Source organism: Anopheles coustani, chromosome 2, assembly GCF_943734705.1.
Source record: "Anopheles coustani chromosome 2, idAnoCousDA_361_x.2, whole genome shotgun sequence".
NCBI lineage: Eukaryota > Metazoa > Arthropoda > Insecta > Diptera > Culicidae > Anopheles > Anopheles coustani.
The window spans coordinates 6,604,096-6,744,809 of NC_071289.1; the positions used below are offsets into that span (position 1 = coordinate 6,604,096).

At 46.0% G+C, this 140,714-nt stretch overlaps 10 protein-coding genes across 12 annotated transcripts; 3 read left to right on the forward strand and 7 right to left on the reverse strand.

Moving 5' to 3' along the window:
• The first annotated feature begins 1,235 nt into the window (after positions 1-1,235).
• Positions 1,236-11,408, forward strand: LOC131266113 (fatty acid synthase). Of its 2 annotated transcripts, XM_058268474.1 has the most exons (8): positions 1,236-1,810; positions 3,459-5,140; positions 5,229-5,683; positions 5,756-5,901; positions 6,038-9,837; positions 9,892-10,485; positions 10,570-10,713; positions 10,794-11,408. In XM_058268474.1, exons 1-8 carry the CDS (start codon positions 1,417-1,419, stop codon positions 10,899-10,901), a joined length of 7,323 nt encoding a protein of 2,440 aa, XP_058124457.1. In that variant the 5' UTR covers positions 1,236-1,416; the 3' UTR covers positions 10,902-11,408. The 2 variants fall into 2 exon arrangements, with proteins under 2 accessions (XP_058124457.1, XP_058124455.1); XM_058268472.1 differs by having other exon boundaries at positions 6,038-10,485.
• Positions 11,409-12,759: 1,351 nt separating this feature from the next.
• Positions 12,760-14,486, reverse strand: LOC131266130 (2-oxoglutarate and iron-dependent oxygenase domain-containing protein 3-like). The gene is made up of 2 exons (XM_058268497.1): positions 14,269-14,486; positions 12,760-14,199 (listed from the first exon to the last, which is right to left on the reverse strand). Exons 1-2 carry the CDS (start codon positions 14,343-14,345, stop codon positions 13,251-13,253), a joined length of 1,026 nt encoding a protein of 341 aa, XP_058124480.1. The 5' UTR covers positions 14,346-14,486; the 3' UTR covers positions 12,760-13,250.
• Positions 14,487-14,869: 383 nt separating this feature from the next.
• On the reverse strand, positions 14,870-16,639 carry LOC131266125 (reticulon-4-interacting protein 1 homolog, mitochondrial-like). The gene is made up of 4 exons (XM_058268493.1): positions 16,283-16,639; positions 15,989-16,203; positions 15,578-15,912; positions 14,870-15,510 (listed from the first exon to the last, which is right to left on the reverse strand). Exons 1-4 carry the CDS (start codon positions 16,593-16,595, stop codon positions 15,132-15,134), a joined length of 1,242 nt encoding a protein of 413 aa, XP_058124476.1. The 5' UTR covers positions 16,596-16,639; the 3' UTR covers positions 14,870-15,131.
• Positions 16,640-16,657: 18 nt separating this feature from the next.
• Positions 16,658-17,937, reverse strand: LOC131266131 (2-oxoglutarate and iron-dependent oxygenase domain-containing protein 3-like). Its single transcript, XM_058268498.1, has 2 exons — positions 17,720-17,937; positions 16,658-17,650 (listed from the first exon to the last, which is right to left on the reverse strand). Exons 1-2 carry the CDS (start codon positions 17,794-17,796, stop codon positions 16,702-16,704), a joined length of 1,026 nt encoding a protein of 341 aa, XP_058124481.1. The 5' UTR covers positions 17,797-17,937; the 3' UTR covers positions 16,658-16,701.
• A 383-nt stretch (positions 17,938-18,320) lies between these two features.
• On the reverse strand, positions 18,321-20,128 carry LOC131266126 (reticulon-4-interacting protein 1 homolog, mitochondrial-like). The gene is made up of 4 exons (XM_058268494.1): positions 19,734-20,128; positions 19,440-19,654; positions 19,029-19,363; positions 18,321-18,961 (listed from the first exon to the last, which is right to left on the reverse strand). The coding sequence occupies exons 1-4, from the start codon at positions 20,044-20,046 to the stop codon at positions 18,583-18,585; spliced, it is 1,242 nt and encodes a 413-aa protein (XP_058124477.1). The 5' UTR covers positions 20,047-20,128; the 3' UTR covers positions 18,321-18,582.
• Positions 20,129-20,285: 157 nt separating this feature from the next.
• LOC131266139 (uncharacterized) lies at positions 20,286-21,242 on the reverse strand. The gene is made up of 2 exons (XM_058268505.1): positions 20,728-21,242; positions 20,286-20,658 (listed from the first exon to the last, which is right to left on the reverse strand). The coding sequence occupies exons 1-2, from the start codon at positions 21,169-21,171 to the stop codon at positions 20,320-20,322; spliced, it is 783 nt and encodes a 260-aa protein (XP_058124488.1). The 5' UTR covers positions 21,172-21,242; the 3' UTR covers positions 20,286-20,319.
• A 188-nt stretch (positions 21,243-21,430) lies between these two features.
• On the forward strand, positions 21,431-38,757 carry LOC131266114 (protein son of sevenless). Its single transcript, XM_058268475.1, has 21 exons — positions 21,431-21,649; positions 24,170-25,437; positions 26,912-27,031; positions 27,386-27,526; positions 27,617-27,781; positions 30,704-30,904; positions 30,985-31,114; positions 31,194-31,300; positions 31,399-31,625; positions 31,701-32,727; positions 32,810-32,980; positions 33,058-33,153; positions 33,228-33,695; positions 33,771-33,887; positions 33,975-34,827; positions 34,947-35,292; positions 35,362-36,016; positions 36,091-36,291; positions 36,684-37,189; positions 37,279-37,361; positions 37,442-38,757. The coding sequence occupies exons 2-21, from the start codon at positions 25,327-25,329 to the stop codon at positions 37,474-37,476; spliced, it is 5,760 nt and encodes a 1,919-aa protein (XP_058124458.1). The 5' UTR covers positions 21,431-21,649; positions 24,170-25,326; the 3' UTR covers positions 37,477-38,757.
• Positions 38,758-40,835: 2,078 nt separating this feature from the next.
• On the reverse strand, positions 40,836-44,772 carry LOC131267493 (mRNA-decapping enzyme 1A). Of its 2 annotated transcripts, none has more exons than XM_058270386.1 (2): positions 44,694-44,772; positions 40,836-44,303 (listed from the first exon to the last, which is right to left on the reverse strand). In XM_058270386.1, exon 2 carries the CDS (start codon positions 44,101-44,103, stop codon positions 42,388-42,390), a length of 1,716 nt encoding a protein of 571 aa, XP_058126369.1. In that variant the 5' UTR covers positions 44,104-44,303; positions 44,694-44,772; the 3' UTR covers positions 40,836-42,387. The 2 variants fall into 2 exon arrangements, with proteins under 2 accessions (XP_058126369.1, XP_058126368.1); XM_058270385.1 differs by lacking the exon at positions 44,694-44,772 and adding an exon at positions 44,445-44,542.
• A 295-nt stretch (positions 44,773-45,067) lies between these two features.
• LOC131262615 (uncharacterized) lies at positions 45,068-54,185 on the forward strand. Its single transcript, XM_058264661.1, has 8 exons — positions 45,068-45,427; positions 47,945-48,138; positions 48,225-48,412; positions 48,491-48,586; positions 50,520-50,747; positions 50,818-50,984; positions 51,062-51,511; positions 51,584-54,185. Exons 2-8 carry the CDS (start codon positions 47,964-47,966, stop codon positions 51,846-51,848), a joined length of 1,569 nt encoding a protein of 522 aa, XP_058120644.1. The 5' UTR covers positions 45,068-45,427; positions 47,945-47,963; the 3' UTR covers positions 51,849-54,185.
• Positions 54,186-60,843: 6,658 nt separating this feature from the next.
• On the reverse strand, positions 60,844-64,282 carry LOC131266817 (protein transport protein Sec61 subunit alpha). Its single transcript, XM_058269465.1, has 2 exons — positions 63,992-64,282; positions 60,844-63,549 (listed from the first exon to the last, which is right to left on the reverse strand). Exons 1-2 carry the CDS (start codon positions 63,996-63,998, stop codon positions 62,126-62,128), a joined length of 1,431 nt encoding a protein of 476 aa, XP_058125448.1. The 5' UTR covers positions 63,999-64,282; the 3' UTR covers positions 60,844-62,125.
• Positions 64,283-140,714: the final 76,432 nt, after the last annotated feature.

Here is a 140,714-nt window from a genome sequence, read left to right on the forward strand (position 1 = left end):
GAAAAAAATTAACACTTTGTACACTCTTGACATCCGCGCTTGTACTTCGTGTGCACACAGACTTCTTACGTCAAACGGTGCAGGAATGCTTGATCATTCAACGTAAACGATCGGTTCCGCATCGACATACCTAGACATTGGTGGTACTGCGAAAAATCTTATAATCCTTTTTTTACCTCGAGACTATAAAGAAATCGATCGATCATTTAAAAGAGTACACCTATGGTATGGTAATCTTTATAATCTAGTACTAAGTGATAAGCTTGTGTCAAAGTTTATCTGCTAAAATTTAATCCATCTTAGATAGATATAAGATAAGGTGAATGAACAAAAGAGTGTGTCTACAGGTCAGTCAGGGAACGTATCGGTTTGGATTTGTTCGCCAAAGCTCTTAATTGATTGCTCCTTTAGCTAAATTGACACGAAAAACTGGAGTAAACGAACGATAGGTTATCAGTTTTCCGATGGGCTTCAGTTATCTTATCAAGAATATGGGAGAACATATGGTATTTTTGTATAGCAACCGAAGGAGAAAGAAAAACCTGAGGCCGCTCATAGCCTCAAAGGTGAGAGTTTGTGTCGAACGTTACGTAGATACTGATGGGCCATACTTTTTCCGATTAAACCTACCCCCTATCTGCAGCAGCAGCCCCATTGGGGAAAATGTGATTGAGTTATGTCTGCTCTTTTACTGTTGGAAATACTCACGTCCATTTTTTTGCTCCACATGCCAGCCAATCTTCAATTGGATTAATCGAATTAAATTAAAGCCCGACCAGTGTGGTCGCGTGTCCCGACCCTCGTTGCCAAGCCAAGGGCTATAATTCACGCAAACGATCCCATCACATCACAACATAATAGTGACGCGTGTGAGATTCAGCATCATCACACAGGATCACATCATTTGCAAGGAAGAAGCCGATTCCAGACATAGGATCGGGTCGGGGTTGATTTGCCGCGATGATTCCGTATTATTGAGTGTCAGATTGCCAGACTTGACCTGTTGAGGAAGGGCATCGATATATCGTTTGCTCGACACCACTATCAGTGTGTGTTTGTATGGCTTCGTGTTGTTTAATTAGTTTCGCTGGCCTACATTTGCTTCCGTGTAGGCGTTGATAAGTTAATGAACATTTTATTGATTGGATTTTTCCCCATGTTTCGGGACACTTTTTTATTTCTTCCAGCAGCACCAGCAGCAGTAGACGTAGCAAAGAGAGGATCGTCGACCGGAAGACCACTCGACGCACGCCAGTTCGAAAGCTGTGCGTTAAGCCCACTCAGTTCCGTCACTCGACCCCGAACCCAAGGTAGACGGTTCTAAAGGACGCGCCATCCCGGAGCAGCGCCGTCATTCCTTCGCGAGGAAAACGTTCCAACAGACGCAAACAACGACGCACCAAAGGAAGCACCGAGATGCCGGCCCGCTTCGAGGAAGTGCCCGCTACTGACACCCGCCGCCATGGTGTCCCCATGGATCTGGCCGGGGAACACTATGCCGACGGTGGCCCGCGACCCACCATCCGGGATGACATCTGCATCACAGGCTTCTCCGGCCGGCTGCCCGAGAGCTCCAACATCGACGAGTTTAAGCGCAACCTGCTGGAGGGCGTGGACATGGTGAACGATGACGATCGCCGCTGGCCCGCCGGCCTGTACGATCTGCCCACGCGCATCGGCAAAATTAAGGACGAGGATCTGCAGCATCTGGACGCGGAGTTCTTCAAAATCCACCAGAAGCAGGCGGAATGCATGGACCCGCAGCTGCGCATGCTGCTGGAGTGCACTCATGAGGCGATCATTGATGCTGGTAAGCGACCGGATGAGCGATAGGATGTGACTGTTGATTTTGCTCTGTACATACACTAGCTCTCGATCGACGTTTTTTACTCCATTTCAATGATAGAAACTAGTTTATCTGACGATGATGACCTTCAACAAACCAGATCATAGTAAAATATTCACTTGACGTCACGAAGTTTGTTCTATTACTACACTTGGTGTTTTGTTAAATAATTTGTAAAACGATCCATCGGAAGTGTTTCGTACATTTGGTTAATGCCCTTGTATCGGTTAGGAAGTAAATCGACTGTGCATTTTTGCACATCGCCAACAAATTTATTGATGGTAGATAAATAGAAACGTGGACCAAAAAACCCAACTACCCGTAAGAAAACCCGTTTTTGAAGAGAGAGACAACCTTCAACAGTTGTCCAGCAATAGGATTTTTTTGCTACCGCTACCGTCCACTTGCTGAACGACGACCGATCATGCGATCAGGTGCAAAATACTCTTCGATTTATGAAACATCATTGCGCGCGCTGCATTAGAAGCCAGCCTGGACTTGCGTGTTCGTGTGTGTGTTTGCGGGCTGGGTCTTCTTCTTGACGTACTAATGACGCACAACGACGGAGCACGCCAACCCTGGAGGGCCGGTCGGATGATGGAGGAAAAAGTCACAAAACACCCATTACGACGCCATTATTTGATTTCCCTCGGCCTCACCATCGAATCGTTGCGTAGCCGCAACCCCCCTCGCGTTCGTGTTGACTTTAGGACAAGGGATCTAAGGTTGTGAGGAAGTCGCGTGAACCATTCCGAGGATCCGTTTGGTTGGTGGCCGTATTTGAAGAGAGACACATTCATCCTTTCATTCTGTCCCAATGTTTTGGACCGATCTTCTCTTCATCTCCAACGAACCGATCGGTTGTCCAACCGCTGGCAATTTGTCTGAGAAGCTAGCAGAAGGATGTATAAACGGTTTTTGCTAAGTATTAAGAGGAAACAGCTACTTCTGGTACGTTTTTTCTGTTTTTTTGCAGCTCTGTTGCATTGTTGTACCGCTTTTTTTTTTTATTTTGTCTTTGAAGAACAAGTCGTCTCCAGGTTCGTCACGGTTTCCTCCTCGGTTCTCGGACGAATCTCACAACCAATAACAAACAGTACGACTCATTTACGTCGATACTTACGTACCGCACGGGGGGGACAGCATTACAATTTACAATTGACTGACCATTGGGAGGAGGGTATATCGCACTTTTTTCTGCCTTTTTTCTACCCATGAGGGTATGATAAAAAATGTTGAATCTCTAGAAAATCATTCTAGAAACCCGATGAGAGAGGGAATTCTCAGACACCAAACGACGAACGTCCATGGGTGACCACAGGCCTGACTGTATGCGAGTGTGGTGACGCGAATCGCAAAGTTTTACGCATTTTCAGTTCGAGAAGAAAAGTTTTGCACCAAAAAACAAACGATTTAGATGCAAAATGGTGCGATGCGATGTGCGACAATGTCGTTTGCTGTTTCGTCTTGTGACGTAATTGACCAAACTTTGTTCCGATTGGCTCTATTTTTTTTTATAATGTTGTCCATAGAAACTATCAAATTCGAATCAAATATGGTTAGTTGGGTAAAGAATCTAATTTGAATACTGTTTTACTTTTTTTTTTCTTAGGCATCAATCCGCAGGAAATTCGTGGCAGCCGCACCGGCGTATACATTGGCTGCTCCAACTCGGAAACCGAACAGCACTGGTGTGCCGACCCGGACCTGGTCAATGGCTACGGTCTGACCGGTTGTGCGCGAGCCATGTTCGCCAACCGCATCTCGTACACGTTCGACTTCAAGGGTCCGAGCTACGCGGTCGATACGGCCTGCTCGAGTTCGCTGTTTGCGCTGTCGCAGGCGTTCGCCGACATGAAGGCGGGTCACTGCGACGCGGCGATCGTGGCCGGGTGCGGGATCATCCTGAAGCCCACCATGTCGCTGCAGTTCAAGCGGCTGAACATGTTGAGCAAGGACGGTATGTGCAAGGCGTTCGATGAGTCCGGCAATGGGTATGTCCGCTCTGATGGCTGTGTGGTGACGTTCCTGCAGCGTGCCACCGACTCGCGGCGTATCTACGCGAGCGTACTGAACGTGCGTACCAACACGGACGGCTTCAAGGAGCAGGGCATCACGTATCCGATCGGTGAGATGCAGAAGCGACTGATTCGCGAGACGTACGACGAGATCGGGCTCAATCCGGCCGACGTAGCGTACGTGGAGGCGCACGGCACCGGCACGAAGGTGGGCGACCCGCAGGAGGTGAATGCCATCACGGACTTCTTCTGCAAGGACCGCAAGACGCCGCTCCTGATCGGCTCGGTAAAGTCCAACATGGGCCACTCGGAGCCGGCTTCGGGCGTGTGTTCGATCGCGAAGATCTTGATTGCGATGGAGGAGGGCGTTATTCCCGGAAACCTGCACTACAAGAACCCCAATCCGGATCTGTACGGGCTGCTCGATGGCCGGCTGAAGGTGGTCGATCGTAATCTACCGTGGAACGGTGGTATCATTGGGCTGAACTCGTTCGGGTTCGGTGGCGCAAATGCGCACGTCATCCTCAAGTCGAACCCGAAGCCCAAACCGATCAGTCCGCGGGATGGTGGGTTCCCGAAGCTCATGATCGCTTCCGGACGTACCGACGAGGCGGTTGAAGCGTTCCTGGATCAAGCCGCCACCAGCAAGGACGATGAAGAGTTTGTGGGGCTGGTGAATGAGATCCACAGCCGGAACATCCCGCTGCACGTCCACCGGGGTTACACGGTTGTGGCCGGAGGGGAGAACCAATCGATCGTGCGCGAAGTGCAGGAGGTGGGCACTGACGACAAGCGTCCCATTTGGTTCATCTACTCCGGTATGGGCTCGCAGTGGGCCAGCATGGCCCGTGACCTGATGCAGCTGGAAGTGTTCCACAACAGCATCTACCGGTGCGCGGAAGCCTTGCGTCCGGAAGGGGTCGACTTGATCGACGTGCTCACGAAGAGCGACGAGTCCAAGTTTGACAACATCCTCAATTCGTTCATCTCGATCGCGGCCGTCCAGGTGGCACTTACCGACGTCCTCACGCATTTGGGCATCACGCCCGACGGCATGGTTGGACACTCGGTCGGTGAGCTTGGTTGCGCGTATGCGGACGGATGTTTCACGCCCGAACAAACGGTGCTGGCCGCTTACTGGCGAGGTCGGAGCATTCTCGACACCGATCTGATTGCCGGCCAGATGGCGGCGGTGGGTCTTTCGTGGGAGGACTGCAAACAGAAGCTTCCAAAAGACGTCATTCCGGCGTGTCACAACAGTAACGACAGTGTTACGGTAAGTAGGAATTCATTCGACGATCCCGGGTTTCCCGGGAAAAGAAAACGAACCGATCCGCTAACGTTTCCGAATGATTTCGCATTAGATTTCCGGCCCGGTCGCCTCCGTCGGAAAGGTCATTGCTGACCTGAACGCACAGGGAATCTTCGCGAAGGGCGTAAAATCGTCCGGCATTGCGTTCCACAGTCGGTACATTGCCGACGCCGCACCGAAGTTGCGCAAATCGTTGGACAAAATCATCCCGAACCCGAAGAACCGTACGCCGCGTTGGATCAGCACAAGCATCCCGGAAGAATCGTGGCCCACGCCGTTGGCGCAACAGTCCTCGTCGGCGTACCACGTGAACAACCTGCTGTCGCCGGTCCTCTTTGCCGAGGGTCTGAAGCACGTTCCGGCCAACGCGATTTGCATCGAAATTGCACCGCACGGTCTTCTGCAGGCGATCTTGAAGCGAGCGCTCGGCAAGGACGCCACCAATCTGAGTCTGATGAAGCGTGATCATGCGAATAACTTGATCTTCCTGTTGAGCAACATTGGCAAGTAAGTTTGTTAGGGCCCCTTTTTTTAATTATGCCATAGTATCTCACATTATTATTCTGTCTTTTCCAAAAGATTGTATGCTGCCGGTGCTCAACCGCAGGTGCAGAAGCTGTACCGACCGATCACGTATCCGGTGGGCCGTGGAACACCAATGCTGAACTCGCTGGTCAAGTGGGACCATTCGATCAAGTGGTTCCTTGCTCGCATCGGCGTAGAGAGTAAGTATTTCTCAACACCCCTTTTGGACGAAAATCTCTTTCGGGCTTCACTTTCACGTGTCACTCATTGTTGGGGTGACGTTGCCTCAGTAATTGGGTAGAATGTCTCATATTTTGTTCGTTTCTTTCCGTGTAGATAAGTCTGGTGAAACAATCATCGACATTAACCTGGGCAAGGACGACGACGCATACCTGGCCGGTCACACGATCGACGGGCGTGTGTTGTTCCCTGCGACCGGCTATCTGACCCTAGCGTGGCGCACGTTCGCCAAAATGCGTGGTGCCGACCTGGAAAAGACGCCTGTCGTGATCGAGAATGCCGTTTTCCACCGGGCTACCATTCTACCGAAGGACGGTTCGGTGAAATTTGGCATCAATTTCTTCGACGGAACGGGTGCGTTCGAGATCTGCGAGGGAGGAACGCTGGCCGTCTCGGGCAAGCTGACCATCCCGGAGAAGATCGAGCTGGAGGAGTTGCCGCTCAACAAGCTCGAGGCAGATCGGTCCGGTTTGCCGTTGAACACGAGCGACGTTTACAAGGAGTTGCGTCTGCGGGGCTACGATTACGGTGGTCTGTTCCGTGGTGTGACACGTAGCGACTCGCGGGCTACCACGGGTGAGCTGCAGTGGCGCGACAACTGGGTCAGCTTCATGGACACGATGCTGCAGTTTAGCATCCTCGGTAAGGACCTGCGGGAACTGTACCTGCCGACGCGCATCGAGCGGATCGTCATCAACCCGGCGCGCCACATGGATCTGGTGAACAGTTTGGGATCGGAGGATCGCACCGTACCGGTGTACATGTACCGAGACATTAACGTCATCAAGAGTGGCGGTGTGGAGATGCGAGGACTGCGGGCAACGCTGGCCCCTCGTCGCCAGGGCACCCAGGCAGCACCGACGCTCGAGAAGTACGTGTTTGTGCCGAACTGCAACGAGAAGGAACTGGCCGAGTGTAACGGTGAAAAGGCACGCCTTCGTTCGATCACGGCCGCCATCCATCTGGTGCTGGAGAACAGTGCCGGCGCACTGAAGATAAAGGTGGCCGAGGCGAGCTTCGAGCGTTCACCGGAGAACACCATGGCCGGCACGGTGCAGGCCATCATCGAGGGTGAGCCGACGTTGGCGAGTGATGTCGCGATTGCCACCACGCACCAACCGGACAGTCTGGTGCAGCATTACGGGGAATCGGGTGTGCGTGTGATCAACAAGGACGCGGCCACGGGTCCGATCGAGCAGAACTGCCATCTCGCCATCGGGTACGACGTTTTTGGACGGGCCGATCCGAATGCGATTTTGCGCAACCTTCGCGAAACCATCAAGGCGGACGGGTTCGTACTGCTGGAGGAATCACGCGGCGGGTTCGATGCTAAGTCGTCCCGTGTGGCCTTCGAGCGGGCCGGTTTTACGCTCATCAGCTCGCAGGTGTGCGACAAGAAGGTGTTTGTGTTGCTTCGCCCGACGCTGACGGAACTGGCTCAACGCAAGAGCACTATCGTGACGATCAGCGAGCGTAACTTTGGTTGGTTGGACACTCTGAAGACCGCGTTGGCTAAGGCGGAAGAAACCTCCACCTACGTGTACGTCGTGTGCCAGGGCGAGGAACTGTGCGGTGCCCAGGGACTGATGAACTGTATCAAGAACGAAGCTGGTGGACGGTTCGCACGGATGTACTTCATCCAGAGCCCAAGCGCGGACAAGTTTAACCCGAGCGGACCACTCTACAAGGAACAGCTGGCGAAGGATCTTATCTGTAACGTGCTACGCTCGGCGAACGGTGGTGGACCGTCCGGTGTTTGGGGAACGTTCCGTCATCTCCGACTGGACAGTCAATCGAATGCGCCCTCGCTTCCGGTGGAGCACGCGTACATCAACGCACTGACCAAGGGTGATCTGGCGAGCTTGAAGTGGATCGAGAGTTCCCTATCGCGCGAACAGCAGCGCCCGGACACTGCCGCGGCCAAAAACGACCGTACGGAGTTGTGTACGGTATATTACGCGCCGATTAACTTCCGCGACGTGATGCTCAGCTCGGGCAAGCTCGGTGCTGATGCGCTGCCCGGCGATTTGGCGACGCAGGATTGCATCCTGGGGCTAGAGTTTGCCGGTCGCGATTCGTCCGGTCGGCGCATTATGGCGATGGTGCAGGCCAAGTCACTGGCCACCACCTGTGTGGCGCAGCGTAACATGATCTGGCAGATTCCGGACGATTGGACGATGGAGCAGGCCTCGACGGTGCCGTGCGTGTACTCGACCGTCTACTACGCGCTGGTGATGCGCGGACGCATGAAGCGCGGCGAGTCGATCCTGATCCACGCTGGCTCCGGTGGCGTTGGACAGGCGGCCATTTCGGTGGCGCTAGCGGCCGGTGTGACCGTCTACACGACGGTCGGCTCGAAGGAAAAGCGTGACTTCCTGAAGCGCACCTTCCCGCAGCTGACCGATCGGAACATTGGCAATTCGCGCGACTGCTCGTTCGAGCAGCTGGTGATGCGCGAGACGCAGGGTCGTGGCGTCGATCTGGTGCTGAACTCGCTCGCCGAGGAAAAGCTGCAGGCGTCGATCCGATGCCTCGGGCTGAACGGGCGCTTCCTGGAGATTGGCAAGTTCGATCTGAACAACAACAGCCCGCTCGGCATGTCGGTGTTCCTGAAGAACACCTCCTTCCACGGCATCCTGCTGGACAGCGTGATGGAGGGCGACGATGAGACGATCGCGGAAGTGGTGCGCCTCGTTGCGGACGGTATCAAGAGCGGTGCCGTGCGGCCGCTCCCGACGAGCGTGTTCACCGAGCAGCAGGTGGAGCAGGCGTTCCGCTTTATGGCATCGGGCAAGCACATCGGCAAGGTGGTGGTGCGCGTGCGCGAGGAAGAGAAGGCGAAGGTGGTCCGACCGGTGCCGAAACTGATCAACGCCATCCCGCGCACCTACATGCACGTGGAAAAGGTGTACATCCTGGTCGGTGGGCTCGGTGGGTTCGGGTTGGAGCTGGCCAACTGGCTGGTGTCGCGTGGTGCCAAGCGTATCGTGCTGACGTCGCGCAGTGGGGTCCGTTCCGGCTACCAATCGCTCATGATCCGCCGCTGGGCGGAGCGTGGCGTGCAGGTCACAATCGACACGAACGACGTGACAACGTTGAAGGGCGCCCAGAAGCTGCTTACGGACGCCGCACGCCTTGGTCCGGTTGGCGGTGTGTTCAACCTTGCCGCCGTCCTGCGCGACGGCCTGCTGGAGAACGCAACCGAGGCCGACTTCAAGGCGGTTTGCGTGCCAAAGGTTGATGGTACGAAAAATCTCGATGCGGCCACCCGCGAACTGTGTCCCGATCTGGACTATTTCGTTTGCTTTTCGAGTGTGTCCTGCGGTCGTGGTAACATCGGTCAGGTGAACTATGGGTTGGCCAACTCGGCGATGGAGCGGATCTGCGAGGCACGGCATGCCGTCGGACTGCCGGCCACTGCCATCCAGTGGGGCGCCATCGGTGACACCGGGTTGGTGCTGGAGAATCTCGGTGACAACGACACGGTCGTCGGTGGTACGCTGCCGCAGCGTATGCCATCCTGTCTGCAGACGATGGACTTCTTCCTGCAGCAGCCCTGCCCGGTGCTGGCCTCGATGGTGATCGCCGAAAAGCGCAAGACGGAAACGGGTGGCGTGAGTCTGGTGAGCTGCATCGCGAACATTCTCGGCCTAAAGGACACCAAGAACGTGTCGGACGGTGCGACGCTGGCCGATCTCGGCATGGACTCGCTGATGGGTGCCGAAATTAAGCAAACTCTCGAGCGCAGCTTCGATCTGGTGCTGAGTGCGGCCGAGATTCGTCTCCTAACGTTTGGCAAGTTGCGTTCGTTCGAAAAGGGAGGTGCGGCTGACGCGGTTACGGGCGGTGCACCTGCCGCCGGCACGGGTGGTTCGGGAGATGCGGCGGACGGTGATGCGGCGAAGCGTGCCCTGGCGGAAAGTGCCATCGGCGATGGTACGCAGGTGAAGTTTAGCGCGGACCTTATGCCCAAGGAGTGCCTGGTACGCTTGGAGTCGGCCGCAACCGGAGCAACCGGTGGCAAAGTACGGCCCGTTTTTGTCGTGCACGCCATCGAGGGTGTAATTACGGCGCTTATCCCACTCGCCGCCGTCCTGCCAGTGCCCGTGTACGGTCTACAGTGCGTCGAGGGAGCCCCACTGGAGTCGCTCGAAGCGTTGGCCGCGTTCTACATCAAGCAGATCCGAACGGTACAGCCGCGCGGTCCGTACACCGTCGTGGGCTACTCGTTCGGTGCGTCCATCGCGTACGAAATGGTGGCCCAGTTGGAGAAGGCCGGTGATGCCTGCAGTTTGCTGATGCTGGACGGATCGCCTCGGTACGTGAGCTGGTACACGGAGGCGCAGAAACAGCGCAACGCCAACGGTGAGGTCGTGCAGGCGGTCGACGAAGCGTACGCGCTGGCGTACTTTGCGATGGTGTGCGGCCGGCTCGACTACGGTAAGACGGCGCACGAGCTGGTGACGGCGAAAACGTGGGAAGAGCGGGTGGCCAGGTGCGCCGAGATGGTGCACGCCAAGGTGCCTCAATACTCGAAGAAATTGGTAAGTTACATCTCTCAGTCACGGGAGACCGATGATCGTATAATTGAATCATTGGAATCTTTTTTTTTTCGTTCATTTCCACAGCTTGAAACGACCGCCAAATCGTTCGTCGGTAAAATTGTCGCAAGCCATATGTACAAACCGTCGTCCAAGATCAACGCCACGGTGAAGCTGGTGAAGCCGACCGAAAACTACGCCAAACTTCAGGGAGACTACGGACTGTCGGATGTAAGTTCGAAGCTGCTTCTGTGCGACCAAAATTGCCGATCCTAATCTGTACGTTATGTTTCTTTCTTTTTTTTATATAGCTCTGCAATCAAAAGGTCGAAATCTTTACCGTGAAGGGCGACCATCGATCGATGCTGGCCGGGGACTCGATGAAACAGATTGCCACCGTGCTGCAGCAGCTGCTTTAAGCTCCTAGCCACGAACCACGGACAAACCACCACCACCACCACCACCACCATTCTCCAAAACTCATTCTAATTATCTTCCCAAAACACACACTGCGCCTAATATATGAGTGTGGATTCTCGTGATTTATATATATATGGGGTGTGAAGTGTTTTCTCCTCACGGCGAACGGTTAATTTATTACACAATATTTTCGTCCACCCGAGGGTAGATGGACAAACGGACGTGAGAGAGAATTCCTACAATCCTATGTCCAGTGATCAAATATTTCCAAGTGATGCGATTGGAATTTTGGAAGAAAACGGACGGAAACGAACGTGGTCGGAAAGGACTGACAAAGTCGTTCTTCTAAGTAGGCGATTCTTAAAACACTCAAACAAGCACGCATACAATTTCTCTCTTAGTATAGTTTAGTGTAGCAAACTCATGCCCCCAGTCTCGCGGCTTGTGCGTAGTCCATGGCGTTTTTGTTTTCTTGTAAATATACAAAGGAGGGAGAAGAACGGAGAGAGAGGATACATTAACAAGTACTACACGATGCACGTGGTGCAAGGACATTTTTTGCGGGAAACGAACGTGGCTGGAGCCACACCTGCTTGTGGTAGAGTACGCAAGCGTACACGTAGGGTATAAAGTAAGTGACCTTTTCCTTTCCAGTGCATTCAAAATGCATCATCTGCCTTTTATGTCTGAATTTCGCACAGCGCAAACATACATCACATACATTCCCAAATTGGATTTCTTTATCTTTTAAAGATATTTTAAGTTTGCAATGGTCCCGTTACAAATTCAATTGATTTAACACAAAACAGTGTTTGAAAACAGATTCTCTATCTCTACAGTTTGTGACAAAAGCGTTCTCTTGCTAGAAAAAAGGGGTAATGAGCCGTGTTTGTTATAAGAAAAGAGAGATGTTGGTTTCGAAGACAAGATAAATGAACAACGGAACACATTCCCTAATTGTGTGGAATGTAGAGTTCGAACAGGAAGGCTGGAAGAGATACGAAACCGAGCAAACAAAAAGGGGCATCCAGGTTTTAGCATTTAAGGTAAATCAAACAATGTAACGTGTACGTGTGTTTGTGTGAGTATGTGTGTGTGTGTGTATGTTTGAGAGGATGGAACAAAACCACTTAACAATATAAAAATGAACTACAAAGTAGACGAACAAACAAACAAAACATAAGAAAACTAAAACCAACACAAAAACGGTGTGTGCCCATTGTATAACAATTGCCACCGAATTAGTTGAATAATAGTAGTGGAGGAATTAAGGAATATCAAACCAATAGGGTGATACATGTGGAAAATGCAAATAAATAATAGAAACAAACAAAACAGCCACGCACTTCATTGCACAACCACTTAAATCTCGTTTCATGCGAGGCAAACAATTTTCCTTCATACACAGCACACAAACAATTCTATTGGCTCTGGCACACACCCCTGCACACAACAATATGTTGACCTACTCTGGTGGATATGCTTTTAACGCATAAGGAAAGCTTTACGCTACTGCTAATATACGATTACTACTAAGTGTACTTTGCAAAAAAAACTAAAACGTTGAATCCAGCACTGACATTTTATTACGTGTAAAACATGGTCAAGAAAGTGTGGTGAAACCAGCCTGCTGTGTGCCCGTTTTGAATGTGATGAAATCGGTTTTGTCGAGGAACAAAAAAGCTCTGAAAAGGGAAAGGACAAGGTTTAGATTTTAAACGTTATGAGGATAGTAGTGTTTTTGCGGTACATTATATGGATAAAATGTATATAGTGAATAATAAACTGCATATGGAATAGCAGCAGAAGAAGGTGTGTTTTAATGTGGTAATCTCTCGTTTAAGTGTATCCTTCTCGCAAGGTTCTGGAATACATCCTGGCAGGCGAACAACTGACAACATACTTCTGGTTTAGAATTTTTATTAACTTGTGTGTGTTTTAGGTCTATTTTCTTTCTTTTATAACTCGTGCTATTGTGAAGGTTAAAATTACATTTGTTCGTATTGCTTCTTTGATAAATGCTGCATGGTATAGAGCGTTGACTTAGATGTTACCACACTGCTATTTGTTTGTTTCTTTTTCCTTGCGCTAATGATGGCCGTCGAAATGCAATGCATAGAATACTGCTTTTTTTCTACTGATTTTTTGTTGTTTCAACATTTGTCCTTGATTAGTCCGATGGAATGATCAACCGAAGAGGAAACAAAACCGGTTCTTTTAACATATGGCATTAAAACGTGTTAGTGCCACCCGAAACCCATTCCCGGGAAAGACTTGCTCTCCTGTACCATTTATGCACTGAATTCTTCCAGCGTGCGAATGGTCAGTACGGTGTCCGGTGGTTTGTCTCAGGCCGAGGTCGCATTCGTTTCGCTCGTCTCGTCCTCCTCGCCGGCTTCTTCGAGCGCAAACTTGGGATCGGCCATCGCGTACTCGCGATCGCAGGTGAACGAAATGGTTATCGCGTACCGGACGCCACTCGTGACCTGCTCCACGTGGTGCATGTTTTCCCCGCCGGAAGTGAACCCACTGACACGGGCCCTCTTCGGCTCGATGTACACGTTCGTGCGGTTATGCTTGCCCTCGTTGTCGATGAACACGAAGCGTCCGCCCGCAAAGTCTTTCCCGTAGTCGGTCAGATACAGCAGCGTGGTGTAGTGGAACGAGTTGTACGTTTCCTTGTCCACGTGCGCGTGCCAGTACTCGTCGTGGATCGTCTTGGCCGTGCCGTTCGTGAGCCGCGAGAAGAACGTTGGGTGGGTGAGATGCAGGGAGTCCACGTTTAGCCGGAAGTTGTCGGCGACCGCCTTCTGCACCTTGTCCTTTACGTGCCGGTACACGTTGATGTGTTGGCTGGTGAAGAGCTTCTTCGCCTCAGGCAACCGATATACGTTGATAAACTGCGTGCCCTTCGAGAGGGCACCGGAGTGGAGGTCCAGTATGGACGCCCCACCGGCCGACTGACCCAGCTCGAAGCCAGCCCGGGCGAGATCGAGCAGAATGCCTGCCTCGGCCGGGGAGACTATCTTGTCGCTTACAAACCGCCCACAGTTGGCCGGAATGCAGCCGGCAAACTTCGATATCTCCTCGAGGTAGGGTCGCGAGCAGTCCAATGGTTGGGTGCGTAGATCGAGCACCTCCCGTTGGGTGGCAAACTTCTTTTCCCGGGTACGGAACGTCGTGAAGTACACGATGGCCGCAATGCCAACCATAAGCACTAGCCGGGCCCACATCTGATGCTGTTGGGCGACGCTTGGCGATGAACCGGTGCTCGATCCAGTTGAAGAAGTGAACTTCCTACGGGAAAGAAGATACCATTTAGATTGCTTATCTTAACGTAAACCATGCAACCGCAGCGCTACTCACGATTTACGTGGCCGATTGCCTCCGCCATCACTGGCACTTTTCTTGCGCTGCCTAACCTGACCTCCACCGTCGCTCATCGTTCCTTTGCTGATCCGTGTTGACAAACGGAAGGAAAACCAGACAAATTCTTCCAAAAACCTCCAGTAACCACGGTTATGGAACAAAATCGATAATGCAGTCCATCCGACGTTCACGATATTCCAACTTGAAAACTACGATTTCCCGTTGACGTTGCGTCAAAGAGTGGGGTGGTTTGTGCGCGCAATAACGACGCACGAGTTTGTTTACGATGTAGAGTATTGTATCAATACTGAGGCGTAGGTGCAGAAACCTTGGTTGGTATTTTCTGCTAAAATAACTAATTTGTTAACAACTTTACAATTGCTGAACCGATTTGTACATGTGACCCCTTAAATGAAAGGTCTGCTCAAGACACGCAACTTTGTGCAACAATAGATCATTCTATATTTTATAGTTTTTGAGAAAATTTATTTTTCGAAAAGCTTCGGACATCTATCGGTTCCGGTGGAACAAGGTACTCGGTAGACGGTTTTGGATGAATTAAAAATGTTCAAAACAACGACATTTTACAGTAGATTCGATTTATTTTAAATTAAAGAAATTTCTTCTAAAGAATCAAAAAAGATTATTTCAAATCTGTTTGCTAACTTTTTGTTATAGTTCTTTGAATTGTAATTAAGTGTTCATTTGTTGTATACTATAATCACACGTAGAAGTTTTGTAAAGTGATGTTACCCACTTGAGGTTGTCTAGTATTGCTATGAGTAGATTTTGCTTCTACACAAATTTCAGGAGAAGATTCCTTCGAGAATGTAATATCCGCACGCGCTGCAGGATCACGTTTACTCATAGTCGATCACAATCTTCCCTCGTAAATGCTTTTGCGCTACGCGCTCGTACGCCTCGGGTATGTTGGCGTACGGGAACACCTTCTCGACCACCGGCAGGAGCTTTCCCTTTTCGACCAAACGCTGCAGGTAGGCAATGCCCTGCGGGGCGGGAACAAAGTACCCCCACTTGACTAGTCCTTTTTGGGCACCGAGTGAGGCCATGTTATTGCGCACCAGACTGGTGGCGTTTTGGATCATGCCCGCGGCGAACCCATCCGTGTCGATGTTCTTCAGGACCGGCGAATTGAAGGTGATATACTGATCGAACTTCCACGGTACTTCGTTGGCATAGTCGGATCCCTTGCCGGCACAGTCGAGGACAATATCGAACCTAGAATCAATACGGTGATAAATGTGAGCATTGTGTGAAAACAATCATTTGCCAACAAATCAACTACCTTCCAACGCTTGCTAGGTTTTGTACATGTGTAGGATCGGTGTAATCGAGCACCACATCCACACCGAGATTGCGCACCATTTGGATAGCATCCGGCGAACAGGTGGCAAACACTTCGACACGCTCCGCTAGGAGCATCTGCACGACAAGCGTCCCAACGCCTCCGGTCGCCCCGAGCACGAGCACTTTTTTTCCTGCTCCACCACCCACGGGAGATATCGCGCCGAGCAAATCTCCCAAGTGGCCCGTTATGTACAAGCCAGACCAAGCCGTAAGGCCCGCGTACAGCACAGCGCTGGCATCGATTTTATTTAAGTCTGCAGGCTTTTTGAACAACTAAAATAGAAGAATGGAACAATTATGGAGAACAACGTCATAACATCATCACGTGCTTGTCGCAATATGTACGTACGCAATACTTTTCCACAGCAACGTATTCAGCATGGCAACCTTGCAAGTGCACCGGTACCACGCCCCACACCTCATCGCCTACTTCCAGCTCCCGACTAGAGATCCCGAGGCCTTTCTGTACAATTTCGCCGCAAAAGTCACGGCCGAGAATAAGAGGAAACTCGATGCCTCCGTCCTTGCAGCGCATCGCGTTCAATACTGATGCTCCGTAGCCATCTGTGTTCACGGTAGGTTATGATTAGAATCCGGTTGTAATACTATCAGGAAACAGGTTTCTCCGCCCGACGGTACTTACTAATCATAGCTACATCGATCGGGTTCACAGAGGACGCTTTCACTTTCACCAGCAACTGCGTGGGGGATTTCAGGATGGGCATTTTAATTCCCTCGTTGAACTGAATCTCCTCTTCCGGCGAACCGTAGGAGTGTATTTGCCATCCGGACATTTTCCTGCAAGCTGCATTTCGTCGTTGCGTTTCTTGCTTCGACGAAGATTCGTGATTCGAGGATGCCATCGTTGCCGTTGCTAGGCTTCGAAAGGTGAATGGTATTTCACGTGAGCCAAGTCGCAGTGCGGCCGTTAGACGAGCACATGTTGCCAGTACCATTTTCTAGAAGCCTTTGCTGGTTTATTTACCACCAATCGGTCCGTTTTCACTCCGGTCTGAATTCTTCCAGCGTGCGAATGGTCAGTACGGTGTCCGGTGGTTTGTCTCAGGCCGAGGTCGCATTCGTTTCGCTCGTCTCGTCCTCCTCGCCGGCTTCTTCGAGCGCAAACTTGGGATCGGCCATCGCGTACTCGCGATCGCAGGTGAACGAAATGGTTATCGCGTACCGGACGCCACTCGTGACCTGCTCCACGTGGTGCATGTTTTCCCCGCCGGAAGTGAACCCACTGACACGGGCCCTCTTCGGCTCGATGTACACGTTCGTGCGGTTATGCTTGCCCTCGTTGTCGATGAACACGAAGCGTCCGCCCGCAAAGTCTTTCCCGTAGTCGGTCAGATACAGCAGCGTGGTGTAGTGGAACGAGTTGTACGTTTCCTTGTCCACGTGCGCGTGCCAGTACTCGTCGTGGATCGTCTTGGCCGTGCCGTTCGTGAGCCGCGAGAAGAACGTTGGGTGGGTGAGATGCAGGGAGTCCACGTTTAGCCGGAAGTTGTCGGCGACCGCCTTCTGCACCTTGTCCTTTACGTGCCGGTACACGTTGATGTGTTGGCTGGTGAAGAGCTTCTTCGCCTCAGGCAACCGATATACGTTGATAAACTGCGTGCCCTTCGAGAGGGCACCGGAGTGGAGGTCCAGTATGGACGCCCCACCGGCCGACTGACCCAGCTCGAAGCCAGCCCGGGCGAGATCGAGCAGAATGCCTGCCTCGGCCGGGGAGACTATCTTGTCGCTTACAAACCGCCCACAGTTGGCCGGAATGCAGCCGGCAAACTTCGATATCTCCTCGAGGTAGGGTCGCGAGCAGTCCAATGGTTGGGTGCGTAGATCGAGCACCTCCCGTTGGGTGGCAAACTTCTTTTCCCGGGTACGGAACGTCGTGAAGTACACGATGGCCGCAATGCCAACCATAAGCACTAGCCGGGCCCACATCTGATGCTGTTGGGCGACGCTTGGCGATGAACCGGTGCTCGATCCAGTTGAAGAAGTGAACTTCCTACGGGAAAGAAGATACCATTTAGATTGCTTATCTTAACGTAAACCATGCAACCGCAGCGCTACTCACGATTTACGTGGCCGATTGCCTCCGCCATCACTGGCACTTTTCTTGCGCTGCCTAACCTGACCTCCACCGTCGCTCATCGTTCCTTTGCTGATCCGTGTTGACAAACGGAAGGAAAACCAGACAAATTCTTCCAAAAACCTCCAGTAACCACGGTTATGGAACAAAATCGATAATGCAGTCCATCCGACGTTCACGATATTCCAACTTGAAAACTACGATTTCCCGTTGACGTTGCGTCAAAGAGTGGGGTGGTTTGTGCGCGCAATAACGACGCACGAGTTTGTTTACGATGTAGAGTATTGTATCAATACTGAGGCGTAGGTGCAGAAACCTTGGTTGGTATTTTCTGCTAAAATAACTAATTTGTTAACAACTTTACAATTGCTGAACCGATTTGTACATGTGACCCCTTAAATGAAAGGTCTGCTCAAGACACGCAACTTTGTGCAACAATAGATCATTCTATATTTTATAGTTTTTGAGAAAATTTATTTTTCGAAAAGCTTCGGACATCTATCGGTTCCGGTGGAACAAGGTACTCGGTAGACGGTTTTGGATGAATTAAAAATGTTCAAAACAACGACATTTTACAGTAGATTCGATTTATTTTAAATTAAAGAAATTTCTTCTAAAGAATCAAAAAAGATTATTTCAAATCTGTTTGCTAACTTTTTGTTATAGTTCTTTGAATTGTAATTAAGTGTTCATTTGTTGTATACTATAATCACACGTAGAAGTTTTGTAAAGTGATGTTACCCACTTGAGGTTGTCTAGTATTGCTATGAGTAGATTTTGCTTCTACACAAATTTCAGGAGAAGATTCCTTCGAGAATGTAATATCCGCACGCGCTGCAGGATCACGTTTACTCATAGTCGATCACAATCTTCCCTCGTAAATGCTTTTGCGCTACGCGCTCGTACGCCTCGGGTATGTTGGCGTACGGGAACACCTTCTCGACCACCGGCAGGAGCTTTCCCTTTTCGACCAAACGCTGCAGGTAGGCAATGCCCTGCGGGGCGGGAACAAAGTACCCCCACTTGACTAGTCCTTTTTGGGCACCGAGTGAGGCCATGTTATTGCGCACCAGACTGGTGGCGTTTTGGATCATGCCCGCGGCGAACCCATCCGTGTCGATGTTCTTCAGGACCGGCGAATTGAAGGTGATATACTGATCGAACTTCCACGGTACTTCGTTGGCATAGTCGGATCCCTTGCCGGCACAGTCGAGGACAATATCGAACCTAGAATCAATACGGTGATAAATGTGAGCATTGTGTGAAAACAATCATTTGCCAACAAATCAACTACCTTCCAACGCTTGCTAGGTTTTGTACATGTGTAGGATCGGTGTAATCGAGCACCACATCCACACCGAGATTGCGCACCATTTGGATAGCATCCGGCGAACAGGTGGCAAACACTTCGACACGCTCCGCTAGGAGCATCTGCACGACAAGCGTCCCAACGCCTCCGGTCGCCCCGAGCACGAGCACTTTTTTTCCTGCTCCACCACCCACGGGAGATATCGCGCCGAGCAAATCTCCCAAGTGGCCCGTTATGTACAAGCCAGACCAAGCCGTAAGGCCCGCGTACAGCACAGCGCTGGCATCGATTTTATTTAAGTCTGCAGGCTTTTTGAACAACTAAAATAGAAGAATGGAACAATTATGGAGAACAACGTCATAACATCATCACGTGCTTGTCGCAATATGTACGTACGCAATACTTTTCCACAGCAACGTATTCAGCATGGCAACCTTGCAAGTGCACCGGTACCACGCCCCACACCTCATCGCCTACTTCCAGCTCCCGACTAGAGATCCCGAGGCCTTTCTGTACAATTTCGCCGCAAAAGTCACGGCCGAGAATAAGAGGAAACTCGATGCCTCCGTCCTTGCAGCGCATCGCGTTCAATACTGATGCTCCGTAGCCATCTGTGTTCACGGTAGGTTATGATTAGAATCCGGTTGTAATACTATCAGGAAACAGGTTTCTCCGCCCGACGGTACTTACTAATCATAGCTACATCGATCGGGTTCACAGAGGACGCTTTCACTTTCACCAGCAACTGCGTGGGGGATTTCAGGATGGGCATTTTAATTCCCTCGTTGAACTGAATCTCCTCTTCCGGCGAACCGTAGGAGTGTATTTGCCATCCGGACATTTTCCTGCAAGCTGCATTTCGTCGTTGCGTTTCTTGCTTCGACGAAGATTCGTGATTCGAGGATGCCATCGTTGCCGTTGCTAGGCTTCGAAAGGTGAATGGTATTTCACGTGAGCCAAGTCGCAGTGCGGCCGTTAGACGAGCACATGTTGCCAGTACCATTTTCTAGAAGCCTTTGCTGGTTTATTTACCACCAATCGGTCCGTTTTCACGGTGCACTTTTGGAATTTTGCAGCGCGTGACGATCGCGGTCTGCTTGTAAACAAAAATAAACTTTGACAAGTTTCGCAATGTTACGGTTGTTCGGGCATGAATGAATGGAAAAGTATCTGGAACGACAGCATTTTGACGGTGAAACATTTCAGCTGATTTCAAAAAGAGTGGTGAGTATCGAATTGTAGCAATTTAAAAAAAATAATTCTTTATTTTTCACATCTACGCTTTAATTCCCTTTTTAGCTATATTTTTAAGTTTTGCCTTAAGCGACACTTGCCTCTTTGCCTGTTTGGCTTCTTTTTTCGATGGGATCTTCACTTTCGGTTTGTTAAGAAATTTGTCCCGCACCGGTTGCTTGGGGGTATTATTCACTTCCGGCACCAGGGTGATCTCGGCAGCCTGGGTGTTGGATCGATTCTTTTTGCGTAGTTTACGGATCTCGGCATTTTTCTGCATTAGTAGTTTAATCCTCTCCTCGGACTTTTTGTTGCCACTTTCCGACAGATCTACGCTTATCTTTCGACCATCCAAGTAAGATCCGTCCAACAGGAATGCTCTCTGCAGCGACAGTAGAGGACTTTCATTAGAAAACGGAACGTTTGGAAGTACATTTGGGAATTACATTACCTGGAAGCCAACCGGATCTAACATTTCGACGAAGGCAAATCCTGACGACCGTCGCTTCGGCATTCGTACGCCTTTCACCCGACCAGCTTTGTCAAAGTGTTGTTCGATTTCTTCTTTCGCGGTGGTAAAGTTTAAATTATTTACCAACAGTACGAAGCGTTTGTTGTTCTTGACCGTATCCAGGATGGCAGCAACTTGCTCGGTGGTGAGCGTAGGTAGGCCTTCGGCGTCTTCGACTTCGCTTTCCTCCGACGAAGATTCCTTTCTGCCTCGGGTACGTTTTTGCAGATTTCGCTCAACTTGCCGAGGCAGCGGGAACAGATTAGCTTTGGAAACCTTTGGTGGCGTAGGCTTTACTTGCCACTCCACTTCATAGTCGGATCCATCGGATTGGTTTCCATTTGCTGCCGGAGCCGCTGGCATTTTGCGCTTTTGCTTTAACATATTTTCGACCGGAACTTTGAACAGATCTACAGAACACGGTGGTAGAAGGACCACAACAACAACAATGCCGCATGGAGTTTTGGCACCCCGTAATCAAGGTGGTAAGGTTTACACAAGGTGCGGTGCCAAAGGATTGGCGATTGTCAACACTGTCCGTGTGTAAGAGGAACGTCAACGAACGTGAGCCTGATTTAGTTTCAAGACCTTTGATTCGAGGGGTCAATCTTGATATTCGGATAAAGAAGTAAAAAGCTACAAATAAATTGTCTATTTTAGCTCCAACAACCGTGTTTGAGGACGAAATCGGTTCACCACCGCTCCATTTCGCCAAACCGTTTCAGTTCAGTGAACAAAAATCTGCTAAATCGGACTGTTTGAAAGCTTGAAACCTCCTTCGTCCTCACGTCAAGCAGTCAAAAGGCAAGCGTCATTGAAGTACATTTTGTTTCCCTAGGCAGCGCTGAAAAAACGGCAGAAAGTAGGTGTTTCTAGTTGCATAGACTGTGTGAAAATAGTGCGTCACAGCCCCCGTGCCCCGCTGGTACGCAGTGTTAAGCGAATCGTCAATAAGATAAAGTTTTCGTGTCTCGCGAACAGGTTCTCAGTCCTGTGACCGAAGCAAAGGCAAGGGGTGACGGTGGTGTGTGGAAAAAGGTGTGTTGACCATCGATCTCCATACCACCCGTGCAGAAGAACGCGAAAAACGCAATCAAAACGAAGCAGCCAGACGTCGGGGTGAAAAACTGCTGCAAAAGTTTACCAGCATATGTTTTCGCCGTGTGGCGAATGAGTTAACGAAGCTGGCGATAGTGCACTTTTGGGACGTTTTTTACGCTACGGTTTCAGTGACCGTGTGTGTTGATGGCTCTGTGATGCGAATAAAATAACAATAAGAGCAGCAGTAGTGAAAAACATGGTGGTACCAAGGAGTAAGAATAAGAAAAAAACAACAAATAACATAGCAGTCTGGGACTCCGCTTGTGACGTACAATGAAATTCCATCACAGTTCTTCGCTGGTCCCTTGTTTGTCTGGATCGGAATATGTGATTTTCGGTGGTTTTGCCCAGGTGCCAGCAGCATTTGCAAAACGAAATGTACCGCGTCTAGAAGATGCGAATGAAAATTTGCGACCAAAGCTTGCGTAGTAAAACGAGGCGTGGGGAGGGTTCTGCACGACGGTTTTGTTCCGCAGCTCCTTTTTTCGTCATTTATTGTGGCACATGGAACCACGGGATGATCTGCATAAGACGCGAAACGGAACATCCGTTCCTTCCTCCGATTGTTTCGCATTGTGTCTTAAGTGTATTGCTAATGAATTAATCATTTTATAAGGACACTAGACAAACTTACAGAAAATAAGGATGTCATACTGTAGCAGATATTTTTCGTGAGAAAAGAAATCCATGTGTGTGTGTGTGTGCGTTTGTGTGCATTAGTATGTGTGTATGTGTGTGTATAAGAAAAGAGAGAGAGAGGGAGAGCGAGAGAGCGAGAGACAACAAAAAGAACGATTCGAAGGGAGAGAAGATCGGAAGAGCGTGAGAAGAAGATAATAATAATTAGTGGAAAGATGCAAAATGTTGAGACCCGAAAGCGACTTGGTCCCCGCGGAGGAGTAGGGTGGAATGAATTTTCGCCTGAAATAATCTCGTGTTGCACAGACGGGGGGAGGAGGAGGAAGAGTGTGTGAAGTTTTTCTTAGGTCTCAGACGACCAGAAGGGAGGTGTGTGAAGGTGGTGGAATTTATATTGCAATGTCGACGCAGCAACAGCCGCGCGGAGGATAAGGTTAATAGTTTAGATCAGAAGCAAAATACCACAGCAAACCTCTCCGCTAATCAGGTTCGTGAGAACAATGAAAACTGGGTGTTAAAAACCTCCTCGAAGCACTCGTGCGCTTGTGTTCGGTGCGCCAAACGCAAGGACTTCCAATGTTTCCCAGGTGCCTGCGACGGGTGTGCCTGTGCATGTGTTGTTGGTGTGTCGCACTTTGGGTCGTATTCGGGAAGATGTTGGAATCGCCTGCGGGTGATGATGGCGATATCAATATCAGGTGCAATTGCAATCTACAATCCTCTCGGACCACTTCATGGGAGCATAGGAAAAAAGAAAACACAGGTCTACTCCTCACTAGCAAGTTGTAATCGATGTTGTTTTTGTTGGTTTATTGTACCGTTGTTGTGTTGTTGTTGGACCGTGACCGTGATAAGGGCATACGTTAATGACGCGTATCCGTGGGAATTGTTGGTATATGTTCGTATAGCTACGCGAAAGAAGAAAGAGAATATGTGTGTGCATCTGTTGGTGTGCTGCGTGTGTGTGTGTGTGTGTCGCTTGACGAGGTGAAGAGGTTTGTTTCAAAGGGGGAGGAAACAGGTAGAGAAAATGGTTTCGAGTGTCGACGGTCGAATGTTTTGAAGGCGAAACAATGGTTCTATGCTAAAGATGTGCTTCAGCCCTGCCCGATTGTTATTATTGTGAACGAACGCACAACTCGGTGAAATAGAAATTGCTCACGAACCAATGCCGTCTTTTGCAGGTTTGGTCCGCAAAAAAGTGTGTCCTTTTGCCAGTTCGCTGTGCGCAAATGTGCGTCGAATGTGTGTCTGTACGTGCTGTTGTGTAGTGCACAACATTAGTGTACGCTCTCGCCCGATGGTTAACCGTGCAAATTTGGGAGTTGTGCAAAACATGATATGAAAAGTATGTGATCTTACAAGAAGATGTCGTGGGACAATTGTATGTGCTAAAGTTACGCCTGGGATGATCGAGCCAAGATTTATTCTGCGCAAGTGAAATGGAAGCATCTATTGGTTGCGTGAAAACTTTGCTGTTTCATGCGTCCAATAAGTGTTGTTATGTATGCATCGTATGTCCAAGACGTACGTTTGTTCAAAGCAAAATGAGCCCCTTAAGCTGTTGTTGCAAAATATGTTCTCAAATGGTCTGTTTCTGTTGTTTACTAATGTAATCCCCTATGTCTACTATGATCCACAGGCACAGGCATATGTTTGCACCGTTCGAGCAACATTAGTGTGCGGTGAGAAGGAAAACTGAAAAAAACAATGGTTCGCAAGTTCTAAGCAAACGCAATCCACGGCTGAGATGCTGCCAGTAGCCCGCTAACAACAGCTGAGAAGGTCTGCGTGCTCATTGTTGTTTACGAAGGGCCCTTACAGGTTGATCATGTTATTTTCCCGTTCCCGTGCGGTAATAATAGTGGCAGTGTTTGGTTGGGACTGAAACCCGCTCCCATGTGAGGCAAACCATGTGAAGGAACACCCAGGTGCGAACCAGGAACGTGTGTGTGTGCGTGTGTTGTGTGTGTGTGTGTGTGCGTGTTGTGTGTATGTGCGCCCGCGGGCAATAATGTAGCACCCCTGAGAGTGATTGTGTGCGTCTAACCCGCCGCATATTCTGTGTGTGCAAAGTGCAAGTTTTGAAGTGGAAAAGAAGAAGAAGAAGAAGAAAACAAGGGAGAAAAGTGCATCCCCCCCATCCAGCCAGATCCGCCGAGAAGTCAGTTCGTGGCTGAATGGAATGTGCGCTGCGGGTTTTCCGACTGGCCGCAACATCAACAACAACAACGCCACGATAGGAAGGTAGTGTTTTTCCATCTGGCAGCAGCGACTGTGAACACTACAAAGGGTGAAGATTCGGAAAGTGCTTTATTCAAGATTCGCCATTTGGAACCCCACAACACACAACAAAACGTCGTGCTGGTTCTAGTTGTTTGTGCATCACGCGAAGTAACTTGCTTTACTCCCGTCGCCCTTAGTAACCAGGAGCGAAAGTAAAGAATTGGTTTCATCACAACTGGGTATTGAAGTTGCGAATGGTGGTTGTTTTCCACCAAACGTACCCCATTCTAGCGGACGGCGAATAAACACACAAGGTTTCTTATAAAAGAGATCCCAACCCCGATACCGACGAATAGACGCACCCTGGAGGTTTCGCTGCACCGACGACGACGCCGACGACTACAACGACAACGGCGACGGTGACACAGCATCCTAAATGCAGCGAAAATCGATCGAACCGAAAAGAAAATAGCACACACAAAAAACCACGGTGAAAACGGTCCCACAGAAACGGAACCATATATGTGTCTGCTGCCCGGGCGAACGCACTGGATCGGTGCCGAAGGCTAAAGTATGTTCTCTGGCAGTTCGCATGTATCGATCACGGATGCGGCTGATTACGACTTCGAGAATGCGGAAAATGCAGCCAAATGGAGGGGCCTGTTCATTACATCGCTGCGGAAGGTAAGTGCATCCTAACCCGGTGCTTTAGTTTCAGACCAATGTTCCAATGTGAGGTTTAATTTGGGGGTGACTCACGCTGTTAATGAGCTTGTATTGAAGAAGAACGCTCAAAACTGCACAGGAAAGAAGCCCTCACAATATTGAGACGTTGGAGTAGTCATGCCTGATTCAAAGGCGCAGAGATGCTGTGAAATCAATGACATAAGGACAATGATCAATAATTTCAACGATGGAATGATCAATAAATTCGTTGACAAAGTAGGACTTGTCAGCCATATCTGGTGTACAAATCGATTTAATCGAATACCTAAAAATCCCACATCGCAGCAACCCTCCTTTTCATAATTTCAGTTGATTTCGGGTGGAGGTTCTTTGGCCGCCACCGAGAATTGTTATTTTGCTCGTAAAATTCCCCACTTCTGACGGGGCCGCAAAGAAAGATCCCATTTGGCGGCATCCAGTCAACCTGTTATCTATGTGTAACCCCCACCCGGAGGCCTTGACCGTTTGCGCGGAACCATACGTGTCTCGTGGCCTCGTTTTATCTTGTCAAACACTACGGTTGGCCCATCGCGTCCAGAAATCCCCGTACGTCCCCGGTGTGCTTGTACTTTCGGGTGACTCACGTGCCGAGAGACGGTGAGTGAGAGCCTCATTTGCCGCGTTGTTATTGATTGGTAACGCGGCGTTCAATCCTTTTCGCCATAAAAAAAAAACTTACTCATTAGGTTGTGGTCACGGTGGGGGATTGTGACATCCGAGCGACATTTTGCCAACCAGCCTCTTTTTTTTTGCGGTTTCCCAAACCCGTTATCACCCGCTTGGGTAATCGCACTTGCCAATAACATGCGAATCCAGCCATGCCCTCCCACCTGGCCCGTTCACAGTCACGCGGGCGGGTTGCTTATCAGCTTGACGGGTGCGATGGTGTATCGTTTCTTTTCGGTGTTTAGGCGGCCAATCATATTATGCACATTTGGGCAGTTTAAGTCACGGATCGATCATCGAATGGCCGGAGAATACGGAAATTTACGCGCCGAAGGGACATTAGAGGGGTTTAGGTTACTTTACCTATAGCAAAGATAAGACTTTGCATCATTTCCCGCTGCTTCGTTATCATGGAGCCTGAATGAAGAGATAATTATTGGTGGGGAAAATCGTATCGTTTGTTCACGGTTCTTCTTGCACAAATAAATCGGATAATGGTTGCATTTTAATCTGAAGATTTAACGGTTCTGGCAACTTGTAAATACAATGCCATTACCAAAAGAAACTATACGATGATCTACGATCCTTTTTTAATTCTTTTGAGAGTTGCACAAAGTCGGCAGAATGGATATGCTTGCCATATAAACTGAGGGATGGGAATTGCTGATGTTATTTAACGGGACCCCTAGTCTAAGATTTAACCTTTCAATTAATCAAGCTACCCTGCTGCCTGACTCACATCGTTTGATTTCGTTCTTTCACTCAGGTGCTGGAGCAGGTCCACCCATCGTTGCAGGCCAAGGAGGACGCGCTGCTGTACGTCGAGAGCCTCTGCCTGCGACTGTTAGCGACACTGTGTGCGAAGCCACCGCCGCACACGGTTATGGTAAGTAAAATCGATTCTGGGGGCAAGTTGTGTAAAGTGCATAAGCGAATTTAAAAAAGGGAAATACCTCCCTATGCCCATAGCGGAAAGCATAATTGGTAGCGGGTGCTTTTAAGTAGATAAATTCAATTAAATGGCAGTGAATGGGTGGGAGGGTAGGAAACCCGGAACCCATGTTTGTCCAGGATGTTCGCCAAAGTGCACAGGGAGGTTTCCAGTAGTTTTCTTAATTGACGTATCCTACAATAGATTTTTTTTATGATTCGAGAAAGAGGGGCTGCTGTTCAATTTGCTTCGTTTCTATTTGAAACATTAGGTAGTTAAATATTCTACTAATTTGTTGTTCTATTTTAGGACGTGGAGGAACGTATCAGTCGCACCTTCCCGAACCCGATCGATAGGTGGGCGCTAGGAGAGGCGCGCGAGACGATAGACAAGTCGAAGAAGAAGAAACCAGTCCTACCAGTTGATCGTGTGCATACGCTGCTGCAGAAGGTAAACTACACCGGAATGGAGGTTGCATTCTTACGATTTTTAGGCAATCAGTTCAACAACCACTTTCTTTCCACCGTGTCTTTGCTGCAGGAGGTGCTGCAGTACAAAATCGACAGTTCCGTTTCGCTGTTTCTGGTGGCCGTTCTGGAGTACATATCTGCCGACATCCTGAAGCTGGCCGGGTACTATGTGAAGAACATACGCCACATCGAGATAACCCGCGAGGACATTGAGGTTGCCATGTGCGCCGACAAGGTTTGCCCGCTTTTTTTTTTAAATTTCTTCCGTGTTCTCCGATGTAGTGTCGCCCCCCCATTCAGAACCCTCTCTTCCTTCTTCTATTGCTGTTCCTCTGCTCAGTGTTGTTTGCTTTTCCGTTTGTTCTTGCCCCATTTTCTCTTTTTCCATTCCTTCTTTCACTCTTTTGGATTTTTTATTTTTGTCATTTTATTATCATGTTTTGAGAGTTTATTTTGGTTTCTGTCAATGATTAAAACTAAACACATTCCTGGCGAGATGGGTATGAATTTGTTTGAGTTTCGATTTTGAATATTCTGTTTTGACTTTATATTGTTCATTGTTGGGTGCTGCAATTCAATAGTTTAACAATTAACCCCAATCAAACTACTGGTAACACAGTAAAAAAAATGGTTCATTACAAAATAACATAACAACATTTGAAAGAACACGTCGTGTTGCATTTACGTACTTTTCGTTTGCTAGTTTTTTTTTCTAAATTTTTGTTTAAATCATCCTACTTCTCTTTCTCTAACTATGAAGTTTGAAAATATATCATAAAGTCCAAAATGAATTGAAATTTAGGAGCCCCAAACATTGATATGGCTCAATACTGTGGTGTTTGAGAAGAAATCTAGCGTTGGTGTCGAACAGTCATCAATTATAAGCAATGTTGTTATGCCTTGTGTTTGTTGTTCTGGCTTTGGTTGTGCTTATATTTGTACATAATTTGTTCACCGACTTTGTTTTAACTCTTTTAACGTTCCTCTTAGCAATTTCAACTAACCTGGTTACTTAGGCGTAATTACATACAGTTTTTGTTTGATGCTACAGAGAACGAGATAAGAAGTAATTCTTGTCACGCGCACGTTTGCTAGCATCAAGGATTGATCGTCCATTTCAGTGCTCTTAAACTATAAACATATTTTACGCGACAGCTTTCAACCGTTCAGACCGTTAATGTTTGGATTCCTTTAGCATAGTGCCAGCCTCTAGTGTGCGATTAAAAAGTTTTCAGCTGAAGTAATAGAATGTGTTGATTATTTTTATTTATGCTCATACATTTTTGGCTACTCGAATTGATCTTCTGTTTGGGATTTGATACAATTTACGTTTACCGATTAGTTATTATTTGAAAACGATTTCATAGCGGAATTTTTCTCGTTCTTTGACTTTTGTTATGTTCAATCTGTTACTATCACTTTCTGTCCATCCTGAACTATAGTTTTTCTTACATTACCGATCCAAACAATTTGGTTTGTTAAACCAATTCTTTCCAAATAAATTAAAACATGAATCAATTTACTCTCTCTCTCTCTCAGTTACTATATGTCGCAAACTGTTATTTTATGTTTTTTTTTCATGCTCTCCCAACAAATCAAAACAAAAAACAAACAAAAAACCAAAACTTCAACTCTTCACACAAAAAACTACCGTACAAAACGATTCTTTGAATCGTTCTGTTCCGATCACAATCCAATACCAAAACCAAAAAAATCAATTCTGCAAATACGAAAGGTGGTACGTAGATTGTTTCATTGCTTCTTAATATAATAAAATTCAAACTCCATTTAGAATTTCCTTCCATACCATGTTCAGAGTCGTCCTCCCCCATATTGGACCGTGTCACTTTCGGGTGTTCCAATGAAAATCTCCCCTCCGTTTGTCCCGCTTCCTTCGGCCAAAGCGATACCCTCAGAACGGCGACACTGTTTGTGTCGGTCTCGACTGTGGAATGCGTCCTTTCTGAGATATCCTTTGGCATCACCACCCCTCTCGATCGAAACGTACAACTATTGTTCTCATGCCTTCCTGTTGTCCGTTTGATTTGGCCCATGCCATTTGCTCGGCATTCTTTCCATACAAGTAGTGTTGATATAGTGTCCAACATTCGTCTCTGTAGTACAATCTGAGCCTATTTATTTTTCTGCCGTTTTATTTCTTCCACATCTACTAAATGTTTGTTTTGTTGTATCTCATTGCTGTCGGTTTGACTTTATGTTTCTTATGTTGCGTTTTGTTTCACGTTTTATTGAAATTTCAATTCAATGGAACCTCCCTATTTCGAACGTACACAGACTGTTCGTTTGATGGAGTCACTAGTGTGCATCCATTTCACACCATCGTGATTGAGATTAACAGTGGAATATTTCTAGATCCTTTTATTTATTATTTTATTTTTTGCTATCTAGCGAGTAGTTCTTCTCTGTTGTAGATTTATCTTACACCGACCATAAATGCCTCACCCACACTCTAATCTTGCTGTGCTACCTGGTTGACGATTGGTTGTTTGTTTCGATTTTCTATTGGTTTGTTCTTGGTTACTTTGTTTGACTATGTATAATTTAACTCTGTAATTTAACTCTGTGGAATGTGTCTTGACTAATTTGTTTTCATTTTGTGTTTTGTTCATCCTTTCTCTCCATTGTTATGGTACCTGTTTAATTTTAAATCTTTATGAACAATGAATATGTAACATTTCTCATTCATGTTGTTCATCTTTTGCTTTGCATATTTCTTCGATTGCATTTGTTGTGAATGCTTTACTGCGCATACGCTTAAGTGATGATTTAGGCCAAGCGGCATATGATAGTGTTAAGGCTATTTTAATTGGTAATTAAGGAGAAATCGGTCTTATGAGTATAATAGTTTCTGGAATGAGTTAGATGAAGTTTTTGAGGAATGATTTGAACGTAGTTTTAAATTGTGTTTTTTTTGTGTTTTCATGTTGGTTATGACTGTAATTCACAATACGTATACCATGAATAACCTTTTCCCGTGCTCCACCGTCCTAAATATGTACCTCCTGTTGTAAAGTATGAAAGATTCAGCCAAATTTAGACATACAATTCCTGTCCTCCTTCGTACAATGCATTTTATTTTTGTTACCGAGGTTATTAATTCACTATTGTTTCTTTTTCTTCGGACGGTGGTCTGCAGGTACTGATGGACATGTTCTATCAGGGTGAAAGTTCGAACTCGATGGCACCGAGCCCGCTACCACCGACGCCACGTGCCAGCCTCAGCTACGAGGAAGTCGTGAAGGAGTTGATCCACGACGAGAAACAGTATCAACGGGATCTGCACATGATCATCCGAGTATTCCGAGAGGAGTTAGTTAAGATAGTTAAGGATCCAAAAGTAAGTAGTATAGTAGGTTTGGTAAGGGTTTTTCGGTCATACTAAATGAGTTGTTTTCGCTACGTCTCGTGTTTGTGTAGGAGCTGGATTTAATATTTTCCAACATAATAGACATTTACGAAGTGTCGGTAACGTTGCTGGGATCGCTGGAGGATGTGATAGAAATGTCCCAGGAGCAGACACCGCCGTGTATTGGTAGTTGTTTTGAGGGTAAGATATCACACCACTGCCAAACGAATGACCTTAACCACCATCTAATACGTGTGTACACTTAATTGTCCATCCTCAGAATTGGCGGAAGCGGCTGAGTTCGATGTGTACGCAAAGTACGCAAAGGATATTACCTCGGTGGCAGCGAAGGAAGCGCTGGCAAACCTACTGGCACGACCGGAAGTAGTGGGTATCGTTCCGGATTGTTTTTGCCTACGCGCATATGGTAGAAGCTGGAACTAAACTTGGTGTTCTTTTGTCGCTGTCTCTCTCTTTTTTTTCAGGCCAGTTCACTGATGTCAGCTGGACACGGTTTCAAGGAGGCGGTCAAATTTTACCTACCAAAACTACTTTTAGGGCCCATCGGGCATGCACAGTTATATTTGGACTACATTAAGGTTTTACTACAGCTGAGCCCCTCCCAGGAGGACAAAGAGAGCTTCGAGCAGGTGCAGGGCCTGTTGAAACCGCTCCAGTGTGAGCTGCAGAGTATTTCGTCGCTGCTGCCGAAGTGAGTGTTCGAGTGTGTTCCTAAATGCGTGTGTTCCTATTGAAACGTGCGTTTATCTTTCCCACGTTTCCCCAGGGAATACTTCACCAGAGTGAACAGTCGGGCGCGGCGGCAATCGGCGATCGAAAAGACGCGCGATTTGCAGAACACGGTCGAGCACTGGGACAAGGATGTCGGTCAGTGCTGCAACGAGTTCATCCGCGAGGACACACTGGCGAAGCTGAGCTCCGGCAAGCGGCAGACGGAGCGCAAGGTGTTTCTGTTCGATGGTCTGCTGGTGCTGTGCAAGGCACGGAGGCAGATCGTACCCGGAAACAACTACGATTACCGCCAGAAGGAGCGTTTCTTCATGCGTAAGGTGGAGATCATCGACCGGCCCGACACGGACGAGCTGAAGCATGCGTTCGAGATTTCGCCGCGCGAACAGCAGAGCGTGGTACTGATCACGAAGAACGCCCAGCACAAGAACGACTGGATGGCGGACCTGATCATGTTGAACACGAAGTCGATGCTGGAGCGCATCCTCGACAGTATTCTCCTCGACATCGAGAAGAAGCACCCGCTGAAGCTACCCAGCCCGGGGATCTACAAGTTCGCGGTACCGGACAGTCCCTCGAACATTGTGCTGGAGGAGCGTGAGGGTACGGGCGTACCACTGATCAAGGGGGCCACGCTGTGCAAGCTGATCGAGCGACTGACCTACCACATCTATGCGGATCCAATGTTCGTGCGCACCTTCCTGACCACGTACCGGTCGTTCTGTTCGCCGAAGGAATTGTTGCAGCTGCTGGTGGAACGATTCGACATACCGGATCCGGGGGTTGTGTACGATCCGGCCAACGACAAGGATGGGCTGGGCAGTGACACGGACAAATTCCACAAGAACTCGCAGCGGGAGGACTGGAAGCGATACAAAAAGGAATACGTCCAACCGGTACAGTTTCGCGTGCTGAACGTGCTGCGGCACTGGGTGGATCATCATTTTTACGACTTTGAGCGAGACTTGGAGCTGCTCGAGTCACTGGAACGGTTCCTCGACACGGTACGAGGCAAATCGATGCGCAAGTGGGTCGATTCGGTGATGAAGATCGTGCAACGGAAGGTATGTTTTGTCATCCATGGCGTGTTCCGGACGAGATGTGTAATTGAATGCTTCTTCCCTTTTCCTTTTTTGCTTTCGGCAGAACGATAGTGAAGATAATCACCGACAGATAACGTTTGCGTTCGGCCACAGTCCACCGGCGATCGAGCATCATCTGCCGTTGAACAGTGAGAACGAGTTCAATCTGCTTATGTTGCATCCCCTCGAGCTGGCACGTCAGTTGACATTGTTGGAGTTTGAGATGTACAAAAATGTATGTAGATAGTTCTCCCCCCGAAGGGTGCGTGGACGTAAATCTCAACTAACATCCATCACTCGCTACCTTTACAGGTCAAACCATCCGAACTGGTCGGTTCGGTGTGGACGGGGAAAGACAAGGAAACAACTAGTCCCAATTTGTTGCGAATTATGCATCACACCACGAATGTAAGTAAAACGAAATGCTGTTATTTAGTGTTGTGGCTCCAATGTTCTGTTTTGAATCGTCCCGGTCGCAATAGTTCACCCGCTGGATCGAGAAGTCGATCATTGAGGCGGAAAACTTCGATGAGCGCGTAGCGATGGCGAGCCGCGCGATCGAGGTGATGATGGTGCTGCAGGATCTGAACAACTTTAACGGCGTGCTGTCGATCGTGTCCGCCTTCCAAGGGGCCGCCGTCCACCGGCTGCGGTTGACGCTGGAGGAAATCCCCAAGCGCCATCAGCAGGTGCTGGCCGAGTGCCGGGAGCTAAACAATTCGCACTTCAAAAAGTACCAGGAGAAGCTGCGCTCCATCAATCCACCGTGCGTGCCATTTTTCGGAATGTATCTGACCAACATCCTGCACATCGAGGAGGGCAACCCGGACTTTCTGCCGAACACGGAGCTGATTAACTTCTCGAAGCGGCGACGTGTGGCCGAGATTACGGGCGAGATTCAGCAGTATCAGAACCAGCCGTACTGCCTGAAGGTGGATCCTAACATAAGGGTAAGTGTGCTGGGCCCCGTATTACAAGCACTGTTGTGCGTACTATTCTAATCGAATTGTTTTACCCGCATATAGCATTTCCTAGAAAATTTAGATCCTTTCAAAGGAATGAGCATCACGGAAATACAGAACTATCTGTATGACGAAAGCAAGCGGATAGAGCCGAAAAACTGTCGTCAGCCTTTAAAATGTGTTAGTATTTGGGTGATGTGGTGGGGATCATTTTTTATGTATTCCACTTTGCTTACTGTGCACTTTCTTTCATTTGCCCCTTTAAAGCCCCGCAAATGGCCAGACATCTCGTTGAAGTCACCCGGTATCAAGCCATCGTCGCGGCGCAACAATAGCTCCGCGAACTCTTCGATGACGCTACCGGGTACGTTGCCGTACAGCAAGACCTCGTTGCTTACGAACAGCGACACCGGCGAACAGTCGCCTCCGGCATCGTCGTCCTCGTCCGTGCACGATTATTCCATCTTCGCGTCGGTCAACATACACTCCACGTCCGGGGCGTCCTCCCTTTCCTCGCTGTACTACCAGCAGCAACAGCAGAATCAACATCCCGGGCTGCATCATGGCCAGCAAGCGTACGCCCATGCAGTCCAGTATCCGCTGCAGAGTTCCTCACATCATTACGGTTTCTATCAGGGGCATCCGGGTGGGAGCACGACACTCGGTCCCGGGTCCGGCTCGTCCGGCTCGGCCCATTATCACAGCGCGCACCATCACCACAGCCAAGGGCATCATAATCATCATCATCATCATCACCAACAGCAGCACCATCATCACCATCATCCCACCTTCTCGCAGTCGATCGCAAACCTCACGACGGCCGGCGGGGACAGCCAGATGGCCCCGGAGATACCGCGCCGCTCGGACAGTATTATACTGACCGGCACGAACGCCGCGAACCATCTGATAGCCGGCAGCCTGTCCGAGGGCAGCGGCAGCTACAACGGTGGAAAGCACCTGTCCACATCGTACTATCCTTCGGCCTCGCTGTCGACGCTCTCGTCGTCGCTCGCTTCCTCCTCTGTGGTGGGTGGTGGATCGGTTGTAGGCGGAAGTGCCGGTGTCGGTGCGTCAACCTACTCGATCGGAGGCAGTCTGTACAGCGGTTCCAGTAGCGAAGGTAAGGCACTGTAACTAGTGTTGTGCTTCATAGAGACTGTTGTCTAGCTACGGCATCTGTTTGACTAAATCTTTGAATCTCTTCCCTCTTCTAATCATGGTTCTCCTTCTCTTTGCTAGCATCCGGCTATGGTACGGCCAGCTCAGTCACGTCATCTTCAGCGGCCAGTATTGTTTCAATGTCGCACAACGATGGCGTGACGCAACTGCAGCAACCGCCACTACCAGGCACCGCAGCCGGTCATCCTCCGGACATTCCACCGGCGATCAGCCCCCGGACGGATAAGTCGCAACCGTTGCCTCCACCTCCGCCACCACCGCTGCATGGCACGGGTGCGGGCAGCAACACGAGCAGCACCAGCAGTAACAGCACTGGCACGATCGTGGCCAACACGACAACCGTGACGACCGCCATCGCCAACAGTACTAGCAGTAATTTTAGTCATAGTGCATCCTATGCTATCAAGTAAGTAGCGGGAAGAAAGTGTTTTCAAACGAATGAGCTTTTGGTGACTAATTGAAATGTTTTCGACAGAAATCAAAACTGTGATTCCTCCTACACCGCCGGCACCACCGCCCCTGGTGGGATGGCATGCAATTCCATCGGTAGCGGCAGCACTGGGGTAGTGCCGCCGCCGCCGCCCCCACTTTCCAACAACTCCAGCGCCGGTCGACCGTCGTCCTGCGAGAACTCGCCCATCTATCCTTCCAGTCCGAAGATCCATCTATCGTACAACCACTCCGGTGGCGGTGGCGGTGCGCTTCCCTCCACGGAAACGACGCCTGCTGCACCCTGTCCGCATCATAAACATTGTCAACACCACGCACAGCACCATTCGGCAGCGACCGATGGCAGTGGTTTCACGTGGCAGCCATATTCCTCTTCCCCTGGGCAGCAGCATCAGCAAGGTGATAGCATCGGGGCCGCGTCCCCTTGTCAGGCCTGCGGCAACGCGTGTCATTTGTGCAATAGTAATTGCGACGTCGGTGGTGGTGGAGGAGGAGGTGCAGGACTGCCGAATAATGCCGACCTGGGCCCCATACCGCACTCACCGCACGTCAACGTACCAAATACACACAACGTTCTACCACCCTTGCCGCCTCCACTACCTCCTAGGGTTAAACGAAAAGAATCTTCCACGGAGTCGTCCCAGTCGTCTCAGATACGGCAAGCACCGGATGCACCGACGGTAGGTGGAATTTGTGTGCCTGAAGCAAACCTACTCTAATCCATGTTCGTTGTGTCCGCCTGATACGATTTTAGCTACCACCGAGAGACGCTAGTCCACCACCGTTACCGCCGCGGACGCACACACAATCCCACTATCAGTTTGGCGTTGCCAGTCAGGGTGGATCGACCGTGCTCCTCAACTACACGCAACCACCGTCGGCCAATCATCCGGGTGCCGGCGGTAGCTACACGATGGATCCTGCCGGTTGGAACCATCATTCCTCATTCCGTATGGTACGTTTGGTATTTGGGGACTAAGGAAATCTTTTAAGCGGTTGAAGAGAAGGCCAATAAATGACGATTTTTTGCAGTAAATTTAAGAACATTTTTGTTCATGTTTGCATACCAATATTCGGATAAATTTGACAGTAATGTGTTAGATATCAGAGATCAGAAGAGAGTGCTACGATACAAAAAAAAAACTTAAACTAGCCTGCTGCGTTGGTAAAAAATTGCACGGTTGAAACGCAGTCAAGAAACGCCTACTCGAACCTACTTGTTGCAAATTTACACAATTCAAACCTGCCGTTGCGTTCTGAACAGTAACGTTGCCGAACCATGAGAGCGATCTGTCTTGAAGTGTCCGTCCGGTTTAAAAAATATTAATCCAAATTATTCCCTCACAGAAGGATGAATCTACATCGTCGTCATCGTCCTCGTCGACGCTGACGCGAGACAACTTAAACCAGCACAACCATCATCAGCAGGTGGCCGGCGGTAGCGGTAACCACAGCAGCAACACTAGCAGCAGTATCGAGCAGCGATTGTTGATGCTGCCGCACACCAGCACCATCATGATGCGCCGCAACTCGGCGATGGATCGTGCATCGAAAGAGAACATTCCCAACCTGGCCACCTCGAGTTCGCTGTCGTCCGGGCTGTCGGCGATCGTCGTCGGCGGTGGCGGTGGAACGCCCGGTAGCGGTGCCGCCATGACGCCGGGCCCTCCTGCTATCCCTTCGGCGAATCCTGGCGGCGGTTCGGTCGGCAACAGTCCGTCGGCAGTGAAGAATAAATCGGTACAAAATTCGCCCATCTCGTCGGCAGGAGGCCAGCCGACCCAGCAGCAGCAGCAGCAGCAGCAATCGCATCAGCCGCAACTGCAAGGAAACGTTCTCTGTCGTAGGGCGAGGTAACTATGATCCCAACCGCTCGTACGAATTTGAAGCGATCGTTGTGATTTAATGGCATATTTTTTTACTCTATTTAATCCAACTTCAGTACCAATATTTCACCCCGTTTTTCGCCCGGTGAAACGACACCGAAGCTACCGCCAAAACCGAAACAATCCAATCTGAATTCAGGTAAAGAGCAGTTGCACGCTAAACAACCCAAACTCACCCAAGGACAGGAATAAGACAGTTTTCGATTCCTTTCGTTTCAGATCGTACAATGTTCCCGTATCCTAGCACCAACTGACCCAACGGAGGCCCCGGTTGCTGTGGACGCTACTTTTTACGCTAACCCTTGGACAGTGCTCAGCTGCAGTGGAATGCTTTTGGTAGCCTTCAGCACATAAGCCATATGTTACGGAACGTAATAATCAGCAAAACGGCACGAACGGCGAGACAACAGCAGAAAAAACAGCCCAAACGCACAGTGAGATGATGGTAATCGATCTTTGTTGTTGATGATTGTTAGATGTGTTTTTGACGAGGAGGTTGACGGAAGCTTGTTTCCTAAAGATTGTACCAAGCAGTTTTGACACTTGTAACATATACGCTAGGCAGTTTCGGTTCCGAGTCGAGAAGGCGTAAAACCGGAAAGTGCAGAAAAAGAATCAATGTTTGGAAGAGATAATGGGTTTGTCCCTTGGTATTTCGGAACAACAGCACCCACACTCTTCGGTTCGACAGTTGAGTACCGGGTGGAAGGTTGCACGGAGATTCGCTGTACTGTTCCTCTAGTTTTGTGCTTCGTGTACATGTGCGTGTTTCTCTTTGTCTAAAAAACTAGAAGCTAGAAAGCAGCGGACGCAACGCAGGAAGGTTGTAGGAAACGAATCAGTGCCATATGACGCAAATTTTTGTTGTTTGTTTGATAATCGCGATGGAGATAAGATGGGTGCAGCATCCGGAGAGTGTCTGGGGCGGGGAAGAATTAACGATTTTTTAATTTGATTATAATAATTTTAATTATCTTGCTTTGATGCTTTTTATTCAACCGACAATACCACCAACAAAGGAAGGATAATTCTAGTGATTTTGTTTTAAATATAAGAAGCAGTATAGGCCGGAATTTCTGGTAAAAAAGATACGCAATCGTATTGTTTTAAGTCGCATACATCGAGCGTTCGATAGTTTCCTCCGTGTTATGCTATGAAATGAAGTACAATATGCGAATAGAAAATATGTTACATTGGGAAGACCAACGGTATATATATATAGTTCTGTCTTTCGTTCTTAACATCTTTCTCTCTGAGTCCCGATGCAGTAGAGCTCTTGCTTATTTAGTATTTGTCTTCCTTTCGGTGATTCGTTCCTCTTCCGGCCAGACACTCGAGTCCGATGCTGCACCTAGCATGAAGTGGTGTAGCAGGGTTTACTGCAGCCGATTTGGATGGAAAGGATACTAAAAACACAAACAAAAAAAAACGAATAACACCTTGCGTGCGGTTGACTTGTGGTCCGTTAAAGGGACTGTGAACCCGATCAGACATATTTGTATTACAACGGTACAGCCGAAAGCAAAGCTAAATCATTTAATTGTTGTGCATTGTAGATGTTTTATACGGAAACTAATGAAACAAACGAAAGAGGGGGAAGAAAAAAACACACACAAATATAACGCAAGCGGAACAATATGTGGTGGTTGTGAAGGTGTGTAGATACGCTTTGGTGCGGTAGGTTTTGTTTTTTGGATTCCCCGAAAGGAGGGAAAGTGGATGAAAGAAAGAAGCCCCTAAAAGGATCTCCAAACCCCGCAGCAAGCACACGCAAAAGAACGGAGCAAACGTGAAGTCTTTAGGAAAAAGGATAGTTTAATTTGATTGAACAGTCGGGGATGAAAAGAAAAGACACAAAAAGTTGACGAACAACATGAAAACAAGCGTCAATATAAACGAACAAGGAGATGTAAAAAGGAAAGAAAGCAACAATAATAATAAAAAATACACATAAAATGAATGTTACTACCAATGTAAGCTTTTGTTGACGTACGTTATCTACACCATCATCGATGCACACGTACACACACACACATACCCACACCCATTCATACATAAACAGATGATACAATGGTTGAAACATACAAGTAGGCAAAAAGGATAACAGAACACGCTAAAGACAGAAGGAATCAGCAAAACTCTTGACATGCGAATATAAGTTTAAAAGTTTGAAGCTATTGCAGTTGAGCAGAAAGCAAATAATAAACCGATTACAGATACAGAAGCATGACGAGATTCGTTTCTGGAAAACTGCTACCACCAAATTTCCGGATGCGACTTCCTATCTTGACCTTGGCCTTTTGGCGATGCTCCTTATAATGAGCAGAAAGCAGCAAGGATAATGGGTCGACACGAGTGTTTGCCACGAATACTTAAGAACTCCTTAGAGCTACTTCCCCGGTTGGGCAGGGATGAGTGTGAATCAAACATAGTAGGCTGGCTGGTGTGAGCTACAAACCGGTATCGTGTAAATAGTATTGTTCAACATGGACGGCGCAGCAGCAGTGGAAAGGTATACACTCCAATGAAGGGAAGACCATTGCATTTCTCTGATGGAGATCGTTCGTTACGTGTTTGTTGGCTCCCCCTCTAAGAGCCCGATCTGTGTTGTCCCGAGCTTCTGCCTTCCATCGTTCTGCCAGTGTGTGTGTGTGTGTCTGTGTGTGTGTGTATGTGGACTGTATCCTTGGACCCCGAACCGGGTTTGTGCGCCGTTCTTGTGATTGCACTACGTGCTATCGTGGGTAGCGCTGGAAAATGATTGATTTAAACGATCGGGAACGTTCGGGAGAAGGTATTGGACTTTTGGTTGGGGTACCTTTTGGGACTGGCAGAGATGAACCTAAAAATAGAAGTGGTTGCAAGTTGTTAAGCTTATATTGTGTACAGTGAGGTCGGTTTGGTTGTGTTGCGGGACAGAGCGTGACGAGAAGAACGAGTAGATCATCACACAGGTTAATATGCAAATCAGAAAGGATTTAATCGGACGCCGACAAATGCCAGTGAGAAGGGGTACGCTCGAACAAGTAAACGGAAAGAGGACAAAAAGAAAATAAGTGAGATTGTTGTGAAATATCCTATCACTGATGCGCGGGAGGGTAAGAAAGAGCGACCGAAAATGCAGGAAAAGTGTTGTACTATATACAAGATTTTATGTAAAGCAAATACGAAAACAAAAATTGAGAAATCAACTGTGAAGGGTAGAAAAGAAAATAAGGGAAACCGAATTAAGATAGAGAACACATATATATATATATATATATAAATATATATAACGAACGCGAAGCGGCAGATGGTGCAAACAGAGGGGGAAGGGAAAAACTCGTTGAGATTAGTTGGCATGAAAAGTTTATAATGGTTGAAAGAGATGAAACTGAAATGAAGGATACGAAAAACAAGCTGTGAAAGAATGGGGACATACATGTTTGAGATAATGTAAAAAAATACAAAAACAAAAATGAATATGAATTGCTCTGAGTTGTTGTTGTTCTGTTTACACGTGTTTAAGAAAAAGCAAAAACAATATGTATGCATGAACAATGAACGGAATGTAGTGAATATTTTCTTACAGTTAAGAGATTACGAAAAAAAATGAAAATTCTCTAATTTTTTTTGTTGTTTTTTCTGTTGGCAATGCTATTTTTTTTTTGTTTTTATTGGCAAAAAGGTAGCGCTACACTTTTTGTTGTCGTATCCTTTTGCTTTTGCTTTCAATTTTCCTTTGCCCGTACTAAAAGTCACTTTCCTTTCGTTCCATTCGTGTTCGTTTTCAGACGGAGAACTGATTTTTCCTAGCTCCAAGCATTCTTCGGTTGCCTTTTTCTGCCCGTTGCATTTATGTTGGGGATGGTGCAATGTCTGGTCTCTTCCGTTTCGGCAATCTCTGCCAGCCTGTGCTGCGCTTCCAACAAGTCTATAGTAATATTACACATCGAATGGTATCGGGAATTATCTACTGGGTACAAGGTTATTTCGTTCATTAATTTAATCTCCATGTTTCGGGCGATAATAGTTTACAAGGTCTACCATAGTGTAATGAAACAAATTTAAGAAAATTTAGACAATGCGCTTAGCGTAGAGATGCACAACAAGTATTTTGCAGGACAATCGTCAGCCGGCATGTTGTGCGTGTGTCCTTTCATCCCTCGTTTAATCTCTTTTTGTGGTGTCCCCTTATAGGGGGCGAACATGGTATCGAGAGAAATTTCTTAATTTTAACAATCTTACTGGCATGGTGAAGCTTAATATGTTACGTCGGCAATCTTGCGGTCCATATAGAAATCAGAGGAGGAGAAAGAGAGAAAATTGGGCTACGATTTTGAATGGGAAATGCAATTTGTTAGCCAAAAAATTACAACCAATAGTACTGACGTGTAAAAACTATTTACAAATAACTTGCCGCTGGTGGGTAATACACCCTACGAATCAAATCTAAAAAAACGAACACACCTTTTGGGGACAATTTCTACAGTACGTCCCGCCGAATCAAACAATAGTTCATGCTGTTTTAAAATTCTTACCAATAACTAAACGTAAGCAATGTTGAGAAAATTTACAAATAACTTTGGATAACAACTATTTCAGTTCAATTTAACAATGTTAGAAATTTAAGGTCTGTTTGGGTCGATATTGGGATTGAAGAAATCTAGTTCATAATTTACTTAGCCACAAAAAAAAAGTGAATAAGTGAATAATTCAGGTATACACAAAAAAATAATTGAGTTTAGTTTACAAATTCGTATCGAAAGACTTTTTATGATATCTTTCCGTTGCAACTTATGTCGAGGGTGTTTTGCTTTGCCCGCATATGTGTTTTTTCTCTTTCTCTTTCCACTTTTTCAGACTCCTTCGATAGTTGAAATATTTCATCTTTTAATCGGTTCATTATGTTTCGCTGCGCTTTCATGCAATCTGGCTTGCTATGTCTGCACGTAACAGCATCCAACATTGACAAGCATGTTTTACAACGGACCACGGAGAGGTGCGAACGACGGACGAATCAGTGGAATAGTGAGTGCGCGGTACAGTTTTGTACTTGAATGAAGCGTAGATGTGCAGTGGTGGTACTTGAATTGCGAGGAGGGGGGGAACGGGTTGCTATTGCTGTGCAAGTTGGGGCGGAAAGAGTAACACCCGAAAAGCCGGGCCAAATCTGCCTGGGAGCCTTAGTTCGATATCATCTCGGTGAACGACTTGACGTACGCCTCGTGTAGCTTCCGCACAAAGTCTGGATCATGCTTGATTAGGTAGCTGACGGCCTGAATGAGTTGGTTTTGCGTGAGCGGTTCCACGCCCGAGCCATTCCCACCGGTGCTGATGTTGTTGTTGATCAGGTTGTTGTTTGTCTTGGACGCGGCCTTGGCTAGCAGATCGGCCGCCGTCGTCGTGGTGGAAGTAGGCGTCCCCTTCTGTGCACTGTTTCCACTGTTCGTCTCCGCTCGTTGCTGCCTGTTACCCGGTGTGGACACCGATTTGGACTGGTTCTTGCCCGAACCTGGTGTTGCAGTAGCGCTCAACTGGGCGTTGTTTGCTTGCTTTTGATGCCCAGCACCGCCGGGAGTTCCATTGCCCCCAACGCTGACGTTCGTGGCTGTGCTCGGCGAGTTCGTCACGGAGGTACTACCGGGAAATAGGCCTCCAAGCGTCGTCCCCTGCGACGACGGTTTAAACATGGTCGGTGGCATGAGGGCCGGTTTCACCACGGTGGCCCCTGGACCCGCTGTTCCCTCGGACTTTTTCAACAGTTCGTGCAATGGCGTTTGTTGCTGTTGCTGCTGCTGTTGATTCTGCCGCGATTCCAGTTCGCTAATTTCAATTAGCTTCGTCTTCGGTACAACCGGTTGATGAGCGGCGCGCATTGCACCGGACAAATTGGCCGCACTGAGGAACGTTGCGAGCGGTGAGGTGCCGAGCTCGGGCACGCCAGATGGAGTCTGTGGACCGTTACCCAACATTCCACCATTGCTGCCACCGGCTGACACGATCGGGATACCCATTCGTTTGAAGCTACTCTCGAGTTCGCTCACATCCGGAGTGATTTTCCCTTCCACACCGCCTCCGCCGGCATCCTTGAGCGGCGTCGAGGCACGATGTTGCTTCTCGATCTGCTCGAGCGTATGCACTGGGGCATGCGTCTTGAAACGGGGCACTTCCGAGGCGGCCGGTTGTTTCGCGGCGGCAAAAAAGTTCATCACACTACGGGGTGCGCTCTGGCTGGAAATTTGCTGTTGCTGCTGGTGTTGCTGCTGCTGCTGCTGGTGCTGCTGCTGCTGCTGTGCTGTCATGACGATAGCCGGCATACCGCTGTTGTTCGCCATCATGGCCTGCTGATTCAGTGCTGGATGATCCAGCATAGGTTTGCTGCCCGCCGGGTTGGTGGAATTGTTTTGGAAATCTTCTTGCGCCTTCGTGAGCATGCTAAAAATGTCTGTCGCGGGCGGACCTCCGGTTGGTCCACCGTTCATCACAGGCCGTGGCGCTTCACCACCCGCTTCCCCGGCACACTCCGTGACCAGCTTCTGTATGACTTCTCCAATACGGTCGCACTCGGAATTGTTGTAGAACCAGAAGCCGCGAATCCGCGACCGCTCGTTACGGTACAGCAGGAACGGTGGCTTGGATTGCAGCTCGATCTGGCCACGTATTGGCTCGACGAGGGAGTTCGTGTTGAGCCGATTGTTGATGAAAATGCTGTGATACGGCTCGGCGAAGCGGCTGTAGATGAACAGGGCGCCCTCGATGTCCGTCTTTTCCCACTCGTTCTCGGCATTGTTGAACACGTAAAACGCTACGTGTGCAGATGAGTTAACGATGTCCTTCGCGTACGGGTCGACCCGCTTGATCGCGACCAGGTTCATACGTAGCTCCGTCTGATCGGCCATAGTGTTGACGTATGGACGTTTGGCTGGTGACACAGGGATGCAGATACGTGCCCCTTTTGCAGCTTTTTCACAAGTGGGTGCTGATGCTCTGTCGAACTTTCAGCAAACTTCCACCACAAACAAATGCGTGTCAGCCGTGAATGCAACGCGGAGAAGCGGGGACACTTGTTCTCTGCTGCGGTAATTGGCGTTCCGTTCCGCTGAAGAGGAGGGAGGGGAGAGGAGAGAAAAGCAAAACTTTAATCACACTGCACTCGCGCATGATGCGTGCACTTTTCTTTTCAGCTGCAGTTCTTCATTTTCTCTGAGTTTATCCTTTCATTAATCGATGGCGCTCTTACCCTTTCCCTGTCGTGAATTTCGTACGTATTGCGCTAGACCACCTAGATATTCGCTTGGATACTTTCTGCGGTTTTCCGCAACACCATTCGCTTCCCTTGAGTACGTCTGTCCACTGTCAACGCGGTCGTGCTATTTTTCGAGATGAAAAGAGCGAGAGAGCGTGTAGACAAGCAGTCTGACAGCTGGCCATCGATACTTCACTGGCTAATTTTATTAATAAATAAAATTGCAGTTCAATTTTTACTCACCGAAGGAAAATATTAAACACACAAAGGAAAATAGTTCTACAGCGTTTTCTTCAATGAAAGCTAACGAGCTTGGTTTACTGCATTTTGTTTATTTTTCCAGGTGAATTTAAATACTGTTACTGGCAACCCTGCCGAACAGATGTCACAAGAGTAGTGTTGGTGAGATCGTTCTCTATTAAACTGGATATACGGTCAGGTTCAATTCTTTCAATATTAAAACCAGTTGTCTTGCTAAGCACATTTTATGCATAAGATAAACAATTGTCAGACTTCGAGAGGTACTTTGTGGTCAGCAAAGATATCCGTTTCCACTCCATAAATATTTTCAGTTTGACCTCGACGGTGTGCGTTACAATGCACACAAAGAAGCTCATCGGAGCAAAAAGAAAAAGGTTGCTGACGAAAGTCATTGCTCGCGACTGGACAGGAGGATCAACTTTCTGTTTTTAAAATTTCCACAAATCGTGTAAAAACAGCTCTGTGCTGCTACGAGATCGCGTCGTAGTGCATCAACTCGCTGCGGAGTGCAAAAGTGCGGTAAAGAAGCTGCATCGCATGCATCCCGTGCATCGTGCGGGAAGAATAATTGTAACCAAGTGCAGTGTGTTGTGACTCCGCTCACGACAGTGCAAAGTGAAAAGGCGAATTTGCAATCGCAAGAAGAAAAAAAACAACAAATAGTTTCAAGTGAAAAGCCAGTTTTAATGAGACTAGCGAATCTCCCAATTTCTTCGGTACGTATCTCGTCATTTCCGTTGCGCAAAGTGCAGTAGTTTATCGCGGACTTAGCATTTATCTCCGTAATGGTGGAGCAAAGTTTGCCAGCCTTTGTGGTCAGGGCGCTTATCGCGCAAAACGCGTCTGGCTGCTTGAGCTCAATTCTACTTACGACCGTGTGTGGGGTTAATCGCGGAGGTCGATCCAAAGTTTTTCGTTTCTTTTAGTCGTTCTATGGTGTGAACTTTGTACATCGAGTACTGGTTACTATTGCCATTGGTAACTTGGGTTACATTTTTATAATAATTGGATGCCAATTGTGTGTTAAAGAAAAATTTAATTGTTTATTTCGTTTCCGGAGCATCCGATGGGTAATTGCAAAATCAAACTACAATCGCCAGTCAATGAAGCATAGAATATGTGTATCGATTGGTGAATCAACAATCGGCTAAGAATTTGGTGGCCATGGGATAATCGCGTATGCAGTGCACGTACACCCGTCACCAAATTATGGTTTCCTGGCTTTGGAACGTGCTTATAGCCCTCACCGCAACAAACCATCAGCTCTTGGCTACGAAGTTGACAATGCTTCCAGCTGAAAATGGATAGGTGATGATATTCGCCTTTTCCAAGCATCTCTTTTTTTCTCGGTGGAGCCCCAGTGGCAAAAAATGGATAATCCGTTGAACAGCTAATCTTGCATCGCTACGCAATAGTTTACATCAGATTAGTAATTCCTATTATTGTACCCCGTCATTGCAATCTTTGCGTGTGTGTCATTTAGCAGCTCCATAATGTAACCCCCTAGCAACCAAACCACTTTATTGATAGGATAGAAAACGAAGCAATCGCAAAAGCTACTATAATTCTTCTCAGGTTGAAGTATCTGAGTCGTATGGTCAATCAATTATTAAAAGCGTGAAGTTCATTGCGAATAAAACAAACGCCATTCGCGACACGCTGACTGTTCAATTCAATGTTCGCAACCCCCTCGCCAAGCACTAAATACTTTGCACCGATAGTTGCTACAATCCGAGTGCAAACGAACTGGAAAGCACTTGCGTTGTCGCACTTAACATCAGCTCGGTACAGGTGCACCTGACGCTTCATTTTCCTTCCTTGCATTATTCTGATGCCGAGTGCACCTGCACTCCCGGTTGGGTTGTGCGGATTCGCGAACCATCCAGTCGCCATTGGCCAGGGTTGGGGGAAGTCAACTAACCTATAAACCATAGGTAGCAACGAGGCGGAGGATGAAAGGGAAAAATAACTATAGCGCCGTGAGGCTTTTTTGCTTTTAGTTTTAACCCACACGACGTATGCAATTACACGTGTCTTGCAGCTTAACAGACCGAAGGGCAGGGGAAAAGGGGTGTTGGACCAGCGAAACGGTGGAAGGAACCACGGCTCAACTAACCTTCACCGGACAGTTTATGTGTTGTGTCCGCCTCTTCATTCCGTTTTGCAATTGACACTGGCGCGAATAACCAAACGACCCCGCGGATGTGTGAGGTGCACTTGTAACTGGAATAGGAATGATCAATTTATAGCGGGACGACGATGCTTTCGTAAAGGGATCTGGCCGGAGTTAATTTGAGCGATTAAGTACTTCGGCGAAAAATAGGTGTCCCACAAAATGCATCCCATTTTGGGAGAACAATTAACTCCTTATTAAATTATTTTGCATGAAAACAGTATTCTAACGCGATAGTTTTTATATATTTTTTTTCATTTGCACCTCTTGTTTGGCACACACGTGGCCTACGTGGATGTGAAATGGATCGATTCAGCACGTGCGTATCGTTTTTCATGGTTTCTTTTTGCATGGGTCGAGCTATTTACCCTCCGCTTACGTTAACGGTAGCCTTTCGGTAAGGTTGAAGGTGAACGAATTGGAGTGGTACAGTTTATTCCGTTTGGAGGAGTAAAAAATAACACACATCCAAGAATCCTAGAAGAACTTTGAAAGGATCCAAAATGAGTCAAAACAGAGTAACGTTGAAAAAAGAAAAAACTTTAAATCAATAGTTCGTAATAATATACAATTAACATTTGACGATAAGAAGAACCCTTTTCCATATAAATGTGTCATTTCTGTGATAAAATATTTATATTGAATACACAAAATGGTGTTCCCAATTTCGCTAGGACTAATCAACCCTAGCGTTGGCTACGGTTAGCAAAGAGAAACAGTTAGAACGAATGGGGATTAATCATCGAAAAACATGTCAACAACGAAGAACTGCCTCCACCCTCGGTTTTAAGGTTCTGTTTTGATAAACCAATTCGACCTTGCGGGTTGAGCTAGAAAATAAAAACAGCAGCGATCGTCGAGCGACAAAATACGCCCCAAACTCAATTGATGGCAACGGCGGACATCTGTTTACTTTCCCTCGAAACTGAGTTACTAGTAGGAACAGCAAACATATATTTGTTGATATTTTGTCTGGAAGATAGTGTGAAGAAATGTCGCCCTTTGGAATCATTTTATACTAACTCTCTTTACTACTTTCCTTCTCGTACACCACTTTCAGGTCACTAATGTAAAGTAGTATGGTATCACGGTTCGAACGCCTAATGGGGTGCTCCTCTATCCCGATAGGAGAGACCTCGCCTGAGACCGATGCGCAATGCTCAGGCCGAGGCGACTGTCTGAACGGAACGTGTCTGTGCGAAATTCGCTACAGTGGCGAAGAGTGTTCCGGGTTTAACCTGCCCTACCATGCCGGTAAGTATTCGGTGCGCCATTCCGCAATGGTGGGAGAGACTTCGCTAACGGGCTTTCTTTCTACCATCTCCTCTACATTTCGGCAGGGATTTCCGCGGTGTTTTACTTTGTCGGGTTTGTCTCGCTGGTGCAGCTGATGATCTGCATCATTGCCGAGTACCAGAGATTGAAGCAGCCAAGCTTTCTCGCCGCTTGCCGTCTGACCACGCAGAAGCTACTCTATTTCTTTGTCTTCGTCGCGGCGGTGCTGCGTGGCGCTTACTTTACCACCCCGGTAAGACCCGAATAATGAACTCCGAATCGCTTCCGACGTTTCGCTGACCATTTTGCTTACACACTCCTTTGTTTACAGGAAAAACTGCAACCAGCATGGGTGTCCTATCTAATGTCGCTGTACTATCCACTCGTCATGACCTGCGCCTCGCTGGTCGTGTGTCTTTGGGCAGAGGTAAGTGTAACATTTCCTTGGGGGAAACTATTCTCCAAAAAAAAAAAAAAACCCCCACTGATAATTGTCACGTATTAAGGTTAGATGAACGTACTATATTTAGCATCATACTGTTGCGTGAGTGTTGGTTTTTCCTTGTTTTATTTGGTCCATCAAACAACCAAAGATGCAGCATCTAGTAAAGAAAACCCTTTCCGTAAGTTCTTTCGTTACTTGCGTCTATTAGATAAAAGTGACCGATAGGAGGGACGGAAAACCCCAGAGCTTGTAATTTATTAAACCGAAATGAGCAATTGCATAATTTATGTGGATCTATCATCCGGTTAGCTACTGCTATCATTTGCGTTGACTTGAATGACGTCAACCGTTGGTCGACGGATAGCACTATTAGGTTCGTCGGTACGTTTGTATACTGTAAGTTTGCACATTTCTTAAAGTGTGACGCATACGTTTCAACGGCCAAAACGACCATGATTCATTTTTAAGATATATTTTCTATAATGTGTAAAATTCATCAAGTTAAGTGATGTAATTGTTACACGCTTATCTCATTGGTAAATAGCATTAACGTAGAGGACAAAAGCGAATTGATGGTCAAGATCAATCTTTACAACAGTGGAAAACGATCTTGCGCAGTGGTTTAAATGAATTTAATGTTGGATTAGTTGACCCATTTGATGCATGGAGTATTCAAAGTAAGACCACAGAGATTTAGGTCATTCGAGAGTGATAGTACCGTATACTTGATGTTTGTAAGTAGGGTAAGGGATTTATCTGTTTCTTCGTTCGCTTATCTCGAACTACCACACACACGGACACACATATATATTCGGGAATGTTTACGGGCTTTAGTGTCTCTTTACACTTCTAGAACAACCTTGCATAACAATACAGTTGTGAATGGGTAGTAAAACATTGTACATTTTATTCATCCTTGCGAGGTTTAGAACACGAGTCGTCAATTTCAGTAACACCCGTAAATCATGTTCACCGCAAACCGAGAAACCGTGGACATTGGAATACTTCTCCTCCTTTTGGCCTATCGTCAAGCAATCGTATGCATAGTCACGTCACGCTAGAGTATCTCCTCCTACCAATTCCGGTGTTTTACGTGAAGTTTTGCACCCCAGCATACCTAGAGCAAGAGATGATAATGTCAACAGAGTACTTGACGCCGGCTCTTAGTAGTAGGGAGAACTTAAGTGGTTCCCTTTTCCCGGTAGGTTGGTACTGAGCCGAACCGGCAAACACTTCAGATTTGTGCACTTTCCGCGTGTGAAGGATGCCTTTTGCAGTACCGTAGAGGCACAGGTACTCAACGGTCGTCGAGCCAACAGCAGTAGCAGCAGCAGCAGCAGCAGCTTCCAAAGGCATTCCCTCGTTTGTGATCGATTGGTGGCCAAAGTGTTGTGTGCTCGACAGGACGGGCAGCCCTGGACGGTTTGCTAGAGTCGATTGCTTCCCGTAATTAAACGCGCCATTGCCTTTACCGCCGGTACGTGTGCGGCAAGTGCGAACGGCGACGACATCTAAGACGAGAGTGTGTACAGTTCCATGTACGGAATTGAATGTTCCATTTAAATATGATCGCGCATCATTAAAAAAGGTGATCGGTTTAATTCCATTCCGGGGCCACCGCTGCTCACGGTGAGGTTTATAATAATGCTTTCTTTGACGCCTAATGTATACCCACTCGTGCATTACCTTGACGCGCCGCCGTCGGGCACCGGGCGTGGTTTGTTGGCGGTGTTTAATGAATGGTGCTAATTGAAAAACTGCTAATGCAAACCAATTCACGTCCACATTATGGCACCACTCTTCCTCCACTTTTTAAAGTGTCCCTTGGAATCTTTCCCCGAGGGGATGTAATTCCGTGCGTCGTCCAATATAATCAACGCTTTTAAATTCATCCCTTCGTTCGCTCCGTTTGCAGATCTTCCATCTTCAGGGCATACGCTGGGAACGGTCGCAGTTCCTGTCGAAGAGCTTCCTCGGCTTCCTGGCGTTCAATCTGCTGCCGTACAGTCTGTTTCTGGCCGAGATTGCCTACTCGCATCTCTTCTCTGGCCGCAGCACGTCCTTCTTCAACGGGTGCTACGCGGCGCTCCTGCTGATCGTGGTCATCTTTTTCCTCATCTACGGTGTCGAGGTGTTCTTCAAGGTAAGATAGCTTACATTGGAAGTTGGAGTACGCTTAATGGTTATTGTAACGCTTTGTGTCACTTTTATAGGTCCGTGGTGGGTTCGTGTACGACTTCGGCGTAGTGCCAAACAGTGAGAATGTGAATGCGTCCCAGCTGCACCAGTCGCGCTTCGGTTTGCTCAGCCAGGCGATCATGATGATAGTGATCGTCGGGTTTCTCACCTCGGAAACGTTGGGCGACTTTTGGAAGAAAAAGTAAGCATCAATCAGCGAATGTAAGCGAATTAGACCTAGATAAACTCTCATGGTTTTATATTGTTCCTATCCATCAGAGTGCCCGTTTACTCACGTAACTGGCACGATATCGTGTTCCGGCTGGCAGAGGTCGGTGTTGCGCTCTGGTTTCCCTGCTGCCTGTGGAACTCGATGGCGCCGGAGCAGTTGTGGATTTTGAATCCGCGCAAGCTACTGACGCGCCAGATCGACCCAGTGGCGGGCAGCTCCGGGGCAGCCGGTACAGCCGAAGCGCCTGAACCGTCCACCTCCGCCAACGCCGAAGAGGGTCAATCGTTTCTGGCGAAGAAGGACTGCTGGATCTGCTACGATACGGACAAACCGGAACCGTTGATTCAACCGTGCAAGTGCATTGGCGACGTTAGCTCGGTGCACCACGAGTGCCTACGTCGGTGGCTCGTGGACAGCTGTGCCAACAGTGGCAGCGATGGCACCCTGCTCAAGTGCAAGGTGTGCGACTCTCCGTACGAAATCGAGCGTTCAAACAGGTGAGAAGAGTCGAAAATGAAAACTCCTTAATGCAGATATCATTTGAAGTTCGTGTTCGTTTCCCATTCCAGGCTCGACTGGGAGAAGGGTTTCACCATTCAGCACTGGGCAAAAACGATCATCATCGTGACGCTGATGTGCATTACGGGCGCTGGCGCTTGGGTCATCATTCAGCTGAACGAGGACTCGTTTGTACGCGTGCTGGTGGCCGGTTTTGCGATCATCATCGGTTACATACTGTTCAAGATGCTCGGCGAAAACACGGTCACCGCCATCCAGCGGGCGAAGGTGAGCTCGATCTACATCGTAACGTCGGTGAACGATTTGCAAACCTAAACGGCATGATTCGAGTCGCATACGACGCTGGTTTTACGCACGCATTTGTTTGGTTTTGTTTGACGAATCAAAGTAGGCAGAAAATACCTGGCAAAAAGAGGATGTTTGATCAAAGGATACTTAGACGCAAGAGGATTAATTAGTTCAAGGAGACCGCGATCCGCCCGGAGAAGAGTACAGCAACCCTGTACCGTTAATGTGATTGTGTGTACGCAACAAAGCTGGACGAGATCGCTGAGAAGGGGCGGAGTGTTTGTGTAGCACAAGTTGTTGGAAAAGACTCATGATGCCGTTTTATAATCCCTTTCGTGGGGTCAGCTTTGGCCTTTGTTTTTGGCGCGTTTTAAAGTGGCGGAAAAGTTTTCAACAAATCATCGGATAAAAGAAAGTTCCCTGAATCCCGAAATCGAAAATCGAGCACAATACTGTACGCGAATCACGGTTAGGAGAATCAACAAGCAATAGGTGCAGCGAACGTGAGGCAGATTGTGAAAACATATATTTAGTACACAACCAACAACCAACCATATGTATATTTATACATACATATATATTTAACTATCGAGGTAGGCGATGCAAAGGAGGTAGTGTTTGGTTAACCTTGTGTGCGTATCAAATAGGGTTTTTTTTCATAAGTTTGTTTTACATACATTATAGTTATGTAATGGTATAAAGTTTACATTGCAACAACGTTACGTTACAACACTAGTACCCTCCCATGTTGTTACCCTCTACAGGCGAGGTTGAACAAACAATCTTTTAAGATACTCCGATGTGTGTTGTTGTGCCGTGTCTTCTTATGTGACCTGCCTTGCTTCATCCTTCTGGACCGTGTTTGGTATTGGCTTTAAATGAAATCATAATAACCATTGTGGATTTAACTACTGCGAAACATTGCAAGTGGTGAAAGTTATTCAATCCCAACCCCTGTAGAAAATTATTACTAAGAATAAACCCACGTGTTGACAGGGGTTGAGATCGTTTTCCCTTCTCAATGAACCACGGGGAGTCACGGCAGGCATATATTGGCAGGACACACTGCAGCACTGAAAAAAAATCCCTTCCCCGTGAATTTCGTGTTTCCTCCCGTATTTGCTGCACCAAACACTCAACCTTCGTTTGAAAGTTTTTTTTTTATGCAAGTGATATTGAAACGTATTTTTAAGGAAAACGATAGTTTACATATTATCCCCACTGTGTGCTATAATATAACTACATCCCGATAATGGCCAAAATGGCGGATGGAATGTTGTGGGGAACGGAACGAACGATATTTAGAATGACGTAGAACGATTTGATCTTTTTTTCTAAGCACGATCACGGAAACAAACACGTATCAAACCATCGTGCGATCAGGGACTGGCTTCCAAGGGAGCCGTATGGCTGCAAAAGATAACATAAACGATGTTTAACATTGTCACGTTATTACAAAACAAGTATGTTAGCTTTATAATTTAAACAAAACATGTATATGGCTTTGTGGCACCGGAAAATGTTTGTCCAAGCAAAAACCGTTGAAATCCGGTTTATCAGCTATCCTCTAGCTGAAGCTCTAATTTATGATCGTTAACTTTGGCCTGAACTCCGGTGGTTGGCCGCACCGATGGTGGAAGCTTTTCCTTGATCGGTCAAGATGGTTTGAAAAAAAACAAACACTTTTGGGAGCTATTGAGAGTTAGCTGCGGCGGCGTAGTGATAGTTAGTTAGAGCTATAGGCATTTCATATTTGCGACAGTTTGTTTTAGTTTTTTTTTATTAATTTTATAATTCGACAAAAAGAAGAAACCATGAAGAAGGTGTGTAAAGTCAAAACAGTAAGGCATGGAAAGGCCATCAAATATTAACTCGCGTCATATGTGCATGCCACAAACAAATCTGGCCAAGTGAACAAATAATCAAGCCAATTCTCTTTACCATAAGTAGATCAATTGGAAAAAAGACTACCAGCGTCATCAGGACATCTAGGGATCGGGAAGACCTTATGATTTGATCTCTAAACGGAAACGGCAATTTGATCGATCCTTGGTTAAAAGTGTAAAGGGATCGCATCCAGTGATCGCGAGATCTCAATTTGCACCATTCTATGGCCCTTCCGGGGGTGGAACCGCACGGGAGGACAACTGAAATGTTGAGTAGTATAACCCCGTTCGAACGAGATCCCTAATAATATAAAACAAACCTTTGACTGGCGATAGAACTGATTAGCACAAAGTGGAAAGTATTTAGTCTACAAATTCTAGCGACCGATGCGCGAACTTTGTTTGGATGATTTTTTATTCTTTGTTTGGATGATCTTTTATTCGTTTATAAAACACGCTCACATAGAGAGCCACAGTATCTTCAAGCCGCAAGGATTCCAATTTCCTTTATTTTATATATGTGATGTGTTTTTTTTTGTTTGCTTCGTGTTGCTTTTCTGTTTTAGCTTCATTAACGTTTGCGGAAGGATGTTGTAACCGATTTACCTGCTGAAAAATATAGTGTCAATTGAGTTTGCGTGACGATTCGATACAAAAAATAAATATCGATTGGCGCACTTGCGGAACGGTAGGGAGACGTTTAAATTATTAAATTTTCAAAAAAGCAAACAAATGTAAGATGATATACACAGAGACACACACATACACGTACATACAGAAATAAAACAAAACTATGTAAGATTATCCAACAAAACAAAAGTGATTGGAAATTTCAACACTGATACAAACCAAAAAGAAACTAACAAAAAGCACTGAATGAATTTATGATGCAAATATTGAAAGATGGAGGATATAAAGAGGAGGTAAAAAATACTACTTTTCTGGAGTGAGAAAAAGAAAAACAAATACACCTATTGGTATATATTAAATCACATTGATAGCAGTGCAAAAGAAAAACATACAGCATGTTAAAATTGGGAGAACAAACAAAACAAAATACACACCATAAGGGGGTAAATGTGTGTAAAAGTATGCAAAATACAGCAGTAGTAGCATGAGAGAGAGTTATAACATAATGAACTTAATGCACACGCCAACTCCACATCCACAAAATAGCGTTCACGTAAACAAAGATTAAAGTAAACCTTGTTGGAAAAACTGTACTTCCGCAACACAGACTTGAACAAAAAAGCTTACAGAACAAAACAACGGATAAACAGAAAAAGAAATAAACTAGATGACATAGTAAAACACAGCAACCTTAGAAAAGTATGTACTTTTTGCACTATTAAGTTTAGCAGAGCATCAGAAACAGACACCACATCCGATGATGAACGATGTCGCATTTTCAATTGGATGCCACTGTAATATATTAGAAGAGTGAAATAATGATATAAAATATATAAAGTGAATGAACAAAGTGATGGAATTTATTATCATTATTATTTTTCTTTCGTAAGGTTCTCTTCATAATTCAGTGAAATTCAAATAACTGTGGATGTTTTTATTCTGATGAGAAAATTCTATACTGACTTTACATTTGTTGAGTGCGAATGGTCATTCGACAGTTGGTTTCTGACGGATTCACACGTGTTTTTTGATTTGTCAGTTGGTGACTTTTTGCCTGGACGTTGAAAAGAGTGATAAGTTTTATAGTTCAGTGACTTTCTCAATCCCTTTTACCTTTTTTGAAGCAAGAAGGAAAAAAAAGGAAGTTTTAAAGTAGTGCAAGCTAGCGAGGATGGGGGTCAATGACCCTGGAGGGGGGATACCCCTCAGCAATTATTTTGGAGCATTGAGCGACACGATTGAACCGAAACGAAAAAAAAACAGAAATGCAGCGCCAAAAGTAGCAACCAGCATCACGGCTGAAGAAAAATTTTTGGTCATGGAATCGATTACCGACGGACGTGATTTAAGCCGGGTAAATCCCTTTCTACTGAACAAGGTCCTCGAGAATGCAATGGGAGGCAAACCGGAGCATGTCACTAGGCTCAGGGATGGCAAGCTTTTAATAAGAACAAAAAACGAGAAGCTAGCACAGAAAGCTAAGACAATCAAGAAGATCCCCGAGCCATGTGGCATAGCCGTAAAGGTGATTGACCACCCCACTTTGAACACGTGCAAGGGAGTTATACGATGCCCGGACATAGAATTCATGTCGGAGGGAGAAATCCTCGCCGGCTTGAAGGAACAAAAAGTGTCCGAGGTTGTCATTATGAAAAGAAAAGCAGGTGATGAGATCGTTAACACTAGAACGGCGATTATTACCTTCCAGACAACGGTAATCCCCCGGTCCGTCGATTTCGGCTTGTACCCCGTCCTCGTGGACGTCTATATCCCCAAACCCATGCGGTGCTCCACTTGTTTAAAAATTGGGCACACCAAGAAATGGTGTAGAGGCGACCGCGTGTGCGCAAACTGTAGTATGCCGGAACACGAAGGTGAGTGTCCCTTTATTAAATGCGTGTCATGCTCAGGCAACCACCACACTCTCAACAAAGAGTGTCCAACATACCTCGACGAGGTAGAGATACAAAAGATTAAAACCTTGGACCGCGTTACTTACGCTGAAGCAAGAAAAATTCGCAGGATGCAGTGCCCCACTGTCCCAAGGATTTTCACTACTACAGACCAAAGCTTCGCCCAAGCGACAAAGGGCACAACACGAAACGAAACAAACACGAAAAGGATTACTAAAAACTATAAAGAAGAAATGGTCAGCCTGCCTGAGCAGGTGACCCAACCAAAAAAAATCGACATTCAGACAGACAAAATTCAAATAAACACCGATACTACCGAACGCTGCGATGAGGGGGAATCCTCATCAACTAACGAAAAGACAAACACAAAGGGCATGGACGTGTCGGAAGACACACCAACGCAAATAGAGGAACTTATCATACAAAACAAGGACGGAGTAAAAATGGCTCTGAGATCATTATCCGCTGCCGAGCGGGTAAAATTTTTCGAGTGACTATGAAATTTAAAGTATAAAAAATAATTAATTATGGAAACCAAGCTTTTCGGTTCGCTCTGCACCATTCCCATGCAAGTGATGGATGGTAAAGAGAGGAAAATAAAAATCCTACAATGTAACGTGCAGAGTCTGCGAAACAACGTAGGCGAGCTGGAAAGAATTGCAACAGACGAGAACATTGACATATTTTGCATTCAAGAAACGTGGTTAAAGAAAGACGCCAATGTTAGATTAAACTGCTTCCAATTATTTCGGGATGATAGGGAGGACGGTTACGGCGGTACTGCCATTGCGGTACACAAAAGCCTCGAGGCAAGCAGAATCACCAGCCATGCGATGTCGTGTTATGTGCAGACCACAGCCGTGTGCTTACCAAAGTTAAATCTGGTGATCTCCTCATCCTATGTCACTCCCAAAACTCCGCTAGCAGTTTTTAAAGCTGTGATGGAAGAGCTGTGCTCCAATCTGAGCCAGCACCGAAAGATCATCATTACAGGTGATTTTAACGCACATCATAGCTATTGGGGCGACCAGCCTACAGATAGTAGAGGAAGGCAACTACTCGAGTGTATGGACGAACATGACCTTGCCATAGTGACCAACAAGGAGGCCACATACATCCCTACCAACACCAGCCAACGGAATACGGCAATCGACGTGATGGCGTGTTCGTGCGACATCCTGCCCTATACCACCAGAAGGGTGGAGGATTTACACATCGGCACGAGCGATCACAGGGCAATTACGATTGAAACCCAGCTGGCTGTGCATAGGAAAAAGTGGGTCACCTATAAAAAGAGCAAAATCCTGAGCGAGGTGGGTCAACTGTCTTACAACCAGGACGCTGCCATCAGCCTTATCTGCAAGGATGTCACGGGAATAATAAAAGGAAATCGTCGTACCTCCAAGTACGTGGCCAAAGCCTGGTGGAACGATGAGACTAACCGGGCTTGGGAGGAAAAAAATGAAGCCCGACGAAAATACAACAGACATAAGACCTTGCTTAACCACATAAACCTAAAAAAACAAACTGCTAGATTTAGATTTTTGAAAAAGAAGGGCAAAGATGACAGCCTAGGGAAAGCAGTGGATGACGTCACCCCGCAAACCAAACCCCATGCCTTATGGAAAATTGTCAACAGGGTGAAGGGACGCCCCGGTCACCACCAGGAGAATCCCATAATGAGCGATGAAGCGATGGCTAAGGAATTTCTAAAAATAAACTTCCCCACCGGCAGGAAAACGTCCGATGTGAGCTTACAAGCCCATGACTCTACGGGAGCGGGAGATTTCCTGAACCTGAAGAAATGGCGCCTCATTGTCACAAAAAAAAAGAACACCGCGCCAGGCTACGATAAAATAAGCTATGAGATTCTGAGGCAATTAAACGACGACACCACCCTGATGCTCATAAAGGACCTCAACAGAATGTGGGCACAGGGCAGGATTCCAAAGGTATTGAGGACAATTAAGATCGTGGCCATCCCCAAACCTGGAAAAGACCCCAACGACGTCCGAAACCTAAGACCAATTTCGCTACTCCCCACCATAATTAAGGCGGCAAACACGGAAGTGCATAAAATCATATTGGACACAATGGAGAAATACCGTTTTTTCCCGGACACTTCCGTGGGATTCAGGAGAAACTGCGCGACTACTTTGGCCACCAACATCCTAGTGAACCAAGTTTGCTTAAATAACGCCAAAAGAAAGATCACTGGTATCATTTTTATTGACCTTAAAAATGCATACAACAGTGTCGCAATATGCAAGCTACTCCGAATCCTCCAAGCCTACTTGATCCCTCCAGAGGCAGTGCGATGGATTAGAGCCTTTCTTCAGAACCGGACAATCGAAATGTGCGTCAATGGGAAAACCCTGAGAAGAACTGTGTCCGTCGGTCTTCCACAGGGAGACATCATGTCCCCAACGCTTTTTAACATTTACACAAGCCAATGCCACTCTCCGAATGGAGAGGTAATCCAATTCGCTGACGATTTTGCCATTATCCACTCAGGCCAATCGATACAAGCGGTAACAGCGAAACTGCAGGCATCGGTCAACAGGCTCAAGGACCACCTAGACGAGCTAAACCTTGTGGTCAACATAGACAAATGCTGTGCGATGGTTTTCCCAAATTACGATCCTGGCTTGAGAATTAGAATAAACAACTCAGCGGTGCAAATTAACACCCAGCACAAGTTTCTGGGTGTGGTGTTCGACCAAAAATTAAAATTCCATGAACACATTGAAGCTCTCAAGGAAAAAGCAAGTAAGCGACTGAACATCGTTAAGTGCTTATGCAATAAAAGTCATTCGGTCCATCCGGAAAGGGCCTTGCAACTTCATAGAGCACTTATCAGAGGCACTCTAGAATATGGCATCGCCTGCACCAGTAGAGCAAACAAAAATAAAATTGCATCTGTCAACACTGTAATTAACCAATCCCTAAGAAAGGTCACTGGTTGCTCCAAAACCACACCGATCAATACTTTGATGGCAATTGCTTCCGAGATTCCTTTTGAAATTAGACGCGAGTACTTAGTAGCAAAGGAGCTCGCGAAGACCTTGGCCCATGCGAAAATAAGTAGATCAACACTCGCCAGCTTCCAAATCCTCAGTATATCCAACAAATCGTCGCCACAACACAGGGCATACGTTGATAACAATGAGAGTCTGGATATAGTAACAAAATACAGCTACAACGATGCCACGAACGGTGTTAGAAAGGAGGGAATCAGCCTATCAATCCCAGGGTTGGAGGGTAGCAAGAACAGTACGAACCCAGAAACCCTAAGACAGATATGCAGGACCATGATGCAAACGCTGGAGGATAGTCCATCAATCTTCACTGATGGAAGCATCACTGAGCATGGCTGTGGTATTGGGATTGTAATTAAGGACCGAGCGACGGGACAAGAGGAGTTCAGCTTCAAAGTGAAGAACGCTACATCGATATGCACAGTGGAACTGCTAGCCATTGACAAGGCACTACACCTCGCCAAGATGAGAAGCCTTAAGGGGCCTATCATTTATACTGATAGTATGTCTTCTTGTCATATACTCCTGAAAGCTAGTGAAGATCTCTTCATGGATGAACTCATAAGCAACATCACTCACACCTGCTTGGAATTAGACGCGAAAATTCAATGGATCCCAAGTCATATCGGTATTCCTGGCAATGAACAGGCCGATCACCTAGCCAAACTAGGCACTACAAGCCAGAATACCATATGCAACAAAATAAGACTCAAGGATGTGATCCAAAGGCTAGAATCCAGAATGCGCTCGGAAGCGAATCAGTGGTACCGCGAAGCATGTGCTACAAAAGGAAAGAAATTTCAGCGCTTCCAAAATTGTATTGATAGGAAAATGTGGCACTATAGAATGTCCCTTTCCACCAGGGCAATTAAAACACTGAACAGACTAATAGCAGGACATGATTATGGTAACTTCTGGCTACACAAGATGAAACGTGCTCCTAACGGAAATTGTGAACTTTGTGATACCCCAGACACCGCGTCCCATAAGGTTTTCTTCTGTCGTAAATATGCAATTAATCGTGAGCAGAATCGGGACATTAAGTTGGATAAATTCATCAAATTCTGGAAGAACAAGAAGCAATGTAAAATGAAAGCAGTTTACGACTTTATCGTAGCTAATAGAATCTCGTTTTAAAGGAAAAGAATCCAAAAGCATCCATCAACCACCGAGTGAGCCCGGTATAAGGCTACGATCATAGGACGTGCTTCCAGCAGGAAATGGCTGGCAAGCCTGTCGACCAACGACGGTCGTGTGAATTCTCAACCCGTGATTATAAACAACAGTCCATATGACAGAACGAGCGTGTCTTATTTAACGAGCGGTCAAAACAAAATCAATTGCTGCTCATCAAGTTAGATTCACCATAAAGGGCTTCCTGCCTTACGTAGGTCGGAGCATTTTCAGAAAATCGGGGCATATGGCCTTAGTTGCCGGTCCTTAATCCACAGAGGTCTACATCACCAGAGTAGCTGGCGAAGGCCCAGGAAGCTGGATTCAACAGCCGTACTGGTGTAAATCCTCGCAGACGAAGAAGAAGAAGAAGAAGAGTGCGAATGGTTTTGTGGTATTGACGTCTATTTTCACAGTTTTCTCCGTTCAATCAGCTCTCCGGCTATAATCTCATCATGATGATAATGTATCGTGGCCCTATCGGTAGGTTTTTCTTGTTGGTTTTCTTTCCTACTTATTTCCTCTTGCCATTCCTCAATTTTCGTTCCTCTTCAGCAACGGGAACGAAAACGAAAAAGCCATCCAAATCTTCTTGACAATTCTCCCCCCGACCAGGTCAAATGTAGCCAGCAGGCAGGTATGCGGGTGTTACCAGGACTCCCCTTTCACATCAGGATGTCACTTCAATCCGGTACGTTTTGAAGCTAGCGTGTGTCCCTGACACACGTGTTTCGTTGCCTTTTTTTCCTTATTTAATCGAAGAGTAACGAAGGTCTTTTATCTACCTAACGACGGATCAAATAATAATTTCTACATTAAATAGTAACGTTTCAATTTTGAAATGTTCATCCAGGGGGGTTAAATTTGTTTTATTTCTCTATTGGGTCACTTCGGACCTCTTTTCATTTTCTTTAATTGATTATACCTTCGTTAAAAGCCAACTTTTGACCCAAAGTTTCAAACAATTACCGTACGTTTGTGAAGGAAGAAAAACCAACAACCAACCCCACAGTGCCCCAAGTGGCAATAGGAGAGATTAGTACCACCACAATCATGTTAGACGAAGCTGCGTGGAGTTTCTGATAGTTAAGTTCTGGTGTTCGGAAACCGAGTAACAGATAGAAATAAACAACAAATTAAATATCAACGAAAATAGTCAGCCTATCAATCATTAGAAAACAGAAGTAAAAACTCCGGTGGAGATAGAAAAGAAGAAAAAGAAACTGTTGTTACACTCGGTGTTTTTTTTCCACATATTCACGCCGTTCTGTTATTATTTATCAAATATTATTATTACACCTCTCAGTCGCTCGCTCTTTCACTCTCTCTAGCTTCTTGAGCGGAGAGTAGTGTTCGCTTTCTATTTCTCTCTTAAACGCTAAAACGCTAAAGAAGATTTATGGACTTAAATTAATTCGTTTCCTAGCAGGGCAGGAACAAACGGGGCGCGTGGAAGCGGGGGAACCGTGAGGATCGTGAACAGGTGTACCTCCATCACCCCGTGTGGTGGTGTGTGTGTGTGTTTGTTGAGGGAAAGGGATGGAAGGGATGAACTCAAAGCAAAAAGAATTCTACAAAATTGTAACGAAAAAAGTAACGTAAAAACAAACAAATCGGATTGATGGGAGAGGGGGAAAGGGGGGGTTGGGGAAGGATGAAGCACCTTAGAACAATAACGTGCCCATGCCGCCCATCTCGGACTGCTCCTTGACGAAGATTTCGAAGTACTGGTAGATGATGGTCACGGCAAGCAGAATACCGGTTCCGGATCCGATCGCACCCATGAAGTCGGCCAGCACGGACAGGGCACCGATGCAGAGCCCTCCGAAGGCGGCCGCCGTCGGGATGTAGCGGTTCAGTTCGTGGATCATGGAGTTTTCGCGATGACCACGCATCACCATCTGCTGCTCCTTGAGCTGCTTGGCAACGTCCTTGGCCGAGCTGCCGGACACGTCGATCCACGTCTTCGAGAAGAACGCGCACGAGCCAAGCATGAAGACGATGTACAGGACGGCATGGATCGGATCGGCCACAATGTGTCCCAACGATTCGGGTGGCGAGAGGTAGTAGCAAAGGCCACCGATCGGGTACGATCGGGCCGGACCACCGCCTCCAACGTCGGCCCACACGCCGAGCAGGTTAATGAGGAAGTTTCCGTGGAACTTGACGGCCAGCATCTGCGAGATGACGTACAGGTTGGACACGAGCGCGGACTGCAGGATGATCGGGATGTTGGAGGTGTAGAACAGCTTGATCGGGTAGCTGCTGTACTGGCCGCGGTAGCGGGCCGACTTGATCGGTAGGTCCACCCGGAAGCCCTGGAAGTATATGACCACCGCAAACACGAGCACCGTCGCCAGCAGGTTCATCAGGTTGGGCAGGTTCTGGCGGTAGAAGGCTTCGCGGAGGGCGCGCACCTTATCCTGGCGGGTGGCCAACAGGTGGAACAGGGCAATGACGGCACCTTCGAACTCAGTACCACGGCCCGTGTTGACGGTGGCCGGCGAGAACGCCTTCCAGACGATAGTTTCGCAAATGTTGGTGGCAATGAAGAGCGAAATACCGCTTCCCAATCCGTAGCCCTTCTGGAGCAGCTCGTCCAGCAGCAGCACGATCAGACCGGCCACGAACAGCTGGATGATGATGAGCAGACACACGCCGGCACCGATTTCGGCCGGATCACCGTACATGCCCGTCATGACGTACACGATAGCCTGGCCGATCGTGATGACCATACCGAACAGTTTCTGGGCACCGTTAAACAGGGCACGATCCTTTGGCGTATCACCGACCTCGATGATTTTCGCACCGGCCAGCAGCTGCATGATCAAACCGGATGTCACGATCGGCGAAATACCGAGCTCCATCAGCGTACCACGATTCGAGGCGAGGATGACACGGATCCAGTAGAAGGGATCGGCCGAATCGGAGCTCATGATACCGAATAGCGGGATCTGGCAGCAGACGAGGAAGATGAACAGGGTTATCGCCGTCCATAGCACCTTCTCGCGGAACTGGATCTTTCGCTCCGGCTTGGCGATTTCGGGCAGGATGCCGCAAAAGGGCTTTATGATTTCCAGGAATTTAACTACAAGAAACAAACGGAACAAGGTAGGGATGGTGAGTAAAATGTTGCCAAAAAGTGGTTAAAATTGTTTTCTATTCATCGCGGTTCATTGCTAAGGAGTTGCAAAACTTTATTGGTTGTAAAGTGATATACACTTGAGGTTGCTGTGTCCTCAATCGGGAAATTGTTGATGCCGTGTTGGAGCGAAAGTTCCAACCTGGAACTTTTCCCTTGCTACGTGTACACACGGCGCCCGTGTGTGTGTGCGAAACGGCATCAAGGTAAAGTGATGCGTGGGAGCGAGATAGCGAGCAGAACCGTTGTCAACGTTTCGGGGCCCGCGATTTCCTCCGATTCTTGGGGACATTTTCACAGCCATTTCTCACAGTGATTCTGTGATACCACGTTCCACTTCGTCGGCCAACATTGATATCCGTGATGGTTTTCGCGGCGCGATACTTACTTCCCATTGTGGATGCAGGTTGTCGGGAATTTCGGGACTATTTTCACTGCACACTCGCACTGCTCTCGCCACGAGAGGTTGGGTTTTGCTGCGCTTGCTGTTCGATCGAAATAACTTCGGGTTTCTATTTTGTGGACACAAAGCGACGCACCAACAGTGGTGGGCCGTCGTCGAACGTGGACGGCGGGGCACGCGTACAAATGCTGGTGTTGTGGCTGGACAAACACCTTCGCCTCGTCGGTCTTTCGGAACGTAACTGTGACGGTGGTCTTCTAGGCGAACTGCTCTGGAGGATAGGCGCAAGAAGAAACGAACACGACGATTGTCGGCGTGGTGCTGCACATCCACGACAACGTCCACGCAGCGGCTTTCTGTCAAAACTGTCAAAACTAGTGTATTGTGTTGTCAGAATCGGGATTCAGAAGATTCAATCCCTAGACGGATTCCAAAGATTCGAATCCCATTTGACAGATTCGGATCGGGTTTGATTCGTTTGGGATTTGAATCGGATTTAAACGTCGATTATCTGAGGTGGTCTATCATTACATTTAGCCCACAGAGTGACAATGAGTCAGAACTTTATTTGATTTACATTTTTACCAGAGTTTTTAACAAAATAAGACCCTCCATTGATAATCTTCCTAAAACAGTGTTACTTCTCTTTGCAACGATGAACCTCACATCGGAAGTGTGGAATGGTTTTATCATGGAAAACGCGATTTATCAGGTGTGATTTGATGTGAGCTTAGGATAAACGATTTCCACACCAGCATTGATTGGTTTAAATCGTCGCGCGACTGTTTGATGGATTGTGGTTTGAGCGCCTAGTAGAGATTCGATTTTCCCACCACTAGCCAAAACTGTCTACATAATGACAACCGGCCAAGACTTTTGAAAAATTTGATAGGAAAATACAGCGGCACGTAGTCAAATGTTGACCATTTATTTCCAAAAGAAATGCGAATGAATGATTTTTCCATAGTAATAAAATTACTTTTTACTCCTACGACCGATTTATAAACTATTTCCATCAAATTTCCCAAAAGGTTTTCGAAATTTAATTGGAAAAACTCTAGACAAGTTTGAATATGAAATATTTCACTGCTCTTTTCGTCATTCAAATTGAAAATTTTTTCATACGTTTTTGCAAACAGTTAGTATTGTTAATTTATGGGTTTTTGCATAATTTGTTCCCTCAAATGTCTATCATGCGGTGTAGGTGAGTTTTCAGTAGGTTCCTCAAGCTGGGCAGCGGTTACGACCAATGGGAATTCAAGTGATTTAGCTTTTCTTTCGCATTGTAGCTTTTGCTTTCATCAAGTTTTTCTTCGACTTGTTGGAGTCCCGCGAAACCAGCAACACAAAATAGGCAGCTTAAATTTACGGAAAAAGAACAGCAAGAACTGTCGGGATGAACGGTAGGTTTTCCACGCACCAACAGTCGGGTCTTGCGGTATTGTGCATTTTCTGTAAAGGTGACTCGTTTTCCGCTCGTAATTGCCTGACGAAACATGGCACGGCACGAACGATTGACCATCGTTGGCGAGGTTTTATTCCGTGCCAACCCGGAAATGGTTGAAGTTTTCTTTTCTGTTTACTGAATCACCGCAATGTGGTTACCTCCAACCGGGTGGCCTCGTTTTGTTGCTGGGCACAACAATTTATTCCGCTATCATCACCATAAAATTATCACAAAATTAAATCATCATGGCGTGGTAAAATGGGCCACATCACAAGAAGGGCAAACATCGCGGGGAAGAGGAAACGTGTATGTGTTTGGTCGTGGATGCTGATAAAGCAGAGGCCACAAAATGGAGGCAAAAGAATGGGGCACTGCGTGGCCTCAGAACCGAAACCCAGATGCTCGAAAAGACGCACAGGTGAATGTGAGGGTCTTTGAATTTTAATGCAGGACTCAACGAATTACGGTTGGGATGGGCTTTTCGGGCACTTGTTGGAATAGAAAAACAAGATGTGTTTTTTTGTTGGTCCGCTGTAAGTATTCCTTCTAATGGGATGCCGTTGGTTTGGGTTAGAAGATAGGAATTGAGTCATTTAAAAAATGGAAACAAATCCGTTATGTCAGTTTAACATCTTATGCATTTAAATAATGCTTGCTTTGGTGAAAATAGCATGTTTTGTTTTTTTAATCAGAAAAGTAACAAAATAACACAGGTTTAATGATATAATAAACTAAAATCAACCTATAAGGAAAAGTACAGAAGTAATCAAATGATCTCTACGCAAATAATTCCCACTGAAAACGATCTCTTCAGTGCCAGCATTCCAACGAAATATGCACTCATCTAATCCGAACATAAACGTACCTCATTGCCCCAGCATGGCTTCGTCTTCCACGTGGCGTCCCATCAAGAGGCACCGAACGTCCCAGAAGTGAGGCATCGTTTATGCAAAGCAGGCATGGTGCCCGAAATGCTAATGTTGCCATTGCTCATTTTTTGCCCCCCCCCCCCCCCCTCCCCCACCCTTCACCACACTTTACGTGTCCGCTTATCAAATTGTGCGAAGGACCAAACGGAACCTAACCTTATCGTTTTTAAGTTGCTTGCACCGAGAGGGGATGGGTGTTGCGGGTAGGGTGCTGTTTGGTGAATGCGAGTATTCCTTTACCCTACGTTTATGATATTCTTTCGATCCATTCGGCCGTTCTTTGAAGCATCTCAAGCTTGAACTTCACTACACTTTAGTACACCGTCCAGAGTGTCGAAGTCGGTCGTACTGAGCGTCCTTAACAGGATAAACAGGAGTTGTTCGGTCGTGCCGTGCGGGGAGAGAAGGGGGATAGGATGGGATGACCGCAGCAGACTGACCGCAGGAGAGTTGTGGCCGGGCTACGCTAACGATATGATAATTTCATGCATAAACCGACGCCGGTGGACGGTCGTTGACTGTCCGTTTATCCGATTATGATATTTTATGCGCTCCCATCACTGCTTTCCGTTGCTTCGTCGATGGTGCTTTCCCTGGGCTAGGGGGTGTGTTTTTTTCCCTCTTCTACGTCCTCTGCATCGCGCCACGTCGAGCAGACTCGGGAGACTGTTCTCCTTCAAGCAGGAGTCTGGTCTTGAATGAGTATGAATGTTATGCGTCGAAAATTATTGCACATCTGTCCTTCCCGTACTCTTTTCGTCGTTCGCATGATCCCTCGTGTTTTCCCCAAATTTCTTTTGACTCCTCTCCAGCATAAAACCAGTACGGCACTGGTTTCGTTGGTTCGCTTTGAGCGACAAACAGTATCATTAATCAAACTTAGATGTGCTTTGTGGTTTAATTTTATCATTTTTCATTCGAAGCTATCGGCTTTGCTAGATATTGAGCCCTCCGGAGAAAACCCCTACGTTCGCCGGGTGGAACAGGGAAAATGGTAGCGGGAAATTGTGAATTTTGAACAACCACATATTTTCGGGAGTAGTGGCTCCTGCGTCGGCAGTAGCAGTCCCTGAGTATGAAGAAACTTTAACAGGTCGGTGCTCATGTTAAATTCAATATTAAGAATTTTTCGTGCCATCGTTGTTGTGCAGCTGAAATCATGCTATTTTCATTGATGGGTCGCTGTTTTATTTCTTTTTCTAGCGCAGTTTTGCCTATAATGATGAAGTTGTCTTTCTAAGTATTTTTTTTATCGAATTTTCACATATATTTACGAATACCAAATTGATAAAGTTGTTTATGCTTTTATGTCGTTGTTATCATTCGCCTGGTGAAAATTCGTGCCACCAATGTTTTCCTCTTTGTAATAGAGCTTTTCATTTTCGTCCCACATGTTGTGTAAATTTTTGTGATTCTTTCATATTTTTAAACAAATAAACACATTATTTATAACATCAACAAATTTCTCAACAATGCACTCATTGTGTTGTTACCCTTTCCCTGTTTATTCTGATTCCGCATAGTAAATTTTCAATTGCCTTTCTATTGGCACATCCGGCACAGGGTAGATTAAATCGGAAGCAAGCGAACAAACAAATAAGAACCTGCCATAAATAGTTGTCATTCGAGTGCTTTTTTAAAAAAAACAAACGCATTCAGTTGATGAACAGTCGACACTGTCCCTCGGCGGTGCAATCAATTTTCCCGAAAACCCATTTATATTAATCAAATCCCCGTTCAGCCGAGCCCCGCCTCACCGTACCTCGGTTTATGCCACCCTCCTCGAGCTCGCCGTTCCGCAAATATTTTATTTGACAAAAACAATAGAGCCAAAACTTCGAATGTTATTTGCGCACTTGCTTGATTTCATGCCTTTGTTTTAAGCAATGGTTATTTTATGATCTTTTTTTTCGTTCCGAAAATACTTTGGTTTTATCTCTGCAAAATGGTCACCATTTACTGAACATCAATTTGATTAATATTTCCGTGCAACCGGTGCAGCACGGCTCTGACATGTATGTCCGTGTTTGTTAGTTTTGTAGGTTTTATCTTCTTTAGCTTCGAAATGTTCACCGGTGGGGTTTTATTTTGAAATGAAAAACTTTTTTTTTTGTGAAACGCTCCTCCGGAATTGGTGCATTAAACAATTGTTGGAAAATGCTTTCGCTGGAGGGGTGGTGGACGGGGGGTGTACCCGGAAAGGTAAAACGGTACCAGACGCTGCAAGCAGTAAATGCATAAAATTGTTTCCACCAAAGACCCCAAAGGGAGCAGTCTATAAGTGTGATGAGCTGTGCCGTATCGCACCGTTGCATAAAACAAATGAATAGTTGAACATGAGAGGGAGGAAAAAATGTCCCCTCTTCCCTACTCACACACACACACAATAGGTGGCAGTCTTTTGCATCATCGGATTTTTACCAGAGTGTGCGTCTATGCATGTGTGTATCATGATGGTGTCCACCATTTATATATTAGTCCTGGTGGAGACATCGGGGGATAAAAACAAACGCCGTTTGAAACAACATGAAAAACTCACCCGACAGTACACATTGTCGGAAAACTGTGAGCGGGATTTACGAATAAAATAAACCCCAAAGATGCATAAAAAAAAACAAAAACCCGACAAACGGTAAAAACAAACCTAACCTGAAATCCTATGAATCAAACCGGGAGAAACAGAACCGGTTGTGGATGCGTTTGGATTTCTGCATGGCAAGAAGGACAAAAACAAGGACCCGACCCGACCCGACCCAACTACCACTACACTACGGAGGCAAACAATAAAAGTTTATCCGGGAAACAGATTTCGCACACACCGGGGGAAGATTTATTTGGTCGTGGATATAATTCAGTGGAAACTCGGCAGCTTCCCGGGTGCAGCAACGGTTAGGAAGGAATTTCAGTTTTCCACACATTCCTGCCGGCCCTGTGGGTGGGGGGGTGGTTCGCGTTTGGAGGTTGCATTTTGGAATTTAGTTTAATGGACAGCTAAACTTTGCGCTCGCATTCTGCCGTGTTTGTCGCTTTGACGCGCTTTGGGGTTATTGTTGATTTAGGTGTAATTTATCCACGAATTGCGGAAAATGCAATTAACTTCTTTTTCTAAATCAAATGATTGCATTTACACAGGAATTTCATCAATCAGATAAGGGAGCATTTTGATTGTAAAATAGTTTACATTATTTGCAGTTACGAAGTATGCTTCTTGAGTAAAACTGTCTGTAATTAAAATGGTTCAGGAAGAGACGTTTTCTATTCGCTTAGAAATGTAAACATTTCCGGTTCTATAAATGCATTATTAGAATACTGTACACGCTCGGCGTGCATGCATGTGCCATGTGGCCATATGTTACTCGCAACCCGTGACCGAGCATCGCGAGCATGTTTCCGGTCCCGGGAAATCTCTCGCGCAACGACGGTCTAAAGTTGTGCCAAGCAACAAGTTTCTGTTTGAAGCAAACCAAAGCATTGTTTCCTGTAAGTTGTGGCGTTGTTGTACGATGAGTTTACCGATCCGCGTGCGTGTGGAGGACAGGTCCGCGGTTTGTTGTGTAAGACGCAGGCTGCACCACCATCATGTGCATGTTGCATTTATGCAGCTGAAGCAGTCGTCGTGCCGGATTACGGAAGGCAACTAGCCGTGGGAGTCAAATAGGAACCTAACTAACGGAAACGCTTATGTGGAAGGAAGACCAAACGGAGACGGTTACCGGAAGGAACGAGGACGATGATGCGATTTTCGTACATGCACCAGAATATGTTGGCAAGCGCAAAATTTTTATAGTGAGCGAAAAGTTTGAAGAGGATGCTTGACAAGAAGCTTTGTTAGCAAGAGAATGTTTGATTCAAATTTAGGTTTCATGGGATATTTAACAGAATGTTCTTTAATGAACTTGGGTAGCTTGGAATGGTTTGAACAAAATTAGAATCTTCGTAATTGCTAGTGATTGTTATAAATTTCATATAGTAGATGGTTTTATTTGATACGCTTCACCATTATGCAGATCCAGTAGAAAATAATTCCCAACACCACAACCTGTTTTTCCCTCGTGCCACTAGGTTACCGATGTTGGTTATTTTAATGACCACCAACGGAATCCGGCTATAAGGATTTAAAAACAAATTCGACCAACAATTTGTTCACCCTGATGTGACGAAAGCACCCCACAAGTTCCGTATTGCCCCCCCCCCCCCCCCCCCCCCCCCCCCCCCCCCGGCTCCAGCTCGAAACGGCAGTGGGCAATAATAAATGATCACTTCATTTGACCAATTCGATTCACTTTTATTTCCATTTTGCAGCCAGCAAATTTATGAGCTTCCTGTTCCGGGTTTTCCACTTTGGCCGGAGGAGTGCCTACCGAGGGGGCGTTAATGTTCCACCCGGGCTTTCACGCCTTTGTTTGGGCCGTGTAGAGCGTGGTGAAAATCCGCCCTAAAGCAGGCCTCGAAAAAGGGCCTCGTTTCCACTCGTCCCCCCCTCCCCCTTTCCACACCCACCCGCTCGGTTAAAGGCCATAAAACTTAATCCTCGTAAACTACGCGCGCACAAGTCGAAAGGCCGACTTTATGAGCTACCAGGTCGGTCGGTTTCCCGCGAGATACTAATTTTGCATTAATTTTCTTCCCTCGGCGGGCGTGTGTTGGCTTCTCTCCGGGGGGTATTTGTTGTATTCTCGCGCGAGTGCTGTGATTAAAGTGATTTTTATTGTGTTTTTATTCGCACCGGAGGTTCGTAGCGTAATGTGGTGCGTAATCGGGGGTGTTATTATGGGGAGTTTTTATTTTCTCCCACCAGCTGTTTGATGCTATTTGATGTGAAGGAATTATTCCTTTTGGTAACATTTTTCGAGTAATATTTAGCGACCGAAAGTGTCACACTCTAATAGAGAGGGTATTAGGATGAATGCAATGCGTTTTAAACTTATCGATGGAAGTTTGCCAAGCTGTTTCCATAGCAACCTTAAGAATGAACCTAATAACTACACTTATAAACGAGAAACTTTCATCCTTTGAGTATTTGTATATTAATTCGATTAATTTTCACTGATCTGAGTTGGATTGTGAAATTATTCTTCGACACTCAAAAGACAATTAATTACCGATCATTACTCGCCTTTACGACGACATTTTAATCACACGCCCACCACCGTTCGGGTGGCAACGTTATCATTTAATCAACTTTCATCCCATCGGGAGGCTAATTAAGCTGGACAAATGAAAATGTGTGGAAAAAACAACAGGCAAACCCTGTTTCGTATGGAAAAAAGTCTTCCCACGCGGCGAATCCACGATTGACCACGTAATGAGATGTTATAAGAGCACAATAAAACGATCAATCGTGTGCTTGTACGTGTGTGTATGTGTGTGCCGTTAACCGATGATGATTAATTGCATTCCTCGGTGAGGCTTTCCCACGGAGAAAACATATTTCCCACTGGGGGAAAAACCGAAGCGAGGACCAATGGGCGGCTCCAAAATAAATCCCCCACAAACGCAGGTGCTTCGGTTAACATTAAGCAAACCGTTCCAACACCAGAACTAATTTGTTTTTCATCGAGGAAAAATGTGAAACACTCGCCGCGTCTGGTTTGGAGAAGTAAGAAAAAAACATTCTAATCATATGAAAATTAAACATGGCAAAGAAAGCAAAATACAAACTGGAGGAAAATGTGTACACACAACCACCCACAACCAAAAAGCTGACCTGGTAAGCGGTCATGGGGAGAGAGGGGGTGGATTGTAGGGTACGGTACACAGTGCGCTCCGTTCACACGATCTTTTCGGGCATTTTGGACCGCTGCCAGCGTGTCGAAGAAAAATCTGCAGCAAGACAGACAAATGAAAAATGTATTAGTTTATTAGCCAAACATTTATACCAACCCCGGGCGGGAGGGGGGATGCAGCTTGCGGAAGGAACGGAATGGCCTCGAAGGATTTCGCTCGAGTGTTCGCCGGTGTTTTGTTTCATTCGCTGTATTATTGATTCGGCATGTTTTCATTTAGTGGCCAGCTTCTGCATGGGGATAGCTTACGAGAGCGGGGAGGGTTGCAGCAATGTGTAAAATTTGAAAGGAAATAAAACTCCCCGAGACCAAACCCAGAACCATCGGGGGGCGCGAAAGGAGCGCTTAAAAAAAAACAGTACCAAACTCGCCGTGAATTTCGAGTCGAGTCGGACAATCGAACGGGAACGTAGAGAAAGAAACAAAGATTGTTTGGATATGGGTAATTGAATGGCAAATAAGCTGCCAGAATTCTGCGGAAGGAAATTGTTGAAAGGTACGTTTAACTTTTCGGTCCGCCTCCAAAGAAAGCACCACACAATCTGTGGATAGTAGTTCCAAATGTCGGTACCATCGCTTCCAACATTGCTTTCCACATTTGATAGAAACTGTTGACATAGCTTTTGGGTTTGTTACATTTTTGCATGGTTCAATGAATCAGGATGTGAGGTTCGTTGATCGAAAAGCATTGCAACTGCTTCGGTTTGGATTGTTGTTTGATTTGTTCATGGTTTTCACATTAGTTAATTTATATTGCACTTGTGCGGTCTTTACTGACAATTTTGAACGTTTTTTAAGCAAACTTTTATGTTACTGGTAGAAATGAGATTGTGTGCTAAGTCAAAAACTTTTGTTAAATAAATAAATCTATATAATTGATTCATGGTTTGTTTTCGTTTTTTTGATTTCCAAAATGGATTATTTTCTTGTGTTGCTTCAGCATACATCATCATCATTCGAACGATGAACAGAACACAAACAAAGCACGTGGTTGTTTTTCCGAACCCTGTTTCTTTCTTTCTCCACCGGAACGCTTGGGTGCGCCGGCGGAAAACCAAGACCAATTGGTTGCAAAATGGATGAAGCACGACGCCTGCCCCCCCCCCCCACCACCCAATCCAGGTGGCCTCAACTTGCCGCAGTAAATGGAATACGACCGGAGTGCCGATTGTGCTGGGTGAAATCTTTGCCTTTGCCCGGACAGGACCCCGCTTGGCCTGCGTTCACCTTTTTGGCGCTCGCTGTCGTCTTCGGAGCTGCTCTCTGCCATCTTGCGGTCGGATCTTAGCGGTGGGTGAAATAACTTCCTCGAATTGATCCACACTGCCAGCGAAGTGAGCACCGGGGTCGTTCGGCACAGATAGCGATGAAACTCCAGGGAAATCATTCTTTCGATCGCTTTCATTGAGGCGCTTTCCTTCCCTTCCCTTCCCCTCCCTTGCCTACGTCCTTTTCTCCGGTCTATCGTTCCGGTATAATTTGCATCGACTGTCTTTTCAATTCCGAAGAAAGCGGATTCGCTTGCTCTTCTACCAGGGTAACTCGTTACTCTTTCCTTTGTCCGTCGCTTGCGCCGGCCGCTCGGGCCGGTCTTGGCGTGCCGGGAAAATAGTTTCGTGCCTGAGCAGAGAGCGTCACGGTGCGCTGGATTTGTGTTTATTCAGTGTAGCTTTCACCAGACCGAGTGTCCTTTTCCACCAACTCGGTCCGTTCTTGTGCATTCACTAATGGAAATAATTTTCCCGTTTCTTTTTTTTTCCCCTAAACCATCGCTTTGCTTCCGATCTTCCGACTGCTTGAAGCAACGTCGTGCCGACGTGACGTCCGGGCTGGCCTATAAATAAATTAAATTAGTTCCGTACACTTTACGTTCAAATGGTTAAATAATTGGACTGGCATTTCGGTGTGTCCGGTCGCTGCCGTTTTCCTGTAAAATCCTCCACCACAAGCCGGAGGCTTCGTTGGTGGGGTTAAATTTCATGAGACCGCTCCGTTTGTTTCGCCGTACGCAAACGGAGGGCCATTTGAGCCACCGAAAGACACGGCACGGCGACGCGATGCAACCGACCGACCGACCCGAGGTTGGTTGGTTTCTTCCGGACGAAAACCCTTCTCTTGGCGTTTAAGTTATGCCCGGTTGCCTGATAGCACGGTAAGTAAACGGTTCCCTCTATGCACCTTGGGCTTGTCGCCGTTCGGGTTTTGAAATGTTCTGGCAGGCACGCATCGTTCACCCGGAGTAGTTTGCACTATTTATTCTTGCCACTCGCTACCATCAGCCAAGGCAGAGCTAAATCCGATCATTACTGCTTCCGCTACGGTGCCGGGTTGTTTATCTTCGGATGTGTTTGCCTACGCCGGTTGAAGTAGCAAGTGAAGGACTTTGGCTGTACGGGAGGTGTAGGTTGGTTTTCTCCTTCCGAGAAGATGCTTCTTCGAAACGCAACGAGGTAGCGGAGAAAGCGGGAATGTATTTGTTTAAATTAATTTAATCTACGCTGCTGATGTTTGATGTGTGCTTACGAATGTTTACAGCACCACTTAGGTCGGGCCTAATCCTTAGAATCTTCCTCGGAAGCAGCTCTCGATGCCTTGGATTCGGCGCCTGCTGCGTTCAACAATAATTGCGGTGGAGGCGCCTGGTGGCGCACGACTTCCAACTGGCTGCGTGCGTGCGTGCGTGCGTATGGGGGAAAGGGAAATATTTCACAATCTTCCATTCTCGACCGATTCCGCGAGCGGTTCGTTTCTCGTTGTGTCACCTAACGCTTGCTGTTACGCTAATGGGATGTATCGCTCGCCGTGTGAGGTGGTGTTTGGGACGGGGGTTTTTTCCATTAACTGGCTGAAATCGAAGCGATCGGAAGAAGCGCGGCCCGTTGTGTCTTGTGATGTGGCTCTTAGTGTGCCGCAAAGCCTCCTCCGATAGATTTCCTCCCGGTTTTCGCCTGCTCACCAATTGCAAGAAGAAAAATCCTTCCGCACGTACGCATTCATATATCACTCTGATTTAGTTTCCCTCCGACTCGGGTGTGACTGAAATTGAACGGAAAATTTATGTGATTTAATTCAATCAGATTTAACGCTGACAAGCGCCCCGTCGGTATCGCCCGAACCCGGGGACAATGACACAGCAGTGGCGGTGTTTATGTGTGTGTCTGGTTTGTTTTTTCGCCTACGGAACGTCGTTGTATCTTCGCGCTGTTGGCGAAGGTGGCGAGGCAAAAAAAACAGGACAAGTGAATGAAAAATGGCACAAAACCTTCCGCGCTGGCCGGGGCGAAGAAGGCGAAAAATAAAATAAAATGGAAATAAGTGACACCGAGAAGGAGAGCAAGCTCGAAATTGGGTGAACGGGTGCCCCGTTGCCAAAAGCTGACGCGACATTGCACGCGGTGGCCAAAGTCTGCTGTTTCGTAGCAGCAGCTACCGCAGGTTGACAGCTTAATGTGCAAAAACTGTAAATCGGTGGCACGGGTTAGTGTTGAAATGTTACCAAAAGTGACACTGCGATGGGAAAGGGACGGTGAAACCATGGGGTCCAGAATGGCAAGCAAAACAAACAAGAAACAAGCACCCGAAACCACGTGCAAGCGAACGAGCGAACGGAAGAGCGGATAATTTAGTGCGACAGTAGTGGGGCGTGTGTGGTAGCTTGGGACGAGTGTGTGTGTAAGTGTGTGTTAAAGCTGGTCCTGGCCGAGGGGGTAGGCGATGAGCGCATCGATGGCGCAGGAAATCCGGTAAAAGGAAACCGAAATTTTTCTACCATTTCCTCCCCGTTTCCGCACCGGGGCCCCCCCCCCCGATAAAGCAGGAAAAGGCGTACCGAACCGAAAATAACCGTACAGAAAATAAGATATACACCGAATCGCATCGGGTGGAATCAAATCGAGGTGGGAAAAAGCCGGTCCCAACCTTCCGGCAAAAATCATCCAAACCCCCCGGACTGTATAATAACACTAATGATAATAGCATCGAGCGGGGTTGGTCGGCGAGGAAAGGGGAAACGGAACCAGCGCTCACGCCCCGAGGGAAGGTGGTGGTGGGGGGGAAAACAAACCGAAAACCCATTCACGGAACGCGGCCGTGTCGAAATTTAGCCCCGGTCCAGGGGCTTTTAAAGTTATTTATTGCATTTTCATCCTGTTCCCGCGCTTATCTTTATTGCTTTCGGTATTGTTGTGAAGCGTGTTTTATGAACCTCACACACTTTCGGGCATGGCCTCGGATTTTTTGTCCCCCCTCCATCGTCTCCCTCGTTCCACTAGGGGCACGTGTGAGAACCCGTAAGCGTCACACGCGCATTCGAAAGTAACAAAAAAACCAAAGAGGAAGCCAGCGGGGGAAAATCCTGGGAAATGAAACACAGGAACGCAGCGTGTGCCCGCGAGCCGAGAAGCGTTCCTTCAAACCGCGGCACTTGAGCATTCCACCAGCACCGGCAACAATCACTGCAGCCCTCGAGGCCTCGTGGGGGGGGGGGGGTGAGTTTTGGTACGCTCGAATGAATGGAATGGCGCGGATGAATGCATTGCGCGCGAAACCCGACGCGGCCACGTGGCGAGAAAAGGACGTGAGGAATTATTGCTGTCATGTGTCTGTGTGGGTGTGTGGGTGCGATTTCGCTTAAGGAGTGCGATTTTCCCATCACCATCATCATCATCACCATCAGCAGCAGCAGCAGCAACATCGTTCTCATCAGCAGAGTTGAAGCGCCTGCGGGGACTGTTAAGAAAATCTCAAACTATGACTCCAGCGTCACGGTGCGCGCATTGTTTGCGGTTATGTGGCTGCGTACGTGCCAAATGGGGCTGAAAGGGGGAGTGAGGGTGGTGGGCTATCGTTGAGGAAAGGGGCCTTTGTACTTCAACTGCCTGGTACGCTTGACGATCCATTTGAGCTCGGTTGAATCATGATCAACAGAACTCTTTAGCAGAATGTCCATTGTTAAAAGCAATAAAAGGAGTCTGCTCAGTGGTGTCCAATGCAAAGTTTAAACTGTTGGCGTTTTACTGTGCACTTTATGAAATTTTAAAAAGAACTTTATGTACTTTGTGGACGTTAACAAGTTAATAATGAACTCTTTAAACTAAAGTTGAAAAGTTGAACCTCCAGATAGAAAGTTATCTACGACCTATCGGTCGTTAAAGCTTGTTATTTTTACAGTTTCTATGCAGTTCTACGTAATGGATTTGTTAGTTGTAGTTCTAAGTAATACTTCTGAGGAAGTATAGAAAACGGAAACGGCTCCACCTTGGGAAGAAGAACCAATTCTTGTGGACTGGTATACAAAAATATAAGGGGGAAGCTATTGGGATACTTAAAATACATTATTTGACTCCTTATTCTATGCTTTTGGGACAGAACTTCCTAAACCAAAACAGAATAACCGTTTAATACGTTGACTTCCAAGCGTTTTTAGCACACTTTTTTAGTACAATCCTTTTTAATAAAATTTGTTAATAACATTCATTAAACCGATAGTTTTTGATGGCAAAATAAAAATTAAGTTTCCCAAAAAATTGATATTAAATATTCAAATAATTTTTTAGTTACATTTTCATTTATTTATGGGGCAAAAACTTTTTAGAACTAATGACAGCTGGCTACCAAAAATGATAGCCATGGCAGTCAACGTGTTAAGAAGTTTTCAATCGCTCGTAGTTGAATATGAATTGTTTTTTTTTATCTATTTTAATAACACTAAACATCTGAATCGATACGATTTTGATCATTTTGAGACTCTAACGTTCTGTTATTTATTGACTTGACATGTCTAAACGAGTTCGCCACCCCTGGTTGATTGCCTGCCTTCAAGTACTCGGTGTATTGTGTATTGTACAGCTAATCTAACCTGATGTTCAGCCCCGCCCGTACACGCACACACAGCCATCTTACATCTCCCGGCCAGCCTTCAACGGCCGCTTCCGGGAGCGAACATGGCACTTCAACGTCGAAGCCGTTAGGGAGCCGCCCCTTTTCCGGTGTACTGACACATCGATTGACAATTATTGCGTTCGATTGAACGACACCGACATCTGACGCACCACCGTGCTGGCTGGCTGGTAATAAACTTGGCTTTTTGAATGTACGCCACACCATTTCTCGGGAAGGTGGAAAAAAGCTCGCGTTAGATGGGCACGGGGCGGGTTTTTCCTTTTCATTTCCTCCGGAACTCACATACGTACCGGAGCCTTCGGGTGAAAAAGCGTACAAAAGGCAATGGGGCCGCGGCCAATTGTAGCGTGTAAACAAGCCCTAATCGCAGCCCAGCCTTGCACCGATTTGACGATGTGGGCTGGCGCATTATTGCCTTTTGTTTCCCTCGTCCCTCGATCGAAATGGGAACCGGGACCGTTTTCCGGGATGCCATTTTTCAGCTCGCCTAGCCAAAGCCGAGTTTGTGGGGCGTCTGCTGGCGGAAACGGTGCTGGAAAAGGGGCCGGCGCCAAGAAACGCCAACGAACGCGATGACAACCATAGTACCCGGGGCCTGGTGACATCGTTCGGCCATTAGTGACACGTGCCGCGGTCGAAGGCCACCAGCTCTGTCGGGTGGGTTTGCTATTCGTCGCACGGCCTCGGGCGGCCTCATCCCTTGGCGGCGTTAAGGGCGCCTTGTTCGGGACGGAACAAAAAGAAACACTCTTTGTTAGGGCGTCAAGGTGTGGGCACACACCTCTCGGACAGCAGGACACGTTTCTTTAACACACACATACCGAAAAAGCATCCATTTCCCGGGCTGGCGTACCTGATTTGAATAGGATGTGTGGGAGGCTTTTCCCCATTTTTGTTCAGATGAAACAAATAAACACTTGACCCGGGTCCCCTCTGAGGAAGGACCTAGCGGGGATGGGGGAGGGGTAGAGGAAAACACAAAGAAATGTGCCTGCCGAGTGGCGTGTTCCTAGTAGCAGTCATAATACGTGTTGTTTGCTGTTTGTAGAACAATTCAATGAAAAGCACGATAGAAATTCCCTTGTTTACCTGCGTTTGCGTTAGCGCACAACGTGCCATTTTCCGACTGGCAACTATTCCACTTTACGAGATCAGTAAACACGGGGCTGTGTTTTCAGCTTGATGTGCATTTAACAAACACAAACAGCTACGGTTGGCGGCCAAAAGAGGGACAGGTATGAGTTCAAAAACAAGTATTTAATGTGACTAATTTATTAATCAAATTAAAATTAAATTTTAAATTATCGAGATAGGGAAATAGAGTTTCATATAAACTTGATGTTTTCCAAAGAAATAAATAAGAATAATGTTGTACCACTTGCAAGCATCCCTTGTCCAACAGATATTGTAACACACAAATTGCCGTAATGTAACACGAAGCAATCTTGATGAAAGGACTCGAACACCAAGCGCGTCGTTGTCGTTGAACATCAATTTTCTTCCTCTCTTTCCCTCTCTCTCTCTCACCCTCTCCCTAGTGTCATTGTGTTCCCTCGTTGTCCTTCGCTTCCCCCACCCGAAGTAGGCGGGGGGAGGCAACACAGGTGGGCATAAGTTATGGGCCGTACGCCCGGCGGTGGCTAATCATTGGTCACGTCGAGCGGAAATTATGTTTCCCGCAGCACCGCGTGTGTTATGTTAATGTTTAATGGTTAATTTCCCAAGTGTTAACATGAATTACAATTGATGGTCGCACACAGGTGGGAGGTGCGGGGCGGATGCGGACGCCCGTTGGCAACGTGTTTCCATTTCGCTGTTTTGAAAGCTGGCGTGCGCGAACCGTTCCGTGCTCCCGGGAAAGGTCCGGTGGCCGGCATTCCCGGCGAACGGAAATGATGTCAAATGAGTTTTCACTGCATGGAATAGTGAGGGGGGTAAGGGTGAAGGGATAAAATTGTGGTTGAATAAGGATTGAAGGATTGTAAGGTAACCTACTTTATCGCACTTTAAACCGTTGCAGTCGAATCATGATCGATGCATTTTTGCAGCATCGTTCGACAAACGTTATCTGCTTTTGTTTTGTAGAAAAATCTAATTTCCGTTATCCCTAGATCTCCGGTTGCATTTGAAGCTTTGTTTTTTATTGCCCCTTATCCGTTGTAGCTATGAACTCTTTGTCCGGTGAGAGATCGCCCATCTTTTGTTGCTATAAAAAGTAGAAAATATGGATTATAGATTGTACCAGTTTCGAGTTTAACTTGAACCTGCTAAATTGTTATGAAATAGTAGCTGGAATCGCAAACTGATTTATTTATTTAACCTATTTAACATTTTCGATGAATTGGATGAATTTGTCAATCGTTTTCGTCGAATTAAATGGTCGTTATAATCAGTATAAACGATCTTTACTCTTCCAGTCTAATTTCCAGTTCCTAGGTCTATAAAAATGGGGCTTAGTTTAAACCATGGTTAAAATTAAACAAATCCTTATGCGATACCACCTAGTGTTTGGAATAAGTTTGAAATGTGAAAACATAAGGAGAAGTAAACTCATCTTTGCTTGTAGAATTGAAGAAATGCGATTAATTGAACACAATATCCTGCGAGTGTCCTGTGAAAGACTGAACTTGGTTGACGTACCCTATTATGCTTTATAGTTGATGGTGAATTGAAAACTACATCTGTATGACAATAATTTCTAAATATAATAAAACGTGTTGCGGGGTTAAATTAAATAATTTATCTATAATACAACAAGAGTAACATCAAACTCTACGGGAATCAAACTTTCCACTTTCAAATTTTAGTTCAAATCAACTATGCTTTAAATAATTCAATTGAGTGCGTGTTAGTTTTGTGTACCGAAACGAAGCAACCGTTGTTTATCGTTTTAAAGCTGTTCAGTCCCCGCTGTAAACCAACCCCAGTCAAACACAGTTAAGCTCCGGGATATCCAGCTCTCTTGCGGCAAACGGATCGTGTTCACCTGCAAACCTGTAACCGAATAGGAATCGACATTTCTGTCCCATCGTATGTTCCGGTGCGTTCAAAGCCTCGTTTGAAGGTTTTCGCGGTCGAGGTTTTAATCTATACCCGATGGTTGGTGGGTCCTCAGCAAACGGTGAAGTTAATGGGTGGTATTTGTCTCTCACCGGGAATTCATCGAGCATCGAGTTCCATGGGGTTCGGGACCGACACCCATCCGAACCCGGTTTAAAGTGACACCCCGCTCGGTGGCCGTAAATTGACTTTGAAGTTAATTAGAAAATACCGACGGCGGGGTTTTGGTTTCGGCCAGGCCGGGAAAAGGGCAAAGTCAGCGTGTGTATCGAGCGGTGGGCACCGGGGGTCAATCGAATCGATTCGGTTTGTGAGTGTGGCCACAGTAGCGAGCGGATCGATCGAACTGCGGAACCAATCCCGACGGGGGGGGCCAATTTTCTCCATGATGTACGTTTGATGGTCACGGTTGCGCGCTGTTTGTGCAAAATATCGGAGGCATCGAACGTATGCTGCTGCCCAACCGAACCGGGTGAGATCGTTTTGCGGTGCGGTTGCACGTCCAGTTGATTCGGTTTAATTACAGCCGTAAAGCGGACGATTTGTTCGGTTCGTTCCGGATGCACCCGGCGGATGTGAGCCGGTTTCTGGCGGATTCAATTAGTTGATTGGGTGAAGAAAAGTTTTCCCTTTGTAAGGTACATATTTTTCCCAGGGGAGACGATCAATATCCGTTACCTTTAACCAACCTTTTCTTTAATTTATTTTCTTAAAGTTTTTCCACCGGTATTTGTTTTTCTTAAAAAATATTGCCATAGAAAAAATCATTTCTATGAGTAGATTTGTAAGCTCCGGTACGCTGAGTCCTTATTTTCACCACCGAACAATGCAGAACTGGAGCACCATTGCAGTTATCGACCAGATCTGATCTCATAATCCGTACTTCATAGCGTACGCCATAACCGCAACCACGACTACCACCGCAACAGTCTCTTCTGTGACCCTAATTATGCATAAACCATTTTCCACCATGTTTTGTGTGTGAGTGTTACGGTCGACCAGGAATGACTTAATTTGTCCTCATCGTGCTGATCCTCACCGCATGGAAGCACCTTCATGCGACAGAATCACGTCGTTCGTTGGAAAAATAACCATAAAAAGTTGTCCACTCTATTGGTGATGGTGGTTGGTTCCCAAAAAAAAAGAAGCTAAATTTCTAGCGAAAGAGGAGCGATGTTAAAGGAATTTAATCTACGTCGATTTCAATCTGCTCTCATGAACTGGAGCTTAAGAAAATACCTCGAGTGGGTTGCGATGAGTGACGTTATGTTCAGCGTAGCCAGGGGACCTCTGGGACCTAGCAGGAGAATGCACTAACCTGTCCGTTCGGTGTCGATCCTGTCAGCTGCTGAATCACAGCAAAACAGCCAGCAGGACTCGCTGCTAAACTGTGCCATGTTATGTGGAATATTATAGAACTTTCTTATCTTTATGTCGTCCTTAAAACGGTGGGAGTAACGTCAGAGTCTTGTTGCTGAAAATATAACTTCTACAGGGACAACAGGATGTCAAATGAATGTCAATTAGTGCGTCCCAAAGTTTCCCGAATGTAATAGTTTAACGGTATTAAAGACCGTAGTTTTATGATTAGCTCATCGCATACTTTACAGACTCTTTAAGACGAAACTGGTTCTGACTTTTGACGCCCTAACTTTACAGATGCTCCTGCAACGCGGTCTTGGGACTGACAGGAATCAAGCAGTCTCTGGTTAGTCCGGGAAGTTGTTGGAAGCGTTCCCAAGTTTCCCCGGGTGTCTTCCCGTGCGCTCCGTCCGGCCCACTTTGATCTTCAGCTCTCCTTTCCGTGCGAGTACTTGCCAAGCGCTAGAGTCTGAAATTAAGTGCACCAACCGTTCGTACGTGCGCGGTTGCTTGCGCTCGTTTTTCTTGTGCGAATTAACAAAACGTCAGCATTTTGACGTCGTGCCAACGCAGCTGCCGCCGCCTGGGAGCGCAAATGGGAATAATCGCTTCCCGACCGGTGCACATGGCGTACGTAAACGGCAGCGGGAAACACAATTAATTTACATTAAAATGTGGGCACGGTGCGAATTCATGCCACGAGGTGGCCGTGCTGCGCTGTTTTAATGCCGTACTTTATGCCCGTCTCGGGGAAGGACTGCTTGAGATGTGTGAGGGTTTTTTTTCCCTGCGACGTAGACGTACTTCCAAATAGGGTCTCTCGGTACTTCTCGGGAACAAGCACCGCAAATGCCGCTGTACCGTCCTTCCAATGCTCCCAGCAGACCTCGAACGGCGTCATCGGAGTGGCTTGACGTCACCATGGTACGAAATACAAACGATCGGAACGAACGATCGGTTTCCTTCGCAAAGTTATAATGAGGGATTTTAAAGTAGGCTCTTAAGCGGTGCGGTAAACAGTTCTACTCTCGCATAAAAAGAGCCCTTTGTTTCACCAGTCCTAGTGCCTTGCCCAGCCAGCGAGTCAGCAATCTCTTGACGTTGAAGGATTGTTTATACCCGTGTAGGCGTTTCAAAGAGAATGGCAAATGTTCGACGTTGGCGACGCGTCTTATGTTTTACAACCGAGGATGTACTATTGAACCAAACGCTTTCTGCATGTCTAACATTGTTACGATGGAAAAAAATATGAACCGGGATATTTCCCGGGAGAGATTGCTAATAGCGGGCAGAATTTGCGAAAAAAACGCTCTTCTAGAAAGAAGTAAAGTAACTTGAAAAGAGATGAAATAGGGTTAAGAATAATACCTCATTTCTTTTGATTTACATTTCCAAGCGTTATTAAAACATCAAAAAACTCAACTCAAACATAAAAATATCAAGCATTACTTAACATTGCTTTCAACATTTATGGAATGAAATGCCCAACTATGTTGTGCCGATACTAGTCATCTCTCTTCCGTTGTATTTCTCCGGAAACATTAAGCTGCTGACCTTTCAACTGCGTAATAAAAGGACTTGTTCGTAGAATACAGTTGGTGGGCTTACCGTTACTTGTTGGAGAAATATTTCAGTATTTCTGCGAATGAGGCCCTAGGCAATTGATATTGCATCAGTCTATTCTCGGCTTGCTTTGAAGTCATGTTAGTTTTTTTTATCAGTAATCGAGTAAAGCAGAAATATTTCCTTAATCAAATCGGAATTATTAATAAGATCAGTGGAAATTAGTTGGTTTCATAATTGATTAGATTTCTTTCACTGCGCGGAATGGTTCGCGCTGTCCTAGTAAACAACAACGATCAAAGATATCTGATTCTGCAGCTTTAAAGGGCAGTGGGTCCTTTGGCCATTGCAAAGAAAAGGCGTCGGGAAACCTTCCTTTCGACGTTATCTTCAATCAAGCGATTTTCTCTTAATCGCAAGTACCCTTCCCCCGCTCCAACCCAAAACCGGGAACAGCCAAGCGGACCGATCTGTAAGGATTAGTGTTAGACCGAGACAATTGTTAAATAATTTATGGCCATCACTTACAGCGGATAGTAATCTTCTCACACTTTGACTAATCCCCCGCAAAGGTTGGCAGCGCCGTCAAGGTGACGCCTTTTCGTTCGAGAAAAGGCAAGTATAGCAGCCATCGGGAGAAGGGGGAACGGGAGAGGGGCGTTTGGGTCAATCCCGACTGGAGGTTTTTCTCCACTGGGTTTGTACCGTGCAATGCAATGACATTGTGTTGTGGGAATTTCCACGCAAAATCCTCGTAAGCCGCTGATATATTTCGATAATTATGATAGAGATCTGCTGGGTTCATGGGTTTATTCTTCGTCCTACGGTTTGGTTCGTTTTTGCCACTAGAATTGCGCCAGATGCTGAAGAAGTTGCTTGTTAAATACCAACCAGTCTCATTTTTTTCTCTTTTGTTATCTTTTCTATCCCTCACGCAGACTCTTTGCTCCTTCATATCGTTGAGGGTGTCATAATATTTTGTCCTTATCATACATATCAGAGAATGTATTAGTTTATTGTTTGGGTACCCCCAGATGAGGGTCATTGACACTGGCATATTGTGGCAGGCTATTCATTCCCGGCAACATATTGTCACTCCATAGGCCAATGGGAGAAAAAAAAACTAATGTTGCCGAACAATTTATGAATCGCCTAATTTATGCTTTCTCCTCGCCACGTGTCTCTCCCATTGCTCACCCACTTCTATTTTTCCCGCATACCGCTGCTCATTTCGGAAGCAATCTGATAAGATTCCACCCCAACCGGATGTGGTCAGCAGATTGTGGTTTGCTCCAGCCCCCCGTTCAATCGTTCGCACGGTAAGCAACGTGACTACCAGCATTATGACATGTCTGGCGCGGGCTTGTGGTTACATTTGGGGCCGATGTTTTTTCCTTCCCACTTCCGACGATTGCAGAACGGTCCGTTCGGTCCCGTCCCGTAAAACCTCGAAAAAGCGCCCATGTAATTACGGCGAGGCGAATGAGCGCGCTTTAGGGAGCGAAAGCGAGACGCGAGCTGATGATGCCCTTCTTTCGGTCAGGTGGTGTAGCAAACAATTTGCCCCATTAGGTGCTTCCCTGCTCAAAAACATGCAAGATCTCGCTTAACCGATAAGGAGGCACATTCACGGGACAGGACATCATCACGGGGTGTTAAGTGTTGTTTAAGGGGTTGCAAGGTTGATTGAATTATTATACAGTTTGACGCCAAGGCTGACAAGTTTATTAGCAGGTCCACCATTATTTCTTCCCCCTCCCTTTGGCGTTAACGAGCCTTGTTTCTCGGGAGCGAAAGGTGATCATTACCATGCGTACCGTTCTTTTATGAGTTCCTTCCAGCCGTTGCCTTTCTTTCCCAGGAAAGGGAACCGTCGGTAAATTGTTCGGCCTGACGTGAGTTAGAGTGTCGGTAAATCTCGATAAACATTTATCAAATTTCCGGCACGGAAATGTTATCTGCAAAACGGTGGGTTCTTAAGTGGATGGTGTGTTTTGTTAGGTGAAAGAACAATAGAGGATCTTGGTGTATGTACAAGCATGGATGGTTGAAGCATAGAAAATGACGGTGTTTTTTTGGATTAAAATAATGATGTATCAAAGTGTCATAAATTGATCAGAAATATTTATATTTCTTTCTCCCTTTATTTTCCCAACTTCCAAAACAATGCTGCAACTCGTGAGTGATTGTAGAAAAAGGATTTAATTGATAGAAATAAATTACCAATTCCCGGTGGCGAAAGTATATTTTTATTAGACCCCAGGAAAAATGGCAAACAATGCCCACAAATATGCTCGCAAGCGAGTGATTTATGCACTCGTCGTGACAAATTGTTGCCGGTTCGCTAAGAAAGAGGGATCTGGCTGTACAAATTTCCATTTTCTTTTCCGCCCGCAAAATGGAGCATTGTGTTTTTTTTTGTGTTTTGGTTCGTGGTGGTTTTTCTCTCCATCACCGCTCCGCTTTGCTTGAGATCAGTTTTCATTGTATCCTTGCTGACCGGACACACAATGGAGCATAATTTTCGGATGGTTCTATGTGTGTGTGTGTGTGTGCGTCTGTCCGCCTACCTACCCGACAACAAGTGATAAGTTCGGTGTCTTAATTTGATTCGTTGAAACGGGCAGAAACATTATGGTGCTAATTTGTCAAGGCGACCATCATCAGTGTTTTTCCGTCCCGGGGCTCCGCCTTTACGCACGGGATGGATGGCCACGGGATGACGATGACAAACCACTCGCGGCTCCGATGGTATTTACGCAAGAAACATACTTTTAACGGTTTACTACTACTTTGCGGGCCTTTGGTTTCTTTTTGTCATTCCTCGCGCGCGCAAGGCATTCTTCCACTTTGCTTAGGAGAATAAAAAGATTAAAAAGATACGATAGAACGGCATCCGCACTCTCTTGTCGCCGGTTTTGTCGGCAGTTAATTTTTCATCCCCGTCGACCATCCCCCCCCCCCCTGAGTGATCTAATTTAAAATTTAAGTGGAAGAAATCACATCAAGTTACATTCCAGCGAAGGGCCGATTGGGGAGGCGCTCTTAAGGGAGGCCGACTAATACATAAACCAAAACACAACCATAAAATCACAAACCATGGGAACCACGGTTGGTGCAGGGGCCAGCATGAAGTGGAACACCCACAGCGGACCGAAAAAAAGGGGCACTGCGGAACAGTTCTTTTGCCGTTCGCCTTCCGGGGCCGACTGGGGTCGGGAAGGAATGCGTTTTGGAGGAAAGCGCAAGGGGTGCCGGCAGTGCCACCCTCGCCGCTGTTGGTTAATTAGAGCGTTATAAATTTACCAGCATAATCGAGTTCAGTCGGGCCCCCCCCCCCCACTCCCGGTTCCTCGCCCCTCGCCCCAAACCGCACGGGTGCGCGGGGATGAGCTTCGGGTTGGTGTAATTTTTGCCGAAGGCTGATTTTTGTTCTACGGCTTCTCGGCCACGCGGGTTGGAATGTCGTTATTATTTGATAAGGGTTGTTTATCATCGTGTTGGCGGTGAAAAAGATACAGCCTAGCGTGGTTGAGTAGGCGAGAGCGACAACCGACCCGACAGGGACGCGTTTAAGTGAAATAGAAAATGCAAAGGGATAGCTTTTTTGCGGTTTTTCTCTCTCTCTCGGAAAAGCATGCAGCGGAGGAGGCTGCGGATGCGGTTTATATAGAAGTAACTATAGGCGATATGGTAAAAACGGGAGTGAAAAATGTGTTGTGTGTTTTCTTGCGATGATAAAATCTTAACCCAGCCGTGGGAAAACGTGGAGAAGGGTAAAAGTCGTAGGTTACATCGTTAGTATGCAGAATGTAAAGGACAGGAACAGCGAAATGAAATGATAATGATATTAAAATGAAAATATTTATACCATAAAGCTTATGCTTGTTTTTGTTTACTTGTATTTTTAAATGTTTCCATTTATATATTCGTACATAACTCGTATAACCAAACAGATTTTTTTACTTTTTTCGTTTTCAAGAGAGTTAGTAGACACTTGTATTTCGTGTTAAAGCTTTTTTACAAAAACAAAAAGTAAGAAAGTTACAACATTTGAAAAAACCGTACTCCCAACATTTTTTCCTGAGAAAAGTATGTTGAAAATTAATTATCGTATCGGTGTAAAACTTTTTTGTACGACTGGCGAAACCGTATGGCGAAACAACCGGTACCGATACGAAGGCTGTCACGGAAAGCAATTCTCTAGCGATGGGTTCGTGCAAACGTTCGTACTGCAGATGAGTTTTAATTTCGTTCGGACTAATGGAAAAACAAACAGTAAGTGAATTTTCCACACAATCAATCTGTACTTTCTATTACTGAGATTTTTTGAAGGCAGTTTTTTTTCCGGTGTCCTTTTTTTCCTAATGTGGTTCTTATGAAGCAAAATGGGACTCTTTAACGGTATTTTATTACTGCAACCAATTACTGAGGCCGAAACATCCGAAAATGGACCCATCATGCCGGCAGAAACCCGCTGGTTTGCGTTCGAAAGGATCCATTATTTTCATTTTTATTCCCTCAAAAACATCCTCCTTCGGTGCGGCGTTGTTCACTGTTTGTTTTTCCTTTCAGTTTTGCCCTCCGCAAACTGTAAAAAAGAATTCTGAACAGAAACGGAGGGCGAAAAAGCCAAGTCATAAAGCGTGCCTTAAAACGGGCAGCATGATTTTTCGTTTACGTTTCTTTCAAAGCGCAAGTTTAACGGTCCACTGTAGTGAGTGAGGGTGTAGGTTTTTGAGTTTCGCGCGGAGAGGTTTGTTTTTTCTTTCGTCCGTAAAAGGTATCTTTTCGCTTGACCGTTTCAATTAAGAAGTGCAGTAGCAAAACGGCTGGCGCTGGTTTCGGCCTCATTGAACGCGAAGCAATCTTTACGGAAGCAAGCTGGTCAATAAGACGATGATGGGAACAAAAAGATGCTGCTGCGTTCAGACAACAAAGTCCAACGTTTTCCGTTGCTGTTTTTTATTCCTTTGCGACGGCGAAAGCAAAAAAGCATGACCGAAGGGCGCTCGTAAGGGCCGGTCAGCATATGGAATAAGAATGCAAAGAGAAAAGGAACACTGATTTCTTGGAAGCGAGTTTGTGAGCTTGCTTATTTTTCTTCCCCTAAGAAAACTTTGCACATTCAAGATTTTAGGATACGCGTTTGATCTTGAAAAGGATAGGAATATTTAAAAAAAGATGGAGTTTGTTCAATTAATTTTGGGCTCGTGCTGCGGGAAGGTAGATGCATTGAAAGCATGAAAAATACTCAATTATGTCAAGTAATGGATAAGTTTAATCGAAAATAATGTTTGATGTGTTCTATTTCTATAACAGACACATAAAATTAGTGTATGGTATTTAAATGGTTACTCTTTGATGTTCCTCTAAGATAGAGTACCCGGTAAAATAGGTAAAGTTGATTCCAATATCCAATCCATTTGCCATCTGCAAGATACAAACCGGATTAATCTCCATTAGAAGATGTTTGATCTTAGACAATATTGTTGACGAACAACATTTAGTTGATTGATGAAATTGTTTGGCGAAGCGAAGGTAAACTGCTTCCATTGCTAACTTTTTAAATCTGTAACAATCTGTTTGCTGTTCAGATTCGCATTATTTAATGGCAAACATTGCTTTAAGGTTTTCACTCGCTTTTCTCGGAATTTGGGTGGACCTTCAAGCTGCAGCGTGGTGCAAAACTTGTGCCCATGACATTTATTCGCCAGTAAAAGGGTTTTCTTTTCTCATTTCATCCGAAAACACTGAACACGTTCCCAATTTGTCATACTTTTCGCAATCTGTGGGCAGGGATTTTGGGAACCAGTGCAGGTCGGTTGTGTGAATTATTTTCCTGGCATTTTTCACAACCCACCTTGGGGGCACCATGGGAAAGGGTAAATGGAGGAAAAGTTTAACACTTTCCCGCCGCTGGATGGCCATTTCGTTTTTGGGCAAAAACTATTACGAAGTATGTGGAAAGAAAACACAACGGAAAGACAAACACCAGGGAATGAGAGCTGAAAAGCAGCGCAAGTGAAAGTAGAACCAACATAAAACAAACGAACACGAGGTGGAAAGTGCTGCAACGTACGGCGAGCAGAGGAATGAAAATTCGTTATTCAATTTTCTGTCGTCGGTTTTTGAGTATTCTTAAACAGGGATTTTCCAGAAGCCTGTGGTTTTCTCGTTACTTCTCGTAAGGAATGTTTCTTGAAACCCTCTCGTGCTTTCCTTTCGGTTCCGCTAGGTCCTGTTTGGCTGTAATTTTTTCCCCGGATTCAATATTATTTTTCCCTAACTTTTATGGGTCTCGTTTTAACTTTGTTGAAACGGCGTCCCTCTCCTCCCACCTCCCCACAAGTTGCGGTAAAATGTGACTATTTCCTTTCAACAGTGACACCCGGTACATGAAGTGCTTGACATTTGAGTTCTGTTTATTGTGTTAAAAGGCATGTGTTTGGCTCGGCACCGTTGTCTTTATGATGTGTGAGACGCACACGGTCCACACAGCCTCCGGGTGGGGTGGGGGGTGTCTTGAAAAGGTGTCGTTGTGCTTCCGTTTCGGTTTGGAAGTCAAATACCGCACCACCGCACACGGGTCGTGCTGAATAATTGACAAGTGCTCGACGAGAACAAGACACGATGCTACGACGTTGAGAACAACTTTTCCCGGGCAAACATGACACAATACAATTTACACATACACACACACACCCCACGTACTGTGAAAGGTCCTTAATAGGTTGATGGTAGTAGCAGAAGTTAGGAACATTCCAGATGGCAGGTCTATTGGGCGGAGGACACACGTCGGTACGAAATTGCGCTCAAAAATGTGCAAGAAACTTTTTTTTCGAGCTTTCTCACCCCATTCCCTCCCCCTTGATGCTTTTATGTAGCAGATTTGCCAACTTCTGGATAGTTTTTTTTGTGTGTTTGCCAATGGCGATTGAAAGGTGTCGTGAAAGTTGAGAGAGCTATTGGATGGTTACATGTCTGCAGCGTCCCGTCTCGGCTCGGGTTTTGTGTAACAAAATCTGTAAAGCTTTCCCAGGCGAATGTTGCTTGTAAAACACTTTGAAAAGATGTGAAATGAACAGATACAGTGAAAAATGAAATGGAAGCAATGGTTTCGGCAAAAAGCTCGCGTATGCGAGCTGGTTATAAAGTCTGGGTGCTAAAATGTTATGGTATTGCTTTATCAGGATTTGCGGCATTGCTTTTGATAAGGCGAAACCGTGTATCGGTGCCCCACGGATACCATGAACCGGAGGCACGTGTGCATGTGGCATCCGATATGGCTGCGTTTTCATTCCCCTTTTTTTTTTATTCTTTCCTCCGACGAACCCTTACAAAAGGAGGCGAAATGAGTATCTCGAGGAACTATTTGGAACACTTTCCCAGCACGAAAAAATAAGCTGCATAAGGTTTTTAAGGTCGCTGGAAAGTTTTCACATTGCTCTTTGTTGTTTAAAGTCAACGACCACAGCGCCGGGCAGAGGCACTTGAATTGTTTACCAAGTAATTGAATGCTTCCTCGAGGGCTTTTTCTTTTCTTTGATGAGGAAAACTCTTTCATGCCGCCGTTTAGTTAGCAACGATTTTTTTGGAACGTCTTTGCAATCATACTTTGGTTTTCTTTTTTTGCGGTAGAAAAACCATTGATTCGTGGATGTGATTGTGAAAAATCTCTTCTATTAGAAGCACGGAGTTTTTCATTATCTCAATTATTAAAAATACCATCGGTTTAATATCATTTCCAATTTGGATTCGATTGATTTTAATTGCACTTGTATGAATTTCTGCTATTCAATATTCCATTTCTAATTGGCTGTTCCCACGAAATGTTCATTATGGTAAATTAATACAATTGTATGGGGTTTGCCCTGATTCGGCAGCTCGGTTTTGCCGAGTAGCAAACGAAGAAGAGTAGTTTAATTGGGGATCATCATAATTCCTTACGCTTTATCGCGCGGCCCTTCTAATCGTTAGCCTCCAGCCAGCTTTGGCCGTAACCCAGATAAGAATCTGCCAACAGCTCGGGAAGCTCCAGCAACCATTTTCCCCGTACCCACTCACTCGGAATCACTTTCGGGAACCGGGAACCTGCAGCCGAAAACTATCTCCGCCTTTAATCCTTGCGAAAAGGAAGAGTTAATGAGGGTGATTCTGTTGGAAGTGGATTTGGGCAGAACAATGGGTGACCTGTCCCCTCGCTTCCGCCCCCCGGAAAAGCGAAAGGGAAACCGGTACCCAAAACCTCCGCCTTCGGAAAAGGGTATTGGACGGTCCGACGGCTGGCTTACGATGGTTTGACCAGTCGAAACGGTTCGGCCGGGTAACCCGACCGCATTGGGACAACATTGACGTAAATCATGAATGGAAAATCCCACCAAAGTGCCGTAAATAATCTACCTAATCCGAACACCGTCCGTGGTTCACCGGAGCATTCGGTCAGGAATCCGTGTGTCTTTGGGGTTTAGCGCAGCAACGGGTCGGTTGTGGCCATCCTTTGAATAGAGCACTGAAGGAAAAATAGATTCTTTATAGTTTTTAAATGTTTTTAAAAACAACAATGTCAAATGTGCTTCATCAGAACAAAAGTTGTTTGTTGACAGAATTGTGTACTACTTTGTAATGTACTAGAGCATAACGTCTTCTTATGCGAGCTTCGTTATACAATGTAATTCTTTTAGTACTATGCACCCAACTGCTCGAAAATATTCAAGCCTCGTCTTTCGTTCATTCCACAAAAGGTAAAGGTTGAGCTGGTCAAACGCAGATTGGTTTCCTGTCACCCACTATGGAAGGCCTACCCGGACGACAGTACGCATCCGAAACATCTCCTTCCCATACGCTTACACCTTTGTCCAAGCGTGGTCGGGTAGTGAAAGGTAGATAGATCAATCCTTATCGTTTCAACCGCAGACCGGCGCTCGCACTCCTAGTAGTAGGTCTATTTTTCGATTGCCTGCGTTCATTGCTTGGGACGGTGCACTCCACTTCGAGCCAAATTGAGCATCATTGGATTCGCTTCCATTGCGTCGGTTGGAAATTGTGTGTTGAGGTTCAATTTCAAGCGGAGCTTAAGTGGAATCATCAAAACCTCGACCAATCCTCGACTAACCCTGTCGATAGACCGCAGTGGCAGTGCAGTATGAGCGGATATGGATTATGGTTACCGGTGAAGCCCATGGATATTCGTGCACGTGTGGCTTTCTTCGGGCCCGTGGTGCAACGAGATTCGGCATCTCGACGGAAACGGACACCGGCCGACTGCAGTAGAATACGAATTCGATGGCGCAGCTACGGTGGAATTCATTCAATTATCATAAACTCTACTTAGAAGGGCAATATGCGTTATTTGCTGAGAGGGCTCTGTGTAGCAAATGGTATAAGAAACTTATGACGAAGTTTTCTATAGCTGCAATATTTGTTTTCCAGGCCTTATTTAAGATCAATCAACTAGAAATAATCAATTTTACTATCTGTTTAATAAAAAAAAAGTAAATTAAGAAATAAAAACAAAATATAATAGATTAATACGAAAAGGATAATAGATGGAAAAGGTGTTCAACTTCTATTAAACGTAGCCCGTGCAATGATTCCGATGAACTGTGATGATTAAAATTTATAAACAGGTTCGCAAGGAAGGAAAACAAAACCCAAGCACCAAAAACAACACACCGCGAAAGGGAGCAGTCGTGCGAATGAACTGAAAATCGCCACAAAACAAAACCATACTCGCATTGGCGCGTGGGCCAATGCGTAACGAAAATATATTTATTATTATCCCGCACGCATAAATCTACATATATTTCATACGATTGACATTTGTGGCCTGCCAAACCGAAAGGGAAGCCATTATCGAGAAAAATAACGATTGCGCCGGCGGCCCAAGTGCACTTTGCTCACACGATTTTTCCCGGTTTTCCCCGGTTCCATCCGACGCTCGGGTGCCCCTAGTGTGTGTGTGTGTTTGTGTATGCACTTATCGGGCCAAAACCATCCTGCAGGCCGCTTTTAATCGCTACGAAGGAAAAACAGAATTGAGGTCAAACGAAAGCCAGATCCGGATGCAAAAAAAAAACCAATGAGAAACCCTTTCCGTACAGTTTCGGACAGGAAAACTGATAATTTATTGTATAAATGACCCCAATTCGGAGGGGGACCCCCTTGCCAGTTTTCCAGTCCGTATCTCGATTAGCGGTAGCAATTAATGGTCGGGCGGGGAATAGTGATTGTGCCGGTTTTAGCCCCGTATCCTTTTTCGCAGCCGATTTCCACCGAAATCCCGCTTCCGAGGTCGACTTTAAAGAGAATAGAGCTTAGGCGTTTCTAACCCTAACACCCTTAGTTCCGCACGAAACAGTGACACGTCCCCGTGCTGGGAGTATGAACTCGCTTTGGAGCATAAATTCTGCATACGTTCAGTTATTGTGAAACGATTATCCTTAATTCATGGAATATGGTTGATGAGGGACTGTTCTACTTCATTCTCTCGTCAAATGCGCTTATTGTGCCTGTGTGCCCCCAAGTTCAGGGGAGTCGTGTAGGAGTATTTTCAATAGCGGGGACTATTATTGCTGCATTTCCCGAAATTGATTGTTTTCTCGTGCAACGAACGGATTGTACTAGGAATGACAGTACAATAACTATTTTACCTTGGCAGAGTGAAATGAAAATTTTGATAGTCTTTCGATATGTTTAGTCGAGCTCGACATATCGACAAGGGTGCATGGGGTGGTTTATATGAACATGCAAACGACTAACAAGCATTAATCGCCATTGATTCCCAACACCCCACCTGATGCGGTGGCTGTTTGTGTGTGTATGTGTGTGGGTACTTTTGTTGTTGAGTGCTGAACCAATAAAAGCCTTTGCCGACCGACGGCGATGCATTAGGTGGTGCACCTGAGCCACCTTCACCAGTGACCTCCATAACGTGCGAATTTGAGCCATTTTGCATGTATGTCCAAAAGTATGTTCACTGTCCGGAGTTTTTTTCTCCACTCGCATGTATGTGTGTGGGTGTGTGACTGTTTTTCTAAGCGCACCTTGCACGTGCATAAATGCTGCACATGTTGTTGCGCTGTCAGAAACGTGTTCTGCATGATGACATTTTGGCACGGACGAGCATTCTTTCTCACACACAGCCACAAATCGGCTTAGGTTGGTAGGTGCCCTTGCGCCCGCCAGTGACATTTCCGGTTAGTTGTTGTGAGAGAGGGTGGGGTGGAGGAGGTTGCTAATGGAGATAATTTGATTCGATCGTTATGGTGCGAACGTTAATTCGGCGAACCCGGTAGGTGCGTGATTGTTGATTGCAAATCACGCCAACCCACACACACACACGCACACATCTAACAAAAATGTGGGTATTAGAATTTTCGCGGCCTTTAGATGGGAAAAATATTGAGGCTGATGCATGTTTTTTTTATATCTCATAATTTGCTATTGTCGATAGTACTACCGCTACATAACACGAAAAAACATTCGATAAAACATATCGGCGAAAGTACATCAAATTTTGAAAGCTATTGATTGTTTAGGGTTCGTTGTATTCATATCTGAGTCATGGGATTTAGTTTCACTTCAATCACGTTCGATCTGCTGCTGGTTGGGGTTTGCATTAATCCACTAATTAATACGCTATTCGCCTGTTTCAGCTGGATTCATCAACGTGAAGTTCAATATATTGAATTACCGTCAACTATTTTGTAATTGTTGGAATATTTAACATTCTTTCGATGGCTGCGGCACCCACAATCAACACACGCACAATCTTTTCACTTGAACAAAAACTATTTTCAACCTTTATTCTTCGGATTAAATTTTACGTTCCGGTCTTACCTCTTATCGCCGAAACTGATCTTATTGTCCTACCAATCAGTTTCGGCGATGTGTTTTTCTCCTTCTCTGCAGCTTTTAATTTGGCCGTTACTTTTCGACATAGTTTTGTTTGCATTATTTCTATTTTAACAGTAGTTATACACAAGTTTGGTGAGTGGAAAAAAGCCCCCTTGTGTAGGATCGTTTTATAAAGTGGTTCACGGCGGCTTGAAATAGATTCTGTTTTCATTTTCGTATATTTCCGTTCCGATTCCGGTACTGTCCAACGCATTGCCTAGAAAACTGCAGCTCTCCGGCCGGATTTCCTCCGAAGTAGCTGGAGCGTCACTTTATGAGCCTTCCGTGCAAACACACACCGGCACACTCATCGCGCAACGGGACACTACCGGCCGGTCCGGTCGAGTGGTTCCTTGGTTTCGTTTACCTTTCTCTTCAGACGGCGCTCGTTGGTTCGGGGCAATCAAAATAGCCCCAGTCCCGGCCAAACTATCCGGTTTCGGGCGAAGTAATATAGCGGCCAAAAGTAAACATAATAAAAGCGGTTTCCGAAAATGAAACTGAACGCATTTTCCCATTACCGTCTGACCCAGGCAGACGATGATGATCACCGGAGGAACCTTCCGGCTGCCAGTTCGACTCGGCAGGGAAGAAGTTTTTCTTCGACAAAATGGTGTGTGTGTGTTTTTTTTCGTAATCCTTTCGGTAGGATTTCAAGCGGTTTGGTATTTTTTCCGATCTTATATTTTTGTTGCGAAGCTTTTGTAAGCGGAATTGCAAAAAGATGCATATAGAAGGACTTGCTCATAGTTTTCCATTTCTTTCGAGAGCGACGATGTGTGGCTGGGGACTGGCACTCGTCGGTTGCAGCATGCTGAAAAGCGTCGTTGTTTCCTTTGAACTGAAAGGACGTCATTTTTAGAAAGCATCCGCAAGGGCGTCCGATTGAAAGCGGTACCGGAATGGAAAAGGGGTCAAAGCAATGAAGGAACGAAGGACGAAAATAAACTCCCGGAGCTTTGCGTTTCGCTCATAAAGGGTAGCCTTAGAAAACATGTTGAAGCGATGAAGGTAGGAGGATTGAAAGCGAGCGAGAGTACTTGCGCTTCCACTAAAAAGGCTTATCAAGGAGCGCAAAAGGAAAAACTAACCACTGTTGGCGTTTTCGCCAATGCCCACTCGCTGTAAAAAGACATCACGAACTGAATCCAATTTGCTGCGATGAAATGGGAACCGTGCAGTGCTGCAGCCGGAAGGAAGCGTGCTGGGGTGAAATAACGTACCGTTTGCTATATCGCCGTCGATTCACGTTCGGCTGTCGGCGTCGCAAAGGAACAATGTAAAGTAATAAACTTCTTGTCGAGTTCCTTATTACCAACGTCGCAGAGTGTATCCCGTTTGGGTACGCTTTTCCATTCTACAATTTCCTGAAAACGAAACAAACGATGTGAGCGTGTTCCGTTGCACGGAATGGTGGTGGTCGTTTATTTGTTTGCTCTTTGGTGACAAGAGCTTATCTGTTTATTTAACTGTACGCTACGAGTTGTTTGGCGCTGCTAGCGTGTTGCCTGAAGGTACGAGCAAAGATGGAAGCTAATAAATCCATGCATTCGATTATGTTGACGTTACGAGTAAAACTAATATCGATATTCCTACTCATTCCCGGAAAATTCGCACACTCCTCATTCATTTGCTTACCCTTGTATAGAAACTAGCATTAATACGGCCTGGCCGTTCAAACTAAAACTTAAAAATAATAATAGAAACAAGCATCATATATTTATGTTGACGACGCTTATTGCTTACATTTCCAAAAATTTACTTCTTCTGTGATGTAGTTTTTCTCATAAAGTTCTTGGAAGGTTAATCTTGTAATAAATTCGATGAAGAGAATGTCCTTTGAGATTGAGTTTTTAAGGGATGACTCATGCTGGTGTGATTCGCTTGTAATGGTAACATAAGTTACATTGTTTCGACATGTTTTATTATAGGTGTTTTGTAATATGGTGACGGAGGTCTAATCTATTAATTTGTTTTATAATTAATATATTTAAGAAAGTTAGTCTTTACTAAACTAGATTTTTATGGGTTGACTTTAAAATAAGCCTTGCTACTTTTAAACACATCGATGAACTCACCGATCCACTTAGTTTCTGTTACCATTGCAGCTCAGCTCTGTTTCACGACAATTCCTCTTAAAACTGCCAAAAAGTTGGCTTCTTAAAGATTTGCGTTGCAATAAGTTTTTACACAAGCTCGACGAATATCACTACTTCTGTTGTACAGAACGGTTTCATGTTTTCGTATCGATCCCTCTCGAACATCGCCCAGTTCGCCCAAGGCGGATTATCACCGTATTGAATGGTAGGTAACAGCAATAACGAGCTGGAAAGCAATTCCCACTTACACGGAACTCCCGAATGTGCCCCAAAAACCGAGGCCATCTGCCGACTTACGCTGAAGGGCTGGCCGGCCAGCTCTCGACGAGCGTCCAGTTTAATTCTATTATCTTATCATCATCATGATTGTCATCGTCGTTGGCCATTTACCGGCAGACCGGGTACCGAGGGCTCTGACGGTCGTTCCGTTTGGCAAGCAGGCAATGCTCAAATTGACGCCGACGCTCCAAATTGAACCGTCCCGAAAGCGAGAGCGTAATGAGCAGGAAGGCTCGAGTTCCGGGCGGTGGCAGAGGTTCATCGATAAGCTGATCAGCAGTCGGAGTTAGCACACCTATCGAATTTGTGCCGGAAACTTCCGGAGAAAATGGTAAAGACATTTTGCTTTTTCAATCCCACCCTGAAGCTGGAGGGTGGAACAGGATAAAGACCTATCGAACGTGGGGGAGAATAATACTGAGGAATCCTCTCGAGCACTACTGCCGGTTCGATTGCTCAATGTCGATGAACTGACAAATGGAGGGGGATGTGAAATTAGATTCGATAGCGTCTGCCGAGTGTGCTTCCGTTGGCCCGTTCGGGGTTTGTATTTTCTAGAGGGTGAAATGAAAAGTTAAGCTCGAACGGAGAACAGTTGCCTTTTTGTATTTCGTAGGATATCAAACTTTTCATCGTCATTTGTTCCTAAACAACTCATTCAATGTGCATGATATTTTGCTATTCATACTTCATCTGCCATTAGTAATATACCTCTTTTGGGTTACTAATAATCTCACTAACTTTGATAAATACTTTCGAATGAAAAGAGCATCAGTTTTCCAATTCAAAATACCATTTGTCAATTGTCAACCAATCCAGTTCTCTTTCAGCTTACCTTTCCAAAACAAGCGTCTTCCCGTGGTTGCCCGGAAACGGGGCTTCCTTAAATTTTCCTCCCATTTCTGCTTAAAACACTGACCCCGTGCGATCGATCGGGTGTGAAACGCTCTGATGATATCCATCTTTAAACGGATAAATTAGAGCACGGAATTGGCCGACCGGTAGCATTGCTCTAATCGAACTAGCCGTGACGGTGACGAGGTGCAGATTGATGTAGGTTAAGTAGAGTGAAGGGGGGAAATTAGATTGCACCCGTTTTTGGCGTTAGAAGGTGTAGGGTAGAGTAGTGAGGATCTTCTTGTGTGAAACTGAGACACGTGAAGAGTGATTAATTGGAGTACGATAATTTGGGAGAATGCTATAAAGAATTGTTTTTAGGATTGAACTTTAATAAGAAAGCTTTACTGCTAGTAAAAATATTGTAATGGTATCGTTTTGTTATTAAGCACCTTTAGCCAATAAATAGAGCACATTCTGAATAGATTTATAGTTACTCATTCAACCAACCATCGGATATTTAAATACGTAAGGAAGAACTTGCTCTATGCTCCAATTATTCCAATTATTTACTTCTACCATGCCGTTGGAAATAAATGCTTTTCAGAACACAATGATACAGTTAACTTTTTACGATACTTTAGATCGAATGGTTTTACTCAAAGTTATGTCCTGTGGGTAGCTTGACCCTTTTGGTATTGATTTCAATAGCACCATTCAATTTACATCACGAAAACTTGTGCAAAAAACTTGTGAAAAAGCAAGGGCAAACATATTATGATCGGTTTTCCCAACCTTTTCCGGTAAGAGTTAATGATTCCAGCAAAAGCGAGACGAAAGATTTCTGAGAAGAGTAAAAAAGCTGCCCTTCTCTTGCCTCAAACATTATGTCAAGACTGGTTTATGAAGTCGACGTCAACCCCCGGACTGCCGGTAGCGGTTTGGCAAGTTGAGCTGTTGGCCAACTGCAGCAGTGCAAGTGGGTTCATAATTCGTTCTGACAAGTTGGCCGGCAGCTGGCAGCCATGCCATGGCAGGATGTGCTGACCTTTAATGAGTGCGGACAGCACGCCGGATCGGAGTCAAGGAAAACCGCGTGGATGGGGAAAATTTCAATTGCTCCCCGATCGGGTGAAGCTGTTGAATGGTTCAATCGCTCACAAAAGTGTGTGTCAAAAAGAGCAATGGACTGGGAAACCCGAGGTGCGAGTGAAGGAAGAAATGGAGTAAGGAAGATGGGGGAAAAAATCGCCCCAGTTGTTACGTGGAAAACTGCACGAAAACTGACTCATTTAATTAGGGGCCAAAGTTTTCCTCTGCGTACCGCTTCTCTGCCGCTTCGAGCGTACGAGATTTGGAAGCATAGTTTTCGAACCGGTTCATTTGCCAGTTCGTCCGTTGCATCATTTGCAATCGGGTAGATTGGATCGGTTCGTTTGGTAAATGTTAAAAATTCAATTACAAAGTTTTCAGTTTTTCTTCGCATGTTTGTACGTTGTCTGATGTTTAAGGTTTTTTTTGTCGGTATGTCTCATGCCGAGTGGTTCTGCTCTGCAAACAGTTTGACCTTTCTAAGAACTGCCAAATGCTAAGTATGTGCAAGGTGTTTGATCAATTTTTAATTAACTTGTACAGACATTTTTGATTTATTTCGTAGTTCAAACTCAAAGAAAACTTCTTAGAAGCTTTGCTCTCCATTTTATCTTGTTCATCATAATTTCAAAATGCAAATTCTTATGCATCGGATTGCATGCATCTACCATAAGATGTTTTATTCAACTTTCTGGTACTTTCTCGAACCGGTAAAATATGAGCGAAGGCAAACGGAAAGCACCTTATTTACACCCACTTTGTAGAATTTACATAAATAACAAGTGAAAAAGTTGCAGCTGTTCGCCTGGTCAATCGTTGGTTTCGTGAATGCAGCCCACAGCTCTGTGATGCAACTGACCAATCGAGTGGAAAAGTTAGGTGGAAAGTAGGAAAAGTTATTTGGTTATTTGTTGAAAGTTTGGGTGTTTGTTTATGTGACCCGGGGTGCACTTTATCGCTTTCGAATGTCCGTTTGGCGGACGAAAGTTTTCCTGTTTATAGTGCTTTCCTATCGGTGCTGGAGCAATTGCAAGAATTGTTTCCAGCTATCGAGTCGAAAACAGATGTTGTAGTTATGTTGCTATTTCTTCTTTATGCCAGTGTTGCTATTCGAGCCTTGTGAATATTTTTTAAGTTTACTGTATCGATGTTACTACTGAGAGTGATAATCGAGAATAGGATTTTCAATAGACGTTTGGAAAATAAGTGGAAATAGGGAGGGAAGTGTTCTTTACCGATTATAATATTATTTCAATCAAAACCACCTTACTTTAAGTGATTATAAATATGGCATTCATACAGTTTTATTCCCTCTTCTTAAATTCCTTGGAATACCTTCAGAATTTTTTCACCGATCTTGTATTGTTTCATTCCTTTTGGGCCTGTTCGTGGTGGTTCCACTCCCCGCGGACCAATCTGTGAGGGGGACGTCTCCAATGGAGCTGTTTTTATTGCTCAATAAAAATTAGACCTCAGCACTTACCGCCGGCACACAAATGAATCTCATTTCCCCCTAAGCAATCTCAACCTCCCCCCAAGCCCCTCTTCCCCATCCCTCGGCACCATTTCCAGTTGGTAAAATAAAAAAAAAACCCATCCCCCCCCCCAGGAGACCCTGCTCGCCGACTAATTGCAACATTCAGAGTGGATGGTCGTTTTTTGAGGTTTGCTGATGAACCCGGGGCCCACAATTTATGTCCTTCATTAACGCTATTGATTGATCGGTTGGGTTTCGGGCCTGCATTGCAGCGGGCGGGCCCGTACCTCAGCCACCCACTCGATTTCCGCAATCCGACCGGAAAAATGTGGCCTCCGCTTACTAACTAACCAGAACTGACGCAGCGATTTTCTTCATCCGCCAAATGTCCGCCACGAGTCCCGCTCAAGCATTTCCAGTGAAGCACTTCGGTTCTAATGAGGGGAACGGGGGATGTTTCCTTAATAAAGGCAACCAGTTGGGAGGGAGGTGGGGGGCCGGTAATAGGGCGCGGATAAAAGTCCGTTGGCGTTAAATTCATGGCGAAAGGTAATTTAATTAATTTCACTGCGGTTCGACCGCGCGGGACCTTATCTGAAAACACGTGGTTGTATTGTGGGCAAAACATGCGGCCCTTCGGTTGCTTTCATTTTCCCCGTGCTGTTTGCGGCGGTTGTTTCGTTGTGCTTTCCTTCGGTGACGACCGTAAAATACCCGCACGGTCGGGGTTTCAAGTGGTCTCAAGTGCCCGAACGGCACAACGCGCTCGGTCGTTTACGTTTGCGTGCAGGGAACGCATTTCCAGCCCCGCCGGTACCGGTCTATCTGAAATGGAAAATCTAATCAGTCTCATAAAACGGAACGATTTCCTGTGATTTTTTCTCGCTCGCGTGTACGGGAGTGGTGGTGGTTTTCGGCCTTCCACCGGTGGTCACATTGCTCGAGCCCGGAGCTTCGAGGAAGCGAACGAAAAGGGTTCAAATTGTTGCGCTTTTATTTTATGTGCTTCTCGCAGGTAACGGAAAACAACGTTCAACGCTGGAACGGAAAGTCGGTTCGGGAAGCACCTGCCAAAAATGTTTCACTCCAGCAGTGGTTCGGTGGAAATGCTCAGGAATGCCCGTTAGGAAGCTTGAATTAATTGTCAAAAAACTGTTCCAGGAAACAAAATATGAATGACGGAATACTTTTGCAGGGTTGCGCTACAAATTCCATCATTGTGCTTCTTGAGTTAAATAAAAAAAACCTTTGGAAAGCTGATCGCTTTTCCGCACTCCCGGAAGTGGTTCGTTGGATTGATAAACATTAATCCGTAAAAATTATTATTCATTTGCGTCATCCTATTTATTATGATTCAACCCTGTCACACGGTTTTGCGCCAAGTATGACGAGGGTAGTACGAGAAAAATGCCACCCCTTCCCGCCCGTCCCCGCCTCCCCGGTGGAATGTTTGAGGCCGTGCCTGGCATGTCAAAATTACGACACTTGACAAACACACAACGGCAAAGACCAACTTAACAACACTCGTCTCGGTTCGGTAACCGTTTTCCCGAGTGAAAGTAATGCCGCACCGGGCTGTCAAGTGTTGTTTTGGAGTTTGGAGAGGCTTTTTTTTTTGGTAACGTGCTTGTGTGTGTGTGAGTGTGGACTATCTCCTAAGATGCGGTGCCTTTAACCCTAACTTTTTGTTTTTCCAACCGGGACCGATCGACATTTTCGAATTAAAACCGATGAAATTTTAATTAAATCGTTTCCCGGCACGCCATATCAGCAAGGGCAGCAAGGGGGGGCGGCCCATCACGTTCCATGTTAGAAAAAGTTTTTTGATTGCACTGACAAAAAAGGCGAAATAAAAGCAGCGGCTCTTGGGAGGGATAAAATGTTTCGGATCTGACGAACATTCGGAACCCCCCGGTTTTTCATATGGGGCACTTTCCTTTCCCCTGCCCAACGGAGGAAAACTCGACCCGACTTGACGTTTTCTTGGAAAGTCTTGAGTGTCTTTTCGACGACCTTATGCTGCATGTTTTCCCATCCCCAACCCGGCCATGCCTCTCCCCTACGAGACCGAATTGGGGGAAACAGATTCAATTAAAGGGAACAACTTCTCCGACAAGATTTTGGGAAGTTTTGCGGTGTGCAGAAAAGTTCTTTTTATTTATTTACTTGCTCTCTGTTGCACTTTGATCCTTTGGTGTGACTGACAAGAACATTCATTAGTCGCTGGGCGTGTTGCAGAATCTTACACGCTGGTGAGAGCGTCCGTGCCAGCAGGAAAAGGATTAAGTTACGCATGAGTTACAGTTACATGAGAAAAGGGTTAGCAAAAACTGAATGAATCATTCGTGGGTAGTTGAACTGGAGCCATTTGCCAAATATGTTCCCCGATCGTTGATGACTCAATAATAAATCATCATTATTTCAATCGGATCAAGTAGGAGCACTGTGTGTAAAAGTTACGCAAATTTCTTGCGCCGCCTTGGCCAAAGTTTGGCCCAAACTTTTCCGAAGTGCTGATAGCGCCTCACCGTGCGCCTCCTTAAAATGATAACGATCGTTCCGCCTTCAACCGCATGTCGCTGGCAATGATTTAGATTGTCGGGCCGCGTGGTCGCGTGGGAAAAAAAAGTTTTCCAGCACCCGCGTGCGTTCCATGGCGTGGCCGTGGAAAACTACACGCGCCCCATGTAATGGACGCCCGGGCCCGGCACACTTGGAATGTCGGGCACATAAATTAGCACCAGGCGTTCGCTGAGTTGGTGCCTCTTTTCCGATAAGGGCCTTCCGCCGGGGGGGGGGGCGAGGGGGAAGCACCCAGTCGCCGGAAAATGTCGTCGCAGATACTCATTTGCATTTAGTGAGCGTGCAAGAATCTGCACGGAACCGGGGGGGGCGATAAAGCGCACGATAAAGTTATGGGTTTTATCGTTTGTCGGCCGCAAGATGTGCGCCATCGTTTTTTGGAGGGAGGGGTGGGAGGTGGTGGAGTTCTGTGAGGCTTAAGAATTATGTTGTACGAATATATATTTTATGCCCATGCTAAGCTGCGTCGGTCGAGTTGGTGGTGATGAAGAGTCCCTCATGTAGTGGCAAAGAATGGCATAAATATTTTTCCTAGTTTGCAGTTCAATTTCAGATTAGCTTTATGCTGATCCCATAACACATCTGAACATTCTTTAATTTTCTTTTCTTCCATACATCCTATGTCTTTGTGCGTAAGTGGACCAAAAATTATCATAGTAAATAAATCACAACACTCACCCAGTGCCCAAACATATCGTTTAGCTTCTTGAGCGGTAAGGCAAACCGGCTGAAGATTAAGCTTTCATGCGGTCAAGGAGATTGGGACCCTTCTCTCTCTCTCTCGCCGCCGGGGATGGCATGAACAATATTTGCATGAAAATCGAAACGAAGACATATTGACGTATACAGTCCAATCTGGGTCGGCTTCTTTGCTCGTCACTCGTCCCCTTTCGGGGACAGTTTCCGTCCGTAAGCCCATCGGAATAACTCATCCGTTTGTTGCCCTTAGCTTATTTAAAAGCAGTAAAATCAAACGGACATGGAACCGGCGGTTTCCGCAGGGATTTGGGACCCATTGCTTGCGCGTGCAATGAGGTACAACAACGAAAAAAAGAAGGGAAAAGAAAAGGGAAATCAAACATACGGAGAGACCCTCATTTGACAACCCAATCTGCTTTATGGATTGTATCTATTCCTTCCCTTCCGTGGAGGGGGGGGGGGGGGGGGGGATGAGATGGGTTACAGCAATGGAAGGCAGAGGAAGAAAAGGAGTGCTTCCGGCGTTTGACTGATCAACATGGTTTATATATTCAGCCGATTCAGCCACAACTTTATCAGTTTAGCCGTGTGGGTGTGAGCCCTTTTCTTTCGGGTAGTTTTTCCGCTCGAGAAAAAGGTTTTGCACGATCTCCCGCACCGCCAAACCGAGGCCGAGGGCATGCAGCAGCTCGGCACTGTCTGTCACATTTCGTCGCTTCGCATAAATCAACCTTCAATCCACCGGAAGATGCAGTGACAGACCGTGAATGGGGTGAATAAATATGGTTAGTGCCATGCGGAGGGAAATTTTCCCGAATTTCGGTTAGATTGTGCCACGGCCGACCCTTTTTCGGGTTCGGTGGGCGGGTCTTGGGGTGTCGGTGTTGGTTGGCCGGAAATTCCACTTACCCTAGCGAAAAACCCTTCAACCTCGTAAACGATGACGCGGAGAGCGTCTCCGGGACATGTGGTGACAAATTTTCCATTATTCAATCAGAAAGACATCCCCACCCCGCCCGACCGCAAACGAGCTCCTTTTGCCCATGAACGAAACCCTTCCCAAAGCCGGTGGGGGTTTCGCATCCGTAACACACACACTATCTCCTTTCAATTTCATGCGGGGGAGATTTGTCGGCGTTCGAGAAGGATATCGGGTAAAGTTTTTCGAATGCCAAAAAGATAAAAAAGGAACCGTTTGTGAACTCCCTGCCGAATGCTGAGTTGTTGGTGTGGCGAGTTTAATTCCAAGTGTGTCCTTCACCTTCGAGCGATATCCGAAGGAGATGGAAAGGATCATGTCCACGACGAAAGGGGTTGCGAAAGATTCACTTCACCTCCGAAGGGGCTTAACTTCGTCGGGATGAAAGGTTTTTGCGTTTTACGAGCCATAAAATTTAATTTTCAAATACGTTTGTGCGTTACGGTAGGAGTGAAGCTTCGAAAAGGAAACTTCTTTTTGTTTGCAGCAAAAAGCGATAAAACTTACCGATTGTATTCGGTTCGCCAGGGTCAGTAAAATTATAAACAACTCCCCGGGTGTGGGTTTGCTGTAAACAGTTGTGATCGATCCATCCGAATCGAACCACTGGGAGTTTGTCTACAAATAAATAAATAAATAAATTAATGAATCCCAGCGACGCCGGAGTTGGAAATATGTTTATCCTTTCATCATTTCGAAATCATCGCCGTTCGGGTGGAAAAAAGCGACCCCGAGGCGCTATCGAACGGGGGGAGTCGGGAAACACGGTGTGATAGTCGAGAGGATCCGATACCGAGCGATACCGAATGTGTCGCTTTTATTTTTATCCCTTCAACGTCGTCCGATCCGACGTCGATCGAGTGTGGCCTCGTGTGCGGACGTGCACGCCTTGCCCGGCGGGGCCTTTCACTTTTCGACACCTTGTAAAACGATTTTATTGGTTTACGAATTGAAAAAGGCAGCGGAAAAGGATTAAATCGAAGCCGAGGGATATTTTTCTGGCTCGGGCTCCCCGTGCGGGGCACATTTTCAGCGAACCGTTCCAATCGTTCCGTTCGGTCACGGGTGGAAATCTATCGGATTATGCGATTTCCAGGCTCGGCTCCTTCAGGTTCCCCGGTAGCGAGGTTGTGTTTTTCAATTTGCAGGTCATTCACAGCTTTTTCCTAACTCTTATTGGATCGAACTCTTTCTTTTCCATTCCCTCTTTTTTTTTTGTTGCCGCCCCGTTTGTAATCATTTAATTTGTAGATCGACTGTTTTTTTTTCTCTCCTCTTCTCTGTCCAATTTGGCCGCCGGGAAAATGTTCGTTGTTTCCCGTTCGATCGTTTCCACAATGGGTGGAAACTGTAACGCTGGTTTCCCGTTCGAACGCCGATTGTGCGCGGATGGAAAGTCGGAGCCCGGGTGGTTTCGCTATATTCGCCCCGTTCGGTTGTTTTTCCCGCCGCGAAGAGGCACTCGGGACGGTGGAAAAACCCTTCAGGTGTCCGATTGTGAACGCGTGCAACCGCGCAAGGGTTTTCGCCAGGGGTTGTGGAATTTTATCGCCAATCGCCCAGTTCGCTGTTCGTTTCGTAGTGTCATCAGCGGTGGTGGGTGTATGTGTGTGTGTGTGTGTTTGTGTGCTGAGCGTTGATTTGCGGTGACATTGTCAACAGTGCCCGATCGGGTTCCGGGTGGGATTAAGGTAGGGTGAAGCGTCACGCTTGCACGCTGATTGACACTTGGCGTTGGTGCGGAATGAAGGGTTTAATCCTTTCCCCGGGGGGTGTATGTATGTGTGTGCCTCGCTCCAGGATAGATAACACGAATGTGTTTGCCCCCGAGATCTGGTTTGATTTGTTTGAAACCGTGTCCAATATTGGGGCTCAATACAATTTTACATTTCTTCGGTGGTACAACGCAGATCATGATACGTGGATACAGATATGGATGGACGGTTTTGAGATACTTATATGAAAAGTATCCAACCGTGTGCTTACCGTCGTCGGCGTTCTCGTAGATTTATTACGAAATCATCCATGTCTATGTTGCTATTCCGTTTCGTTCTACGATGTGTCAAGTGTATTTAATCCCCTGTAACACCTTGTGGGATAGAAAATTATATTTCTTTTGACTGTTAACGCTTAAGATTGCAGCTTTAACACAAGCGCTACCAACTTGTCGTCTTTACTTTTCTGTATCAAATTTCCAACCGTTTCGTAGAAACAAGATCAATCAAACCTGCTGAAGAATCTTTCAAGCTGCAGTGTAGATTTTTTTCTTTGAAGCCGGTGGATTTTTGTGAGCCAAAAAGTATGTGTGTGTGTGCGTGTAAGAAAACACAGTTATCGCAATGGCGTCTTCAAAGTGAAGAAACGGGCGAAAAAAAACACACCAGAAACTGTCGTGTCAGATTCCTTTGACGTGAGTTGACTTACACACGGTTTTGAAGAAGCTGTAGCAGTAGGAGCAGTTGTAGTAGCATAGTCAGAAGTCCTAACGAAGTAACCTCACATGATCCGATTTCTAAGAGAAGTGATGTCTCCGAATCGTCAGCTTCGTAGAGTATCATCGTGCAGCGTTACAGCTTGCTTGGGGGCGGGTTTGTGGCGTCGGTCCGGGGATGGGGGAATTGAATTTTCTTGATTTACTTCCACGGTGCTGTACATCTTCGGGCTCTATCATTCTTAAGTTGTGCCGTTCGTACGTCCAGCATTGTGCCGGATGGAACAGATTTTGACAGTGATGTAGCAAAATCGTGGCACTGTAAATTGAACCGAGCGTTTGGTTTCTCTATGCTTAGCGCTAGATTTAAGCGTAGTAAGAATTTACGCACGGATCAAAACACAGATGTTTTGCTCTTGAAGGTTGGAGGGAACGTCTGGGAAAGGATAGCTGCTGTTTAAAGAGATGACATGTTCATGTTATACGGAATGGTTTTGTTTGTCTGTGAAATATGATTGACTCATTCGTAACTGCATGTTCGAAGAACAAAGGCGCCATGAGTTTGTTTGTTATTTATATTTATATCTGGATAGTTTAACTTATTTGGTGAATAAATGTGTGGAACTGGGTATCGCTTCAAAACGATGTAGTGATGAGAAAATATACCCTCAGTTGGGAACTCGATGTTGCCTATCCTGATCCAAGTAGGCATCGAGGCTCTAAATCCATTCCGAAACTGTGCTTTCACAGATCTGTCGAGAGCAGATTCCGAAACGAAGGGATCCCAACCCTGTATCTCAATTTCAATTACAGGTCCAGGTTTCAAGGTATCTGGAATCAGATTCTGGATCTGAATCCGAACTCCGGACCACCAAGTTCCGACTAGGGATGGAACTCCTGAATCCGATCCGAATCCCGTTTAAGTGCTTAGAAATGAGCTTCTTAAGAGCGAATAAAGCAAATTACATTTTGACGTTTGTTTCGATAGTTTTGTAAAGAAAGTTTGTCGAAATAAACATAACAAATGCTCCTTTTCGATAAAAAATATTAAGAGCTCGCAGACTTAAACTCTCGTGTTCCGTTTTCCATGAAGCAAAGTTCCAATAACGATAAATACTGGCTCGTTTGCACCGTTGAGCAGCAAAGCATAGGGCCAGATTGTCCTTGACTTCCATTCACGCCGGAGGTCTCCCGGGTGCCAGAGGTTTCTCTGCTCGGCCCTATAATGCTGGCATAAAATGAAAGCTTATGCATCGTTCGGCATGCACGTAGAAACATCTTTGAAATTTCCCCCTCCCAGCTAGCTCCGATGTCCGACTCCCGGTCTCGGACTCTTGTGCCGGACGAAAATGCATGCCAGCTGCCTGAGAAGAACCGGGGAGCGAAACATCGAGCGTACGGATGAATGTCGACGGGAAGCGCCGGGGAAAAATGGCGCACGGGCGGAATGGAAACCTGGTAAAGACTCGGTAGAAAATCCGTCCCATCCGTTCGTTCTTTCGGAGACGCGATAGATTTTATTCCCGCAACAGAATGAAGCTCCGGGCTCCGGGGAACAAAACGGCTTCCCGTGCCGGTACGGCGTGAAACAGAAGACTGCATTTTTGGTGCAAGAAAACAGAAACGCAGCTCAGCGACCCATCCGAGCGAGCCGAGGGCCTTTGGCTGCCGATGCCGATGCTGTTGCCGGCATTCTTGCTTGCTCGCTAGCGATTTTGCGCTCCGGGAGCGGAGGTGCCGCGGGGGGGAAAATACGCTGCTTAATGCATAATCACATAATAAATTATTATAGGAGGAATATTTTTCATCTCTTATCTCCTTAAAAATGGCTCCCGTTACGCCGCTACGCCTGGCGCCGGACGTTCGAAGGGCGCCTTTCGAGGGGAGAAATATGAGGTTCGGGTGTTGCGCGTTGCTTAAACTGGGATCGGGTTGATAATTTGTACCGTTTGAAGGAGCGGGTAAAGGGCTTAGTGGTCGGAGGCCCAGTTTTTTGCCCCGGTCTCCTTTCCGACCATGAAGCTGATGTTCGTGTTGCGTTTACGCTGGGAAACACACACAACTCTTTTGCTCTCGCTTTTCCGCCGCGCCCGGCACCGTCCGTTTGCCGAGTGTTTCGGAGGAAATTTAAAGATAAAAACTTTGCGACAGCGTCATCGCTCGCAGTGCGAACTTTTGCAATATTCCTTTCCAGCCGCCCAGGCGAAGGGACAGTGTCACACTGTGTTGTGTGTGTGTTTGTGTGAGTCTGTGCCTGAGAGTGTGGGAAAGGGAGTGGTCAGTGGAAAAGCCGGTACGCGGTACGCTGACGAGCGCTTGGTCGCGAAGTTTGCGATGACATGCTTTGGGCACAAGGTTTTTCGGGAATGAGTTTCCGCTTTCCGGCGGGTTGCAGGAAATATGGCCGATTAAAGGGGTGCGGGCCAAGTGCCTCCGTTTTTGACGATGGGAAAAGTTTACCCACCCCGGGCCACTTCAGCCGCAAGCCGGAGAACCTTCCGGTAGTAGCAGTAGCGAGGAGGGTAAAGAAGAGATTCCGACGACAATGGGAGTGTTTTTGACAGCGAAAATAAAGTGTGACATTATTTATGTTGCCTTTGCTATGCTTTTGTGTCGCGCGTCGACTCCTTCCGCACTTCGTGGGATCGGTCCAGCCGGTTCCATTATAAACCTTAATACGCAGGGCCATCTTCCGTGGAGGTACGGAATAACGGGGTGTCAAAGTATTTTGCGCTAGCCGTAGTTTGGGGGAAAAGTGGAAGCAGCGTTTTGGACGAGGTGAGCATTCCGGGTTAAAATTAGGTTCAGTTTGTTAATTAGAGGTGATTTATGATGCTCCGCAGCGAAGATCGCACATGCCTAGCACATGATAGCGTTCGGCCATAAGTTGGACAGTAAATAGACTCCACTCGTCTGTAGTTAATTTTGTGACAGCAATAGGAGAATTGATTAAGCAGAACCACCCTTCCGTTGGTTCAGTGGAAAAGAAGTTATTGAGATGCCTATCAAATTGAATTTTAAATTATTTTGAGACACGTTTTCCCTAATTTTTATGACATCATTGTAGGGATTAAGCCGAGCTAGATAAATGTTTAGAAAAATAGTAATAATGAACGAATTCATAAAACGAATGAATATTAAATGCGAGGCAACAAAAAATTAAAAATGAAACCAATCGCTAGATAGTTGGCAACAGAAAATTAGAAGAGCGATGGCCTACTACTGAACCGAGATGGATCTGCAGATGGAAAAAGATGGAACAAAGTAGACATTGAAAAACGAAAAGGATTGAACCATCAGTCTTGTGATTGAATTTGACGAGAGTGGATAGTAAAAATGAAACTAGTAGTTGAATTTGGAAGTTGAATTACATTGAAATAGAGAAATAATTCGTGAAATCACGACAATTATGTCAAAAGTAAATTACTTTTTATTGGATCAAAGTAGCCAATATCTTTTTGTTAGTAATCTGCAACAGATTTTCCCATCCCTAACATCGGGATTTGTACGCGTGTGGTAAATCCATGTGGAAGAAATCCTTCATGCGTGATATTTGGTACTTATGCTAGAGTTCATAAAACTTTTACACACGCAAAAATGCTCCACCTAGCTGGGTGAAGGATGCTCTCTTCGCGGGACTCATTTGGGTTCTTTTGGGTCGTTAACTTTGCACCCGACGGCGCAATCAGGTACGGTTGACTTTTGAAGCCCTCCGAAACCGACACTCGAACTTCGTGTTGGAGTTGGAATCCGTGCTCGGCAAGTCTAATCTGTGATGGGATAAACTTTGGTCGATCATGCCGCCGAGCTTTACCGCGGCGGGGCATGATTAGTCCGGCGTTTGTGTACCTCTGTTTGAGGTAGCGATTAGATTGCTTAAATCGGAGTTCGAAAGCATCTGCGGTGTGGCGCTTATGGCCGGGAAATAAAAACCTTTTCTCTCCAAAAGCACCCCGCGATGGGAAGGGTCGGTGCACACACATATTAGCGTGAGTGGGAGGGGTTTGGCCGCGCTGGAAAACCTTCCACGCTGTCTGGGAAATGTTACCAACTCGTTCAAAGTCACGTACGAGGAAACTTAACGTACAACTTGTGCGCTGCACTCACCCTTCGGCGGTCCCCAGCTTTCGTAACAGCTACTTTTCCGATGACATACGTATCCCATTTGAATATTGCGGTTTCGGATATATTTTCATCCGGCAAACTGTCAGCAAGCGTTACCGCAACGGTGCGGGGTGGAAAAGTTGTGCGTACTCAGATACGAAGCACGAGCACGGGATGCCACCGAGAGCTGATGTACGACCGAGATGCCGCCGAGCTTCAGGCCCGCTTTCCCATCTGATGAAAATGCAAATCCAGGGTGTCCCGCCGCTGACCCCCGTCCCCCCGGGAAAGGGTGAAACGACCGCAAACGGTGAGGCACCAGGCGCCTCCATTTTGGGGAGGGAAAATTGCTTCGTGCTGAACTTTTAATCCACTCCAGCGTCTGGCTCATAATTGATGATCACTTTTCCACTCACGCTAACGATGACGGTGGCAATGGGGCGCTGATGGGTTGGATTGATGGTAGACAAAACCGCAACCGTCCGTTGACTTGTGTTGGAGTGCTGTAAAGTGGACATTTGCAAGGAGCGGACTTGCAGCACAATGGTGTTCAAATGAAGTTCTGCTGCAATATTTGCTTCCAAAGGTAGAGCCGTTACATGTTGCGTTGAATGATATGTGATGATGGAAACTATCAGACTCTGCATAAAAGGTTGCAATCGATACCGGAAGTGAATGTGTAAAGTATTTTACCTTGATTTCAGAGAGTTTGTACTTTACCTTGGTCTTTTGTCTAATACAATTTTATCGAAAGGATACAAGTTGATCTAACATAATCCACCCAGAGACTCGTTTAAGATAATCACTACGGCTATGAAGAGGTCCTTACGTATATCTTCTGTACTGTATTTGCGTAGCCGATGATAGAAACAAAGTGTAGAACGCTGCCAAGAAACACTTGCATCACTCAAGATCAGTCCCTGGTCATCGTGCCTCGAAATGGAAGATATTTATCGCTGCATCATCTTAGATTACTGCCACGTAACTTTTGAGCTTCCCATTGTTAGCCGGTGGATTAGCACCCTCTCTCTCTTTCCTTCCGAAGCAACTCGGTAGCGTAGCAAATTTGCTCCCACCGGGTGACGTATTGGTTGGCCCCCTTTCCGTAGCTCGTTTGTCCGAACATTTTGCGTCCCGGCGGAGCAACTGTTCAATCCGATAAGCAGAGATTCCAAATCACGTTTAACACCCTCGTTCCCACGATCCTTGTGGACGCTCGGAGCCATTAGACGGCGAAACGGGGAAGGGATAGGGAGTGAGCAGGGGAAGGGGGGGGGGGATATGGTGGTGTCCTTCGCATGCTTGAAATGTTTTGTCGTCGTCCTGTCGGACTGTCCGGTACAATTTATCCACCTAATCCCATTACTCAAGCGGAAGGAAATAGTGGAACGATAAGCTGGAACTAACGAAGGCAAAGAAAGCATTTCATATCCGCTTCCGATGCTTTCATTTGCACGACTAGTTCTCAATGGTTGGACGAGGGGGGAAGGGGTTCAAGAGCGTGGGTTCCCGGAAGGAACGGGTTCAACGACGGAAGGGTAGAAGATCGCTTCCGAACTATCCGAAAGCCCGCCCAGGCAGCGTGCCATCTTGTTACGGAGAATAGTGTGCGCCCTTTGGCCGGTTGCCCAACTTCCCCCCTCCCTCCCCCCCCCCCTCCACCTCCCGTCGATGCAAGGATCCCACAATATTTATATTTTTCCAGCTTGGTAAACAACCGAATGGCTCCGAATCGAAGGAAAAAACCACAAATCGTTCGTTGTTTTCTGGACCGGACACATTAAAGGGTATGCAATAAATTAACGTATTTTCCGGCCGATTGATCTCGTTACTCTTCTGGTGGCAAATGTTGCCCTGCGTCCACTACCAAACACACACTACTCTACTGCTCTACAGCCGGTGCCGGTGTAAGACTACTTCTTCGAACCCGCAAAACCCAGATGCGGTCGGTGGCCATGTTTTCGCACCGGCGTTATCTGATTTAAAAAGCATTCGGAATCATTTGTTTTTATCGAGTTGGAGCTTGCGACATGGTTTCAATCTGAGAGGGGGGGTGAGGCGATAGTTTGTTCATAAGCAATTGGTTTTTATGTACTCTTAATGGTATTCGATTTATTAATAAACTTAGGTTGTTAAAATTCGTATTGTTTTGATTTTTAAATGAGCTGTTTTTTCATGTTTACATTTTCTGTAAACAATTATTTGTAGTATGCATTATTGAATAATTGGTTAGAAATTCATCGATAAACCGTTAAGAAAAGTTTACTTTAATAAAATAGGTTCTTCTTTCCGTTAAACGCACATTACCTTAAGCTACGTGTAATTGGTACTCGTACTCAACAATCATTTCCTCAATTTCGTCGAAAAACTAAACAACCACTCGATGTAAGCGAGCAAACAGCGAGCACAGATAAACCCCAGTTTTAGCCGTTTTTGATTGCCTTTTAGTTTTCACGTAGTTTACAACATTTCGGAACAAAGCACTCAAGCAACGTGTTTGTTACAACGGTTTACCAAGCTGCTACAACCATTTACCGGGTGGGAGGCAAAAAAAAAGAGAGATTTGAAACTCCCAGTGTGTGTGCCCTCCCCTCCTACCGACGGCTTTTCTGTGGAAGCTGTATGTGTGCATGCGTAGGGGGAAGTTGAAGTTTGAGTTGGGTCAAAAGGTCCGACCATGGGTAAGGAGTAGGACAGGCGACGGGCGTGTTTCCAGCTCAGTTCATTCGATGGACTGAATTTTCTCGCTTTCAGTATCGTCTCTGGTTCACTGGTTCGAAACTAAAACAAAGCCCCGGGCCGGGGGCATGATAAGGTTGGTTGGGTTATGAGGGCCCGTGGGTTAGTCCGTTTGTCGTGGTCCAGCCCTTGGGTCAGTGTAATTTTATGTTTCTGATTGGAGGAGCGGATACGCTTCGGTTCCTTCATCCTTTGCGAGTGTTAAAAATGTTGAAAAAAAGAAACCAGTAAAACAATGATCGAACAGGGCAGAGGGATTCAGTTTTTCATTTATCTTTGCCTCGTATTAGATCACGGAGTTAACTTTCGACAGTGACGAGTGGTATTCCCTATCGGCGGGTCGCTGCAGGAGCGATCTGACCTCGAGGATTACATCGGTTCAGGGCTAGGCAACAGTTGGTTGACAATATTTTCCGGGTTGTATGAACAGCACAAGCCCTCCCAACCGTAGAAACCGGTTTTAATCCTTACGAAAGGAAAGAGTAAGACATCGTTGTTCGCGCTTTGCGGTTGTACTTTCCGTTGAGGGCTTTTCATTCTTCCGAGCAGACTATCTCGAAAGCCCCAAGGAATAAAATGAAAGTAGATTCATTTAACTTGGATTATGGATGGAAAACTTTCTTCACTGCTCGGGCATAACGAGAGCCAACCGCGGTAATCATTAATTCCACGAGCAGGGTGTAATGTAGCCGATACATTGTGGAAAGCTGGCTTGCTTTCCATGGAACCGGGGAATGGGTCGGTGGGAAACTTTTAATGGCCCGACTTAATGGTCGTTTCATATAGGTGCTCTTAGGGTGCTATCATAACTGTTTGATATGAGTGTAAAACCCTGTTACATTGTGTATGATTCGCTGCTTCTAACACTCGCTGGAAATGATGATAATGGAGGATAATTTTTATCGGCGTTGTTTTCACAAGTCCTTTACATATTTTCCACATCTGATTGGCAGTGACAGTGGAACGTCCGTACTCTTATTAAAACGGCTTGAAAGAATGATTTTTATAGCGAGCTGCTAGAGCCTTTTTGCTTGAACCCCAATCCTCAACATCAATTGGAGGAAATTTATAATTACTTAACAAGGAAATCAAAGGGAAATAAATAGAGAAACCTTTGATTAGTGGAAAAGAATGGTCGCATTTGCATCGTTACCGGAAGCAGTTTAATCAGTGGAACTTTTCTATCCCTTTTTGTGCAATGGAAAACAAAACCACTTTCATGATGAGAAATCTTAGCCCTTGGCTTTCGTTATCGAGGTTAATTAGTGCACTCTACTCTTCCCCCGGCCGTCTTGGGAATCGATGGATCGTTGTCCGGGTCTTACCGAACGAGACTAATTGTTTATAACCGTGGCATTGCCCAGAGTAAGTTTTCCTTTTAATCCTTTCCAACCGTCCTTACTTCCGCTCGGAACTATTTCCTCATCATGCTACCACGAATGGGGAAATATTTTTAAGTGCGATGAAAAGGAGAGATGGAGACAGGAAAATAAGAAACGAGCAGAATGGTTTTGAAGTAGAGCAAAAGAGTAGGCAGCTATTGTCGTTGTAAAATTTCTTATCGCAAGACGAAATGAAGCAACTAAATGAAGACTTTCATTGAAAATTTGAAAAAAAAGTTAATTCCTAAAGCGATAGCGAAGAAGCGAGTCCATGAACGCGAATTTGAAGAGAAAAGAACGGAATAATGCAAGTTTTTAATTATCCCGGCATTAAAGATGAATTATTCAACGCCGCCAATATTTGTAAGAAAAAAAAAACACGAATGTCTGGAGAAACTCATTGTTTGTACAGTACAGTGGTGAGCGGGAGCAAGTATTTTTCCTTCGTTTCGTCGACATCCACCACTCGCAATGGGAAGGAACAATTAAAAGAGAACAAAAAAGTTGACTGCGAGAAAGGAAGAAAAGTGAGGGCAAACGAATCCGTACAATGGTTCTATTTTAAGAGCCGACGTGACAGTGCTTCTATTTGTCGTGTCCATGGAGGAGGTAGAGGTGCTGATATTAAATGCATCGTGCATGTTTATAAAGGCCTCTTAAAGTGGATCGCTTCGAAGTCGAACCGATATTGTAGTGTCTTAGTCTTACCGTTTAGTGAATACCTTAAGGTTCAGGTATCGTAGACTTGGGTGTTTTTCTTTTCGTAAAAATAACCAAAGCCAACCGAAAGTTACTCTAGTCATAATGGTTTGGAAAACCCCCTCCCCTTCCTCCACTGTCTCCGAATGTCCGTACCCTCAATGCCACTCGGGAGTGAAGTGTGCGTCGTGGAGGCCGAAACGTCGTGGACTTAGCGCAGTTGTAGGTTACAAAACCGAGCCGGGCAGAACCGGGCGGCAGGATAGACGGAACCATTAAATGCGGATGATAAACGAAAGTTAAACAAAGGGCTTAAAACTTTGCGTCCATTGTGCGCCCGGATACGGGCTTGGGGCTTTTAAGCTTTTTCCGTCTGACAACAGTGAAAGCGCTTTGGCAAATAGGCCATCTGAAAGAAGGCTTTAGGTGTGCCTTGGTATGGCTTGTTGAGTATCTATGTATGTGTGTGTGTGTGTGTGTACGAGTGGGATCTCCTTTACCATTTCCCAGCGTTCACTTAGCCTAGTATTAGTTCTCATTCCGAGTTCCAGATGGAAACCGGCCCGTTTCCGACGTGCAATTTGTTCGTCTTTTATGCTCCAGTCTTTCAAATGGCACGCCATATTCGCTCCACTTCGCCAAACGTCGGCCAAAAAGGCTGCCCCATGGCTTCGTTGCAGGCTTACGGAATTGATTTTAAAGTTTGCCCATTTTTGCCCGGGCTTCGATTGAGGGACAACCACCCTCAGCACAAAATCCTCGGCTCGTTTGGGCTCGAAAGGAAGGGCGGCGCTCGAATGGTAACCGAATTGAATCAAGTAATATTCGATTAGATATATTTTTGTGGGAGCAGCTGTGTGAGGTGGGGTTTCAGGTCGGTTTTCAGTTTGGTCAATTTAATAATTGTACTGGAGCGTGGAATGGGGGGACCCTCGAAAACTTCATCGTTGTGTGTTCTTTCCGGCTTGAAGAGTTTTATTTGATATTTCGAAGCTTAAAGCGTGCTCTTATCGTTATCGGTTTGAGTTTGTTCAGAAAGTTAAGCCCGATGGAATGTTTGAACATCGGAAAGAGCTATGTTTTGGGAGGGCTGTTGTCTTTGAACGGCTGGGCATTTGTTTCTTTTGAGTTTACGCTCTTAGTTTATGGTTTCAGAAATGTTTGAATATCGAAAGAAAATTTTGTGTAAAATTTTAGAAATGTTCTTCGCTCGTTGATTATTTCACTGTCGTAGATGTTTCTAGCGGACTGTATTTTAAGGATGAGACATTTACAAACGACTAGTGTGCCCCTGACTGACGTGGACCGGTGCACCTGTGCAATCAGGTAATGCGAAGTTTGCAGCATGTGTTAGACGATCCGTTGCGCAAGTGATTATTCATCGTTACGCAACTCGTTCCAGAGGAAATAGTTTCACGAGGCAAACTCCCTTTCGTTGCTGCCAAATACCTGCTCACTAATGCTCACTCACCCGATGCTTGGAGGGAAAACATTTGTTAATTTCTGCAAATGACAGTTTCTGCCAAAAGGGGTTACGCGACGGAACACGACGCCTTGCTTCTGATGTTTTCTGTTCCGTATGAAGAATTATTGTTTCCCTTGTTGAGGGCAAGTGAGTCGGTGCCTCAAAACCCTACCATTGGACCTTATTTTTCGGATTGCTAGGGTTTTGTGGAAAAGTTTTTGAAGATTTCCCAGTGGGGGGGAAAATACTTTTAATTAAATAGATGTATGTAGCCATGGTTGTCAGTATGGAAATCACTGCTCGCACAAGCTAGCAAGATTGGTAGTCGGCGAGGTAGCGTGTCCCTGTGGAACATGTAAAATTTCATTTTGCTAAACACTCGCCTCGTCCGACGCCATATTACTGCCAGGTCGGCGGCGTTAAACGATGCGAGAAACAAACATGGCGTTGCGCAGGTTCTTCAAGGAGTGCTCTAGCGTTCTGGTTTGAAGCCATGCTTTCCGTTAGTGTCCACCGTTCGTCCGGTGAAGTGCGTGAGTGTTACCCGAAACCTAGGCCATAATTACACAACGCCTGTAGCCGTGTGGAAACGAGCCTGACTTGTGAACCGGCCGGGATCACATTACTCATGCCGGTGGTAATGGAACTCGTTCCCAGCTGGCTGCAGGCATTGGATGAGAACTTCCCCCTCGTTCGAGGCAAAAGGTAAAATTTCCCAGGACACTCATCAATAGTGTCGGCGAAGCGTGCTGTACCACCGGACGCCAGTATTATTAGTGCCAGGCGATTTTGTGCCTTTCTCACGCAAGTGCTTCCTTCTTTAAGCCGTTGTGGTTCTTGCCATTGCTAAACCTACCTTATCCCTCTTCGAGCGCACTTGGTTGACTTAACATCCGAGCGACCGTTTGGAGCTCCGCAGGGCAGACCCTTCAAGCGCAAGTGCCCTTCACCGCCATCGTGCCAAGAAAAACAGTTTGAAACTTTCGAAAGGAGCCTCGAAAAATAGCAAGCTGTGCAAGGGAGTGGTGTGGGTGGTGGAAGCAAATTCCGACAAAACTTTGCCTCATAGTGTACACATATGTGTGTGTGTGTGTGTGTGCGTGACAGAGAGTAGGGGAATTTGTAGTATGTGCAAATAGCTTTACCACTCTTGTTGGTTTGCAACAAGAGTTGGCCTAAGGAGTTGCTAGGGTTTTGGTCGTTCACTTTAGCTTATTTTTTAAACAAACCACACCACAACAGCTTCCTTGGAGGGAGGCAAAACAAACCTGCATGTGCTGGGTGGGGGAAGCGGAAGGGAGGTGTGGAAGATCTGGAAAAAAGCTCATTAGGAAACCGAGCAGAAGCTACAGGCTCCGGGCAGCTTGGGGAAATGGTGTCCAAAAGTTTGGCATCCGTGTTTCGGGGGTCGAGTTGCAACATGTCCACACGAAGGTGTGTCCGGACATATGCAAGACTTCCTAAAGCTCCCGAGAGGACGGGGTCTGCGCGGTCTTTTGGGTTGTTGCCTTTTGGCACTGATGAAAAGCGAGTGGTGTTTTTCTTCTGCTGCAGCGCAAGTTCAAGGGTCGGTTACTAAATCTGTATCAACCGAAATTGCTCTGGGATCGTTTAATGTAGTATCGTGTATCTGCACGAGGGATGCCGTTTTCCATGTCACTGATAACTTTTCCTGACTTCTGGCCCTTGTCTGGTGTCAGGTTGGGCAGGCACAAAACTCATCTTGCAAATAGTTTTCGAGTGCTTTGTAGCCTCAGTGATTAAATTCTAGTCTTTGGTTCAAAGTGACTTTGTTGGTCGCTTCAGCACTGCTGGACCGCAATTTGTGGTAGAAATTTGTTTGTTTCGAGAACTAAAATTGTGCACAAGCGACGCAAATGAAATTACATTCATTGGTCCTATTTTTTCTACACTCTAACCAACAATGTTTGTTTGTGTTCAGATTTTTGTGGTTCCTCACCTTTAGATATCAATTTCAATGGTATCTGCTTAACAAATCGGAAAGTCGAAAATAGTTTGAAGTGTTGAAAAAAGCATAAATCATGCTAATTGCATGTGTATTTGTACAAAGTGATAGGAACAGGTGATCTGAAGTATGAATTGACTTATCAATTGTACCAACTCCAAGTGTACTACATCGTACAACTATATCTCAAACATATTTAGAACATTGAACTAAACCGTTTTATTAGTAAACATCTGATCAGGAGCGCTTCGTTTGACATATTTGACGTTACGATGCTCATTCCTTCCGGATGGTTGACGATGATTATAGATCTTGGAGAGATGCGGTAGGACAGTTTTAATCCAATTTTGAGCAATCGACTTCCCACTAACGCTACACTGTGGGCTGGTGAAGGGCACTGCTCCAAGCAATCTTGTTGAATGGTTGAGACAATCTTGCTTTCTGTCTCAAAGGCCTCTCTCAAGACATGTCAAACCAGGCGTCGATATTGTCGGCCAAAAGTCCCATCATCTCGTGGCAGAGTGAAAAATTCTGATTCAATTAGAACTTTATAAATTTCTATCCAACCACCGAGGGTAACGCCTTGAGTCGGTGTCTCCGGCGAGGACGAAGACTCAAGCAGGACGAAGTCCAGCTGGGCATTTGTCGCGTTTCCGCCCGGTATCCTACCTTCCGGAGGCAGAACCGGGATGGATATAAATGATTAGCAATTAACTCGAGCAAAAGCAAGGCGTCTCCCGATTGGGACCGCCTTGGAGACCCTTGGAAATTGAAAAATTACTGTAAATAATGGGTTTTACCTGGATTGAAGCCATCTTTTCCCAGCGAGTCCGTCTTCTTTCACACGGTGCAAGGATTGTGTAATGGAAGTTTTGCGCCAAAGTCATTAAAAAGAGACATCAGTGAGCGGCTGTTTTATCTAGATTTTGCTGAAATTTATGAGACTTTGTGAATTGTACGGCGCCCATTACGATATTTGTCAGCGTTTTTGTCCGAATGTCAACCACGATGAGCTATTGCAGGTTCTCTTCAATACGTACCTTTACATTTAATTTTACTTTACTCTAAGTTTAGATCAACATTACTACATTTTCATAAACTTTTCAACTTACCGGGTGTTTGCTGCTTGTTTAGTTATATGTGTACCGAAGTTTTGATGAACTGTTGTTGTGGAGCGTAAGTAGAAAATTGTTCGTTTATTCTCACTTCAGTTCTTTGCTAGTTACAAATGAACTTGAAGTGAATTTTGATTAAATATTTTTAAAGACACGGACACTAATTTTGTCCGTTAGGCAGGCCCAAACGAATTTACCAGCTTATCAACACATTCGTAACGAACTAGAAAATGTTGGTGTCCGGCAGAAAACTATCTTGAAACCCTCTCATCCGTACGACCATTAAGAGGCGCATCCCGTCACCCGTTTGCAGGTGCCGCTCGTTTCGATACGTCACCCACCAGCCAGACCAATTACTCAGCCATTACCTGAACCGAGCGCCCGGTTATTTGGTATGCATCGGAAGTCCAGCCCATGGAGGGCGTGCTGAAGGTCGAAGAAACGCTCGAACTAACGATCGAATTTGATTCGCCTTCCGGTACGTTGGGCACACCGTAGGACCTTTTCTCCATCCCAAGGACACAAACCACATCTCTCTGTCGGCGAGCGGAAGTCACTGCAGCCAAACGGTGCAAACGGTTCCGTCTAGAGTGGATCATTCTTTGACGGAAAAGAATTTTCAAAAAGTGCACCAACGGATCTCCAAAGAAAGAACCTTCGCTAGCGTTTAGCAATTTTCCCCTTCACTGATCGTGCATTGCTCGATTGAGAAAGGATGTCACAAATTCACCCTCGCATCGCACTCCGTCAAGACATTGCAGCAACAGCGCAAACCAAAGCATTGTATTGTGATGCCCTGTCAACAAAAAAAAAAAACCCTCGGCTCGAGTCTAGTGTTTGATGGTGGCGGAAGTGCTTGAAAGGAGAAGGGCAAGCGGAAGGGAGAATGTTCGAAAATGGTTTCACCTCTTCGTGGTGGTGTATCAATGCAGCGTTCATTTCTCGTATCCCGATGCATCCGTGGGTTGCATTTCCGAATCGATTTCCGATGAAAAATATAGTGCCCCGGCAAAGGCGCCCTTTTTCCATTCTTTTTCGCTGCGAGTTCATCGGTGCATGTTTGTGTGTGTGTGGGTGGGTGCCTCGTTCTTTGCTTTTGCCCCATTGACACTGCGCCGACACTTTTCCATTGGATGCTTTTTGAGCACTTGAGAAGACATACGCACTGACTAACGCGTTGGATGCCCGGACCGGTTCGATTGCTGGTGGCACCGAAACGATGCACGGGTATTGGATTCGATCCTCGTTTCGATTGTCGTGGAAGAAATACACGCAGAAATGCAACCATCGATGCCATCAATTTCAATCTCCCGAGTTCTCAAGTTGCTGGTAAAAAGTCAAAAAAGGAATCTGCAGTTGGGCAGGAAAAGTGTTGTTTGTAGTGATGGGCACTCCGGAGCGCACTAACGGCTCCGGCATTAGCCCAGAACTGGCTCCGAACTAACGGCTCCGAACTTAAGGGTTCCCTGTTGTTTTTTTTTTTTTGGTCGCATAGTCTCGCAATTGAAGCATCGTGGAGATTTATTTCTTTGTTCAGACCCGACTCCGGAGTCGTTAGTTCGGAGCCGGCACCGGTTGCGGAGCCGATTTTCCCACCACTAGTTGTTTGCTTTTCATCCTGAGGGCGACAGTACGTTTGAAAGAAAACCTTTGGCTACTGGGTGGATTTTTTATGAAATCTTCTGTTGGGTAAAATGTAACGTACGAGTTGGTACGTTAGTAAATAGGGAAGCGAAACATTAAACGTTGTAAAGATACGTTGTTTCGCAATAACGCTTTGTTCACTATGCCTACGGCATAAAAGAATGCCTTTTTAATTTAAGATGGAACTTCGTTTCGATGCCCAAAGTATTTAATAATCGTTATCAATATTATTAATCCTATCTGTATCTCCAAAGTGTATCCTAACTTCACTTTCCTGTACACTTGACTGCGCTTGGATCAGCGGGCTTTTCTTTGGCTTCCTTGAATCCACCGTGGGGCGCGCCTGATTGACTTCCTTCCCGCCAACAGGCAACCGGTTCCTACCGGGTTCCTTTTAACGTCTTTACTAACCAAACATTTCCTGCGCAACGGCAGAATGCTAACACGCCTTATGGCGTCGTCAACCACCGTCCGCTACTCGTTTCCCTCCCCACTCCCGTCAGATTTCCCAATCCCGAGCGAAGGAAGTCCAATCAGCAGCTGTTCAAATGTGACGTCCAATCTATATCGTTACGGCTGAGGGGAGAATTTCATAAATGCTGATGCAGTTTTCTGCCTCGCTGTTGCCAGCACAACAATGGGCTGCCGGGAAAGATATCCTTTATCATTTCGTTGGTCGGTGCTGGGAGGAAGGCATTTCGGCGTCGAGTGTGGATTTCCCCGGGACTGGAAACTTATCCCAGTCAGCAGTATCGTCACGATTCGCCATCGTGGCCATCATCGTGATGCAGCTGTTTACTCTGCGGCGTTGCGGTTTGATGCAGTTAGGAGTGGGCCGACGAGTGTGAATCGAATTTTTGGCGCATGGATATCAACTATAGCCTGACAAAGTCAGCCTTTGGGCAGAACGGTACGTCTTGCAGGGAACTTGCCGTCCCGGTGGCTGATGCTATGGGTTTTGGCCTCTAGCGCCTGATTGTCCCTGATTTTCATCGCTGCGACACAATTATCGATCGACGTTTCTCAGGCGTAGGCTGAAGAAAGTTGCTCAAGTATGGAGGCGTTTTATAAAATGTCTGAGCAGAGTGTCAGCGTGAGTCCGCATCATTTATCTATAAAAGTTTTGATATTGACCAAATAAGAAAACTGAAGATATGAAACGGATGAGTTTTAGCATATTGAGTTTTCGTGGCGAATCTGTTTGAAGCCGTTTCATTAGTCATGCAAAGGTTTACGCGATCATTAAGACACTGTTGTTAGGCAGTTAATGAAATGAAGCAATTTATAAACTCATTGAAGCGGCCACCAGAGCCGGTGCCTAAGGTGCTGGTCGTTTAATGAATTCATCCCGGCATTGGCAGCGTCTTAGCATCGCTACAGCTACAGCTCGTTGATGTTGGCCTCTGTCTCTGCGAAAGCGACCAAAACTGCGCTGCATCGGAAAGGAACGTTTGCGCTTTAGATTTGCTGATTTGAAACTCGTTCCGAGCCGAACGCCATTTTCGGGCTTATGTTAATGGGTACGGCACAAAGCATCTCGTGCGTGTGTGTGTGTTCCATGTTTGCCGCGCTGCTGAAGGCTCTTCCCAAGGCCCGTTTGTTGAAACGGGTGATGAGAGACCATGCGCCTAAGGCCGTCTTATTACGCCCGACGGCACCATACCGAGGTGAAGCGCCAGCATTGCAGTGCGTTCGTCAGCTATCAGCCCGATAATGCTGGTAGGACGGAAACAGGATGCCAAGCGCTCCTTTAGAAATGCATAATTTAACCATAGCCTCAGTGGTTTTGTGGCGGGAGAATAAATAAACATAAGCTGATTTTAATTAATGAGGGCTGCAAAAGCCGACGCACTGTTTAATTCTTACTGTTCATAAGAGTTTAGAACAGCAGCCAAGGCAATATGGAAAGTATGAGGTACTGTGTTATTTAGAACCATAGTAGAACAATTCGCATAAGTGAAGAGCCGATTAACAGAGTTTAAATGTTCATCAATTAGTAACATTTTATATTCGACCAGTCGTAAAAGCGTTTTCGCATCACATTAAAAACACAACGAATTATGTCACCATACCCTACCCCAGGCTTGTTTGAATTCATTCCAACCTGTCACATCAATAAGTCATATTGTTTAAAGAAGGTTAATTAAGTATTACAAAGGAAGTGCAATGATGTTTGCATTAGCTTCCATTGATATTTTTAATAGTATTGGTGAATTTAAAAATAGAAAATGCTTCTCTCGTGTTATCGAAAAGAAGAAATTAACAGATTGGAACACAAATGTGGTGTGGGGGACACAACATATCATACAACGTAATAGCAGCGTGGTTTTTCCAATGCACCCATCAACAAAAGAGTACTGAAGCAGGCGGGCTGAGCAGCTATTGTGAATGCAGAATGCTTTTAATCTGTCCAATAAATCGAACTGGAACGAACTTCTGACGTTGTAACACACGGGTCACGCCCGCTTGTGATCTCAGAGTTAATTTATTGACAAAACGTTAATTGAAATGGTGTTTGCTTTAAAACAATATTTAATAGGTGCTCTTGTTTTATTGGTTGATAAATGAAATCGATCAATATTAAAATAGTGTTTTCCGAAGCACCAGGTTGATCGCTTCGTAAAATCGTTCTCAGGGTGTCGAGTTTGCTTCCCAAAATTTAAAATGGGATCGTTGTGCTAATTACCTTCAGCAAATTGTGTAAGCCGTAGCGTTTGCACCAGCTACCAGTCAGAAGAACTAGAAAAATAGAAGAAGGAAAACGTGTGCTGGAAAGTGCAATGATTCGAAGTCGGCTTCAATTAGCCTTAATTAGCTCCTGGGTGGCTGCTTCTGAAAGGCAGTAGGGAAAAGCTCAGGTGCTTTTGAAACCGCCACGGGGCAAAAGAGTGCACTCTTAATGCACTCGCGATAGGAATTGGAATGTTCGGTTCGCTGGCCGAAGATTATCGCCTTCGGAGTGCGAAGTGTGTCTGGGTTCTGCCACATGGGTGTTGAGAATGGGGTTTAATTTTCGCGAAAGAAGAGCTACTGGAACAGCAAGCGTGAATGCTAATCGAGCGGATCGTTGAAATCGATTGGTACGCTGTTTCCGATTTGAATATTTTTGAGGACTTTAGGAACTTTGGCTTAAAGTCATGAAAAATAGTGCCTTTTATTGCCACGCGCCCAATGGAGGCGCCTGGTGGTTTGTATAATTCAAACCAACCTCAACATGAAGGGTAGTCGATCCGCATTGTATTATTATTTCAAACGGTTTTGCAGAATTCTTGGTTAGCAACACATAATAAATTGAAACTCTATTGTATTTCTTTCGTTTCGGTATAAAAATGTAGCGTAACAGATGCTGATAGCACGGTGCCTCTATTGCCTCGGCAACGGAATTGAAAATCAATACACATTGCCTAGATCCCCTTCGCGGCCGCATTATTGGTGATTGTGCAAGGGAAAAAAGTCCTTTTGTTGAACCATTATCGACAAGTTTAAGTGCTACATTGATTAAACCGTGGGTAAGGATGGCAGAAGGAATAGAATTCTCCCGTTCCGCCCATCTCCACCAAGTCCTGTCCGTTCCCAAGATACCGAACGACACAATTCGATCGTAAAATTTTATTAATCATCCAGTCAAGGTTACGCTCTATTGAGTGGGTGATATTAAAATCGTCCCATCTGTCGAACTGAGATGGCCGGCAGATTGGCTTGCAGACGGTAGCCGATAGCCGAGAATGAAGGTTCACAAGCCAAACTCACTTGCCGTCAGTTTGTTAGGTACTAAACAGTGTTTGGTTCCCGGGGGTCACGCGGGGTGGAAACACGGTGAAAATGTTCCTAACTGTCAAGACGAGCTCTCGAACGGATCTAAAACCATCCAGCTGCTTGATGAACGATGGAACGTGGCAGGCAGTTTATATTTCCTTCTCACCGGCAAGCGATCCATCATCGGCATACGGGCCTAGGCCGGGAAGTCGAGTGAAGATTGTATTTTGATCGTTTCTCCATTCGTGGAAACAAAGAAAGCAGGCTTGTGTTCTTTGTGCCCGAACGGAAGTTCGATACTCTTCGAACACTGAGTGCGGAGAGAAAGATGCTAAGCTTATCAAATTCGATCGAGAAAATTGGAAACAACTGTAGTTTAAAAACCGGTCCGCGTACCAAACAAGCGAAACGAGAACTCGGCAGGCTGTCTTATCTTCCGAGATTCCGTCCAATCTCTCTCCGTGAAAACTCGTCGTAAAAGGTGTGGTTCACTTGAAATGTGTTTGCAACGCTTGAAAAAGTTCTTAATAGGTACTTGGTTGTCCTCGCCGTTTTCGGAGCCATTCTTGGAAAATTATTTTCCTTCTCGAGCTCGAGCGGGCCGATTGCAAGCTGACGAAGTAATAAATTCTCTGTGTTTTTTTTGTCGTTTTCCCGACAAGACCGATGAGGTGCCCCCGTGTCAAGTCTGCGCGGCTGGCAGAGGTTAATAGAATGGGAGTGATTTTTTCCTTGGCATGAGTAAAAAGTTTTGCTCGACTTTTTGACGTTTGATCCGGCCGGTTCGAAAGTTCTCCGAAGTGGAAGCGCCGGCGCGTAGGTTAAGTTTTAATACTGTTCATCAGTGCAGTTGTCGCTTGTTGCGATTATGGCTCAAGTTGAGCCATCCTGACTTCCGTGGGCGAATCTCTGGTGTCATCGGCGATTAATTTATTTTTCCGTGTCTCATCCTTATTTTACATCGTGCTCTCCAGGAGCTCACCGCAAATGTGGAGTTTTCAGGAGCTATGTTTTTCCGTGTCGAGCGACACTTTTGACGTTCTGTGGCGTAGAGCTGACACAAATTGGGAAGAACTGGTAGCGGAGCAGTTTGATTGAGTGGTCAACAGGATGATTTCATTTTAGAGAACAACTTTTACAATTATCGCGTTTTGCATGCATAATTTGATTGCTGCCTGGCTCGTTTAACGTTGCGTATTCAAGTGCAACAACATATCGTTCATTATGTGAACACAGTTCATTAATGTGCTTATATTCAGAATGGTTTGTTTTTTTAGTTTACTCCAGCTGTTTGTTTGTCGAAAAATTTACCTTTGCCTAATCTACACGCTATTAAACGCAAACGGTTGCATCGAATTAACATTAAATGCGAACATTATCTATTTGTGAGCGTCAGTTCAATGTTTACTTAATTCCCACATCAACCTGTTCCAAATATCTACACAGCATCTGGGTTTTATTGAATAGAGCGGTCCTCCAATAATTTTGTTTAATGTGTGTCCTTTCCCCAAACTCGTTGCGGATGCCCACCGTAACCAACACTTAAAGCCCTTTTATGCTGAAGATAGCCTTACCTTTCGCAAAGCATCATTAACATAAACTTTTGCTTTTCTTTGTCGGTGAAAGTTGAGCAAGAAAGGGCGGCGGGAGAAAAGACAACACTAACTAGACCGAATGCGAAGCGCCAACAAACAAACGGGGTTGAGATCAGATAGGCTAGAAAACTCTTGCAAAAGTTTATCAAAACAGAAAATGCTTTCAAATGAAAAAAAGAAAGGGATAAACAACTTACCAAGAGAAAAACATCAACGTCCTCAAAGCGGGCCGGTGGAAGTGGATGGACGGATCGGTGGGAATCGTGGAAAACGCAATTATAAAACTTTTATCTTGTTTCCATTAGACCGGAGCGATGGCGGTGGCGACGCAAAAAGTAAGGGGGTAAGGGAACGGGGGAAAGAAACTAGCCAAATAAACTACGCCGGTAAAAAAAAGGGCAAAGCGTGGCCGAGAGGCGCCTTCAAAGATTGAGTTTTTCTTTTCACTCAACCGTCCCATCAAAATGTCGCGTCGTTTGATCGATAAGTTTATGGCGAAGCAAAAAAACGTGGAAGCGGGAGCAAGCAGTTCAATGCAAAAGCAAACGTTTCGGGGGGCGAAATGCGAAACGGCTCTTTCAAATCAAAGCCAATTGGATGCCAGGGAAAGGGAAAACTGCCTATCATGGAAACGTACTAACGAGCAGAATGGTTTTATTCGGGTCTCTTTTCAGGTCTTTTGCTTGCCATACAACAAGATCCCCCTACGCAACCAATTACTTTTTCCCGGACATCATGCCCCCAACCGTATTGCGCAAGCGGTACGATGAGCGGTGCGAGTGATGTCCGAAACTTAACGTACTATTCAGACGAGGAAAAAGTCGCCTACAGGCAACAAGGGAGTAGGGAGAAGTTTAGGTAATCTTAAAACCCGGTTGGATAAGTTCGTTAGCAAGTGCCTTGCCAAAATGCGAAACATCGTGCATCCGGTTTGGCCGGCGGGAGGTGATTGATGCAAGTTTGTATGAAATTCATTTTCCACACCGTCGGCCGTGTATGAGGGTGTGTGGGATTTTTTTCTTCGATGCTACTATACGTCCACTTGAGCTTGATACTATCTTTGTACCTGGCTGACGTTTGCCATTTGAAAGTCAATCGTTCACTGGAGAGTTGTGGGAGTTTCGTTGTAGCAGCAGAGTTTCTCAACGTCAAGTGTGTTAGACGTGTGGGTGGGTCAAAAGAGAAATCCGTTTCAAATTCCTTCCTTCTTAGAGTAAAAAAAAAGGGGGGAAGAACGCACAACCACTTTGAAGCAAGCAAGCAAGCGAACGGAAACTTGAGCGTTTTCAGCCTTGTAGCGTTTGAGGTGGGGAAAACTAAAGTCGCACCTCGTGCACTCTCGTACTCTCGGTTCCCGAGGCACCGATTTCCCCATCGCCGTGTGGTGAGGATGTCCCCGCCGAACCTGAAAAAAAGAGGTACAAACATTCAGGCCAGTGATAGGATCGCAAACTTTTGCTTCGATTTCTAATTGGAAAAGTTGTTGCGTGAATGGGATCCAGGAGAGGGTGCAGATCTCCTCCAGGCCTACAAACAAACACACACACACACACACACACACACACACACACACGGTCGAACTCGTAAGAGAAAACTGCTTCAGGCAGATGGGGCCGAGATTGGGCCCGGCGTACATCGTATTAGACAGATGAACGTGAAACCGGGATCGCCCTTCGGTCGCTCGCTGTGTGCTTCCCGTATCTGATGGTTTTTCCTATTTGAACGATCTTTTCCGCCCGGTCGTTTTTATTAAGAAGAGTTCGGTTTTACTTCGACTTGCTCGGTTGTTGTCCCGTCCGGCCGGGACCGGTTGCGCCGAAACCGGCCGCCAACTGGGAAGTGATTGTCAGATTAATTTTCGGCACGGCGTGCGCAATAAAAGCACAACGAGGGACACGGAGGAGGGGGGGAGGTGGAGGGAGAAAAGTCAAAATGGAAACAAAACTAGCGATAAGTGCACGTGGTACGGTACATTTGGCGATAATTGGCGGGCCGGACATCAAACAAATGACTTTTCGAAGACTCATCCCCGGGGCGGTCGAGTTGGTCTCTTGGTGGACACGGGAAGAAAAAAAGTCTCTCACACAAGTTTGCAGAAGCAGGGAAAAGGAAAGCATATAGCACACCACGAGAAGTTTTGCAGTTCCACCGGGAAAGCGCAGTGATTTTTCCTGCTGAAGGTGGACATGTGTTATTGGTTCGTGAAAGTTTTCCCTCCCCAATGATGGTAGAGATTGTGCCTGTTTTTCCTGTTCGGCTTTGTTAGGGAAGCGTACATAAGAGCTCTCGAAGGGTTTACTTATGTGGAAATTTTTCACCAATACTTGATGAAAGTATTTTTATCAAAAAGAAAATATTAACGAATGGAAGGTTAAACCTTTTATATTTGATTTGAGGCATTTTGAAGAATATTGATTCTTCTCTTGCGAATCGTCGCTTTTAAAACATCCAACAATGGTGGTGGTACGCATTTTATGTCTTGATATCGAAAATACTTCAATTACCAATACCAGCAGGGGAATGCAATTGGAAATCGGGTTAGATATTGTTAGGGATTATAACGAATGGAGATTTATTGCTGCCGCCAGTGACATTTCCACATTTTGGCGGAAATCAAAGAATAAAAAGATTGCTCTTATCTCAAAGATGCGGAAGAAGATAAACACTTCAGATGACTGGCAGAAGGCGAACAAAAAACAACGGGAAACAAGAACGTAGAAGCAAACCGAAAAAAGGGGGCTCGCGAAAACGATGATTATAAATGATGAAAACGAGATGTCATTGCCCTTTCCCATTGGGAAAGCGTGATTTATTACTGAGCTTAAAATGGAGCAGAATGTTGGCAGATCTTTTGAATCCAAAGAACGGTGCCCGGTTTTCCTATATGGATGTGTTTTTCGTTTTTTTCTCTTTCGTTGTCTGACAGAAGAATGGATTCCCTCGAAACTGGCTTATGCCAGCGAACAGGTTTTGCAATTTCTTATTTCAGGTTATTTATTAGGCAGGGGATGATTTTCTATTATTGTGTATACCTTCTCCGTAGCACGAAAAAACAGAGAACGGAAATGATGCTGGAATGAGCGTCGAGAAACAAGGGATGGGAATTATAAGGATCGTGAAAGGAAAACAAATTTTGAATTTTCATTTACCCATTTTCATGCCATGTTGCATTGCGAACAAGGAAACAAAACCTTGTCTTTTTCATTTCCGCTGCTATAAAAGTTGCTCTGGTTTAATAAAATAAATAAATTTGAAGTACGACTGACTATTAAAAGAACGATTGAAAGGATGCAAATTAAGCGAAACTCTTTTTGGCCACCAATTGTCTTCGCTAGAGCTTTCGACGATTATTTGTATGCACGCTGGTGACCTTCGAGCCGCTTCACCGTGGTCACTTTACGGTCGACCCCCGCGTGACGCACTCAAAAAACCAATAATGGAGGCGCCCGGTGGCCTTTGACGAGGGTTAAGCTGCGTCCGAAGTGAGTGGAATGTTGACGCTTGGCAAGAGTTTATTTAAATTTTATGCGCTACCCGAAGGCACCTTTGAAGCTTTTCTTTTCCCCCGAAATAGCTCGGTGACACTTTTGTCTCCCACGGTCGGCAACGGTCCCGGAACGCCGTCACAGTCGGTTGACGCTTGTTGCTTTACCGGTCGCACGCGGTGGACGAAGGATTCGGGCAGCTTTCTCATCCAATGTTGTTTTATATTTTAGGTTTTACGAGCTTAAAAGAAGTGACGCACCCACACACACACACACGCACACCAACGAGCGGGCGGTGCCTTAACGTTCCACCGGCTGCGTCGGATTAAGGTGGTCTTCGCTCGCTTCGGTTCGTGAGCCGAACGAGAGCGCGCTCTTGCTTTAATCTTGACCGATCCACTTTCGGTCGTTTATGGAGGATTAAATTTCTTACCACCGATACACCGGGAAAGGCATCAACCTCCACCGTTGGGTGCAAACCGTTGAGTGCCGAGATTTGTCACTTTGCTTTACGCCCACTGCACGGTGCAGGTGGCTTGGCAAAAGCCAAGATTGACCAGCGAAAGACAACGGAAACGCATTTATGCTGCTCTCCAGCGAGATTACCGGATTTGTCGCACGATGAAGAAAAACTGTTGCAAATAGATTTAAATTTATAGCTGATTCGGTGAGCGATCGTAAATATCAGCAAGTACCAAAGAACGCAGTAAAAGCGGGTTCAAGTATCCAGTCCGAAGCAGTCACTTCACTTCCGCGTCATTTCGTGTCCCGCACGAACCGGTCGAGTCGCTCCGAAATCGTACGAAATCGATCCAAAATGTGCCCCGAAATGTGGCGAAGGGTAACCTTTCGCTTTTCCTTCGACTCGTTGTTTGCTGGAAAAGTTATTTTATGCGTAAGTTTTATGACAGGGTAAGTTTTCGATCAATCAATCCCATTTGTGAATGGGTTTTGGCTGTAAAAGGAGATTTTATTTATTGGCGTAATCGAATCGATGGGTAACTTTTGCGAATTGGCCAAAGTCAGACGTAAGACGATTTAAATGATTAAAGTTGATACGCAAAAACAACATTGCTATAACAGAACAGGGGAGAGGCAAACATTTTTTTCTAACGAGTAGTTTTGTTTAAAGAAAAACAAATTAAGTCCTTTCTCGTGATACGAAGACAATTGAACTCTTTGGGTGGAATGTTTTTTCTAATTGTATAAATGGTCTATAGTGTAGAACAATAAAATGTTGAAAATGTTTGAAATTTCCACGAGACATCGTCATGGTTCAAGATGCCGATGTTTACTTCAAGTAACATCGCAGTAGTCTTAAGGGGAAGGCAAATGGAAGAGTCACAATTTTCTGTATGCCGTCATGGTTGTGAATAATTTTCCATAATAAGTAACATCCCTTCTTCTAGGTCTAGAACCATTTCAGGCTCGCTTTCACGAACACGGTTCGCTTTCATCTCTTCCACGGCGAGCTGTGCGTTGTTGTTCATTCTAAGCACAAAGCTTAATTTTCTTACAATCTAATATGCAGCAACCGTCCTTAGAGGCACCGTAGAAGATACAGGCGTCGACGAATTTACTCATTAATCATATTCATCACGAGCGCATCCGTAACTGACTCTTTCTTTCGCCTTTTTGTTGACACCTCTATCCATAAATTCTGAAGCGAACCCATAACCTGCTTGCTGCTTTTCTAGCCTTCACTCCGGCGAGGCTTCCGGTTGTAGCCGTTTTCATTATCTCCGCTAACCGAGTGCCTTTTCGAGAGGCCCTTCTCTCTGGAGACATCCTCACTCGTGAGGTGTTCGGTGGAAATATGAAGACACCAGCACGAAGCCATTTCACGCTTTCTAGAAGGAAGTGACGTGTGACCGAAAACGGTGCACTTTATTTCCTTTTAACGAGCTGCGGAAGAGGCTCGATGACGGAGAGCTTACTTCTCGTTCGCGCCACCATATGCAAATAAAGAAGCATTCCGATTTGTTTTCGGGCGTGACAAATGGAAATGCGAACATTGGGAATAGTAATTGAGTTGAGGCAGTAGTTTGTCTTCATTAATTTTACTCACTCACTGAGCCCAAAAAAAAAAAACGGACGATAATGAGATAAGGTATGCGCTTTCTTGACTAGTTTCAAACGAATCGTCTTTGGAACAATCATTAACCGTACGTTTTACACTACTAGTTTGGATATGATGTCTTTCTTCTTTTTTTGTATGAAGGAATGTAGATTTCCCAACGAGTTAGGCGGTTCATAGAAATAAATTCATCTACTTCATTGATTTCTGAAATAATGTTTACGTCATTAGACATGAAGTAGGATAGGATAATCCGGAACATTAAAATACTGAAAGTAGAACAACGCGTTTCACAGAGAATTAAAATCGCATGAAACTCAATGCGTTGCGTTTCAAAATGGAAATCAAATTGGTTAAATTAAGCTCCCAATCATTTGTGGCATGAAGGATCGACATATTGATGTCGTAACCTCATTCAGTGGAATTTGAAACAAACAGCATAAACACAACAACACCTGAACCTTTTTGATAGCAATCGCACGGTGGTTAAAACAGACCGGCCCCTTGTCTATGGCGTTCTGCACGATCGCTAGGTGGATCAGTTACACGTGCGGGTGTTTCCATCAGATGTCGGTTTGTTTTGTCTTCACGTGAAACCGGTGCTTACGTTTTTTCCTTCCAAACGTAGACCGCTTCGGAAGGGTAAGTCACGCTCGCACTCTTCCGTCTCGAAACTCTAGAAAAAAAGAAGGAATCTGACCTACCGCCATTCGTCGGTTCGTGCAACCCTGTCTCATCGAGATCGGCAGCAGCATGGCACGTGTATGTTTTTCCAATTAATTTTCACTTCCTTCAAACACGCAACGAAAAATGGCTTACGGGTGTAAGTGACGCAAAGCGGGCCAGCGGTGGTTCACGGCAGGAAAGTTGGCGGAGGGAGAGGAGGGTTTTGTTTCCCTGTTTTCTTTTCCTTCTAGTCGGGCGCTTGAGCGTTTTCCGCTCGGGGGCGATCGGGTGGCAGTGGTGGGCCACGAGACGAGACTAGAAATTAGCGAGCGAAGCACCGGATGGATGTGTTACGTGCGCTTTGAGGCGGAAGGATAAACCACTCGAGGATTTTAGCCGGGATTCCGGGTCGCTTTCGTATCGGGCCGTGTACGCGGAGACGTCCCGTGTGCACGAATGTTCGCCACGAAAACAACAATGAGTTGGCAGGAAATTGCCATCGGATTCAAAAAGGGGCTCCATGTTGGAAAGCGAACATGAAGTGCTGGGGTACGATGGAGTTGGTGTATTGCGAGGGAAAAAGTTGCTTTTCGTTTTTATCCATTTTTTTCTCTCTCGTCCTAGACACCAGCGCTGTTTGCTCTGTAAAATATCATTTACTTTGAGTAAGGACGAGGTTTTCACATCTCTGCGAAATTAAAAGGATTGCTTGAACATTGTTTAATGCTGAATGTTGCACTATTTATGATGTGTGTATTTCATTTGCTGTGTGTTATAAAACTTTTCAGGTATAAACATATTGACTTCCCCTGAAATATATTTTCGTTTAGTTAAAAATGGTATCAAACTTAATGTCTGACTTTTCAGTTCTTATCCCCTTCGTGCGATCATTTTATTCGAAAAGCTGCTCAGGGTGGTTCAATAAAGTTTGGTGACAGTTTTTCCTCCATGGGGCGTCAAATGCCACCCTCCTTACCATTGACTTCGACTTGGAGCAGCATGTACTTGTCCGTATCGTAAGGATAACGAGATTGACCAGACATATGCCGGCATGGTGCTGTGAATGGATAAGCGCTGACACTGCCAGACTGAATGATTGCATCCTGAAAGCATGGAATTGAAACAAAGTGTTAATGTTGCGTGCACGTCTGTCCAGGCAGGGCAAGGGGACGAGCGGCGCTTGAGTGTGTATGTTTATCGAATGGACCGTGGACGAATCCTTACCGCCTGGTCTGCTTTTCTCTGGCAGTTCCGGGCCACCCATCGCTATCTGTGCGATGGCCATCGTTTAAGGGTCTATTACAATCGCTGTCTTGCAAATGCCCCCCATCCCCACCCCATGCTGTGATAAGTGGGTAGGAGAGTGTTGGAAATGGGGCTGAAGCTCGAGAGTTTGGGAAATACTGTCCGACACTCACCAGCGAGCGAAACATGCTCATTATACGCACCGTCACCGTCCGTTCGGTGTTCGAGGCCGTACGTTTTCCCGGCGCACACAATGCATACACGTCATTCCGGGCAGACCGTCCTTAGGACTTCCCCGTACCGAAAGGGGGCCAGTCAAGAGCGACCCCTAAGAAGGCGTACACCTAAATCTATCCGCTGCAGTGCACAATAACAATATCCGTATCCGTACTAATCCGGACGTGATCCTGTTTGCTTCGGATGGCAAAGGTCGCGGGTGGGGAAGGAAGAGGCCGGAAAAGGCCGGTCATTTAGTACGGTGTGTACGTGTCAATAATTGGAATAGTGTGTAAAGCAAACAGGCGACCATTTCGGTCCGGGTAGGCGAGAAGGAAACCGGGTGGCCGAGTGACTTTCATGGGGGGGGGGGGGGGGGGGGGGGGGGGGGCCGAGTGACTTTCATGGGGCTAGCAGTGGCAACTTAATCTTCTATCAAATTAATTATCGGAACCAATTTCAATACATGTCAACCGGTAGCGTTCCACTTATGCCTTTGGCCAAATTGCTAAACCGTTTCGGCGACTTCGACCTCTTAACAGATTATCTCGGTTCTGACATTTCGGTTCGTAGAGATCTGATGGTTTTTTTTTCGATTTTCCCGTGTGTTACCCACGTGAAGGAAAACACTTTGATGACGCACGCCAAAAAACAGGGTCGGGAAGAATTGACTGAAAATTGAGTGTTTCACTGCGGTGCTATCATCCATCACCGCCAAATGTTGTCCTGTCATGCTAATTCGTTCCATATGCTATACACCGGCAATAAACAAGTCAAAAGCGTGCCCCATGGCAATCAAGTCAAGAATAAATTAGAACAACGGTAGGAAAAGCAAGAAAAAACCATCTCCCAAAACCCAGAACGACTCCATCTCTCGATATGCTTTTGCAAACGCCCACCGAGGGATACATAAATTGCTATCATTATCTCGTCACCGTCAACACGACGAAGATCAATCATTGCAAAAACCGCACACCACACGCACCCCGGTTGGCCATCGAGAAGTCCGGAGTGTGCAGTTTTGGCTCACTGGAGAAGAAGAGTATGTGAGTTGCAAAGTAGGAAGGTTTCGGTTTCATACGGTGGTAGAGGGTGAACATGAATGTAGAAAATTGTTCTTTATTTGATGATCGATTCGAGCGAGTGACGAATGTGAATGAATGATTCCTGGAAGCTGCTGCAAAGGGTGGATTGAATTGTTGATGAGCTACAGCGAGTTCACAATGACGCATCGATGAAAGGAATCAGTCCATCAAAGATAATTGTTATAATGTTATCATTTGCATGTTTTCACCATGTATAAACATGAACCATATTAATTCCGCGTGTGCTATTGAAGAGTGACTATGGTCGATTATTTTTATTTCAAGTATAAAGAAAATGAATCCCATTTCTGTGGCGATTAAAATATTAATCATTTCGTTGTGCTCTGTTAATACCAGATAGAACAAGATGCAGCAATGATCGTATGGAAATGTTAAAACTGTCCAATTATAGCGATTTCCAAACATAGATTGCTTGGATTTACAATAGAATCATTTCTAGAATGCACTTTACCAAGAGTGGGCGTTGTCATAAAAAATCCTTCGACTGTTGTTAACGCTATTTTCCTACTGTTTAATGCAGTCAAGGCTAGTGTACATACAATGTTTGTTCAGAACAAACCTCTATGGAAGCTTTTAAGCCACTCACTGTCCTTCTTCTCCTTGTCCCGATCGTTGCCGAAAGTGATGAAATGTTACACCGACCACAACCTCACAGGATGTTAGAAGGTTCGCGATGGGACAGGCATTATGAGAGACGTCCCTGTCGATTGCTTTCTAGTTTACATACGGCGGAGTTCGATTCTCTTCACTTTGGGAGAGACTTAGCAAACCGTCGTTACTTAGGTCTCGCGGTAATTCGAACATCTGGATGGAGGTTGCATCGTGTGCAGTTGATGGCTTGTTTATTTTGCGGCTAAATGGTGTGGAGAGATCCTTGGGGGTGCATTATTGCATTAGCATGTCCTTTGCGGTTTTTGGTTGGTACAAGAGCGAGGTTCTGAACGAGATTGAATACTGTTTGCGAATGTTGAATAGTTTGTTATCAAAAGCGGAATCAATTTGTTTACTTTTGCCCCACTTTTGAAATAAGTAACATTTGTCTTTTTTTAAATGAGTTACATAATACATTTTGAAATTACTTTTAAGGATTTTATTAGGAAACGCTTGTATGGTAATCGTTTGGCTTGAAGAAAATTACTTCATTTTTAAATTGACAACCATCCGAACGTTGTTCTATTATTCATTGTTTGCCAGTGTTAGATTACTTATCTCATCCCTGGCCGATGGATTAAATTCGATCAATCGTTGCCAAAAGTTTAAACGGAAACCATTTAATGAGAATCCCTCGGACTTTGATGCTTTTTCAAGTTGCTCTGAAAGTAAGCTTTCCCAGCTCGTAGAGGCATATCCGCCTGTCGTCGGCACGAACGAAAAAGAACGAAACGAGCGGTTGAATTGGTTGGGTTTCGTTTTCAGCTTCGGTGAACATTTGCGGAACCATTTTGCGGACGATTTGCTTCGGAGCGGCACCGGAAATGGGGAACGATCAACTTCCTCCCGCGCAATGCAGTGACCCCGATGGTTTTTTGAGGCGGGCCCAGAACCGGTGTCAATGAGCTGCGCGGGCTGGAAAGTGAAATTCAAATCGAACTTTTATCCAAACTGGAGTGTTATCTCCAGTTTGCGGGGGGGTGGAGGATTTGTGCCGGAATCCTATATTTCTCCCGCTGCTCGCTGGCCTCCCCTGGGGCGGGAGATTATGCTACGGAAATGCGTTCGCGTTCGGTTCCCGTCAGTCACAGCTCAAGGTAACGTCGGTGGAGCAATATTTCCACGTCGACGCATAACAAGAAACTTTTAATTAAGCATTAAATTTTATACCGATCTCGAAAGCACAACTTCGGCGCACGGAAAACCCTCAAGATGCTGTTGATGATGCTGATGGTGGTGGTGGCGGCGATTCGCCGAGTCCACAGGAAGGACTCGGCTGAAACACCACTCTTCGGGGCCGATGGTAAGTTCAGCCACCTTCTAGATTGTGGCGGAAAACCCCCCGAAGGCAGTTTAAGAGGGCCTTTTGAGTGGCCCGGACGGTCAGAAAGTAATCGGTTAACGGAAAAGTTTGTTAATCCACATTACAATTAATGGTTTCTCGCAGCTGGGCGGGAAAGAAGCGACGGGACTAGCTGGGAACCGGTTGGGCTAGGAACGCAATTGGCGTCGGGTTTCCTCCCGACCTCGACGCGGGTAATGAGGAGAGTAATTTTCAGCACAAATTTACCGCACGCAAACGGTCTTGGCGCTGGCAAAGATAGAATTGGGCTTCGATTTGGGAAAACTGATTCAAATAGCGCCCGGGGACAGTTCAGGAGTCTCTTTAATTGAATTAGTTGTAATGACACGGCTGCCGATGGCAAATGTGGTCCCGCTTCCCCTTGGGGAAGGCCTTTCCTTGTCGTCTAAATCTACGCCGGGAGTGTCGCAATCGTTGGTGTTTAGGCCTGCGGGATGAATGGTGTCGTTTTGTTGAAAGGTTAGTATAATTAGGGCCTTAATCAACTGGCATTAATCAGGGCGCATATAGTACTGTTGCTGTTGCCCTTAGCGTTTTCTCCCCCGGGGGAAAGGTTCTTTTGCGTGAGTGTTCCAATTTGTTTTACGATCAGTTGGTTTCAATGGAAACATTTGTTGGGACAATGTTAAGTGGTCAGGGTCCTTACACATTTGTTGCTGAATGATTGTTTAAATGGATGATAACTTCTATGGAAAGCATAGAGATTGTTGAAATTTATAGAATCAGTGAGGGATGTCGTTTAATTTAGTTTAATCGTGTTTGTTTTTGTCAATTACCTGCCCTACTTATGAGTTTTCCACAATTTGCAGCATCACAGCTGTTATACAAAAAAAAAAAGAACGCGCTGAAAAGATGACGAAAGTGAGGTATATGCGCAACAAAACTTCCCGCTTGTCGTTTACGTGCTGCACTAACTTTGTCTGCCACACGGGTTTGATCCTTTTGTTCGGAAATGGTCTAGATTTTCCGCACAATTTCCCTTGTTTATTTGGTGTGGGTGTCGTTGTTGAAA

Excerpts from the sequence above, each read along its gene's own strand:
- LOC131266113 (XM_058268472.1), top strand. The coding sequence starts at position 1,417 with ATGCCGGCCCGCTTCGAGGAAGTGCCCGCTACTGACACCCGCCGCCAT. Across the intron at positions 1,811-3,458 it reads TGAGGCGATCATTGATGCTG|GCATCAATCCGCAGGAAATT; the intron begins GTAAGCGACCGG and ends TTTTTTTCTTAG. Across the intron at positions 5,902-6,037 it reads TGCTCGCATCGGCGTAGAGA|ATAAGTCTGGTGAAACAATC; the intron begins GTAAGTATTTCT and ends CTTTCCGTGTAG.
- LOC131266130 (XM_058268497.1), bottom strand. The coding sequence starts at position 14,345 with ATGAGCGACGGTGGAGGTCAGGTTAGGCAGCGCAAGAAAAGTGCCAGT. Across the intron at positions 14,200-14,268 it reads GGCAATCGGCCACGTAAATC|GAAGTTCACTTCTTCAACTG; the intron begins GTGAGTAGCGCT and ends TCTTTCCCGTAG.
- LOC131266125 (XM_058268493.1), bottom strand. The coding sequence starts at position 16,595 with ATGGTACTGGCAACATGTGCTCGTCTAACGGCCGCACTGCGACTTGGC. Across the intron at positions 15,913-15,988 it reads TTGCTGTGGAAAAGTATTGC|TTGTTCAAAAAGCCTGCAGA; the intron begins GTACGTACATAT and ends CTTCTATTTTAG. Across the intron at positions 15,511-15,577 it reads AACCTAGCAAGCGTTGGAAG|GTTCGATATTGTCCTCGACT; the intron begins GTAGTTGATTTG and ends TATTGATTCTAG.
- LOC131266131 (XM_058268498.1), bottom strand. The coding sequence starts at position 17,796 with ATGAGCGACGGTGGAGGTCAGGTTAGGCAGCGCAAGAAAAGTGCCAGT. Across the intron at positions 17,651-17,719 it reads GGCAATCGGCCACGTAAATC|GAAGTTCACTTCTTCAACTG; the intron begins GTGAGTAGCGCT and ends TCTTTCCCGTAG.
- LOC131266126 (XM_058268494.1), bottom strand. The coding sequence starts at position 20,046 with ATGGTACTGGCAACATGTGCTCGTCTAACGGCCGCACTGCGACTTGGC. Across the intron at positions 19,655-19,733 it reads GATCGATGTAGCTATGATTA|ATGGCTACGGAGCATCAGTA; the intron begins GTAAGTACCGTC and ends CCGTGAACACAG. Across the intron at positions 18,962-19,028 it reads AACCTAGCAAGCGTTGGAAG|GTTCGATATTGTCCTCGACT; the intron begins GTAGTTGATTTG and ends TATTGATTCTAG.
- LOC131266139 (XM_058268505.1), bottom strand. The coding sequence starts at position 21,171 with ATGTTAAAGCAAAAGCGCAAAATGCCAGCGGCTCCGGCAGCAAATGGA. Across the intron at positions 20,659-20,727 it reads TAGATCCGGTTGGCTTCCAG|AGAGCATTCCTGTTGGACGG; the intron begins GTAATGTAATTC and ends CTGTCGCTGCAG.
- LOC131266114 (XM_058268475.1), top strand. The coding sequence starts at position 25,327 with ATGTTCTCTGGCAGTTCGCATGTATCGATCACGGATGCGGCTGATTAC. Across the intron at positions 35,293-35,361 it reads AGTGCATCCTATGCTATCAA|AAATCAAAACTGTGATTCCT; the intron begins GTAAGTAGCGGG and ends TGTTTTCGACAG. Across the intron at positions 36,017-36,090 it reads AAGCACCGGATGCACCGACG|CTACCACCGAGAGACGCTAG; the intron begins GTAGGTGGAATT and ends ATACGATTTTAG.
- LOC131267493 (XM_058270386.1), bottom strand. The coding sequence starts at position 44,103 with ATGGCCGATCAGACGGAGCTACGTATGAACCTGGTCGCGATCAAGCGG.
- LOC131262615 (XM_058264661.1), top strand. The coding sequence starts at position 47,964 with ATGGTATCACGGTTCGAACGCCTAATGGGGTGCTCCTCTATCCCGATA. Across the intron at positions 48,139-48,224 it reads TAACCTGCCCTACCATGCCG|GGATTTCCGCGGTGTTTTAC; the intron begins GTAAGTATTCGG and ends ACATTTCGGCAG. Across the intron at positions 50,985-51,061 it reads GGCGACTTTTGGAAGAAAAA|AGTGCCCGTTTACTCACGTA; the intron begins GTAAGCATCAAT and ends CCTATCCATCAG.